The sequence below is a fragment of the Electrona antarctica genome (assembly GCF_951216825.1).
Source record: "Electrona antarctica genome assembly, chromosome: 13".
NCBI classification, from domain to species: Eukaryota; Metazoa; Chordata; class Actinopteri; order Myctophiformes; family Myctophidae; genus Electrona; species Electrona antarctica.
The window spans coordinates 13,093,765-13,203,369 of record NC_136794.1 but is presented as its reverse complement, the minus strand read 5'-3'; the positions used below and the strand labels follow the sequence as shown (position 1 = coordinate 13,203,369).

At 44.2% G+C, this 109,605-nt stretch overlaps 1 protein-coding gene and 1 long non-coding RNA gene across 3 annotated transcripts; one reads left to right on the top strand and one right to left on the bottom strand.

Annotated features, from left to right (window-relative positions):
- Positions 1 to 2,414: 2,414 nt before the first annotated feature.
- Positions 2,415 to 85,350, top strand: plcl1 (phospholipase C like 1). 2 transcript variants are annotated; one of them, XR_013791441.1, is made up of 13 exons: positions 2,415 to 3,406; positions 67,309 to 67,383; positions 67,542 to 67,829; positions 68,500 to 68,772; positions 70,789 to 71,180; positions 71,379 to 72,495; positions 73,317 to 73,493; positions 78,443 to 78,805; positions 80,954 to 81,157; positions 82,618 to 82,693; positions 83,390 to 83,499; positions 83,604 to 84,131; positions 84,203 to 85,350. XR_013791441.1 is itself a non-coding variant. In XM_079519279.1 (12 exons), exons 1-12 carry the CDS (start codon positions 3,254 to 3,256, stop codon positions 83,778 to 83,780), a joined length of 3,405 nt encoding a protein of 1,134 aa, XP_079375405.1. In that variant the 5' UTR covers positions 2,415 to 3,253; the 3' UTR covers positions 83,781 to 85,350. The 2 variants fall into 2 exon arrangements, 1 of the variants encoding a protein (XP_079375405.1); XM_079519279.1 differs by having other exon boundaries at positions 83,604 to 85,350.
- Positions 84,215 to 90,579, bottom strand: LOC306935937. Its single transcript, XR_013791444.1, has 2 exons — positions 85,343 to 90,579; positions 84,215 to 85,312 (listed from the first exon to the last, which is right to left on the bottom strand). It is a non-coding gene; the product is annotated as an uncharacterized lncRNA (long non-coding RNA).
- Positions 90,580 to 109,605: the final 19,026 nt, after the last annotated feature.

Sequence of the window (109,605 nt, the reverse complement as noted above, 5' to 3'; positions counted from 1 at the left end):
CCTCTCTGTGAAAGAACGTTTGCAATATTGAATTATTAGGTTTAGCTATTTGCTACGTACCTTTTGGAGGAGAAAAAGTAGTATTTTGAAGTATTACATATTACTTATGCCTGTTATGGCAGTGGTGTCAGATTACATACATAGGGGCATTACCTTTAGTCGACCCGACACTGAAACATGTCATCGTCAGGTATGACGAAGACCCACAGAGGTCGAAACGTTGTAACAAATAAATAAATCTTCCTGGGAGCTACAACTCAGTGTGCGGACATCCATTCCTTTTTCATTGTATATCTTCATCACGTCATGGGACATATGCTTCGTAGCATGACGGAAAACATACCTGCACGGTCAGCTTCGTGCCAGCATATGACGTCATAACATATGCTGGCCCCGGACATACGCATCGTAGCACCTGACTGATAACATTACTTGCACGCTCTGCTTGCGCAAGTAATAATAATAATAATTGCGACTGTAGGTCGCAGATTACTATGAAATCCTGCAAAGCCTGTCCCTCCGTCCGTCCGTCAGGTCACACCACCATATATGGCCGTCAGCCCGTTATGCCTTGTGACACGTCATGCCACCATATAAGCTATGGCCCTCTCCATATGAAGATCACGACACTGACCTCATCAAAACCTGGATACATGGAGAAGACTGGATTATCAGTGGATCATCATTGGAGGCATGACCATATATCTTACATGGAGGCGTGATGACACGAGGCGTGACCATATATGACGTGTGATGTCACGAGGCGTGACCCATATATGGAGGTGTGGGGTGACTAACGGACTGATGGACGGGAGATGCAGGTTTTCATAGTAAATGCTCACAATAAGCTATTGCGCATCTGATCAAAAGTGTTGATATCACTCTAGCGTGGTGGGTCGCTGTGATTCTCAAAATGGGATGCAGGGACCCCCGGGTCTCCTTTTTGGCTAAATGTCTTGACTCTATAGGCCTATCTCGTGCTGTTAACATTTCTGACTAAAAGTATTCAATCAATCAATCAATCAATCAATCAATCAATCAATCAATCAATCAATCCACTCTCAAGCTACATTTGTTAGCCTACTATAGCATCAAATTCACTTCAACCACTTTTTGTCTCCACCAGGCCGAAGGCATGGGGAGAGAGTATGTTTTGCACTCCGTCCGTGTGTGTGTGTCCGTCCGTGTGTGTGTCCGTCCGTCCTTCCTTCCGTCCGTCTGTTACCAGCTAATCTCCGGCACCGTTAACCCGGTCGATGCCAAACTTTGCACACACACTCCCTGGATGCCAACGATGAACCTCTGCCCCACATTTTCCAGAACGGCCTGTTATAGCGCCACCATGAGGCAGCTTTTCACATGTTTTACCTAAAACTGCACCGATCTGCATGAAACGTTGCATGCACACTCCCTAGAGGCCAAGGACAAACCTTTGACCTGCATTTTCCGCATCTGCCTTTTATAGCGCCACCAGGAGGCCGACTTTTGTAAAACACATTTTTTGATATTACTCCTCCAGATTCTGTCCAAAAATCTCACAAATCGTTACACAGTATCTCTATGGTCATGTGATCAATATCTGTCCGATATTTCATATTCCATCCTAATTGGCTATAATTGGCTTTCACAGTTTGCAAGATTGCCCCGTTTTGAACAAAAGCCTCAAATCATGAACGCAGCATGCAATTTACGTGAAATCTTTCACACATTTTCTTACTAGGCTGAGGAACCCTTTTCACATTGGCCTGTTATAGCGCCACCAACAGGTTGATTTTTGCAAAACACATTTTTGGAACAAAATGCCTCAAATCATCCAATTGCCATTAAAGGCGTATGAAGAAATGGCACCCTTTTCACATTGGCCTATTATAGTGCCACCAGGCACTCTGCATTTCCTCAACAAAATGAAGAAAATTGTTGCAAAAACCTAACAAACAAAAAAACATGTTTATATTACTTTATATTACCAAACATCTCACACAGTCCTATCCTCCTGGTGGAGACCTGTGCCCAGAAGGGCACTTTTTCTAGTTAACCCTATTTTAGACTTGACAATAGCCAACCTACAACAAGCTCAGTCACACCGGTTGCAACTTGACATTACGTTTTGAGCTTGTAGATCTGTTATTTAAAAAAATATATTGGCCATAAAGTAAACATTAATTTGGGGGTCAGGACTCTTGACATGAAAAAGTTTGAGAACCATACTGCCTTTAAGGGAACATCTGGAACCGTACCAGTCTAGTGAGGCATTCCAGAGCCACCACTCCCCACTCCACCCATCTGCGCTCTGGACCTACTACTAGTTTCCACATGGTGGAGCGCATTGGCTCCACCGCGTGTCACTCATGCTTTGTGGCCCGGGTATGGGAGGAGCAGGGTGAATGGATGAAGCGAGATCAACGGACGAGAGGCGGTGCAGCTGTCAGTTGTGTTCCTCATTATCGTGAAAAGTCGGCTTGTTGTTCAGACTACTAACTGCTTTCAGTGCTGGCCGTGGCTCCGCTGAGCGCATGCAATGTGTACACCGTTGGAACATGAGGGTTCGCTTCCTGAGTGCGCGCAAAACAGCGTTGAACCCTCTTCAGCACTTTGAAACCGATTTTGGGAGAAAAACGTAGGCTTTTAGTTTTGGAACGCCAATCATCTGGATACATCCAACAAGCCAGACCCCCCCAGGTTTTTTTTGCCAAATGCCTTTCCACCAAGAGAAGGTTGTTTTAACTCTTTAAGTAAATGTTTTGACGGACTACACGCATCTCAGCGCACAGTCCCACACCTCACGGAGAGACTTGTTGCATGGAGAGCAACCCATCCCAGGGGGGCTGCACCCTATTATCAACCCCCGTTCATTACAAAGTAGCTATATCTACATGCGTGTATAATGGTCTGATTTTAAAAGAGAAGACTGTGTGTGGGGGTGAATGATGTTCTGTTAATTTCAGTTGAGCTGCTGTCTGCTGAATGTGAACACTAGTGATTCTTTCTGAACATTTGTCGTGGTGGTCTCTGGACACAATTAGGGAGAGTGGAGTCACTGGTTCGGGTTCTTCTCTGCTCTGGTCACAGATGAGCGACCGAGCCCACTTGGATTAAGCTTTTAGAAAAGTGCTGCCTCTCAGACTCTCACACCTAACCCAGCTGTCATTTAAATGGCAGTCAAAAACAACCAAGAGAAACTTCGCGCGAGGCAAATTCGTCGAGTAGATTGATTTTTCTCCCGAAAAGTTTGAAACCAAGGCTTCTTGTCGACATGTCGGAGCGCGATGAGGACGAGTTCATCCCACCGAGAGCGTCCCGTGGCCGGCGGAGCGGCGTTATCCTCCCCGGTGGTGGTGGCCAGGACACCGATACCATCCTCCTGGAGTCGATGAAAGCAGCTCCGCGCCGAAGCAGCATCATAAAGGTTAGAGACCGTGACTGAAACATGTACTATTGCATTCATGTTGTTATGGTCAACACGTTCAGAACCACAAATAAGGCATATTGCCGTAATAATAATATTATTGCTTTTAAATCTGGTGCCAGTCAGTTGGGCTGTAGAGGCAGGTGTGTTCATTTCTTCATCACAAAACAAACGACGACAGGGGATGTTGCTGGTTTGGTTTTAGTTTGTTGCTATAAGTGTAAAGAGAGGGCTTAATAGTAGCTGTATAGCCTAAGCCTGTAGGTATGCAGCGGACTGTTGAACCCAGATGTATCCTGGGCTGCCTGCATGGCTACTGTACCGTACAGTAGCCTATTAGGGTACTGGACGCGCACTGGACATTACAACAGCACATTTCATGCCACCAGCTGGGCGATCCTCTGGTCACGTCCTTCAACGCGGCACACGTGCGTACCTAATACCTATACCGGTTTATTCACATGCCAGGCCACTGGCCAGCCAATCTGAATAATCCAAGTCTCTCTCACATTTGAATGGTTATGAAAGTAACCACACCACATTCTTTGTAGGATTAATCATGCCATGTGAGGAAAAAAAGTCCTGTTCATAAAAAAGCTTAACCTACTTTACAAGCATTCTTTTGTGTTAATAATGCTATGACGCACGGGCTGATGCAGCCGGGGTCCTGCGTTATATATGTGTGATTTACACAGCATACTGGATGTTGCACTATAATATTTCCTTGCAAGCACAGACTAGTTATAATGTATGCACTTGGTCACTTGGGTGATAAACCTGTGGTTTACTGTGTGGGCGGGGTTGGCCTAGTCTTGACTTTGACAAACTGTCATGTTGACAAGCAGACAGATTAAGATCACTAGCAGATTGACAGACAGGTGACGTGTTGTGGTTTCGTTTGCTAAGGTCACATGGACCCTCGCCTACAAACAGACCTACCCTGGTTTTCCATGGTCACCTGTGATCAGATTGCAGGTCATCTGAACCCACTGAGTGAGTAGAGGGGAGCAGGGATCATGTTTGGCAATCACTACGTCTCATGTCTAACATATCCTCTCCTGAGGTGTTAAGAACCCCATCTTCAGGATCACTATAATTATATTGAACAGAATTCCTATTAATGTATGATGTAAAGCTCAGTCCACATCAAAGATACACAACTTGTTGGAACTATAGCAGCCAGTCGCAGCGGTCTGACTCTGAATTGACCCGTTGCACATCAGCGCAGTTTTGGGATTCTGTTTTAAGTTGTTACAATGGTCGGAAGTGGTTGCAAGTAAGCAACGGGTTGTGGGCTTAATTTTAAAAGAAAGTTGCAGCTGGTCACATGGGTAAGTCAATCACTGTGCCACTGATACTCGCTGGCAGGAAGTAGATGAAAGGAGGGACAGAGCAAGATGTGAGGATGAGAGGGGCGATGTCAGTGACAGGCACGATCAGCTGTCATCATGCAAAGCAGGAAGGAGAGGGAGCAAGAGAAGGAGTGTGTGTGTGTGTGTGTGTGTGTGTGTGTGTGTGTGAGGCAGGGTGAAAACTGAAAAGAAGAGAGATGGGATGAAATTAAGGCTGGGCATTGTTGGCAATTAACCAATAATTTATCAAAGACAAAAGTCAACATTTAGAACCAATAACTGACACTTATTTAATGGTGCCATTACATACGTACAAAAATAGTTAAATAAGTTGCTGATTTACAAGCTGGAGCCTGTTGTATCTGCTATTTTCACTATTTGTTAATCATTATCGAGGCAAAAGTTTGAAGTAATCGTGATATTGATTTGACGTCATAACGCCCAGCCCTAGATGGAAGTGTCTGGTAGAATAAACTGGGATGGCTTTAGAGAAGCATTTTGTTCTGGTTAGGTGGTGGCGGTAATGTTCACACTTCAGCCCTGTTCCACAGCTCCACTGCTAAAACAACACATGGGGTCCCCACCCTCTCATTAAGCCTCTTTGTGCATCGAAACCTACTGCCCGCTGAGCCCACTGGAAATGACAGAAAGGCTGAGGTGCCTCGTCAAGGCTCAGATTACCAGTGAGAACATGCATGCTCACGCACACATGGCTGCCATAGAGCCATGAAAAGTGATAATGATTTGTGGGGCCCGAGGGTTACTGTACATGGGGGCCCGCAGTATTAATATCATTTTCAGTTTATGTTTAAAGGGGCCTGGTATCGTATCTTGTCACGGGGCCCAGAACGTCTGGCAGACGGCCCTGCTCATACACACGCAATCCCCCCCCCCCTAATCCATCACATGCAGACAAAGAGCTGCGATTCGAAATCTCTATTTTCTGCCCAGGATTCAAACTCGGGTCATCTGCACGAGAGGCCAAATTTCTACCGTTCACACAAGTGGAAATCCCTGTTTACTGGCAGGGGAGGTATTTTGGGCATAAGCTTCAGGCAGTACTACTTGTCAACCAGTAGATGTCCTACCTGACACCAGGGTCTAGAATTCTCCCTCAACCGCTTCAGATCATGTACGTGTTATATTGTTGTAACAAACACTTCCAGATCGGTTAAAATTACTTTTTAATTTATTTTAAATAAGTTTCAGATTGCAACTTTAAAGCTGTCACTGCACAGCCAGTGAACTTTGAAGTGGTACATCGTACATGCTGCTAACCGTAATGTACATCCCCGCTGTACACAGTAAAATCAGCTCACAGTGTTCATTTGTCCATTTGTAAATGTATATATGTATAAATGTAGAGTTAAAAGAGCTCGATACACCTGCATACCTGCACTGGTCTTACATTGGGTGTAAATGGATGTGAAACCCCAGAGATGTGCCAGAGCATATCTCTTCTTAACAACTGTTTGCGTGTGTGTGTGACATTGTATGTGTGTTTAAATAGCAACGAAAGGATATACCGGTACTACTGAATGTAACTATTGGAATGTGCGACAAGTTATTTTTGGTTTATTTTTTAGATGTTATCTCCGGGTCAATTCAAGGGTAGTCTCTTGAGACAGACTGATGTCAATATTCAAATTCAAAGGAAAAGAGGGCACTGTTTTCCCTTTATTTTGACTATGGGTCCTCCGATTTAGCCTGGCTAATAAGCCAGACCGAATCAGCCGGTGGCAAAAAAAATTTGCCTGCCGGTAATATCCCGCGACAGTGTTGTGTGATATTAGTCTGGCTTATTAGCCAGGCTACCTCTGATTGATTCAAGGGTCATTTGTGTGTTCAATAGATTCAATACCACAAATCTGTCCATGTAAACACGCACACGCACGCATGTGGGCGTGCGCACGCACACATGCATAAGCACACTTAAGACAGTTGTATAGGTCTTCATGTCAGGGCCAGTTGTCATTAAAGCAGAGGTGCACAAGAAAAGGGAAAGTACAAGTGTGTATGTGAGCTGATTGTTCAGAGTTCTGTCCTTTGTGTCCAACCACACTGAGAAGAAATTGGTATGAAATAGAAACCCTCACGTTAGGGGAATAGTCTGAATAGAGTGAAAAACAATTCAAGTGCAGTTGGATTTACAATTTTAATGGTATGCATTGAAATGCCGAAATCCAACTCATCTGAACTCTATTTTCACGTTTTTCCTTAGCAACTTTCTCTTCACATTTTTCCGTAGCAAACATGAATTGACATTCAATAGACATGGTTTGTTTGAGAGGGATAGTAAAAGTAAAAAGCAGAGAGAGAGAGGTCTGCTTACTCATTTTATGTAATGAGAAATATGTCAGAAATTCAATTGAAAGAAACGTTTCTTCTGTTTGTCCAATTTAAACACAATCAGCCATTTATACTGTACGTAATTCAGGTCACTCCCACATGGATTCGTTGGCCTGGCTGTCAGTGAGCCATTTTCCTGCATATTAGAATGAGTAAGAGGGACGTTAATCTCAATCAAGTTAAACAGATTGGAGCCAGGGACGCAATATTAATCTTCCCCTTTCCAAACCAACAGCAAATAGCATTACTGTGCAATAGGCCAAACCATGCAAACCAACCAAAGCACAACACTCTGTGGTGGTGGATGTGTCAGTCAGGCATCCGTGAGCAGGATTAAAACCAAATTTATGCTCAGTCGCATTGCACACTGTTAATACCTGATTACTTAGTCTCGTAGTTTGACTGCCAAAAGAATAGATTTTCAATGCAGTATAAATTAGGTAGTAGACAGACGCGCAGGGTCGTGCACACACACTGACACGCACACACACTGACACGCACACACAGACACACACACTTTTACTGACGGACACACATTGAGAGTTGAGACACACAGACAAACAGACACTGACATGCACTGATACACAAAGACACACATCACGACACTCACACGGACACTCTGACAAACACACTGACAAGCACGAACACACACACACACACACACACACACACTGACTGACTGACTGACTGACTGACTGACACACACACAGGATTTCAAGATGTGGCTCAGGGGAAGGCTTGTTGACTGCCTCCTTGACAGACCTGCGTGTTGCCTGACTGCTCTTATCACTGCACTGGAGGATGTAGGGTTGGGCAATTAACCCAAAATAGAACATCTATCCAAAGATGATGTATAGAACCTGTCACCAACTTAATGATTTCCCCAAAGCATGCGTTCATGTACCATCCCCTTAACGTGATGTAATGTTGAGTGTATATCATTTAAATCAAATCACTGGTGCACAGACATCGACTGTCTAATGAAGTTTTTGAATTCAGTTGAATTGTCTGTGAACAGAGTTGTGGCCACTCACCAGTATATCTCTGTTTACATCTCTCTGGTACAAAGCTGTTTCGCATGCCAAAAAGTACAGATGTGCAAGCTACCACATTGTTAGCATGTAGTAGATGTACTTTCAGTTGATTTGGGCTTTGGTTAAAATTATTCATTCCTTAAATTATGTTAAAATCACAAAGAATATGCACTCCTTCATTTGAACACACACACACACACACACACACACACACACACACACACACACACACACACACACACACACACACACACACACACACACACATAGTGTGGATAATTTTCATAACCGTAAGCTTCCAGAAAACATGCACATGCACGAATTAAATGAATGTGGAGAATTAACAGAAGTATCAGTACACGCAAAAAGTTTAACCTCTTAACTAAATTTAATAACTAGCATTAATGTGACAATCTAGACCAGTGCTATTCAACTGACGGCCCACGGGCGGGGCCCTTGGGGAAAAAATTAAATAATTATATATTTATATTTATATATATATATTTAGCTAATGAAAGTTACAAGTATGGTGTGTGCGATATGAAGTGTGAGATTATCATAATGACAGTAATCCGTTTATCGCTCGTTAATGTCAAGGCAATTATGTTTATGCACTGTCAAATAGGTCTACAATACATCTATTCTAAGGTAACATACAGTGTACAGTACCTGTATAAACGTATATTATCCTGGTCATCACTGTGCACAAATGTATTATATATACTGTATACATCTTCGTGTTTGAGCACAAAATGCATTTTGGGAACCCACACATTTTCCGAAAATGTGCGGCCCCCCACACACAATCATTCTACAGTTGTGGCCCCCAGACACAGAGGGCCACTGTCTGTTAGTGTTATTATTGGGGTGTGGCCCCTGGTGGGGAATTGTGCCCACTGACTGAGTGCTTTCTAGTCCTTTCTCTCTCTTACCGTATCCGTTGCTGCCGTTTCGACTCGAGACCGACAACATCTCGGCTCACATAATTTGACGTAAAGTTGTTTGTGTACATATTTGTTTATACATGTTGTACATATTGCACATATTATTGTTTTAGGCATTTTTGCTTTATACACATGATGTTGTGATGAGATAAAGTAGACCTAGGTCACAGAGAGACAGAACGATTTCTATATAGGTGTCTGAAAAAGTAAGACACGTCAGAGCTCTCCGGGACAGACATGACAGCGCTGGCCTGTGCTTCAAGGGGCGCCCCGACCAACGGACTAATCTGATCAAATGATCTGATTCGTGATATAACAGGTCGTATCTGCTTTTATCCATGTCATATTCTGTTCATATTCATATCACATGGACCCATTCATTTTGGGATATGTATCCCGATTCCCGGGCAATCATTAAAATATACCATTTCTTAAGGTCCCATGACTTATGTTTACAGCCTTTTATTGGACTTTGGATAACATTTGAACTTAATAACGACGCATCAGTTGTCAACAGACAAGAAACCAAGATGACCAAGCTGACATTTCAATTATGTGGTTGAAACTAATCGGTCAGCTAAGATGATGCATAACCGCTCCAGATGGTTTTGAACTTTGACTGTTTTGTTCATTTGACTTGCCTTTCTCAGAAACGGTATCATGTGGTCCTGTCAGCTATGTCCCATTGCCCTCTTCTTTCTCAACCTCTCCTTCTTTGTCTAGGCTATATCTCTTTCTCTCATGTGTTTTCTCAAGAGTTCAGTTTTCAAGGTGTTTTATTGTCTCATGCACGTACAATACAGCTGAAGCAACATTGCAGGCAGTGCAATTCTTGTAATTTGACCATGCCCAACAGGGTGGATAAAAAAAATAAAACAATAACCAGAAAAGTGCGCCTAACCACATATCTCCGCCAGGCTGGGTTGTCTACCCAAGGCTTAGTTTGTTTCAACAAATGGTCCAAACTTTCACATTTGTGGCGGTCCCTATGGGCAGAAGTAAAGCGCTTCTTGAGGTGCACTCTATTCTATAGAGGCCCCTCAACGTGCGATTGCAATTTGGGTATGATTGAAGTCATGACATGTCGTGTTTTTTGTAAGATGGGCCCACCCACAAGTTTTGAATGCAGTTACTGGCAATGGTGTGGCCATATAGGCAGTTGTGTCATGACCAAGGAATCCAGGGGGGAAAACATTGCACGACTTACAGTTTAAGAGTTATAGGCTAGTTAACGTCATGTTCGGCCTGGTGGGGATAACAATATAATAATAGATTATAAGATTTAAAAGAGTTATATTAAGTGGTCCCTCTCTTTTCCATGTTTCTGTTTCTAATTTGCATATTTCCCTCTTGTTCTCTCTCTCTCTCTGATTCTCCGTCCTGCTGTGCAGAGAAGCAGACAATGATTTGTTTACAAAGTGTGTGTGTGTGTGTGCGCGCGTGCACAGTACACCAGCCATCGGAGTGTCTGAGGATCCTCTGTTTTCTAGTATCGTTCTCCTACTGGCACCACAGCTCCCTAGGAACACACTCCACCACCTCATCACAGCTGCTGGTCAGGAGGCTGCTTTTGGGTTCTTTTGTGTGCATGTGTGTGCACATCAGTGTGTGTGTGTGCATGCGTCAGTGTTTGTGTGCTGGTTGTGAGTATTTGTGTGCGTCAGTGTGCTGGTGCGAGAGAGTGTGTTATGTGTTCGTCTCTCCAAGTGTGACAGACAAAAGGAGTCTGTGCAGTGCAAGGATTTGCGATTGTGTATCCGCTAATGTCAACATGTGTGTTGCTTGCTGTTGACATACTCTTTTCTTAACCACGTTCAACCTGGTGTCTCTGATTTGGTCATGCCATTATGCAAAAACTATTAATACCTAACTACCCAATTTAAAAAAAATGATTCAATAATAGCAAAATTGTGTAATAATGCGATACATCGCTATTTGAATTCCAAATGTTGCTTGTGAACAGAATTATTTGTTGGCATACTGAATATCCCTTTGAGGAGCGAGGGAATGAATGAATCAATGATTTTATTTAAGTGTCATGGCACCTCGTGGCACATTCCTCATGGGATTGTATGTCACCTTTTCAGACATTAATTGCAATATTCAAAAGTTTTTTTCCTTGTTTTCTTTTAAAATACTGGTTCCTGATCATATACAACATAGATTCAGACGGAACAAAACAAAACATAACATAAGTTACATGTCTGAGAGAGAGAAGGAGAGAGAGGCTTTTATTGAATGTACGTGCAAGAGACATTTTGTATGACTTGTCATTTGACTGTGACAAATACCTGTGGTGTCAAAGTAAAACCGTACATACATCATAAGGTTACAAGGCTATGTTGAAAAGAATCGTATGCCTGACGATTTTCACATGTGAAACTGAAGCCTGAATCATTGCCAAGGTGATAACTGTTAAGAAAGGTGAGAGATGGAGAGACATTTTGAAAGTTTTAATAACACAGTAATAATAATAATTCAGGAGGAGGAGGAGAGAGTTGGAGGAGGGAGTTGTTGAGAGAGAGAGAGAGAGAGAGATGAGGAAATGGATAAAGAGGAAGGGGAGAAAATAAAGTCAGAGAATGTTAGATAAAGGAGGTAAGCATTGGTTGGCTATCATTTCCTGTTTAGTCGCTCTACCTCTCTGGCAACCCCTCTCCTTCTGTCTCTTGTATCTCTCTCACGCTATGCACACCCACAGTGCTGTAGAATCTTTAATTTTGATAGTTTAGTTCCTTTATTGTTTGTGGCTGTCTTGTCACTAAGCGGGCGAGGAGCAGGGAGAGATACCATTTGAGAGAGAGGAGGTGGAGGTGGAACGGAGGATGTGTTTAGACAGGCTGTAGAGAATAGGCAATAGCAGTGAAAGAAACACACCTGTGTGAACTGAGCGGTGCAACTATACAAAGTATACATTATTGTTATAGTTACTGTACTGTACTGTGCTCTGAACTGTATTGTAGTGTACTGTGCTCTGTACTGTACTTTGATTATTTTTGGGAAAGAAATTCGAGACATGACAGAGTTACCGTATGGGGGTCCCTGGGAACATCCAGACCCCCAGGAACGCGCCCAGGGGGCCAGGCCAGTTCTGGCGAGCCTTCCCGCCCGGAAAATGAGTTGCCGTGTTGCAGCTTTCCGTGCTCAGACAGACACGTACGGCCGGGGATAATGGAGCTGCGTAATGGAGCAGTAATGGAGGCACCGCTCAAAAACGTGGTGAACTGTTGAAACAGGATGAGAGAGAGCGAGACAGATGGAAGTAGGGAAAGACTAGAGAGGGGATGGTGGTGAGATGTAAACAGGCAGAGAGTGAGAGAGGGACCCCAAGAGAAAAAGTCATCAAGAGAAAGTCTGTGCTCTGCATGGCGTAATGAGCTTGTGCGTGCGTGCGTGCGTGCGTGCGTGCGTGCGTGCGTGCGTGCGTGCGTGCGCACAAAGTGTTCACCTGAGGCTGAAGAGAATGGGGACAACTGAAGAGAGTGCAGTGGGCTGCTCTGCTGTTTTGGGTTTGAGCACACTTGTCTCCACTTGTAGCTTTTGATTCTATGCTGAATTGCTGTGCACAAGCTCTGTTCACCACTTCTATATACTTTAAAATACTGTACCTTATGTGCATTGTCATACAACATACAGTATTGAAATAATAGCTGATCTTCAATTATTGAAAATTTTCACTGTATTTGAGATTTGCTGAGTTTTGTTTAAAATCTTATGTGCGTGCGTGAGTGAGTGCGTGCCTGCGTGCGTGCGTGTGTGCGTCCGTCCGTCCGTGCGTGCGTGCGTGCGTGCGTGCGTGCGTGTGCTCGTCATTTATTGTGGGCGCAATCGGACAGGTAGAGAAAGCCATCACCATAGTGTGTGTGTACTGTAGGCTACTGTATGTGTGTGTAAAGGGCAAGTTGCAGCTCTATAAGAGGGAGGAATGCTCTGTGTCTGCCAGATTTCTATGACATCATCAGATTCAGGCCCGGCGGAGATCCCAGGCACGATACTCACTAGGCTGCCATGGCAACTATGGAGGGCCCATGATACCCACCTCAAAGTGTGTGTGTGTGTGTGTGTGTGTGTGTGTGTGTGTGTGTGTGTGTGTGTGTGTGTGTGTGTGTGTGTGTGTGTGTGTGTGTGTGTGTGTGTGTGTGTGTGTGTGTGTGTGTGTGTGTGTGTGTGTGTGTGTGTGTGTGTGTGTGTGTGTGTGTGTGTGTGTGTGTGTGTGTGTGTGTGTGTGTGTGTGTGTGTCACTGAGTACACTCATGCTCTCTGTAGTAGCTCCTACTGATTTTGGTGGCCTAATGGCCTTTCCTCTAGCACCACGCTTTGGCTGAAAGGTCCAAATTCACACACAGTATCTCAAATGGGCAGATAGGCATGAAACTAGCTTTCTGAGCATGTTGAAGTATTTGAGTGAGCTCGTGTCATATCCTCTTGTCTAGTGCCACCCTCAGGCTAAAATCTAAATGTTTCACACAAGATATCTCATAATCTTAAACAGATTCTAGGATGCACCGTACAGTATAATACTCATTCCGGTGACCTCATGGCTTTTTGTCAGCTGCTGTAATCTTTTACCAGGTCACTTTAATGATTGAATGATTTTTTTTTATTTTTATTTTTTATGTTCTGTTTATTCATTTTTTTGTTTTTTACAAATATAGAAGTAAATTGAGAAATACAAACAGAGTAACGAATACAAAAAAAAACTTAAACACAAACACACAAATTCCAAATCAAGACAACCAAAGTACAAACCATCATTTATTTTAAAACAATGTGGATGTGGTTGTGGTGACAGGGACTTTTTTATTTTATTTTTTTATTTCTTTATTTAAGGTTTATTTCACCCCTGAGGCCGATAGCCAGTCACACACCTGCCAGCAAATGGTACTTGGGCTTACACCAAATAATGCTGCCACTCTGCGTAACGGAATACCAGCCCTATTGTGCAGGCAATATCACAAAGAGTGCGTGCTTGCATGCCTGTGTGCCCATCTGTTGGTCTGCCCCCTGTATATGCATTCTTGTATGTTTGTCTATGTACGTGAGTGTGTGTACGTGTACGTGCCTTCTCTCTTTCTCAGATTCTGATTTCTCTGCCATATTTGGAACCAAATGGGTCCAAGGGCCCAGGATTCTACTGTGGCAATTCACATGCAGCTTTTGATATCCTCACAATGTACTACTGCATGCGCATCTGCGGGCATAATGTACTGCGCGTACATCACGTTTTGGAAAGATCCACTGTACAGTGTGTCAGTGATACCGGCTACACCAGACACGCGGATAGCGTGAGCCCCGGATACGCATGCTCTAAAATAGGATCTGTTCTATCTCTTTTTACGTGCATATGCCCCCACGCATGCGCCCACAGATCTGGTGTAGCCAGGAGCGTTTCGTAGGTGACACGTCACACACGCTCGGTGTAGCTCGGCACTCCATCCGTCTTATCTGTCTGTCCATCTGTCTGCCTGTCTGGCCTATTTATGCATTTATCTTTCTGTGTATTGTTGATTTAATCTAACCCACGTCTCATTGACAGTCTTGTTCTTTTCTCCATCCCTCTCATTCAATTTCACCTTCAGAGTGAAAGGTTAGACAAGGGAGAGGTAATTTCAACGGAGAGTAGCAGAGCATGGCTAGGTGTGGGGCGTGAAACATGGCGTGTTGAAGGACCACTGGAGTGCTTTTGATGGGGAGAGGTGGTGTGAATCATGACGCAGAGGTAGCAAGCGAAGAATAAACACTGCTCGAGATCCCACGCACCCCACAGGACAGCAGTGGCTCCGGAAGTAGAACGGATGTGAAACGGGAAGGTTCTCGGACTTCCCCCTATATAGTTGGTTGTCGAAGTGTCCTTCGCTGAACCCCTAATTGCTCTCGATGAGCAGGTTGGTGTGTGTCTGAATGTAATACACTTTGTAAAGCGATTTGGATAACAAACTATATAAACGCATTTAGCATTTTATTGGCAATAAAACACTTTTTTAACAAAGTGAAACCTACTTCTCCGAGCTTTAAAAAAGGCAGTTTTGGGCCTGACAGCTGGCGTAGTGGTCCGAGCATAGTCCGAGCATACTATAGACGCGGGTTCGAGTCCCGATCCTGGTGGCCTTTGCTGCGTGTCACTCCCCATCTCTCTGTCCACATTTCCTGTCAAACTACTGTACAATCAATATAGGCATAAAAGCCAAAAAAATTATATAAAAGGCAGTTTTTTAAACTAATTTTGGAATACTTCTTTCCCTCTTTTTTGCCTACTAACCCCCCCCCCCTCTTCCTGTGTTGCTATTTCCCACGCTTGATCTCTGCAGCACCCCCCTCTCTCTGTCGCTCTCTCTCTCTCTGTCTGTCAGTCTCTCTCTATCTATATCTCCTTATCTCTATCCCTCTGTATTCTCAATCTCTGAGCTTACCCAAATGTCTAATGAGAAACCATGTTTGTACACACACACACACACACACACACACACACACACACATATTTGTAGCATAATTATGACAGCATTCTATTTGAAATGTAAGGCAATTTCTTACTGTACATAAACCTCAATTCCATGTAGATGAAACTTCTGTAAAGTGTATATATACAGTACATTTGATATGTACTATTGGACATAGAGGTTATAGGTGAGAGAGACATGGGGATGGCCCCCTGCCTGTGAAATGAGTGATGTAAGTGGAATACTCGTCTTCCCATGTCTGCTCCCAGGTACATGCTGTGTTGTCTCTGCCTTACGCAACCCACTACATCTGCATGTACAGTGTACACAAATCCACCATTCCAGTGGGAGACGTTCGATGCATGATTCATCATTTCTACCCTGGCTCCCAAGAATCCCGATCCAGAATACTTCTCCAACCTCCCCTCGTCGTGTTCATGGGGCTTTGGGCAGCACTTTCACGTGGACTTTGTTTTTGAAGAGGAAAGAACAACTGCTACAGTATGAACTAAACTAAAGTTCGATTTATACTACTTGGTTATGCTGGTGTCGCGCGGCAGAAATTATGGGTGAAGTGCTCCATTTAAAGCGACTGAAGAGTTAAATGGTAAATCATATAGCACTGTTCAAAGTGCTTTTCAATTTGACATTCACCCACACATTCACTCACTGACGGTGGACGAAACCATGAAGGCAGCAACCTGTTCCTCTGGAGCAGTTAATGTGGTTGCACACTGGACGCGTTTTTCGGAAAACGCTGCCGAAAACGCGTCCAGTGTGCAGGGACCTTTAAGGCCTATTCATACTCTAGTTTTATCACTGACAACTGGAGTATGAATAGGCCTTTAGGGATTCAGTCAGTGTCTTTCTCAAGGTGTTTTCCATAAGTGGGCCTCCTGGTGGCGCTATAAAGAGCAGAAAAATGCAGGTCAAAGGTTTTTCCTTGGCCTCTAGAGAGTCTAGTGCATACCCAAGTTTTACACAGATTGGTGCAGTTATAGGTTAAAACACGAATGGGGCGGCTATAGCGCCACCATGAGGCTGATGTGAAAAATTCAAGTGGCATTTCTTCCTTGGCCTAGTGGGAATGTGCATGCAAAATCTTCCTCAAATTGCACTCTGCGTTCATGATTTGAGGCATTTTGTTCAAAATGGACCAATCCTGCAAACTTTGGAAGGCAATGTTAGCCAACGGGGATGGAATAAGCGGAAGAGGACAGATCCGTGTTGATCCAGTGCAAAATGTACTCTCCCCATGCCTTCGGCCTGGTGGAGACAATGAACACACTTTTAAGTGTCTTTACACACCGGGGGCGATTTTTTTTGGACGCGAATAATTTGCTTTTATAAACGCCTCATAAGCCTCATAAGCTTCCACATCTGCAATGAATTTCCACAGAGCGACAATGTGGCTGTTATTTTTCGCTCTGCTGTTGAATTTCGCGGACAGTTTGCAGTTGAGGTTTCACTGTACAAGTTGTTTGTACTGTACTTAGACAAGCATGGCTTAATCTTTGAGACAAGCATATGCTACTGGCAGGATCAACCAGGTAGTCCTGCTGCTCTGCTGCCCGAGACACCCCAGGTGAGGCACGGCGGGGGGCGGGGGGAGGGGGGGCTGGTTGCGTCGGGCCACCTGGTCAAGGCCGGGCCACCTGGTCAAGGGGTGCATGGCGCGGTGCGTCCCAGGAGCCCTATACCCGACTATACCAACGCCCTCGGATCAGACGAGAGGTCCCGCTGAACTTAAGCATATTACTAAGCAGAGGAAAATGTATACAGGCTACAGCCTGTAAGCGTCTCTGTGAATTGGGAGGATGAGGTCACCGAGTTTCCAGACATGTTGGGTGGAGTGGATATTGCTCAGAGAAGAAAAGAATCATATAAAAAAAAGAGAATCGTGTCTCCACAGCTTGCTGTTTGCTCAGAATCATGCAGTACTCTGCCGTATCACTTACACAGTAAACTCCTGACAGCTAAAATAAAACCCCTTCCACCCCATTATCGCTCTCTGCATCCATCCCTCACTCATTTCGTATCTCTCGGTCTCTCTCTCTCTCTGTCTGTATCCTTGACTCTCCTCCCTGAGTCTCTCTCTGTCTGCCTTTGAGCAGGCATTTCCTGTACGTCACCCCTGACCTTTGACCCAGAATGAGGCCATGATTGGTCTGTTTCCATGGAGACAAATAGGGAAGTTCTGGCTTTCCTTTATTGTCTGTCTGTCTGTCTGTCTGTCTGTCTGTGTATCTCTCTCTCTTGCTCTCTGACCGTCCTCTCAGTGTTTACTAAACATGTTCTTTTCAGAAGCATGCATGGCTGTCATCCAACTGCCTCTTGTCTGCCCTTCCCTTTCTCTCGCCCTCTCTCTATCGCTCTCTCTCTCTCTCTCTCTCTCTCTCTCTCTCTCTCTCTCTCTCTCTCTCTCTCTCTCTCTAATGCACACACACACACACACACACACACACACACACACACACTGACACACCTGTCTCTCAGTGATCTTTCCTCTGATGTGTTACTATAGTTTTCTAAATATGAGATAACGGTACATATAGCGTTAGCCGTACACACGAACTGTACTGATAATCCACAGGCACAAAGTGCTGCCGTACGCTGACATGATCACCTGCGACATGATCTCTCCCCGTTCCTCTTATCTCATACTAGTCTTGTCTTTGACATTTCGGTGTGGAGGCTTCAGGGAAAAGTTACAGCACGGATATAAGCACTAGCAGGCAGATGGATTGATAGCAGAGAGATCGACAAATAATGGGCAAGCAGCCTGGCTGGCCTGGCGTGCGGACAGAGACTCATTGGTTTTGGGCACGCAGTCATCATCCCATGCTTCCAACTAATACACATGGGACAGCAAGACATTAAGCACAAGCAAACACACAACACAACACAACACAACACAACAACTGAGTGCTGAGTTGTGCACGCGTACACACATGCATGCATACATGTGTGCACAGTGCACACGCATAAGGATCACATGTTGGTGCTGTAATGTTGGTGCAGTAAAAGCAGCTTTGAGCCTCCACTCAGGTGCAAACAACATTATTATTGTTTATTATTTTAAATAATAAAAAATCACACCGAAGTGAGGGGCGCTCTTATGATCGTACACCATCATGACGTAACATGTCGATTTGCTATGACGTAGGCCTACATTATCCATTCAATTACATTTACTATGACGTAGGCCTACATTATCCATTCAATTACATTTACTATGACGTAGGCCTACATTATCCATTCAATTACATTTTTGTGTAGGACAAAAGTACCGATTTGCTCGTCTACATATGACGTAAATTCTCCATTCATTGTCAATGGCATTTAATGTTTGTTAGGACACAAATCTACATTATAGCTGAATATAGGAGGGGCTAGCGCCCCTTAAAAAAGGAACGGTTTTGGATGTACAAGGTCTCTCTCTCTCTCTGTCTCTCCCCCCTCTCTCTCTTCAACAGTGCTGCAGGAATCAAGGCATCATTAGACGTCTATTCATGCCCAGAATAGTCTTCCCCTCTCAATACCATCTCACCCCCTTTCCTAATGTCTCTGCTTTACTTTTCTCCCATTCAGTCATCATCGCTGTCCCTCATTATACGTTTCTGGGATGGGTGTGGTTCCTGAACAGATGGGATGTTTTAGGGAATCAAGAATGAAGAAGGTTTTATTTGTAACTAAAAAGGACAAGCAGTGAAATATTTGTGCGGCTTGTTCCACAAAAGGTGGGGTTGGAAAAAGGGCCTTTCTGTGTGGAGTTTGCATGTTCTCCCCGTGTCCCCTAGGGTAGGTATACACGCCAAAAAATGCAGTAATCCTGGTCTCTAAAACTGACACCCCCGTCCAGCCGGACGGGGGTGTCAGGGGTGTCAAGCGGCTTGGACACTCATGCATTGAAGGAAGCATGAGGTCAGTCCATTGCTCTCCCCAGGTTGGCAGAGGGAGTGTGGCGCCCAGGATTTTACTAGAGACTAGACAATATTGACATCGGGTTAAAAAATAAAGGGTTACACAATCGTGGGATAAAATTATAAGTAAAAAACATATACTGTATACATAGAATGAGAGAGGGAACGTTGGTTACATTTTCCGAATAGCCCACCCCCGAGCACTGAATATTAAAATATCGCTGACTGGTTTAATTAAGGTGCCAATTTGCTGGAAGGGGTTCAGGTCGTTTCATTTGGCGCCAGCTTATACAAACATGAAGTGCATCAGTGCATCAGTGTGGAGATTAATATAAACGCTCCCTATTTAATTGTTAAATTGTCACCCAGGCTGTTACAGATGGCCTGTGCTTAGATTAAAGTGCTGAATTTGCATTGTGGTTGTCATTAGATGCATCTTCAGCATGGCTCAAGCTTAAACAAGATCCACAAACCCACAAACTATAAGGTCACCATGCAGTAACAAACGGCTGATTTACAGTATACTTGATTGCGTCACGCATCGAAATGTATTTATAAGTATAACAAGGTAATTATATTATTTGTACAATATTTTATTATAGTAGTATATAATGATAGTGATGGTGGCACAAATGGTAATATGTATCGGTGGTAATAAGATAGTTAATAATCCTACTGTATATTAAGGATCTCTGACATCACGTTCATGTCACTATAGGAGTTAGCCATGAACTAGACTAGACTATGTGCTGCATACGTACAGTACTGTATGTTCATGCCTGCTATTAGATGAAGGGAGTGTGTGTGTGTGTGTGTGTGTGTGTGTGTGTGTGTGTGTGTGTGTGTGTGTGTGTGTGTGTGTGTGTGTGTGTGTGTGTGTGTGTGTGTGTGTGTGTGTGTGTGTGTGTGTGTGTGTGTGTGTGTGTGTGTGTGTGTGTGTGTGTGTGTGTGTGTGTGTGTGTGTGTGTGTGTGTGTGTGTGTGTGTGTGTGTGTGTGTGTGTGTGACAGATAGACACGGAGAGATTCATCCATCAACAAAGCCATCCCTAATTAGAATTCCACATAAAAAGAAAAGCAGAATTCGCACTGAACACGAGCGCACAGTCACTCCTAGGTGTGTTGTTCTCCATTGTCCGGCTACATCTCTCCATCATTGCAGTACCTCCTAAATATAGCTGATGAGTAAGTTCACAGAACAGTTAGTCACTACTTTGAGAAGCTTTGTCTTCATAGCAAAATCCTTGCAGGTCCATTTTTATACTCCCACAGTTCCAGGAACACAAGGGATTTTGCTGAGTAGCTGTTGGACTGAGTTTCTAAACAAGGCTGAGGATGGACCCAGCGACAGATGACCTTAAAGTCCTATTAGTCACTTACCCAACCTCTCACCTTTGACATGCAATGGGCTGGATTAGGGTTAAAGTGCGCTGGTGACTTCCCTTTACATGCAAGTTATCCATGGCTAATCTGATCAGCCGTGGATAACTGTATACCGTATGCTATAAGATTACATCGCAGCTAAATTGCCTTGACATATCATGGTATTGTGGAATTTCTTTGGGGGTTAGGAATATTTGTGTAATATACAATGTTGTTGTCTTAATTAACACTACAAAGCAAAAATAATGAATGAAATACATGCAGAATGTGGCTGAAACTCACTCACACACTGACTTATTTTTGTTATTCAGTCCAATGTGATGAATTGTCAATAGTGGCAGCGGTGGCCGAACGGATTGCGGAGCGGTCTTGATACCGGAAGGTCGCCAGTTCGAATCAGCGGTCCGACGCGTTAAAATTACCACCGCTGAAGTGCCCTTGAGCAAGGCATTGAACCACTACCATGAAATGTTCTATGAGCAGGGCCTGGCTGGAAACAAGTTCTTGAGCTTAGCCCAGATACCCTGGGTAAATATAGTAACTTTGCTTTGCTTTGCTTTCAACTAGACTGACGTATTTCCATACTATTGTGATATTTATCGATCTCGGAAGACGTTTTTCTCTGGTTATCGCAGGGCTTAAAGTTCTCAGTCCTGGGGACTGATTTCAGTCCTGAGGATCTCATAGGGGTCATTTAATGAGATCAGTGCAGATTTTCAAAAAAACATTTTCAGTCTTGGGATTGTTTTTGGCTTTAAGCCCTGTGGTTATCGTGATGTAATCTTTTACATATCCCACAGACCTACAGTACCTTTTCGACCTTCCTGTTTGGAGGTCAACTTTATTTGATGTACAGGGGAGAGACTCAGGAAACACATGGAAGTGACATGCAGCAATTGTACCGGCTGGCCGGGAATTGAACCGGGGACTCGCTGTCAGACCTTTTGAATGCATGTGGTACAAGGAAGGAAATCTTGAAAAGTTCATTCATAAAGAATGAATAGTGGTGTCTATTTATAATTCCAGTCATCTCCATTGTAAACTTTGCGTAGGCTTGGAGGGAATTGTAGCCTCTCTTTATACACCCATTAGTGCATGCAGTGCACTGGGTCAGTAGAGATTAATTATGTATTAACTGCCCTGCATTTGACCTCTACCTATTTATTGCGGCCGTAGGTCGCAGTTTACTATGAAAACCTGCGTTTCATGTCAGTCAGTCACGCCTCGTGACACACTCCATATATGGCCGTCTCCGTATATGAAGATCACGATACAACTCTCGCATATAAACGGCGCTAGACGAGGTCAGTGACAACTCCGTTCACTTCCGGGCACCTGGACAGGGCTCCATATATGGAGCTGGCCTGTTCTGACATCACAATGGTTGTCTGACAAAGAACTCCATATTTGGGCATAAAAGGGACACAGACATAATAACTGGGTGGGGCATGCATGCTTGACACACGTGTTCCACGCCACCACAATGATGCGCGACCTCTGTTCTAGTACTTTAAAACAGTTGTCATGTTGCACACATGCCTAAAATTGCTGATATTTGTGCCGCCCTTGTTGAAAACAATGTATTTAAATCTCCAGCATGTCACACTGACTCCAGGGCTGCATGAGCAGCACTCAGGGAGTGCTTTCAGCGAGAAACAACAGGTCTGTTGTTTCAGCGAGAAGTGACCTCGCCCTCTAGGGCGTCTTGCTGGTTTTAAATACTGTAATTAGTGGGAATTTAGTAGACCTGTATGTGGATGTGGCTGTTACAGTGACATTGATGCACACACACACGCACACACACACACGGACACACGGACACACGGACACACACACGGACACGGACACGGACACACACAGACACGGACACACACTGACACAGACAAACAAACACACAGATGCACACTTCCTCTAAAGTGTTGCCTGCACCTCTCACCCATTATAGATCCTTCCACACTCTACCCCCCCCATTTTCAATCTCTCTGTCTTCACCTCACCCCTGTTACTCTCTGTCAAGCTGGGCAACAGGCATGTTCTTTCTCTCTCTATTTCTCCCTCTCTCTCTCTCTCCATCTCCCTCGCTCTGTCTGTCTCCCAATGATGCCAGCCTATATCGTAAACATTTCAGTCACACTTAGTGCCAGCAATGGCTGATTTATTAAGCATTGCTCTGTCTGCCTGCACACTAATCTGTCGCCTCCATCTCTGTCTGTCTGTCACTCCTGCTTGCTTAATGTGTCTGTCTGCACGCACGCACGCACGCACACACGCACACACGCACACACACACACACACACGTACACTCAAACGTATGCAGTATGCACACACAATATGAACGCACGTCGCACGCACATGCATGTGCACATACTTTCCTGTCTTATCTGAACTTCAATCTTGATCTCTTTTGGTCCTGCTCTCATTTTGCTCCTACCCTCAGCACTTTGCTTTCTCTATCTAATATCTACGAAGGCTCCTCTCTTTCTCTTTGCTCACATTGCTGCTGTAGCACGCCAGATGGACAGATAGCTGTTTATACAGACTAACGTTCACACAGTCTCACTGTGTCTCTGTCTTCTTCTCTATTTCCTCACGTGTATATACAGTACACCTCTCCATGCTCCATCTCTCCTTGAATCCCCTCTTCATGCGTCTAATCTTGACATCTATAGTTATATTCATGTAGGTGTGAGGGCTGTGCAGCGGCCAGAACTCTAGTATCTATAAATGCTCGAAATATCAGTTTGTCTGTCCCTCGCATATCTTGAGATCTGTCATACGATATAGTACGCTTCCATGTACATGCCCAGAAAATAAATTTTCAGGTCTGGATACCAATTTCATCCAATCGGGATGGAAAGAGAACTCCATCCGGATTGGATGGAAACGCTACAGGTGAAATTGGAAGTGATGAATCAAAAATAATTAATAATGAAGTTGAAATATTACAATATTGAAACTGATAAATGGGTTAATCCTTATCGGATTAATTTGGTGTCCCATGTGATAATTTATTTTCTGTCAGGCCCGGATTAACAATGGCAATTAGTGGAGTTTAAGCTCCAGGGCCTTAGGGACACACATAGCTGTCTATAGGAGTGGTTGCACCACTCAAAAAAGGGATAGTTCTGTGGCTTACTGGCAGTGTGCATACAAAGTTTGCCGCAAAGAATATCGCATAATGCAGCTCTAAGTAAGTTTGTGTTATTAGTTAGAGATGTTGTGTTACTGTGTGTACTTTTGTGGGGTTGTGCCTCAGAGCAACCTTATGTGCCATGGTTTGCAGGTGTTAAGACCCGAGTGCAGCCAGGAACTCAAACAAAGACAGGACAAGAAGATCACATAAACTTGACTTTACTTGGTAAATGACATAGGATAATAAGTGCTGAACATAAAACCTGACATTAACTTAAGATCCAGCACTCAACAAACACAAGGCAGAGTTTAAATAGTCACTGGAGCTCATCACCCAACTTGGCTCAGCTGGTCCCCACAGGTGATGGCACTCAGGGCAATCAGAGTCAGAAGAGCAGGATTTGGGAGTTTTGGCAGCAGGCTCTGAGGCTTACAATAAAGGAGCTTTTTCATCTCCTTTCTCCTGTCTATGCCTGAAGAAGGTTATCAGTGACCGAAACATTGCCTCCTTTAATAAATTGTTCTCCTGTACTTTATTTTATTCATCTCCTTTCTCACCTTGAGGCCTCCATTAGCTCTCTCCTCCACCCTGGTGCGATGACCTTCACGTCTATCAAACACAGTCACGTGGATGATTTCAGGGTTAAACACATATGAGCGTCGAGTTCACTCACTCCTACGTGAAGTGTTGTCTATACAGTATTTGATTCTTTCATTAATTTGTCTGTCTGCACCCTTCTGTATGGTTGTCTTTGGTGCATAGACAGGCACAGCAAACTGAAAAAAGATCTACCGGTATCTAACGACTCAGTTCAAAGAAATGGTGGAGTATTGTAAATTCTTTCTGGGAGAAGTGGATCAATCCCCACGTCACAGCTATAGCAAAAAGCCTTAACCATATAGCACCCATGCCCATTACCGTCATATTCTGTTGGCCTGTCCAGAAACAGGAATCTATCTTATCCAGATCTCTTCTTTGGGAGCATTGAAATCGAGCTCCATGCAGGCAGAAGTTCAACTAGAAGATCAACTGTCATTCTTTAATTTCTGCAAACGTGATAGATGTACAAAGTAAGGAACCCCTCAAAAACGACAACTTTGGCAGAGCCAATAACATCTACAAAACCCGGTTCAGGAGCATCATGTTGTACCCCTGCCTTGACTTGTGAATGCCCCATGCACAAACCACTGTTAGATATCATCTGGAAAAAGTTACTCAAGAGCATTGGTGTTGATGTGCTAAATGGATTATGCCATCACCAAGATGAACCATTTCAGAACAACTGTTACAACACCTCTTCATTTGAACATGCACACTCCCAACTGTCCAGCACATCATGCACTGCTACCCTTAACTCATGTCTCTCTCTCTCACACACACACGCGCACGCACGCACGCACGCACGCGTGCACACACACACACAGCCTTCTTAGTCACAGCTCAGACAGCTGAACTAGGGGCCAAATGTCAGTATGTTCGCTTTGGAAGTGAGCCAAGGTTAGCCAATAGCCTTTATCCTGCCCTGACATCAGTGTTCGAAGCACTGCTTTGCAAACTCGTCGGTGATTATCAGGCCTGGACTGACGTTATGTCCAGTGGGCAATGGGCCGCCCAAAGAATGGGCATTGCTTTAATATGTTTTTGGGCCAAATGTTAGCCCTTTGACCCAGTCCAGCCCTGCTTTTCAGACGAGAACTCAGCGGAATTAGAGCGGAGAGAGTGTGTGTGTCTCCTAATCCTATGCTTCCATTTGGTGACAATTTGACCGTTTACAGACGCGACCAACAAACTGCAATCTGCCCATGTGAACGCAATGATTAATTGATTACAGCACTAGCAAAAGACGCAAAACTTCGTCGTGGTGTGAGCTTGTGGATCGGCAGTGGTATATAGCCTACTTCGATTGATGATATAGTGTAAAACCCATTATATACAGTTATAACTACATCTCAACTCATAACAAAAAATAAAGTGGCACGTCAATACAGTTTATACAATCTAAACATATTTGACGCATCGCATCCGCATGTAATAAAATAGACCAACTGCAGGTGCCGGGGGGTGTCACATCTGCCATCTAGTGGGCGAGTAGATGCTTGCACATAAAAAATTACCGACGTAAACGACGCAAGCGACGGAGCGACTATACATGTATAAAATAATCTTGTGTTTTTTGTGTCCGTTTGACTCCCCCACGCAAGGAACAAAGCGGACTATGTAGAGGCCTTTAGATGCACTGGATAGATAGGTACATACATGTGAAAAACCTACGCTCGGAAGCTCCACTACAGTAAGAACATGATAAACGGTAACCTAAAACACTCAATAAAAACGGGGCAAAAATATCAGTGAAAGTGCATGGTGCTGCAGAGGTTCCTCAGGCTGCTAGTGTGTGTGCTAAGGGGATCTTGTATTATCCCTTCACCCACAATCCAGTCGCACAAGGATGTACAGTATTCAGGCCCAGCTTCCGGAGCATAGCCATCGAGCCTGGAGGGCACTCTCAGTGACATTGCATGATCGGGCAGGAGAGCATTAACCATATTAATCCTGGCTTCCATCTTCTGTTTTACATTTCTAAATGGGCAAACATGGCCGATCTACCGGCTCATAACACCTCACAATACCACATGTTGTGAGCTTTGGCTATTTTCGAACATTCATCTCATGACAAAGTATTATAAAGCTCAAGTGGTTATATAAGGATGTAATCATCTGTGACATTTGACGAGTGACCAGTCATGCTGTGTGTCAGCGGGCATGAGTGCACATAGAAGAGTATGTATATATTATGTAGGTACTGTATGTGCTGTATACTGTATGTATGTGCCAACTTTAGCTACAGTTGTTTGTCTATACATGTCTCAATGTGTTGAAGTAATAGCTATGTTTATTGTGCCTTATCGTGACGATGTGTGTTTCTGTGTGGGCTGGAACAGAATTCGAAGCATTTGTCTCTGGGAAGCACAGGGTAGTTTTGGCACAAAGTGACTCCATGAAGCAGCAGACGTGATATCTATAGAGTAGAATCTAATAAAGTGTGTGTGTGTGTGTGTGTGTGTGTGTGTGTGTGTGTGTGTGTGTGTGTGTGTGTGTGTGTGTGTGTGTGTGTGTGTGTGTGTGTGTGTGTGTGTGTGTGTGTGTGTGTGTGTGTGTGTGTGTGTGTGTGTGTGTGTGTGTGTGTGTGTGTGTGTGTGTGTGTGTGTGTGTGTGTGTGTGTGTGTCACTGTGGTACCCTATTACCATGGTAACCATTTTGCCAAGAAGGCAAGCCTGACGAAGGTCGCAAGACCGGAACGTTGCTAGTATTTCATAAAAGCTCTTGAACCAGCGAAGTGGCAGTGTGCGGATGAAAAGCATGACCAATGAAAAGCAAGACTCCTCCAGGTACCTGTGTGCACTATCATTACTGCCTGGAGTGTGTCCTCTCTGACAGAGAAAGAGACAGAGACGGAGAGAGAGACTGAGAGAGAGAGAGATAAGGGGGGAGGGATAAAAAAAAAGGTAAGAGCATCAGTGTACGGATATAACTAAACTTTGCTGTTTCATAGCTTTGCTTAATTACTGATTCAGACCCTCCGCAAAGGGGTTATAACAAACAGGTCTGGTAACTGTGATTTAACACACACCAAGGTAACATTTATATTACTCAAACACACATAGCCTCGACGTTGCAATAATGCCCGTAAACAATCACTTGATTTTGGCCATTTTATTACTATTATCTCATAACACACTCACACACGTACAAACATACTTCTACTACACTTGTGTACAGTATAAAGCCTTATTTGCCTTGTTTGGCCCGTGTTAGATCTAATACAATAGCATGATGATCATTACAACAAAGGAACCTGAGACTGTGGCGTTTAGGTAATAACTGCAAACACAAAGAGAAACACAAGATACATACTATTAATTCACAGATATAGCGACTGCATAGATGCATCATTTATGACTGAATTTAGAGCATTTAACGAACATATAACACATTAAAAGGACTTACTTAAACGCGTCATCCCGTTTGCTACATTGTTTCTGTATGAATGAACGAACACATCGTGCCCCCTGGTATAGCTCGCCCCTTCCTCTGTCACCCGACACTTCCTATCCCCATACCATGTCCTGTCCTAGTATGAACTCGCATTCCTGGTATATAGTATTAGTAACACATTGGTAACACATTTACCCCCCAATTAGCTGTATTAATATCTACATCCCTGAGATATACTGTAATTGGTCGATAAGAGGATCTCTGTTCTTATATAACACAGAGTATTTACTGTATAGGCAGTGAACTTCATAATAGCACCAACATTCTATACATAAATGACACAACATGAAGTTACAAATATAAGCTGGGCCGGCACTTAATATTATAATGATCCCACTCACGGAATAAACTCGACACCTCCCACTTTTAGGCTACGGTTTGAAATAAACCCAGTAGGCTAAATAGATTCCCCACAATCATTTGCAAACAAAAACATTCAAACAAAAATAAAAAATAAGTATATCAATCATGCTTCTAATCGATGAACGCCTCCGGATGGCACTCACCAGTTGAACCTATGAAATAATAAACCTAGTTTACTTTCATGCACTGAATTAATTTTGATCTCAATCTGACTGTAGGAGGTAGGCACCACCGCTTTGCTCCTTACTGAGTGACAAGTATGCCCCATCACCCAGCTGCCTCAAGTAAACACCCACTGACTAGTCTTACTCGCGCAGCATGCATATGGAAGAGTTCGTTAGGGTATTTCTCAAGAGGACTTTCTAGTCTAATTCACTGATCTTCAACCGGGATTAGGACAACCAGCCGCCGCACATCACGATGGAGGATGACGGATGGCCATGCCACCACGTCTTTCACCACCTGCGACCAACTGATGGGCAGACTTGGACATGTCCGCACCTTTACGTCCCTGACGACACCCTGGTTATCTGGATTCACCTCCACGACACGACCCATCCGGAATCGACCTCGTAGAGCATTCTGGTCCGCGACCCACACCAGGTCGCCGACGGCCACATTCCGTGCTGGAACGTGCCATTTCTCTCGGATGAAGAGATGAGGGCCCGCCAGCTGGCTCCACCGCTTCCAGAACTTGTCCACCTCGCGCTGGACCGCCCGAAGACGACTGTACGGGTAGCTAGGGAAGTCAAAGCCCAGGATGTCTCCCCTGGGCCCTGCCCGCCCCAACAGCAGAGAGTTGGGAGTGATGATGTCCACGGAATCCTCGTCGACTTGAGTTCTGGCTCCGATGGGTCTTTCGTTGGCCAGGTTAGCAGCAAGGTAGAGTAGAGTCTGGAACTCCAACGCCGACAGATCATCGGTGTCGCCGACGCTGCTCAACGCCCTTTTCAGAACATGGACGGCAGCTTCGGCCGCCCCGTTCCGGTGCGGTGAGTCCGCTGGGCTAAACTCCCATGCCCAGTCGGTCCCTGCAACTGCTGCTCTTTGCTGGATCTGCTCCTTATCAATGTCCCCTAGGAACTTGTATAGATCCTCCAATGCTGGTCTCGCGCCAACAAAGTTCGTACCCTGGTCAGACCACAACTTTTTTGGATGGCCTCTCAGAGCAGTGAATCGCTGGTAGGTCTGCAGAAAGCCTTCTGTAGACAAGTCCTCAACTAGGTCTGCATGGACAGCCCGTGAGGCCATGCAACTGAAGACCACGCCCCAGACTTTTCTCTTAATGCGTCGCTTCACAGTGCCCCTGACAGTGTAAGGACCGAACAAATCCAGTGTTGTGTACTCGAACGGAGCTGCTGGACTTGTGCGCACTGTAGGAAGATTAGCCATCACTTGACTGGATAGCTTAGCCCCCCGTTTGCGACAAAACAGGCAAGAGTCGATCACCTTACGTGCGACCCTTGGCCCCTGAACCACCCAGGCTTTCTTCCTGACTCGCAGGAGTGTCCCAGCCACGCCCTCGTGGTTTGCTCGATGGGCCTCCTCACACAGTAGTGTGCTGAGTCGTGCCTCGTAAGGAATGATGGGCACGCCCTGGCTTTCTTGGTCAACGGTCTGAACCCGGCCTCGGCATAGCAAGAGACCTGTCTTGTCGTTCTTACTAACTACAAGACGGTTTAGTGTCGTTGTCGGGAAAGAAATTCCCTCTTGGGCGGCAAGGCACAGCTCCTTAAATGCTGTGTCCCGCTCTCCGACAGAGAGCACCGCCCCCCACTGTACACGACTGCCGGACTTGAATAAGCCTCCGTGGCCGTGCAACACTCTGCGGACGTAGCCAACTGCCCCGCAGAGTTTTGACAGTGTGCTGCATCTAGCCAAGTCCATTTGGTTCACAAGGCCTGACCCCCACAGCTGTTCAGTTTCGTCATTAGATGCTGCCACAGAACCCCCATCACTGACTGGTGAAGGACCCCTGCTGACCGCTGGAGACCCCCCATTGTCTGGTGAAGATCTGCCACTGACTGGTGAGGACCCGCCACTGTCTGGCAGTGGCGCGGACCCCTGGTTCTTAGTTTGGGATCTAGTAACAGCAGCAGAGAATGCTTTCATTTTGAACACTTTTCTCTGCAACGTACTCACGATTTCCCGCGAGGAAGCAGCCACCTCAGCAGCTGACTTCATAGGCCATTGGTCGACTGGTCTGGCTAGGAACTCTGGTCCCTTTTGCCACAGGGAATCACTGTCTAATTGCTCAGGAGAACCCCCCCTCGTGACTAGATCAGCTACATTTTCCACCCCGGGAACCCACCACCAGTCAGTCACAGGCCCCGCCTTCTGGATTTCCCCAACCCTATTGGCGAAGAACGTTTGGAACCCATAACTGTCCCTTTGAATGGCACCCAGCACTGTCTGGCTGTCGACAAAGTGATACCACTTCTCGATTGTCAGCCTGCTATGCTTCAGCACGTACCCTTTCAGTCGTGCGGCAAAGACAGCACCGCAGATTTCAGCTTTCACTGCATCACCCTTTTGGTCTAGAGGAGCCAACTTGGCTTTTGACTCCACCAGACGAGTCTCCACCCCGCTAGCAGTTTCCCACCGCAGGTAGAGCACCGCTCCGTAGGACTCTGAGCTCCCGTCGGAGAAGGTGATGCCCCAGGGTTTCCCCACCCATCCGGGCGGAGTGATACACCTGGGGAACGTGATCGCACTCAGCTTTGCGTATTCCTCAAAAAGTTCAACCGCTCTCACGCGGAGATCGCTAGACAACGGTTGATCCCAAGTGTCTTTGGTCAATGACCCCGCCTCTTGGAACGCCCTCCTGACTAGAATAACGCCCTTCTGTTTCAGAGGCGTCACAAGGCCAATGGGATCATACAGCCCCGCTACTTGACTCAGCAACATACGCCGAGTCAGAGGATCTGGCGTCTTCTCCGCCACCTCCTTCAGAGCAAGGTTTTCCTCGCTCCGCACTTTCTTTTTTCTGGCGGAAAAGTTTATGGCAACCATGATGAAGAGGCTGTCCTCCTTCACATGGTAACCAACCCCCAGAGCCTTATTGTCCTCTTCTCTCATCTGATTCGGAAACAACATAGTCTCTGGTTTCATTTCTCCATCTCCTTCCCTCCCACTTTGGCCTGACCGTACCCAGGGCTTTAGGTGAAACCCCCCGGTAGCCAGAATGGTTTTAACTCCCGCCAGTACCTCCTCCAGCCTCTGGGGGCAGTTGTGAGATAGAAAAATGTCATCTACGTAAGCGTTCTCCACGATTACGTCCCTCTCGTCAACCATGTGGGTGAACTGAGGTAGATACGCTGTCTCGCGCATCGCTATTTGAGCTATGCTACCCGCTGGACGGTCTCCCATATTGACCCGTACAACTGCATAGTCTTCAATCTTGCTGTCAACTGAGTCTCTCCATAGGAACCGGTGCAAATGTACCTCCCGCTCTTCTAGCCAAACGGAGTGGTACATTTTGCTTACGTCGCCAATGGCGGCGTATTCCCCCTCCCTGAAACGCAGCAACACTGCTCGGATCGGGTTCAAAACATCGGGCCCCTTCAGCAGGATACTGTTCAAACTCACGCCCCGGAATTCTTGACTACTGTCCCAGACTATCCTAACTGGCGTGGAAACTGAGTGTGGGTTTGGTGCCATAAGATGGTTGATCCACCAAACAGCCCCGTTCCACATGTCCATGGCAGCTTTAGACAGCTTGACAGCAGCACCTCTTTTGAGCATTTCATGCACCTGGCTAGCATAGGCCTGGTACCACACGGGATCTCGCCTGAGACGTTTCTCAGACTTTAAGAACGTGGCCTCAACCGCCGCCCTATTATTTGGTAAAGTAGACGGGTCCTCTTTCCAAGGATAGCTCGCGTCCCAATGCGACTCATCGCTGTGAGAGTCGCTTGTCTTAAAAGTCAGGCCCCTCTTGACAATCTCCATTTCTCTCTCGTCAGCGAGAGACATCTCTTTGCCACCAGGGGCGCATTTTCCACAACGACAACCCCCACACAGGGGATCGCATGCCGCGCCAATACTGTCCCAACGCCACCAAGACAGTGCCGCGCTGGTGTCGGTATGGCATGTAGCAGCCTTAATTTCAACGGCTCCACCTCTCATTGAAAGAGCAAAATGGGTTGACGCCCACTGTCCTGTGATCATTTCACTGGCGTCGAATAGAGACGGATGACATCCGCTAACCGTCTTACCCAAAATCCCCGACCACAGTACCAAATCTCCACATCTAGCCAACCGCTGTGGGGCTAAACGACCCTCACGCGCACTGATAAGTATTTCCACTTCCAGTGGACGTCTCAACTCCTCCGGATCGGTGCCCGGGAAAAGATCTGCAATGCGCCTAGGATTAACTGGACAATTGATCTTTGCAATCTCATTCAGACCATAACAAGTCATGTCATGGTCCAGTGGAGAAGAGCCCTTTTCCCCCATTGTCTTCAACTTAATGGAGTATTTTTTCGTCTTGAATGTCTTTCTCATCCCCCCAACGCCCTGCACGCTCAGAGTGACAGGTCTTCCTTTCAGCCCGAGCCTGTCTGCAGCTTTGTGGGTGATATAATTCGTATCAGAGGCGAGGTCAATCAAAGCCCCCACCCAATCACCGCTTTTCGTGGTTACTTCCAGCGTCATCATCAGAGCAGGCATCTCTCCGCCCTCAGTGCAGCCTGTCGCGGCTGTATTGTTCGTGTAAGCTTTGCGCACTATAGCTAGTTGCTTTGGCGTCAACTCGGCCTCAGCAAGCTTAAGTTCAATTTCATGTGTAGGCCCACGTGAGTCCCTCCCCACGCTACTAGCCCCCCCTCTCGCGCTGTCACTATTATTATTACTAGTGCTACTATCCCCATTACGTGGACGCGCCTTGGGGCACAACTTGAAATTATGAGGAGGCGACGAGCCGTCCCTTTTGCACTCACTTAACCTACACAGGAAATTGTCATTGCGCACTCTGCATTGGCCGTCATGTAGATATAAACACTTAAAGCATGCTTTATGTTTTTTCGCATACGCACGCCGGCCTTCAACGTTGGCTTTCATGAACATTTTACAACGGAACAATGCCCCTGAGTGATCGCTCTCTCCGCAGATTACGCACGAACCCCGCGCCTCCTCGCCGCTAAACGTAGCCCTTGTCGAAGCACGCTTCTCGCGCGCCCCGTTCCCCGGCTTATCATTCTGTCGGTCATTATTACGGCTACGTGGGCTCGGATCACTTCGTTTGGTCCCTATGCCTTTTGCATTTAATTGTTCTTGTTCAACGAGCACTTTTGTATGCTCGCGTAAGAAGGCAATGAAATGCGGGAACCTGTTTTGGCTATCAATATTATTATTCGGATTACAACGCATCACAAGCCACCGTTCTTGCATTTCTGGCGGCAATTTAGCCTCTAAATTGTGAATGACGAGCTGATTTTGAATGACGTCGCCAGCATTAAGATCCGCTAGATCCAGCACCGATTGCTCTATTAATCTAACAAGATTTAATGTCTCCTTTGGCTGGCCACTGCTTACAGCGGGCACACTTTCCAACTTCATTATAATCTCCTTGACAATCTGTCCTACGTTTCCGTAGTGGAGTTCTAATTTCTGGTAGACCTCATCTGAAGTCTGGCAATAATCAAGCCTTAATTCATCATTTATCCTTTTATCAATGGAATCAATCAGTAGCTGGTAACGCATGTCATCACCCCACCCAGGATTGTCAAAGAGTGCATAAATCCTATGCCACTGTTTCTTCCATCTGAAGTATGACATGCGTTCCCCACTGAATTGGGGTAATTTCATAGGCTGAGCAGCCAGTTTGCTACCGGCTGACTTCTTTCCTCCATTGTCAACGGCGAGAGGTACACTTTCTTGTTTAATTTCCTCTTTCATTTCTATTACTATTTCGCCTTTGTGCTTTAAATCCTGGAGATTGGCACTCTTACGTGCTTTCAAAGCATACACCTCAGCTAATACCTTGGCCAAATTCCCGTCAGAAATGCAACCTTCCCATGAGTTTAATAACGTCTGCATGTCTGTTAATGATCGCTCAATTACACTCTCTAGCCCGTAAATAAGACTTAGGTTAATATCCTGTTCTTCGTAACGGTCAGGACGCGCTCTGTCTGCTGCCTCTGCCGCCCACTTGAGGGTGCGCTGCACAGAATCTTCTATGAACCGCTTCCATAAGTTTTCCTGCAATTCTGTCCGAGCCAAAAGATAGGATATCTTTGCGGCATCGAGTCTCGTACTAACAACTTTTATGTCCATAGCGTTTTCATCAGCCTCTACCATTGCAGTTGTATAATCCGTGCTACAAGTTAGAAGCTCATCAAAACCTATATCCATGTCTTTCAGTAAAGCCTTAAGTTCACTTTCGGACTTATGGGCAGCCGTACTTTTGGCTTTGGTCGTTAACCTTGTTAACGCGCCTTGGCTCGCCGAGCGCGCTTTCTTTAACGCATCTAAGGCTGCCATGGTTACACGAGGATACTCGCTCGCCCCCCCCACCAACCTTGTCTCTCTTTTTAGATGGCCGGTCGGCGTTCCTCTCTGGCGGCCAGTCGTGCTGTGAAACATACACAATGTGGTAGCCCCAACCCCTATGCTATTAGCGTTAGCATTGGCTAGGCTAGCCCCAACAACATCCAACTGGAGTTAACCTCCTTTAGCTTAGCATTAGCGTCAGTCAGCCCTCCTTTAGCTTAGCATTAGCGTCAGTCAGCCAGTTAGCCACCGTTAGCCTAATGCTAGTTGGTTGCTAGGCACAATGCAATGCCAATGGGAAGGTGGCTAGCTCCTTGCTTGTTTACAATTTAGCTTGGTCTGGTATACCCCCCAAAGTCAATGCACAGTTCCTTTCTGCAACACACAATTCCAGCGATATTCCCCCCAATGCACAAGCACTCATGTGGGCACTGAAACTCTTTATTTAGGTCGGCAAAACCGGATGCTTCCTAGCACCCAGGGCACAACCTCTTTAGCAGCAGGATCACGCTGCTAGCATCCTTTCCCGAGTTAACTCAGGTCACCTTGGTACGGCACGGATGATTCCCGCAGATATCAGCTACCTCCTGCAGCCTACGGGTTTCGGTCGCTGGTCCTTGGACACGGCGATCGATGACGGGTCAGCGATGCTCCGCAAACGCTGGATGGCCGTCCCTCGTTGTCTTGCTTCTCAGCTAGCGTCACGCTAACAGCAGACAACCACCATTGCTCACGTAGTAGCTAAGCTAACAGCTAAGCTAACACGGGCCAATGGCTTTCATTAGCATTTGCGGATCACACAGAATGCCCGTATTTCTTTAGCTACGGTGAATTAAGTACCGTTGCTTCAGTAATACGTCGGTGGGTTACACCGCAATGAATTATTACTCACCGGTGATTACACACGGTTAATTATTACTATGGTGAATTACACCACATTTAATCATTACTATGGTGAATTACACCACATTTAATTATTACTGTACGGATATAACTAAACTTTGCTGTTTCATAGCTTTGCTTAATTACTGATTCAGACCCTCCGCAAAGGGGTTATAACAAACAGGTCTGGTAACTGTGATTTAACACACACCAAGGTAACATTTATATTACTCAAACACACATAGCCTCGACGTTGCAATAATGCCCGTAAACAATCACTTGATTTTGGCCATTTTATTACTATTATCTCATAACACACTCACACACGTACAAACATACTTCTACTACACTTGTGTACAGTATAAAGCCTTATTTGCCTTGTTTGGCCCGTGTTAGATCTAATACAATAGCATGATGATCATTACAACAAAGGAACCTGAGACTGTGGCGTTTAGGTAATAACTGCAAACACAAAGAGAAACACAAGATACATACTATTAATTCACAGATATAGCGACTGCATAGATGCATCATTTATGACTGAATTTAGAGCATTTAACGAACATATAACACATTAAAAGGACTTACTTAAACGCGTCATCCCGTTTGCTACATTGTTTCTGTATGAATGAACGAACACATCGTGCCCCCTGGTATAGCTCGCCCCTTCCTCTGTCACCCGACACTTCCTATCCCCATACCATGTCCTGTCCTAGTATGAACTCGCATTCCTGGTATATAGTATTAGTAACACATTGGTAACACATTTACCCCCCAATTAGCTGTATTAATATCTACATCCCTGAGATATACTGTAATTGGTCGATAAGAGGATCTCTGTTCTTATATAACACAGAGTATTTACTGTATAGGCAGTGAACTTCATAATAGCACCAACATTCTATACATAAATGACACAACATGAAGTTACAAATATAAGCTGGGCCGGCACTTAATATTATAATGATCCCACTCACGGAATAAACTCGACAATCAGGAATAGAATGGAACACTTGTGGAGGGAGGACACAGTGAAAAGAGCGAGGGAATTAAGAGAGAGGAGGGGAGTGCATGCATGGGGTCTGTTGTAGTGCTGGGAGGTGGGGGGGGGGGGGCTGCTTTGTGTTTAGACTCAACAACACAGAGAGGCCAGCGTAAAGACTGCATTAGCGCCAGAGGTATACCAGAAATAGAAGGGGAGAAGAGGTGAGGGATGAATGATAGAAGTTATCTGCTGCCTTGGTGTTTTGGAACAGCAGTGGCAGCTGTGGTCCATCCTGTCTTCGCTTTGCTCTCCTCTCTCCTCACACAGGTCCGCTGGAATATGAGACCTACGAACCTACGAACATGACATCATGGACACTTTGAAATACTAAAATATCTAACCCACATAAAAATCCCATGCAGGAAAGTGTTTCTTGTCTCCCAAACATCATTAAAATAAGATCTGGTTGCAAAAGGGTGTCCCTTTTTAAGTAAAATAATGTGAGTACCGATACCACCACTGATAAATAATGCTTCATATTTTACCCCTCTACCAAATGTATTTTCTGACAATACATACAGTACAGCTTGTAGTAGTAGATCTGCTGGTTTTGTTGGTCTCAGAGTAGGGATGCTAGGGTCCATGCATTGTGTTGGTCTCAGAGTAGGGATGCTAGGGTCCATGCATTGTGTTGGTCTCAGAGTAGGGATGCTAGGGTCCATGCATTGTGTTGGTCTCAGAGTAGGGATGCTAGGGTCCATGCATTGTGTTGGTCTCAGAGTAGGGATGCTAGGGTCCATGCATTGTGTTGGTCTCAGAGTAGGGATGCTAGGGTCCATGCATTGTGTTGGTCTCAGAGTAGGGATGCTAGGGTCCATGCATTTTCACAGTTGGGTTGAATGGACCCCCTGGGTTTTAGCGTCCAGTCTGGCCAGTTCTCTATTGTTCCAGGCAGATAATTGCATTTTCCCGCTGTCCCAGGGTGACATTTTATGGACTACTCTGGAACTAAATTAGCCTCTCATTAGGCGGCTAGCAGGAAAAACTGACAGTAATCTGGGTACCCAGAATTGGAGTGCTGAGAACTGATGGTTTAAAGGAGATTAATGCCAAGGAAACGAGTTTGAGGAAAAACTAAATTTACAGTACAGGAAAAACAAAAAAACTAAAAACATTGGTTGTCTAGCTAGATCAATCTGTGCATGTCTTTCTGTCTGTCCATAACCTTCATAATCCGTCTATTTCATACTCTATTTATCCATCATTCATCTTTCCCTCCCACCATCATCCATCTACAATATCCATTCATCCATCCATCCATCCATTAATTACCAGGGCTGTTGGAGCAGCTGTGTCTCATTAGCCATAAACCTGTGTGCGTGCGTGCGTGCGTGCGTGCGTGCGCCATAAATCCCACTGTCATACACTCCATCCTGTTGGCATTCAGCCTGACGGGATAAGTGGGCACTGTCACATTGCATGGCTTTGATAGGCTGGAGAGCCATTTCCATGGGGGTCATGAGGTGCTGAGCAAACTGTGTGTGTGTGTGTTAGAGGGTGGGTACATATGTAAATGAGCAGAGCCAGACGTGAACATTCCTGTGTGTAGAGAGATTAAGTGCTTTTTGAAATGTCCCCGGTGGTTCTTTATAGGTTTGTTTATGTGTGGGAGGATGCTTCCAGTACTACTATAGGCAGGGTGCGATCTGTCATCCTGCAACAAGTTGTAACGCACACGCACATGCACACGCACATGCACGTCAAGGGAGAGGATCCATAAGTGAGAGAACCCATAAATAAATGCATTTAAAACTGTGTACGGACAGAGTAATGGAGCATAATAAAATTATTGTTATTACCTTATGACAGATGGTGTTTCTACAAATGGACTGCTTTGTTCCTGCATTTGTTTCTACAGTGCTTACTGTCAGTGAGTCAGTGAGATAAGAGACTGTCCAAGACTGTCTGCCAGGCCTTCCTCAGCGACCAGGCACACTGCAGGCTGCAATAGGAGGACAATGTTCTGTTAACTGGATCTATAGAAGGGGTTCTCAAACATGTTCATGTCAAAGAGCCCCACATTGATATGTACGTATTTCTATTTGGCCATGCACCCCCCTTCTGAAAAGATTGTGTGCCTGCCAAGGACATCTGAAAAGATTTTGTGCCATGGATCCCCATAAGAGAATATTTGTTAACACGTTGTGAGCTTATACAGGTAGCTTGTCTATTGTCAAATATCCAAAGTCTGAAATCGTGTGAAAGTGATTTTGATGCTATATTAATTTAGCTGGAGACCCCCTGGAACCGTATCAAAGACCCCTGGGGGTCCCTGGAACCGTATCAAGGACCCCTGGGGGTCCCTGGACCCCACTTTTGATCAGAACTACTGATCTGTAGGACAATAGAACAGCCACACATTTTCTTCAGATATTTGTCTATAAAGTGTTAATATTTATTTTAAAACGCACGCACGCACGCAGCTTGCAAGACAGACAAAAATACTGTGTCCTGATTATAGATCCATGCTCCATGACTCCCACTCCATCATCACTGATGGTATCTCTGACGTCAGTTGGATACAATCCATGCGTTTACATCATCAAGACTGGATCATTGCAACTCCCTATTCACCAGTATTGACCAGTCTTCACTCAGACGCCTGCAGCTGGTGCAAAACGCGGCTGCTCACCTCCTTACTGGCACAAAAAAGCGCAAACACATAATTCCAGTTTTGACTGCAGTGCACTGGCTCCCTGTCAATTATTAAAATACATTTTAAGCTTATTTTAGGTGACCGACTGACCATGCCTTTGCTACCACCGCTCCTATAGGCTTTGGAAAAGCCTGCCCATCTACATTAGAAGTGCTCGTTCTATCAATACTTTTAAATCTCTTCTCAAGACACACTATTCCATTAGATTGACATCACATATGAGTCTATGTCTCGATCTGATCTGATTGTGACATAAGACTTTGTTGTTGTTGCATTTGATGTTTTGTCTTGCTTTGTACAGCACTTTGGTCAATTGTGATTGTTGTAAATGTGCTCTATAAATAAAGATTTATTTAATATCATACAGAAGGATGGCACCTTCAATATGATCTATGATCATGTACTGTCTAACACACAAAGAAATAAATATTCTAAGAAATAAAACGAGAACAAGCTTACAAAGATATGTTATCTCCATTATTCTGCATAGTAAAACTAGTATCAAGATGAGATATAAGGAGAGTGAAGTGCAAGGGGGTAAATAAACGACCGGCTATTCTGCAAGAGATGAAGAGAAAGCTGGTTTGGAACAACAACAGTACAACACGATCAAGCCTTTTGGCCAGAAAGGAAAGTAGTCAGCAGTTTTAGGACAGCATCTGGCGAGAGAAGGAAGACAGGCATGACGTGTTGAGATTAGCTTTGGGTGAGTTGGACTCGATTAGTGGGAAGATGGGAGAAGAAACGCTTTCTGATGTCATCAGCCCTGTTATCAAAGTAGGTGAAGAAAGCTTCAGCAGAGATGGATGGACTGGGAGAGGGAGTTTAAGGATGGAGGAGAAGGCGGGTTATAGAGGCAGAATGCAGAGGATTTTCGCCTCTCCCTCTATCTTTTCCAGACAGTTAAAACTCAGTAGACAACTTGAACTTTATACTGTGTGCGTGTGTGTGCGTGCGTGCGTGCGTGCGTGCGTGCGTGCGTGCGCTACAAGTGAAGGAGGGCCCATGGACTTCCTGTGGGACAATGTAGGCTGTGATTTCAGCTGAAGAAGGGATGGAGAGAACATAATGGCCTATATACAGCATATATCTTCCGTGTGTGTACAGTATGTGTGTGTGCATGCAATTGTTATCTGTATTATGTGTGAGTGCACTTGTCTGGGTCTGTGTGTGTGTTTGAAGGGGGGCGGGGGGTTCTTCTGAGAGTTGACAGAATTAAGAGATTGTGTGTGTGTGTGTGTGTGTGTGCGTGTGTGTGTGTGTGTGTGTGAGAGAGAGAGAGAGAGAGAGAGTGAGAGGCAGAGAGAGACAGAGGCAGACTGCTAAGAAGAGGGCTGCAGACAAGCAGTCATTAGACTGACAAATAGCCCTGATGTTGGGGAATGGCCCAGACTGTATGTAGGATGGTGTAAATATAGTCTGCTCTCACCTGCTGGACTAATGCACACTACACTTAATTCATTTTTAGTGAGAAAAAAAGACAATGACAACAAACAGGTAAGAAAAAAAGGCAAGGAAAAAAACCAGACAATACAAAAAGGAAAAACCAAAGCAAGAGACAAAAAAAGGAAACGAAACAAAAAAGAAAAGAAAAAAGGCTGCATTTTTCATATTACAGGATACATTCATTGAGTTCCTCATACATTATCGATAGGCTGGAAGAAGAGAGCCAATTTTTCCCACTTTTTATAGAACTTATCCTCTTGTAGTCCCTTTCCATGACATACAGTTCCTCAGTAATGTCCATCCAATGTTCTTTCGTTGGTGGGTCCTGTTGGTACCAGCGTCTTGTGATCGCTTTCTTACTTGTTGCTATGAGGATCTTGATTAAATATTTATCATGAATTATAAACTCTTCAGGGTTATTTCCTAACAATAAAAAGGAACAAGTCTGAGGTATCTTAAAACACAGAATGGTCTCCATGGTGGAGTGGATATCCTGCTAGTCTTTCTGATTTTTTTTGTCCGAGATCGTCTTTTGACACTTTAAAAAACATATATTGATTACCATTCGTAACTCTGTTCTGTTGGCGCCTGTAACACTCCGGTTCCGATGCGGTGCGATGGGAAAAAAATAAAAATAAATAAATAATAATAATAAAATAAAATAAAACGGAAGTGAAATGTCCGCTGGCTTATGCTAGCTATGGGAACACAGTTTTTAGAATATCTCTGATTCTTCTTCCAGGCTGCGTTTTGGATCAAAACAAGCTTGATTTGCAGCTCATTTCTATAAACGGTATGTTCGCCGGTTCACAAGTTGCATGTTTTGGGTGAATTAAATAACATTCGCGGGACAGTTACATAGCGATTATTCACTTCCCATTTCTCAGTTTCAGTGAGAAACGGCTTTCAAAATAAGACGGTTAATCACACTCAGACATTAATATTAGAGTTGATGGTGGCATTCTACGAGTATCACTTCAGCCACAGTGATATTGAGTTTGATGTATCTGTCAGATTGTTCAGATTCCATTCCAGTTGGCTATGTCTGCCTTCCAAAGTTTGCGGGCCCTCCTGGGTAGGCAACCCGGTCTGGCGCAGACCTGAGTTCACTGCATGCGTTTTTACTGTGTAATATGAACACTTTTACCACATTCGGCTCACCTGAGCCACTTGAGCATCTGCTGGCTAAATCCTCCTTAAAATCCTAGGAGGATATGGACTGGGTTTGGGGGGTGGGGGGGCATCACTAGGAACTCTGAAACGTTCCCACATTAAAATACATGCACGCACGCACGCACGCACACACACACACACACACTAATATTAACCACACACACACTACAACATCCGGTGGTTGTATCCTGAACTTGAACTTGAAGGAGGTCAAAGGATCTTTTTTCTTTGGTTTTGTCTGTGTGCGACTGTGCGTGCAAGCGGGTGCGTGCATGCGTTTGTGACTTTGTGTAAGTGCGTGTGTGTGTTTGTATAGCTGTCTTCTCTGAGTGGGTGTTTATATAGGGCTAATGTTTGGAAAGCAAATGTGTGCTGTTACAGCCACTTGCTTCTGTTTGTTTTAAGTGTGTGTGTGTGTGTGTGTGTGTGTGTGTGTGTGTGTGTGTGTGTGTGTGTGTGTGTGTGTGTGTGTGTGTGTGTGTGTGTGTGTGTGTGTGTGTGTGTGTGTGTGTGTGTGTGTGTGTGTGTGTGTGTGTGTGTGTGTGTGTGTGTGTGTGTGTGTGTGTGTGTGTGTGCATCCTTACATAAGCGGATTATATTATGTAAGGAACATAAGTAAACAAACAGCATCTCTCTCTCGCTCTCTCTCTCTCTCTCTCTCGTCCGCCGTGCTGGTACCCACCTACTGCTTCCATCCCTTAGCGTGCGCACGTACTGTACACTACACATGCACGCACACACACACTTTCTCTCTCTCATACTGCAATGAGTAGGGCGAGTTAGTCACAGCTGGGCACCTTTTCCCTTCTGCTTCTCTCTCTCTCTCTCTCTCGCTCTACACACCCACCTACACACCATTGTTTTATTTTTCCTGCACAAATGCACACACACACACACACACACCTGCATCACACACATCGTTATGAACATTCTCCTAGGCTCGCATTGAGTCGTCTTGCCAAGCTAAGCTAAGCAGAGAAAACTACACTACTTTGAATATCATTGTAGAGGTCTCTGAACCAAAAAAACATTTCATGTCATCATTCAAGCACCATGTGCAATTTCAAATAAATTATAACTGATTCCAACCCTATATGCAACATGGATGACGGGTGGCATGCTTGTTGATGCGCGAGGCCTTCAGCTGTGCGGGCACTCACCTGGCAGCTCACTGTGGCGTGCCTCATGAGCCTCACTGCTCAAGACCTCGCACCTCACCTGCCTCGTTAAAGGTTTCATGACATAAATTTTCATTCAATTTTTTTTGTTTTTCTTTTAGGTTTTATGACCTCAATTACACCCAAAAACCCTCAACTTTGAACATTCGGTGGATTTTCTGTGGTCTGGAGTTTCCTCTGGAGTTTGGAAGCCTTTTGAGCTGCAATGAAAACAGGCAAAACAGTGAAAACGGTGACATCTGCTGGAAAATCCTACTGACGTATATGGGATTTGCAGGCTGTGACATCACAAACGGCAATAAAATCAGAGCACTTGTTTGAGCCAGAAAACCCAGACCACAGAAAATCTACTGAATGTTAAAAGTTCAGGTTTTTTGGATGCAATTGACCTCAGAAAACCTAAAAGAATTAAGAAAAATTACAAAAACTTATGTCACAATCCCTTTAAGTAATGTCATACATTTGTTGTAAAAACCTTCTTTCAATAACTTCAAAAGTTGGGCTAAGGCAAGCTAGCTAACATTAGCAAGCTAACTAGCTATACATAATGTAAACCGGCACAGCGAACCTTGTCTTGTTGTTTAGAAGCATGCACTGCTATGTCCTGTTAAATAATTGCTTACAGTAATACAGTATGGGTGAAACAGGACATTACCACTGATGTCCAGGTACAGAACATGTGTGTCAGTCAGTCAGTGTGCCTCGGTGGCGAGGGCATCTGTCGAAGGGCGTGTTATGTCCTGTGTGTCTCTGTTCTCGTGACACACTTGTAAACTAACCGCTCCACTAACCTCCACACAGCCCACCTGCCCCACTTTTATCTCCCCAGTCTCTCTCTATCTCTCTCTCTCTCTCTCTCTCTTCCTCTCTCTCCTCCTGTCTTTCCCATTTGTCCTAAATTCTGCTCCCCGCCTGTGTCTTGGCAATAATAGAATGCCATTTATCATAATCTGCTTCTTGCTCTGCTACTCATTTACCAATGCCTCCCTCGATCCCTCTGGCCATCTCTGTCTCTCCACCTATCTATAATCACCCCCCCCCCCCCCCCCCTCCTCCAATCAGTCTATCCATCACTGCCCCGCCCTCTGGAGACGCGATGGAAGTCAGCTTTAAACACAGGTTCTCACAACACAACTCACAAGAACCATCTGGTCAGATCTGTAGAGCACTAACTGGCTGTGCCACCAGACAGTACTAGACACCCATAGCAAAATACGGTTTTATCGGTTCTACCTACGTAAATGCCAATAAACTTCTACTTTAATCCAATCCCATTGAGGGCAGATTGCTCTGTCATGCTTGAAGCTGGCAGATTAGGAAGGCCTATTTTGTGCACATAAGACACAAATCTACGAGGCCAGACCTAGTTTTAGCTCAAACTCCAGTTATTGTCTGTTCTTCATAGTGAGTTAATTAAGGAAGTACTGCTAGTTAGTGTGTGTGTGTGTGTGTGTGTGTGTGTGTGTGTGTGTGTGTGTGTGTGTGTGTGTGTGTGTGTGTGTGTGTGTGTGTGTGTGTGTGTGTGTGTGTGTGTGTGTGTGTGTGTGTGTGTGTGTGTGTGTGTGTGTGTGTGTGTGTGTGTGTGTGTGTGTGTGTGTGTGCGCACATGCGTGCGCGCTGCTTCTGCATCGGCTCTGTTTTCGTCAGCTCGACAGCTCATCATCATAGCTGTTATTTTGCATGGCGTGTTGTGAACACATACTGTACCGGTACAACACAGTACTAATCACTGTAGTCTTACCGTACATTGCATCAAAACTTCTGTCGATGGGTGACTTCTATGTGATGGGTGACAGGACAGTTTGCCCTCACAGAGTGGAGTGGGTGGGGCTTAGTGAAGGGCTTAATATGATGTCTGTTTTGCAATGGCTCTCTCCACTAGGACCTTAGAGTATATATGAAGACTAGGACCCCTAAATGAACATGTATTTGACTGTGAAATATATTTTGTGTGAGCTTGCACCCTGAGGGTGCGTGTATGTGAACACAAACATTAAATGCCTTTGATAATGAATGGCAAACCACTTTTGACAGGATGAAAAATGTATGTGGGACTTAATTTCTTTGTAGGCATTTTGAAAAGCATTTTGAAAAGCATTTTGAAAAGCATTTTGTACTTTTTACTTGTACTTTGTACTTGTACTTTGTACTTTTACTTTTATACTTAAGTATAATTTAAAACCAAGTACTTTTGATACTTAAGTACATTTAATTTGAGCTACTTTTATACTTTTACTTAAGTCATTTTCGAATTGGTTACTTTTACTTTTACTATAAGTAGAATAACTGTACTTTTTCCACCAACCGCAGAAACGAATCACACATATATTTCTAGAACGTTTTGCTCATTTCTGATGGTCAATTCAAACACACCGAAAGACCAAGCTGCCTGTTGATTGCAAAATACTGTAGTGTCAAAATGTAAAATCTCACCATTCAAATGCATGTAATGAGTTTAAATACATGTAATGAGTTTAATACATGTCATGAGTTTAATACATGTAATGAGTTTAATACATGTCATGAGTTTAATACATGTAATGAGTTTAATACATGTAATGAGTTTAATACATGTCATGAGTTTAATACATGTAATGAGTTTAATACATGTCATGAGTTTAATACATGTCATGAGTTTTGCTCTTGAACCTATTCTCACAAAACGGTTTTAAACTAACGATCAAATTACTCGCATGCACTTACATGATGTTAACCACTGTCTTAAACCCATCTACTCCTTGTACGACAAACAGCGAAAATAATTTTTATACAAGCTGTGTTGTGAGCTTGTAGATCTGTTAGTTATAATAAGGTATAATGACATGCCCAAAATTGTGATGCCAGGTTGAAGTCACAATGAGGCAGTGGATAAGTGGAGGAAAGCAAGTTATGATTTTGTGCAATACCTCCAAACAGACAAGGCCTCATGCAGCCCCTGGTTCTCCCCCTGATTCCTAAACTATGGGTCATGATAACAAAACATGCATACATGCGTAAAAATAATAATAAAAACTATATAGTGCATAGGCTATGTTCTCTGTTTGTGAAGCACACCGAGTTGACTCGACCCTGTATGAAGTGTGCCATATAAATCAAATTGACTTCACTTGACCTCGTCAGGGTCGTAGCATTTGCTTAAATATGGAGTAGAGCTGCCCTGATTCCCCCCACCAGTCTCTATGTAAGCCCTGCAGTCCACAGAGCAGCTGAGACACATTGACCTTAGGGCAGCACGCTGCTTCCTCAGGGCCGCGGGGAACAACACACAGGAACACACAATGAGCATAGACACACAGGGGGAGGCTTGCACGTTGGTACACAACACATGACAATCGGTATGTACGGGCGGCAGGGCCTCAGGGGTAGAGTGGCCGGATGGGAACCGTGAGGTTCTCAGTTCGATCCCAGGCTCCCCAACAGAGTGACACTGAATCCGATGCTCCCGATGTGCAGGTTGGTGCCTTGCATGGTTTGCCATTGGCGTGTGTGTGTGTGTGTGTGTGTGTGTGTGTGTGTGTGTGTGTGTGTGTGTGTGTGTGTGTGTGTGTGTGTGTGTGTGTGTGTGTGGGTGTGGGTGTGGGTGTGGGTGTGGGTGTGGGTGAATGGGTGAATGTAATGCACAATCTACTGTATGTAAAGCGCCTTGGATAAAAGTGCTATGTAAATGCACCATTTACAAATGTTTTATGTATGCCACCATTGTAATGATTTATAATACGGCGTTAAGTGGTTAATCAGTCTAATCAACTTAGCTGATTATTCTGATTCATTCATATCAATGTTTTAAATATAAAACAATAGTATTCGGAGTCGTTTATTGTTCTAAATATAGTTTTTTTTTAAATGTTTTTTTGTGGCTTTCGCCTTTATTTTATATTTTTTATGGAGGGACAAACAGTAGGCTGACAGGAAAATGGGGAGAGAGATGGGGGGTAGACATGCAGTAAAGGCCGTCGGGATCGGGAGTCGAACCCGCGGCACACTGCCAGACTGGATTACCAGCCAAGGTGCCTGGACCATTGAGCCATGGCCCAGGCCCTAAATATTGGTTTTGATATGTTTTCGGTGGTTAACACTGCTGATACCTCACAGCCAGAAGAACCAATCTTTGAATCCCACTTGGGGCTGACTGGCCTTTCACTGTGGATTGTGCATGTTCCGTTCATGGGTTTGTTTTCCCCAGTTTACTCACACAGCCAGGCAGGCACAAGCTATGCCCTTAATCAAAACGGTCTGATGTTAGAGTCTGTCCTCTAGGTGCTAGACAACACGTGATACTGGTTAAGACGGGTTACATGCAGATGACAAATCCTCAGTATGTCTTCATTATTACATCAACGCACACACTCTCTAAAGTGATCATGATTAACATGATCAGAATTTTTAATTACTCTGTCAATGTCCTTGAATGTCTTGACTTTATTTTTCTCTTGTTCTGTAAAACCACCACCACCCCCCCCTCTCTCTCTCTCTCTCTCTCTCTCTCTCTCTCTCTCTCTCTCTCTCTCTCTTCCCCAAGGTCATTTCCTTCATTTCCTCATCTTGCTATCTGTGAGATAAGAGCCTTCCCTCCCTCCTGATTTCATTTCTTCTTCACGGTCTTCACCCCTTCCTCTGACCCGCTCTCTCTCTTTCTCTCTCTCTCTCTTGCTGTCAGTTTGTTTGATGTGTGGTCGTGCGGAGGACGGCATGTTGTTTACAGCTTATTTATGACAAGTCTTAATGACTCTGATCTTATGAACTCCTCTCTCTCTCTCTCTCTCTCTCTCTCTCTCTCTCTCTCTCTCTCTCTCTCTCTCTCTCTCCTCATCTGTATCACTCATCTATCCATCTTCTCCTTTCAGCCCTTCTGGAGGCCCCAATTAATTTTAGAAATAAAGAAAAATAGCCTGTTTACAGTCTTACTTCCACAGGGAGTTGACCGTAAACGTCCAGTAGAACCTCTTCAATCTCTCTTATTAAGTATATGACAGTCTTTATTTTGCCTTATGGCCTGAACCATTTCCACTAGTTGTAAATGGAAGAGATGAAATGCAATCCTCAGGTGAAAAGACAAATTGTTATTATCCCTTTTTTCCTGACAGATGGGGGTAAAAATCTCAACACATAAGAGCAGATTTAGCTAGCAGCTGGCCTGGTGTGTGACCTTGTATTTGACACTGCCTCCACATGTCCATAAATCCCTGGGCTGTGTGTGCATCAACACCGCGCCAGAACACACTCGCGCACGCACGTACGCACACACACACACACGCACAAAGTGCCGTATACCGACAAAGCCTAAACACTCACACAAGTCCACAGTAACATTCATAACTCTTGAGTATACAAATGTTAATCTATTATTACAATTCTCTAAATTCCATGCCCACCTTTTTTGGCGGGCTTTGAGCACAATGCAACAAAAAGAAAGTGCGCATTGAGCACAGCTTTGTGCGCGCCACGGTACGGTTGGACATGCATCAGAACAGACCTTTGTAGTTGCTACAAAATCTACACATCTTACAATCCAAGTTGAGCTGGCTTCAACTGCAGCTACAAAGGTACCAAACGAGCAGGTGTTGTTTAGCTCATCACCTCTTCACACAATTCCTGCTTGTAATGGGGGAAAACTCATTATTTTCGTCAGCCAGTTCCATGTTCTTTATAACTGCAGTCTGCTGTCAACCCTATTTGTCAACCCTATTTCAACCCTATTTCTATTTCAAGTAGCGATTATCACACCCTTACTGAACAATAGAAACCTAGAGCCATCTGAAGCAACTATAGACCAATCTATACCAATCTCATTCCTTTGCTACAGCAATAGTTGAAAGGTTTGTCTACAAGTACATGCCTATTACTCCTTAAGTGTGTATCAATCTTCTACTGAAACAGTCATTGTCAAAGTAGAACAGTGATGCATGCAAACTCTCAACTTTGATAATGTTGATCATGACATAATATTAATATTGAATTAGCCCTTCACTAAATCCCACCCCAAAAAGCGATTGTCCAATGCCAATCCAAATAGTTTAGCAACGGTTGCTATGCAGGTCAAGCTTGCTTCTCTGCTAACGTGCCTATTGGACAAGGAGGGGTTGGGGAGGGACTTAGTGAAGGGCTAATTGCCAAAACAAATTCTCCCAATTTAGTCGTTATGTCAATGAATCGTCCCCAGACTCCCCACACATGTCTCTGTTGCCACTGCTGTTGTACTGTACTGGCTCACTTGCCAGTGAGGAGCCCCCAACGGGAGGACGTAGTGCCTACATCCTACTCCTCCTGCGACATGACAAATCAACACATCAACATCAACAGTTGCTACAAAATCTACAATTCTTTCAACCCAAGTTGATCTGGCTTCAACTGCAGCTACAAAGCTACAAAACTAGCCAGTGTTGTGTAACTCGCCAACTCTCTTCACACAATTCCTGATTGTAATGGGGGGGAAAACTCATTATTTTCAACAGCCAGTTCCATGTTCTTTTTAACTCCAGGCTTCATATTTTCCTCTCTCGCTTGCATATTGTGTTGTTGTTGTTATACACATACAGAAAGTCACAAAACATAAGGATAGGCTGACACATTAACTGATTGGTTTTATTTTGTAAGGATATTAGCCCTTCCTGTAGATAGAATAACTGTCGTGCGCGCGCGTGTGTGTGCGTGCGTGCGTGCGTGCGTGCGTGAAAGTATACACACATACTGTACATGAAGTCTCTGCAGGCTGTGTGTGATTGATTATGTGAGTTGTGTGTGCCTAACAACCAGTAGAGCCTGCCCAGCCTGGGATTTGTTTAGAGACGGTACTGATTTTAGATGGGGATATTTTACAGCCTACAGCCAATATTGTGGAATGTACATTTCTTGCTGGAATGGAATGTAAATAGACCTTTTCTATGTGGATTATGCACTGATATGCTTATGCAACTTTACAGTAGATGGGCGCAGGACAGGTACAGGTAGTACAGTCAAAGGCTCTGATAAAAGGATAACACAAAAACTACTGTATGGGAACAAGGTTCCCATTGTGATCTGAGCAGAGGATGATGTTTGATCTGAATTTTGGGGGAATTGCAGCTGTACAGTACAAAGTATTCACTATATCAACCGTGGAGTTGTATTTTCGTAAGGGCATTCTATTAACAGTTTGACTGCGGAATTAATTAATCGCAATGCTCCGTTGACTGCCTAGATTTCACTCATCTTTGAAGAACCACCGCACCTTTTCATGAAAATCCGCTTTAAAATGGTGTGATCCTTTGTCATAGTGTTGAAAAATAATCTAAAGTGGTGATCAACAACAAAGAGTGGAGGAGGAACGCGCCCGCTGCCTGCCACTGCCGCCATTGGAATGCATTGGGCCTCAATTTCCCAGAACCCTTTGCATGCCAGTGCGATTGAATTTTTTTGCGGTGACGTCATCCGAACGCGTCGCCTATCCCACTCTGTCTGATGGAAACCCGGCCGTAAGTCTTAAAACCTATTAAAACGAAAAATGTAACATTGAAAACGTAACTCGTGCAACTCGTTATTGGGAGGGAAGCTGTTCTACAATCAATTCATTTTCTGTAACTCGTGAATGGGAGGGAAAGTGTTTAATATATCGCATTTTAATATGTGAGTTATGGTCCAAGCAGCGTAAGGTCCAGCCTCCAGGCGACACAAGCAGCAGCTTGTGTCATTACATGGACTAACGAGGGGACAGTGGCTCTCAAATGGCTGCAATCAAAAGGCTTCCAATTAAACCAGCAGACACAGGTGCCCCTGTGTAGACTGTTTGGTTCAGTAAGTAAGTGTTTGCATGTGTATGTGTGCAACAGCACATTGTTGGGGCATTGTGTGTGTGTGTGTGTGTGTGTGTGTGTGTGTGTGTGTGTGTGTGTGTGTGTGTGTGTGTGTGTGTGTGTGTGTGTGTGTGTGTGTGTGTGTGTGTGTGTGTGTGTGTGTGTGTGTGTGTGTGTGTGTGTGTGTGTGTGTGTGTGTGTGTGTGTGTGTGTGTGTGTGTGTAGGAAAAGGAGAGAGATGAAAAAGGGTCATGGAGAGAGCGTGGGGGCACACACACACAAGAAATTGTCTACTATTAATATCAGTTAAGTCTGATAAGGCTTAGAGAGACTTCTTTTCTGTGTCCTAAAGATCCTACTCTCTCCCCTCTGCTGTCCTTGTGGTGTTTATGTTGACAAGAAATCGGATCAGTATAATTATTCTAACATAATACATTATTCCCCATACAGCATTTTGACCTGCAGTTGCTAGGCAGCAACAGAAAGACATTTTGAAAGTGGAAGTGTAGTAGCAATGTTACGTGTGAGTGTGTGTGTGTGTGTGTGTGCGTGCATGCGTGCAGCATTTCAATACCAATTAAACCCCGGGCCTTGCATTGCTTAAAGTCCCCTCTTTTTACCTCTACACCAAAACATTTAGTCGAATGCTTGCCTCTCCAGATTAGTGATGCTCGAAGTAGGGATGGAGCTCGATACCCCGAAACACCCGATAATAAGCTTATTGAGTACCCGGTATCAATAAGCTTTGGTCTTATCAAGACTGTTATCGAGCATAGCGGCCCATGACGTCATGTTTAAACAATCAAGACAATTGGCGATCAAGAAATAAATCCAATCACCTCACCCATGCATGTCGGTCTAAAAGCGCTGCCCGGTTAAACATAATTACACTTTTGAAGTGCCGGTACACACATTAACCAGTTAACAGTTTCTTCAATATTATTTTACAAAAGTAAAAAGGTCTATACGTCTTCTATCTATTCTATTACCCTTAGATCTCCATATATGGAGCTGACCTGTTCTGACATTCTATATGTTGATCTGACCTCATCAAATCTTAACCCTGTACACTCAAGACACGCTCCATATATGTCCAGTACATAATTCATTTCATGTTGATCTGACTCCCCATGCCAAAGCGCCGGCGCTCGCCCAGCAGTCTGCCATCACCCAGGCGGATGTGTGCACGCGACCTCGTCCGGGTTGCTTCTCGCCCTCAGGGCGTCTTACTGGTACTAATGTAGGTACATACTGTGGATTAAGTTGAAGAAGATGCTGAAAAAACAGCCAAAACACGCATCCCGGTATCTAGAACCAACTAGGCTCGGTGCCGGATCAAAAGAAGTGACATTAAAAGAATAAAAAAGTGACATTACTGAATAAGAATGAATAAGAGGCCGCACACCAAATTAATGCTCTCAAACGTATTGTTTACTTCATCATGCTGTGGATTATCCACCGTTTATGTCTCTGTAGCTCAAAGACATGCAAATTATCCTCTATGAAGTTTAGCTCACACAGTCCTTTGATACTCTTACACTTTATTTATTATCTCAATCACTCACTTTTTTCTTTTTTTCCCTCACTCACTATTTCCATAGCTCATTGATGTGTGCTTTTTTCTATAGATCCAGTATCAGAAATGTCCTCACTTTAAAAGTTGTGCAGAGAACAAAGTGTAGAGATTTGTGCAGAGAACAAAGTGAAGAGATTAAGTGCATTGATTCTAATGATGAATTAAAATGACATTGCTTTGCCTAGTTGGAACACCCCACTCTTGGATCTTGGTACATGGAACTTCCTGTTAACTACAGTCTGGAAGAAGTGTCCCTGCACTATTTTAAAGTAAAGATACGGTCTTACAACCAATTTGTTTAGTTTATTTATTTTCAAATAGTTAAAAACATGTGCGAAATGAGAGGATAAGACAAATGCTTGAAAATAGTTGCAAAAAATAAGAAAGATAATGTGCCGGAGAGGCCAAAAGAAAACAGGCTTACCAGGTGGTCTTGCTAGGCGAAAACAACAACTACAACAACAAACAGAGGAGTACATACGTACTAAATCATGGTGACAAAAATAAAAAAAGTTTTGAACATGTTACCCACGGTAATAATAAATGTGTTCCCTAGGGTCAAACAGTCAGGGTGCTGCTATTAAGCATGTTGACTCACTGCCTGGAAAGGCTTTGCTACAGGAACAGGCTTGAATTAGTATCATTCATTGGTAACACCTGTGAAGGAAGTAGCATTACAAAACGATGTCAATATGACTGCTGTGAAAATGGTGTACAATAGGAGTCTGGAGATGACAAAAAGTCAAAAGCTGAGGCACTGGCAAGAGTCTCCTGAATAACTGCTATATTGCCTAGGCTCCATATTTGGAGGAGGTGCTGGTTTCTGTATCCATAGATGGACTCGATTACTACATGCTCTTCCAAATTATCCACCATTTATGCATCTATTATGTTCGAGGACACTTGTTATACTAACTGTGTGTGAACATAAATTATTGTGTGCGTGCGTGCGTGCGTGTGCATTTGCGTGCGTTTGTCGTCACTGCTCTGAAATGTCAAGTGGGTACGTTTGGGGTGTTGTGTAACAGCACTTGTGGCTGGTACAGTGGTTTGTTGCTGTAGGATCACTGTCTGCCCACATGTTGTCACCCTGAGACATCTCAAGCTCATTTGCACTTCATCATACAACCGCAACGCCACGCGTCAACACTCTACAACACAGTTGTACAGTGCAGTGTTAATTAGGCTGGAGTTTAGAGTACTTCAGAGGCACGTGCTCACATACGTATAGGCGCCCTACTACAACACATCTCACATGAGTACACATACAAATATAGAGTAACTAACTGTATTACCGTCCCCACGCACAGTCAAGCATGCATACAAAGACCAACTCACAAACATCTCATACACATACCTGTGCTGACTTACACACACATAAATACAGTACACTTGGTTCTCTGTGCCACAACAATCAATTATTCAAAAGGGCCTGTTTCCCTCTTCTATCCGAGCTCCTCATCTTCAGAGTTGTCACTTTGCTGAAAGATTCATCAGTGTGTTTACTAAACATGTCCCTTTCAGAAGCATGCATACATGGCTGCTATCCAACTGCCTCTTGTCTGCCCTTCCCTTTCTCTTGCCCTCTCTCTCTCTCTCTCTCTCTCTCTCTCTCTCCATCCTTCCTTCCATCTGTCTCTTCATGTGTTCTTCCCACAGTGGAAGCAGGAATGTCAGCCTAAGTTTCTCAAACTGGTCAGTGCTTTGGCTTGGCTTTCTCGAACTTAGACTCCCTGACACCCCCCCCTTTCAATTTTCTCTCACTTTATCACTTTATCTCTTTTCTCACTCTTTTCGGCAGTCTGCCTTTCTCTCTTTTGCTCACATTACATTTTCTATAAATGTCTCTGGCTGGCTGGGTCTGTCCAAGCACGGAAATAGCATTTGTTGAACACCAAGTGTCACTGTTGCGCAGCCGCACGCACGCACGCACGCACGCACGCACGCACGCACGCACGCACGCACAGAGGCCGGGGAGGGAGGGCTTGTACAGTACAGTGCTACAGCACGAGTACAGTACAGTACAGCACCACTCAGTTTAGACGGGTCTGATTTTTCTATTTTCTTGAGCTCTGCCCCCCACAGCACTCTCTCTGTGTGTGTAGAGACGCAGAGGAACACTTCAGGGAGAACTGTGTGTGTGTGTGTGTGTGTGTGTGTGTGTGCGCGTGCGTGCGCAGAGCAGAACCAGAGAGAATTTAAGCCATTATATACGATGTAACAATGGGTCCCCTTGACTTGGACGTATGTCATTACTCTGGATAAGGGGCCCTGGGGGGCCACATCAAAATAACCACCACCACCACAGGCCTCTCCTCTCCCTGCTGTCTATTGTCGGGAAGGGGATGAAGAAGAAGAGAGGGGATGAAGGGCAAGGATGATAGGGCTGAGAGAGGGAAGATAAAGGGCATGAAGAAGAGTGGGGTAGATGTGGGGGGGGGAGAGGAGAGGAGAGGAGAGGAGAGGAGAGGAGAGAGAGAGAGGTCCTTGAGGCAGTTCCAGGGGGTCCCCAGCTAAATGATAGTTTGGAACCAAATGGACCCTTATGGGTTTGTAACTCTGAGAGTGTATACAAAATGGTTCCAATTGTAACACTCTCAGAGTTAAATTCACATTGATTTTACAATATAAATTGTGGGTCCCAGAGATAGAAATTACATTAAATGGGGGTCCGTAGACTAATGCATGTATAACTGAGGGTCCTTGAAATGAAACGGGTTGAGAATCACTGAGAGCTGTAAACATCTTCTCTTATGGTTTTCAAATGGGGGTCCGCAGGGCTAATGAGTGTCAATTTGGGGGTCCTTGACATGAAAAGGGAACCACTGCCTTAGGAGCTAGATAAAACAGAACGAGTGAGAGTAGTAAACAAAGAGAGGAGAAACAGGATTCAGGAAAGACTAAAGACTTGTGCCGGACTGCCGGTGTGCCCTTATCTTGGGCACGCCTTACCCTTTTATAAGGGGTAAGGGGTGGCGCAAGATATGGCCCAAGGAAAGGAGTAAGAAGAGGATGACAAAGAAAGGGCTAGAGAGAGCAACAAACGTCTGGAGAGATGGTGGCAGATTTAAGGGTTGGGGAGGTTAGACGGTTAAGACAGAAGAGGTTGCTGTCTGTCTGTCTGTCTGTCTGTCTGTCTGTCTGTCTGTCTGTCTGCCTGGGCTCTCTGTGTGTCCTTGTACTGACCGAATGGGTTTCATTTATGTAGTCAAAAAATGTGCACACACACAGTCGCACACACCGGATCACCTCGGCATTAAATGTATTAAAAGATCAACATTGATCCTTTGATAAATTCAATGCAGAGGTGAATTCTTTGTAGATGTACTTATGGGGCTTTGGATTCCGCACGCACGCACGCACGCACGCACACACACGCACGCACATCCCACATTTATTTTAGGAAGTATGATTATTTCTCTGTGTGTGTGTAGTGTGTGTGCGTTTGTCTGAGAAGGAAAGCCTTGTTGTTGAAGTCCATTAGAGACTACTATATATGAGGGCAGCCTGGCCCAGATCCAGGGAGTTACCACAGCTTGCTAATGGTGTGTGTGTGTGTGTGTGTGCGTGTGTGCGTGCGTGCGTGCATGCGCGCCAGACAGCCTGTGGTGAAAAGATCTGTGATTAAGGCCAATCACGCCCCAACCTCTCAAATGGACCAGCTTTCCATCATAATCACCCTGCATAGTCATTGCCCCCCCCCCCCCCCACACACACACACACACACACACACACACACACACACAAGCCATAGTGTTGGTTTATAGTGCATCCTGAACCGAACTGTTCAATACGAATATATGTTATAATGTCAAGGAGGTGAAATTGTACTTTTGTGTACCGGTATGTGAGATGTAAACGAATAAAAACCTTGAATCTCTTGAAGCTTGAACGTCCACTCTGTGTTGAGGTATTGACTCTGTGTTGGACCAGTCCTTTCAACCTTTTGATGGATCAGGGCCCGTGCACTTGAACCCATGTTCAAGTGTTTGTTCAGTAACACGGGGTCTCTCCAGTTCTTTAACCCTAAACGCATCCGCCTCGTTGACAGCAGACTGCTGGGCGAGCACTGGCGCTTTTTTTTTTTTCCCCCCATATATGGAGATATAAGGGTGGTAGCGGGGACATTATCTTGAGTGTACAGGGTTTGATGAGGATCGGGCCTTAATTCTCGGGCCTGTTGAGAACTGCCGGGCTGGCTGCACTCAAACTCTAGACGGGCAGGCCCGTCTAGAGTTTGAATGGACAGGTATAAGTCAAAAGGGAGACATCGAAGAGGAAGGATGGATGGGGGAGGATCAACATATGGAATGTCAGAACAGGTTCTGACATTCCAGATGGGCAGATCGCATTTACTGTGACATCAGATGTCACGAGACCTGGGCACCATATATGGAGGCTTTCCCATGTGGGATTTTGAGTGATACACTGACGGTCGGGAATTGCACGTTTTCATAGTAAATGCGACCTTCGGGCGCAATAGCCTACTATAGTATAATGTATATCCTATAGGACCTATTTTAGCAGTATCACAATTAATCACTTTTCAAAGAAAATATACCATGACATCTTTTTACATCATCATATATTAATGTTATAAATATCATTGATATCTTAGTGTTCTGCCAACATTTGGGGGCCCACTTGAAATATCCTCACTGCCCATCAGTGGGTCCCAACCCACAGGTTTGTTTACCACTGGTGTAAGACATTTGAATGCGCCTGGGCCATGGCTCAGTGGTCCAGGCACCTTGGCTGGTAATCCAGTCTGGCAGTGTGCCGCGGGTTCGACTCCCGATCCCGACGGCCTTTACTGCATGTCTTCCCCCCATCTCCTGTCTACTGTCTGTCCCTCCATAAAAAAATAAAATAAAGGCGAAAGCCACAAAAAAAAAAGACATTTGAATGCATCACTCACATGTAGATCAGTGGATCGCAAATCGGGGTCTGGGGGACGCCCAGGGGTCCTAGTTGATCTTCAAGATGATTCTACATGCTCACAATGCGTAGCAAAAACGTTGAACAGTCTTGGCAAATCTTCACAAATCTTCTCTTATGGGGATCCCTGGGACAAAATCTTTACAGATGTCCTTGTTTGACGTGAAAAGGTTTGAGAACCACTGCAGTAAATGAACACAATGCATGCCACACACATTTTATAGGGCCCATTCATGCATGCACATGTCCTTAAGCACACATGCACCCACACATGCGCTTAGTGTAGGACTAGGTATTCATGGGCTGTGTTGGCACACCGAAATGAGCACACATACACACAGTAGGCGGGCGTTCACACACATAGAATGATAACAAAATATAAAGATGATTTAAAATAGCCAAACATTCAGCAAAAATAGCAGATCTACAAGCTCACAACGCTTTGCAATGCATCTGTTTTCGGCCAAGTACAGACCCTTGGGTGCCCCTTGCAGTAAACAAAGTATATTATGTTAACCCTGTAATTACTGTGCTGATAAATCACATACCGGTACTTACTCGTGTACAATCCTCTCATTTTCTGATTTACCTTCTCTCTCTCTCTACCAATAAGGGGTGTGTGTGTGTGTGTGTGTGTGTGTGTGTGTGTGTGTGTGTGTGTGTGTGTGTGTGTGTGTGTGTGTGTGTGTGTGTGTGTGTGTGCGTGTGTGCGTGTGTGCGTGTGTGCGTGTGTGCGTGTGTGCGTGTGTGCGTGTGTGCGTGTGCGCGTGTGCGTGTGTGCGTGCGTGCGTGCGTGCGTGCGTGCGAACCCCACTCACAGCACTTATTCCACCATAACCTGATGTCTTGCTGTGACAAGACAATGCGCTTCCATCCAGCAGGATGCCTGTTTCTGCCATGTGTTTTGCAATAATCCGGTATGGGGCTGTTCTACCCTGCACAGTAAAACCCTTGGTATGGAGTGTACAAATGGACCTGCAAGGAGTCGAAGGACCATTTTGTTCCATTTATACACGCTTGGTTTTAAATTAAAGCTTCTTTAAGAAAATAAAACGTTATTTGAACCAATCTGTATGGTAGAGCTCTCATCTTTGGACCGTGCACACAGTCATGGGTTCGATCCCGGCCGTGGTCAATTCAGCGTATAAGTTGCACGACTTGGGTGCGGCAAGTTGTGTGTCAAGTACTGGGAGCTGATCGTATAGGTGTGGCGCTCCAGATCATCAATCTATGTCCCAGTGGTCTAGGCAGGGCATTGGTTCCCAACATTTTTATACTGTACCACCTCAGAAAATATAAATAACATAGATATACCTGTCCTTTTTGTTCCATTCCTAAGAAGCCAATAATGCTGCTGCTCTGACAAGACTATCAGCAAAACTGATATGTGATTAATCCGTTCTCAAATCTTCTATTTACGGCTAGGTGTGCTGTCATGCTCATTTCAGCACGACTGGATAGCCTATTTCAACCAAATGCTTGGTCAGAAGAACTACCTGTAGTAATATAAATATTTAATTCCACTTTTGTCTTTTTTTCTCATTTTTTGGGCGACTCCTCTGTGTACCACCAGTGGTACTAGTGGTGGGGAACCTCTGGTCTAGGGCATTATAACGGGAATAAACGTTCTTGGCTGATGAATAGGCCTCTCCTATAGTTATTATTTTAAAGTATGATAATGCAATATAACTAACAGAGCTAGTGGTTACTCTTTTCCATTGAGATATTTAAACCCTGTGGTTGGGTGGAGTGGGACGAGACCACTACTGGTTGAATAGCAGTATTGCCTGATGCTCAAAGCCTAATATATCCCCTGCACAAGCCAGCGTTCCTTCTTGGCTCAACTGTAGAAATGTCAGGCCACATACGGGACACAAATTTAACACCGAAGATTACTTCAGTGTTTACTGTGTGCATCAATGCAAGCTGCGGGATGCAGTCTCCTCTGATTCCATCTACCGTGGTTGGATTGGCTCGCCCGCCCTATGGGGCTGTGGATGCCCGGTTGCCCAGTGGTAAATCCAAGGCCGTAATCTATTGTGGTAATCTACTGCTGCTGTGTGGGGGGATCATTAGCAGGATCAGAGGATCATGGATGGTTGGGAGAGAGGGTGTGGGCCTAGATTAATGCTAACGCCAGGTGTTGTTTTAGTTAGGGAAGGGTAATGCTCTGTGGAAATGTGCCTGCGTCTGCGTACGCGTGTTGGAGAGAGAGAGTTTTGCAGGGTTGGATGGATGTGTGTCTGCATTTAGCATGCATTCCGTTTGTTAATGCATGCATGTTTGTACATCTATGTGTTGTCTAAAGCTCGACCCGCCGAGACACAAGTGAGAGACAAGTGAGACACACACTTCTATCTTTTCCCACTTTTCCATGCTGGGCAGGTTGTGTTAACTTGTTATTATTTCTCTGTGCATGTCGTGTGTCCGCTGTCCGTGTATATTCTCGGGCCAGCGCTTCACGGAAAGGGAAACCACGGAGCTGGGTTGAAAACGCACGCGTAGGGTCGCTGATGTATCGCGTCCGCGGAGCACTGGCGTATAGGCGGCGATTCCGCATGCTTGCGCGTGCGTCACGGTGTATGACTTGCCCAACTGAACTGCGCACGAAGTTCGCAGTTACCGTCTCAATTGTATATATATATTGGTTAGTGAAGGTTGAGTAATTGGGTTAATGATTTAGTCAATTAGTGGAAGTGTGTGTGTGCGTGCGTGGGTGCGTGCGACTGCGCACGTGTTATTGTAAAATGTATTCTTCTAGTCATGGCTCATTTACTGTAGCCATCTTAGGTCATGTAAATATAGCCAGACACCTATGTGACTAATAGTGGAATGAATGTGCAGTGAAGAGCTGCAATGATGTATAGTGGAGGATGGCCAGGGGTCATGTTTGCATTTGTTTACATTTTCTCCAAAGTCGTTCAAATGCTGTTGAATTCACCTATCTGCTCGCACTATGGCTGTCTCACCTCCTGATATTGTGTGCTTGATATTGTAATTGTGCCATCTGCTATGCTTGAAACAATGGCCTATTGTCTTCTGTCTGTGCCTCTATCCTTCTACTGTAGCTATCTGTACTTTTATAACTCTCCACTCACTGTCTGTCTTCCATTTCAACAACCCTTTCATGTCTTTGACAAAGGTACAATTTCATCAAATTTGCTCAATGGCTCCGGGTCTGTTTTTAATCCAATTACCACCATTTGCTGACAGTTGACTTCCTTCCTTTTTGCCTTTCCCCTCTCACCTACTTAAAATGTTCCTTATTGTCTCCACCAGCCGAAGGCATGGGGAGACTATGTTTTGCACTCCGTCTATGTGTCTGTCCGTATGTCCGTCTGCGTACAGCTAATCCCCGGCACCGTTGGCCCGGCCGATGCCAAGCTCTGCTCACACACTCTCTGGATGCCAACGACGAACCTCTGCCCCAATGTATCCACAACGGCTTGTTATAGCGCCACCATGAGGCCGATTTGAGCTAAACACATTTCTGTACATTACTCATTCACATTTCATCTATACATCTCGTTCCTGTCTCTTTCTGTATGTGTTGTCATTCCATTTCCACACTATTCTCCATTCGCCGTCTCTCTCCATCTGTGCCGAGATTTATACCTGGCAACAAGTAAGCGGATGGAGGGAACGTGAAAATCTGAACAAAGGAGAGCATAGAAGCAAAGCGGGGGAATGAGAGGGAGAGAGAGAGAGAGAGAGAGTGGGAGGAGAAGAAGAGGGAAACATAAGGAGAAAAGTGGTGAAGAGATTCATTCGATTTTGGACTCTCCAATAAAAGTAGCAATGCCACAGTATAGAATCATACTGTATCATGCTTTTGATTCTACTTATTTATTGACCATTAACCATAACCACCTAAGCCCTATTTTATGCTTTGGCTTTTAAATGGCTGATATAAGCTCACAACAATGCATGGCATTGAGACATGTTGGGGTAGAAGTATAAAGTACCAAGGAATGGAAATACCCAAACACCTTGAAATTGCACTCACATACAGTACAGTAAATATACCTCAGTAAATGTACTTTGAGACACTGGGCGTGAGACATAAAGGGAGAGTGACGGGAGAGAGAAAGACACAGAGAGCATAGGGTGGGTTCACTGGGTTGGGGATTATAACTGATAGATGTCCTCTAAGCCAAACACAATGCTGCATTAAAAGCATTATGGGAGCATTGAGGACGTTGCCATAGTTTCCTGGAGGGCATCGGTGTGTCGCCGTGGCAGCCAGGAGGGCGTCAGCAGCGGTTTTCTTTTTTTTTTGCCCGCCGTGCCAGCTAGCCACCGATGACACATATGCAGATGTCAGACACGCACGCACGTACACGCCACTTTAACTTGACATCATTATGGGCACGTTTGTATTTTAAAAAATGCACATTTTATGACTGATCTACATACTCAAAATGCGTCACAATGTGACTGGTTGTGAGATTGTAGATCGTGAGCTTTTTGTGGTAATTATTTACGCGTTTTGATTGATTGATTGAAGCCAGAGGCTGACGGACACAAAGCCCCTCCCCACCCTCACCCTGGCGTGTCCACCTAAATCCATGCTGACCTGCTTTAAACCTGTCTGTTGCACCTTCGCTGACCACGGCCTCCCAATCGAATAAAAAAGTCATTATATGAGAACAAAGACAAACAAGTGGCTGCTGGTCTGTATTGGAAACTGTGCGCTCTGTGTCTGTGTCTCGCTCATTGGAAATCAATACGTGGTTCCTCTCTCTATCTCTCTCTCTCTCTCTCTCTCTCTTTCTCTCTCAATTAAATTCAAAGGAGCTTTATTGGCATGAGAAAACATACGTTTACAGTGAGTAGGTTTACATGAGGATGTTTAACCCCCTTTAATTCCAAATAAAAGTTAAATCCTATTAAACGTTGTCATGTAAACACCGAAAAAAACTTAAATCCGAATGAAAATGCTCAATCCGATTTAAAAACCATTCCGATGTAACTGACCGGATTATTCCGATGTTGAATGTGATTGAGAAAAAATTGGACTCATGTATACACTCATTCGGATTTAAGTTCATTCTGGTCTTTCTGAGCATGCTCATTTCCAAGGCGCTCCAACTCGTCTCCAAGGCGCTCATATCCAAGGCGCGCCGAGGAGTTTGCACATAGAGCGCGTTATTTCGTGCATTTTGCAGATCCAAAATCCACACAAAAAAACGTGGAGCAGCAGCAGTGATGATGATCCCCCTGATCTGTGAGTGTTCAAAGATCCAAACGTCCCGAGTTGATCATGATCACTCTGACATGTTTGATATAGACTAGCCTATGTATCTGGATTGCTACTGTAGGCTACAGTGCAGCGGGGTACTCACAGAAAGACAGTGGAGGAGAGGACGCAATGCCGTCAGCCTGCTGTTCAGTGATCACACACACGCACACACACACACAGTCCCAAGAATACGCTATTATCGCTATAATGTCCATCCTAATAATGTCCTAATAATGTCCATCCGTCCACCAGTGACATCATCATTAGGCAGATCTTTTTTAAAACAAGATTTGTTTTAAAATATATTTAGATTTTTATCATCGTGAGAACGATGGCTTCAACTTTTGCATTGCAACTTTTCAGGAAAAGAAAGCCTGCCGTTTCTATTAGCTTGGATTCACCATCGATGATGTCACTGGTGGACGGGTTTCTGAACTGCCCACAGCCTTCCTATGAGACACAGACTGAGTAGGAAAAAATTGTGGTATTTTATCATGAACATTAGTTAGGACCAATAAGGAAGAGAAGTTGAAAAGTGGTGAAGTGGTCCTTTAAACTTTTATAGGTTATAACTTGCCTATTCCAAGTCCAAAATGTTGATGAAACATAACGGCTTTGCAGTTTAATTGCATTGATGAGCAGCTGCAATCAATCTAGTATTAAACACCCAATTTATTCTCTGGTATAGCCTACAGTGTTGCGCCCGGAATATATAATTGCCTTGTGAGGCGCGCAGCTCAGAAAAGTTGATAAATGCGATGCTCTGATTACTGCTTTGTGTGTGCGTGTGTGTGTGTGTGTGTGTGTGTGTGTGTGTGTGTTCAACAGTCTATCTCTCTCTCTCTCGCTCTTAAAAATAACGAGCAACCTTGATAATAATCAGTATGTTGCGTGCCCTGGCCGTGCTGCAAAGTTGACAGCAGTATTTCAATGTTTTGCATTATTTTGGATATAAACATTTGCGTGATTTTCAAACTCTCGTTGAGTGATTGTAATCCGTGGGAAGTATATGTCTCTGATGTCTTGGTACAGTGGGCAGACGGTTAGGAAGTCTCAGTCTCTACTTCGTTTTGTGTGCAGTGGATGCATAGTCTGTCTTCTCTTGGGAGCTAGGTTTGCCTCATTTCTCAATCGTAAGACTGTGTTCACTGAGTGTATAACGTTTGTAATCCATTTTGGAATTATATTCCAGTAGTTTTGGACTGGAACCAGTTGGTGTAAAGCTCTGGGAGCATGTCGTTGAACTAATTCTGCATGTTGTGCTCATAGGGTGTGATTCTTCCTTGTGTGGGGCTGGTAGTGGTTGTTTTCAGAGCTTTCAATGCCAGTGATTACTATAGTGTAAAAATGGAACCGAAAGGAACCTTATGGGTCCATTTGTACACTCTAGAGTGTACAAATGTAATGTAACATTCAGGGTTATACTGTGTAATAGTCAGTGCACACAGTGCCTTTAAAAATTAGGGGATTGTTGTAGGCCACGAGTGTAAAAAAGTGTAGGTCACACCTGTCACAGAGGATGTGTGTGCTGCCTCTTCCTTGGAACACAGAGCTCAGGTTGTCACAGAGGATGCGTGTGCTGCCTCTTCCTTGGACCACAGAGCTCAGGTTGTCACAGAGGATGCGTGTGCTGCCTCTTCCTTGGACCACAGAGCTCAGGTTGCCCCTCCATGCTCCTGTGACGTTCATTATTGATCTGGACACCCGTGTCAGGTTGCCACTACTGTATGTCTGGCTCAGTCACGCAGCGCTTGGCCCATGTTCACAGGGTCATGCGTTGATGAGTTCACACACAACAAAACAAGCGTCCCTCCTACAGTAACTCGCCCTGCTCTTTTAAGACATTATACTGTTGCCCTTGGACTGGACTTTTTTCTCCGTTTACGTAATGCAATAAATACACTGCACTGCTTACGCAGAAACCCGCAGCCTGGGTTCTATATGCTTTGTAATATGTAGGTCATTTCGCTAAAAGTATTATAAATGCATGTCACATTATGAGATTAAAGAGAGGGGGTGCTTTGTTGTGTATAGTTGCTGACTTGCTGATGCATTGTCATTGTGTAGGCTGTAGCTGAGTGGGAAGAGAAGAGAGGTTGTCTGGGAATCGGAAGGATCGACCCCTGGCTTGCCCAGTCTATGTCGAAGTGTCCCTCAGCAAGACTCTTAACACTGCCCTAACGGCTCCCTAGGGGCCGTATTAATGGCATCCACTATTCCAAATAGTTCCAATTTCAGGTACCGGTATGTGCAAAATTCCCCAACAACAACTGAAATGTACACTGTTGTTGTTATTATTGTATTACTCTCAGAGCCTGAGAGCAGTGGGTTGGCTCAGTATAAGAGAACTGCCCTGTCATGATGAAACGGCCTCATCAGTGAAATATGAAACATTCACTGAAATGGCCTGATCACATACTGTCCAATACTGCGTTGTGCTTGTAGGGTGATATTATTTTCGGAGAGGTTTAAGCTTCATTTAAACACAGTTGCGCGCCCAGTGTCCCACACAAATATAGCCAATCTGCAAGCCCAAAATGCATTATGATCTGCGATTTTCTCCATATAAATCAGGCTTTGTTGCGTTCAAACTTAATTTCATCTCATCACTTTATGCACTATTCTATTGGAATGAAGAATTGCATCGTCTTTCACATCATGGGTCTGAGCCAATGGAATAGATTAGAATAAATCTGCTGCTCTGTGCGTAGGCTGTGGATTGAATTATATTTCATTGTATAATATTATAGACTATTACATTTTATTTTATTTGTATTACTCCTTGGAATACATATCCAAATATCCAGGATTTCCATTAGGATTTGAAATGCTTACAAAATATTTTTTTTGGCACAGTTGAAGAATACATTTGACATAATTTCAGATATCCAGTAGGCAATATATGAATACAAAATAATAATTCTAGTTCTTGGTAGTTCAGCATCACAGATGGGTAGCCGTGGGCTGATGGATGGAGAGAAGAGCAGGGCTATGCAGTGGATGCATGGCACGTTCTCTATAAGCAGCACTCAATGTATTCTGGACTGTCTCAGCTGTCATTTCAGCCCAGAGTCCATAGATTACTGCAAGTCAATGGAGAGCTAATGAGCAGTTAAAGGACCACTTCACCACTTTTCAACTTCTCTTCCTATAATTGGTCCTAACTAATGTTCATGATAAAACACCACCATTTTTTCCTACTCAGTCTGTGTCTCATAGGAGGGCTGTGGGCAGTTCAGAAACCCGTCCACCAGTGACATCATCGATGGTGAATCCAAGCTAATAGAAACGGCAGGCTTTCTTTTCCTGAAAAGTTGCAATGCAAAAGTTGAAGCCATCGTTCTCACGATAATAAAAATCTAAATATATTTTAAACGAAATCTGCCTAATGATGATGTCACTGGTGGACGGGTGTCCGAACTGCCCAAGCCCTCCTATGAGACACAGACTGAGTAGGAAAAAAATGGTGGTGTTTTATCATGAACATTAGTGAGGACCAATTATATGAAGAGATGTTGAAAAGTGGTGAAGTGGTCCTTTAAGCAGTTACTGGTGAGCTCATAGAAAATTCCAGCTAATGAAAGTTACCTAGCCTGACATTTGCGCACCACCCAGTGACCGAGCTGCCAATCAATCTGTGTTGTGGAGCTGGATGTGGCCAGGGGCAGGAAGCAAACATGCACACACAGAGCACCGCCTGCTGGTGTGTGTGTGTGTGTGTGTGTGTGTGTGTGTGTGTGTGTGTGTGTGTGTGTGTGTGTGTGTGTGTGTGTGTGTGTGTGTGTGTGTGTGTGTGTGTGTGTGTGTGTGTGTGTGTGTGTGTGTGTGTGTGTGTGTGTGTGTGTGTGTGTGTGTGTGTGTGTGTGTGTGTGTGTGTGTGTGTGTGTGTGTGTGTCCTATAATGTGTGTGTGTGTGTGTATTATCTGTTTGAATGTACAGTATGTGTGTGTGTGCGCGCAGCTTGTTCACTTGGCAGCTAGTCAGTGCTATGACTGGTGCTATATTACCAAGAGGAAATTAAGTGGAAGGTTTCAGCCAAGGTTTTGAAGAGGGGCACAGATTAAAACAATAATTGGGTAAAAGCCAGTTATTTCAACTGTCTGGCAGGTTTGGAGATGAGGATACAGAAATAACTCATGGTCTCACGGGTAATATTGACAACAATTTTGTCATCCGATATGTCTGATGCCAGGCATGCTGTTCCTGCACTTTATTATGTAGAAAGAAACTGTACTCTGACTCTTTTTAAGCAGCATGTTTTATGGTCAGACTGAAAGTACATGCATTTATACAGGGAAATGTAGACAGTCTGAAATTTACAATTTAATTACAATGTACATAGCAGATCTTCAACCTCAACAGCACCTCGATCGTGACGCTTTGGGAGCTTTTAGATGCAGTTATAGAACACATAATGAACAAAGGTGCATTTTTAGTGCTGTTTAGTTTTATTTTTTCTTATTTTTTTCTTTACTAACCATCTTTCTACACACAAGAATTTGTTAATAAAAAACCTGACCTTTCAATTTCCCAGGATCCTTCGGTACAAAAAGTGAGCAGTGGAAGGAAGAAGATGGTGTCCTTCAGCAGCATACCGTCTGAAAAGAAGGTAACCCAGCTGACAGCCTGGCACACCGTGACAAATGTCTCAATGCAAAGCAGAGCAAAAACACTGGAATAAAAGTCACGTTTTCTGCTTTGCTAAGACTGAGCATATAACATTGAAAAATGCCTCATCCTTGGAATCTTGGTTTTGACCCTGGGCAGGTGAGCAGTGCGGCCGACTGCCTGGCGTTCATGCAGGGTGGATGCGAGCTGAAGAAGGTTCGGCCCAACTCCAGGGTCTACTGCCGCTTCTACACCTTGGACCCTGACCTGAGCTGCCTGCGCTGGGAGCCGTCCAAGAAGGACGGGGACCGCGCTCGGCTGGGCATCGCCGGCATACGCGAGGTCCGCACCGGGAAGAGCACGGAGACCTTCCTCCACAACGGGCCGTTATCCGAACACCTGGCTGAGGAGGCGGCCTTCTCCATCCTGCATGGAGATGACTACCAGGTACTGTGTGTAGACCACTGTTTCCCAAACGGTGGGTCGCGGACACATTGTTATTATGGGTCCCCCTTGGTTTTTAATTTTTTTTTTTTTTCAAAACATTTTCAAAAAACATTCACAAATGAGCAAACATTTTCATGAATTAATAACAACTAGCTTTCAGTAATGTCATGTAGAAATGAAAGAAAAGTCTTAGAAATTCCATAAATAAGAACAAATATTTAAGAAGTAGTGAAGGTAGCTGCACGTTGTGAGCTTGTAGATCTGCTATTTTCACTAGTTTGGGTCCTGGGCGAATTATACATTTGATATTTGCCTGCTTTGGGTCACAGGCTGAAATGTTTGGGAAGCACCGATGTAGACGGTCACACACACACACAACAAGATACTGTACGCGATTTCCACCGTAGAAATGAAATGATTATGTGTTCGCCATTGCTCTTCTTCATTGTGACCTTTGACATTTCTGACCCAAAAGCTAATCCTCTTCCCTGAGCTTACTGATCATTCCCAGTTTCACGACAATCCTTCACGACAGCCTTTCTCAAGTAACTTGAGAATGGTGATATCTGAGCTTCATTCGTGTCCTCATTTGTTACCAGAAATGTCAATGTGTCAACACACTCATCCATCGTTCCATCCATCCACCCCCTCCCCTTAACCCTCCTCCTAGTCTCTGGATCTGGTGGCGTTGTCGGCGGACGTGGCCAACATCTGGGTGACCGGCCTGCGCTACCTGGTGTCACACCCCTCGGTCATCAGTGGAGGAGGAGGGCTGAACGAGGCGGGTGGCCTGGCGGTGGAGGGCAGCCTGGGCAGCAAGATGAGGAATGAGTGGCTGGCCTCGGAGTTCGCCCAGGTGGACGAGAATGGCTACGGTTTCACCCCGGAGGACGTGGCGGTGGCCACCATCTGCAAGCTCTGTCCAGGCATCAAGGAGGCAAAGGTGAGCGCCCGTGTTTATTGGTTGTCCCGGTGGTGTCGGTGTTAGTGGGATGGATGGCGGGGGTCATGAAACGACATGGGTGACTGCAGGGTGCCACTCTGTGGAGCACTGGTCCCCAAGCACTGGGGCATAGTGCTGCCAACGAATATTCCATATTCAAATGAAAACAATAAACGAATAATCTAATTTATTAAATTAAGATTCGAATTTTAAAAAATGACAATAAAATTGCTGTGTGAGTTCTGGCGAGACTCTGTGCCACGTAAACTAAAACATTATACAAAAATTAGGCTATTAAGATAATTATGAATCATTCATTTGATCTCGCAAGACTCAAGAGAGCTCATTTTTGGCCAATTCTGGCAGCACTACTGGGTCATGAAGAAATCAAAGAAAAATAAATAATAAATCCATACATACATACAAAATGTTAGTGAAAATACAGCCGATCTACAATCTCGAGATTGTAGGTCTGCCATTTTCACTAGTTTGGGCCTCGGGCAATTATTGTGTCATTTCTTTTTTGGGTCTTGAGCTCAAAAGTTTGGGAACCATTGCTGTAGAGGGGGTGTCTGAAGGGCGGGGGGGGGGGCTTGGAGATATACATCACGCACGCACGCACGGACGCACACACACACACACACACACACACACACACACACACACACACACACATAGATAGAGATAGAACGAGACAATTTTCAATTGAACAATGTAGCCATTAAGCAGACGCTTACCCATAATTACAGTACATGGCGCGTCAACCCTAGTCAGCCAATGACACGGTGAATGGTCACGTACTGTGGAGTGCAAAGAATCAATTTGTAGAGTGCATGGAAAACAATTTGTAGAGTGCCTAGAAAACAATTAGTAGAGTGCGCATAGAAAACAATTCCAAAGAGAAGGATAGGTAAGACATGATGAGAGATGAAAGAGTGAGAGCGTGAGGGAGGCCAGGATTAACCCATTCAGGCCTGACGTCGAAATAAAAAAAACGTTCGCTTTGAAAGAATATATATTCAAAGATTTGTGCCGCATTTTTACGATTTTTCAAAAATAGCAGACCTACAAGTTCATAGCGCGCCACTCGGTGGCGCGCTATGAGCTTGTAGATCTGCTATTTTTCAATAGCTAAAGTATAACATAATGCTTTGTTAAAACACCAAAAGGGGTTCCCGCCCAAAATGGGTTTAAAGCTATAATATGACACACATGCGTCCTCGGGTCTAAATGGGTTAAACTAAAGGATTATAGGATTCCCATGTCTTACTGTATGGTGCGTTCTAAAACAAGCTGACATTAAATCAAATTACACTTTCATTTACACATTATTTGACACCAGTTTGTGTTCATACTGAGACCTCAGGAGGAAAACCCTATGTTGGAAATATGTTTCCACCCACGTATGTAGCTGTGTTTTAATAGTCATGTACTGTAGCTTATTGTAGGTAGGTAAAGTAATATGTGTAGTATGATAAACATAGCTTAGGTTTGTTATATTCTTTATTATTATAATTTTTTTTAAATGTGGCTTTTTATGCCTTTATTAGATTAGATTTAGATTAGCATACAGTAGTCTGACAGGAAATGGGCAGAGAGAGCTGGGGAGTGTCACGCAGCAAAGGTCACCGGGATCGGGATTCGAACCCGCGACACGCTGTCAGGCTACTAGGTGCCCGAACCACTACGCCAGCCGTCCGGGCCAGGTTTGTTACGTTTGCCCCTCAATAGATCTACAGACCTATTCAAGTTTCCTAATTGAGGTAAGGATGTACAGAGGTATCATTTCTCTGTCCTCTGGGACTTCCCTGAAGGTACAGAGGTATCATTTCTCTGTCCTCTGTGACTTCCCTGAACAGTGTGCTGCACCAAGGGGTGAGCGCTGGAAAAAAAAGCATTCTCTGTGAAAGGGCAAGCACATGTGGAGAGATGTCTCTCCCTCCCTTCTCTCGTCTTCATTTCCCTCGTTCACGCTCCCCCTCCCCCCTCCCTCCTGAAATACCCCATGGCCTGCAGGTGCGTCTGCGCTTCAAGGAGATCCAGCGGAGCAAGGAGAAGCTGACGTCGCACGTGACGCGCGAAGAGTTCCAGGAGGCCTACTGTGAGCTGTGCACGCGGCCGGACGTCTACTTCCTGCTGGTGCAGCTGTCCAAGGACCGCGAGTGCCTGGACCCCCAGGACCTGCGCCTCTTCCTGGAGACGGAACAGGGGCTGTCGCTGGCCACCGCCGAGGGCTGCCTGGAGCTGCTTCGGCGCCACGAGCCCTCCGCCCAGGGCCGGGAGCGGGGGCTGCTAGGTCTGGACGGCTTCGCCCGGTACCTGCAGTCGGCCGAGTGCCAGCTGCTCGACCCGGAGCACCTCGGAGTGTGCCAGGACATGAACATGCCCCTGTCCCACTACTACATCAGGTCAGTTTAGCGTTTCACTCTTACAGTAAACCATTATGGCACCGCTTTGGTTTCATGATTTATAACGATATCTAATTTAGTTGCACTTTCCCTGACAAATAAAAGTATTTTTACATTCGTTGTTACATTCACTGTTCAGTTATTTGTGCTATGTATGACTGAATGTGTAAAACTGAATGTTGTTGATTATTCCCTCAGTGCCTCGTATCGTTCCTATCTGCTTGACGACCAGGTACATGGCAAGGCAGACCTGGGGGGGCTGACCAAAGCCCTGCAGGCCGGCTGCCGATGCCTGGAGCTGGGAGTGACCGACGGCCCAGAAGGGGAGCCTCTCCTGGGGGTAGACCATGGCCCCGAAGCCACCCGCCACCACCATCACCACCACCATCACCACCACCACGGTCCTGTCACTATCCGCTCTGCTCTGGAGGTGGTGAATAAGTATGCCTTTCTGACCTCCCCGTATCCTCTGCTGTTGTACCTGTGCCAGCGGTGCTCCCCAGGACAGCAGCGCACCCTGGCACAGCACTTGAGGAAGGTTCTGGGCACTCGTCTCTACACCCCAGAGGCCCTCCCCGTCCACATGGGGGTGCGGGCCACGACGCTCCCCTCCCCCGAGCAGCTGAAGGGACGCATCCTCCTGGTGGGGAAGAAGCTCCTCCCGGAGGAGGACGGCTCTGAAGGGGAGGTGTCTGAGGAGGATGAGGAGATCGGAGGGGGAGGGCCCCTGGCCGGGCGGCGAATGACCATTCCCGGTGAGGAGGAACTGGGCGTGGTCTTAGTGGTGCCGCCGCCGACTCAGCCCAGGAGGCTCCGCCTCCGCCGGGAGCTGTCGGACCTGGTGGGCGTGGCGCGCACGGGCAGCCGCAGCTTCTATGCCCAGCGAGCGAGTCAGAAACAGCAGTCTCCACCCAGCACGCCCTCCTCTCCCAACACGCCCATGATGCCTCCCGACTCGCCCTATTGGACGATGTGCTCCCTCGGCGAAGGCGAGGCCGGGAGGCTGACCGCCGAGAGCCCAGAGGAGCTGGTGGTGTTCACCAAGCGCACGCTGACCCGCGTGCGTCCCAGCTCGGTCCGACTGGACTCCAGCAACCCCAACCCCCTGGGGTCCTGGAAGGGAGGGGTCCAGCTGGTGGCCTTGAACCAGCAGACCCCCGGGGCCATGCTGGACCTCCACAGGGCTCGCTTCACCCAGAACGGAGGCTGTGGATACGTGCTTCGCCCCGCTGTGATGAGGGAGGAGGTGTCATACTTCAGCGCCAACACACAGGGCTGTGTGCCAGGTGTGCCGCCTCAGACCCTACGCATTAAGGTACACACATGTACAATTGTGTCTTCTGTTTTGCATTCCTGTGTATTTTCAGCATTTCAGTTTAATCGTTGTCCCCCAATACTACAGTCTAAAAGCTTTAGAAGCATCTTAAGTCCTACAGTGTATATACTTTTTTCGTGCAATGCATATTATTGAAGATAGCAAGCTCATAACTCTGACATAGACTGCGTGAGAGAGAGAATTTACCACGAACCATTGGTGTGATGTGGACTGGGCTTATGATGTTGTGATGAGTTCCATATATGTGAGTTTTCAACTTGCTTGGTCTAAATGTACATTTCTTATTTGCTCTGCATTCTACGAGTGGTGGAAAGTACATTTACTTAAGTACTGTACTCAAGTACAATGTTGAGGTATTTCTACTTTACTTGAATATTTCTGATACTTTTACTTCTACTCCACTACATCTCAGAGGCAAATATTGTACTTTTACCACTACAATCCACTACAATTATTTGAAAACTTTAGTTACTAGTTACTTTGTAGATTTTGATTATTATTACAGAACATACATTAACCACTTCATCCGTAAAATACATGTGGGTCATTTGAAAATAGACGATCTACAAGCCGAAGCCAAAATATTTGTATACATTTGAAAACTTGAGAGATTCTGCACTATGAATGAGTACTTCCTACTTTTGGTGCTTTAAGTACATTTTGATACCGACACTTTTGTGCTTTTACTCAAGTACATTTTGAATTCCATACTTTTCCTTGTAACAGAGTATTTCATTGCAGTATTTGCTCCTTTCACTTCAGTAAAACATGCGAGTCCTTTTCCCCACCACGGTGTGCAGGTCATCAGTGCCCACAACCTGCCCAAACCTCAGGGAGCCGGAGCCAAGGGAGAGGTCATCGACCCCTACGTGGTCCTGGAGCTACACGGGGTGCCGTCCGACTGCGCCGAGCAGCGAACCCGCACAGCTGCACAGAACCAGGACGACCCGCTGTTTGACGAGACCTTTGAATTTCAGGTATACTATATACTGTATAGGGTCTTTTTGGTGTACAGAAAGATTATTTATTGAAAACTAAATGGAAATTGTTGTTGTCCAAGAATGTATAGGTCAAACGTACGCATAATCTTATTTATCCCATTTTGGGCGGGAACCCCTTTTGGTGTTAGCATTATGCTATGCTTTAGCTATTGAAAAATAGCAGATCTACAAGCTCATAGCGCGCCACCGAGTGGCGCGCTACGAGCGGCGCGCTACGAGCTTGTAGGTCTGCTATTTTTGAAAAATGTAAGAACCACTGACATAGAAACATAGCTTTTTCAGAAAACTGTCAGGATGTAGAAGACATTTTTAGAATCTGATCTCAGGTCAAAATGGGTTATTCACAGAGACAATGAGAAAAGTGCATTTGATCAATAAATAGCTTACCCAGCAGTGTAAGGAGGGAGAAACATGGCCGGTGCTTCTGACAAGCTGCTCTCCTTGGTATGCTATGCAGCCATTCTTTGAACCGTCAAAGGTCACCGTTTTCCACTCTGTGTTTTTGTTCATTCGTGCCATGATAAACTCCAGTGTCTGGTGCTCAGCCATGAATTCTACCAGTTTTTCAACTATAGTGGGACAGAATAATTTATTATTTGTTCATGATTGCCAAATGTACACATTTTCTTTCAAGTATTCTAGTGCACACAGGAGTGTTCACCACTTTTCTCAGAATTGAGTCATTATGCCAATTCCCTCATTTCCTCTCCTCATACACATGGAACTGCCTGCAGCCTCTTTTCACATGCCAGTGAGCACATACTGTAGCACATGCAGAGGAACAACCTATTGCTTTTTCAATACGGTATCAAAACATGCACACAATGTACATACAAAGAGATACATAATAATAATGAATTGCATTTTTATAGCGCTTTTCCAAGTGCTCAAAGCGCTTTACAATGGTTCATTCATTCATACATTGGGAGGTAAAGCGGCGAACAGTCGACGCCAGCATCCTCACTTCCCACATTCACACACCAATGGTGGCAAGCTTACACCGACTGACTCATTGGAGGCAATGTAGGGTTCAGTGTCTTGCCCAAGGACACTTCGACATGTGGACAGGAGGAGCCGGGATTCGAACCGCCGACCCAGGGATCATTGGACGACCTGCTCTACCTCCTAAAATTTGAAGTCGAAACAAAGCACACAACACACACAAGCACTGTGACCAATGTACAGGTATGACCAATGTACATACTGTATTTATTCTCTTCATACTATTGCTCCTATTATTGTTTTTTCACTATTGTTGTTACAAGGCTGTGTTTGATGAACCAAACCCAAAGGATTTTTCTGACCAGCTAAATTGAGTAAGCGAGGGAGAGACTCATGATGAGTGAGGGAGAATGATGGAGAACTCTAATGGAAATGAAAGCCATTCACCTCTGCAACCTGTTTATAGTCTCCTGTTTGTCTGTCCTGACTCTCGCTCTGTTATTCATTTGGGTCTCAATTTAGTAGCAATAATGCATCTGATTGGACTCAAGGCCACTGAGCTCTCATAAATATGCTGATTGCACATAGATCCGCTGTATGTGTCTCTATCAGTTAACTGCAGTGAGGTGGAACCTGCTTTCCTTGCTACTTCTGAACAGGTTTGTATTTAGTGAAGCTGAACCGTAATGACAAGCTGTCACAAACAATGCGGTGTGTCCTCTTATAGGTCATATCAAATGTCTGCATGTGTCCAGCAAGCTGCCTTAGAATTGGCATAAATCAATCAATGAAGACAAAAGACCTATTTGTGGGTGTGAAACAAAACCGTGAATTTCGTATAAGAATTTCTAAGAATTTCTAAGAATTTCTTAAGTTATTTTGTCAGGCTTCTCTGGCCTTTATTGATAGTACACGAGCAGTGGTTCCCAAACGTTTTAGCTCGAGACCCAGTCGGGCCCAGGAATCAAACCCGGGATTCGCTGTCAGTAATCCGAGCCCCACAATTTCATTTTCATAATGTGCTATGGTGGTCGTTTGTCAAGAGGGTGCTTAATGAGCTTGAACTTGAAAACAGTAGACTATGCATTGTTTTCTTCTATGCTGGCATAAACTGTCCGCCTTTTTGAGTAATTGAGTAAATAGGAACAAGACTACTGCTATCTTCAGGTAACCTCTTTTCACAGTAATAATGATATCAACAGAAATTTGAGGCAATTACGGAGTATGTATGACCAGAGGTTTAATAGAGGAAAGTTACGAGAGGAGAGGAGAGGAGAGGAGAGGAGAGGAGAGGAGAGGAGAGGAGGGTGCAGGTCTGCTTGTCTCATTAGTTGTTGGACCTGCAAAACACACACACACACACACACACACACACTGTTTGGTTAAGTGTTTGCATCAGTGATCTTATATGTCTTAATCACTGGCTTCCAGGTCCACGACATTCAGCCAAGCTCAGACACCGGATAGCCGCGCCATCACATACACACACATTACAGTACAACGTTTAACTGTAATTATGTCTGTTAGCACTGCTGAAAACCGCTGCCTGCCTCACCTCCTGCTGCATGTCTAGACACTGAGCTATACTTTGCTGTGTGCGTCGCATTGTGAGCTTGTAGATCTGCCAGTGCGACACAGTCTTATGGTGGAGTATAAATGAAGCATTTCAGCTCTTATATTAGGTTTCTGCTCGAAGTGCAAGGGCAGGCATTCTCCACGGCACCACTTCACCTTGCTCTTTTCTGCAGTGCTGTTCAGGAGAAGTGTGTCGAGTTCGAAATAACATGTCAAAACTGTCATTCTATCTCAGTCTTGGCCTTTGTCAAATGAAATACAAAACCAGATGGGAGAGAGAGGGGAGGGGGGGGGAAGAGAGAGAGAGAGAGAGAGAGAGAGAGAGAGAGAGAGAGAGAGAGAGAGAGAGGTCTGGCTTCTCCATGCATGAGACTCCAAACACTCTCCTCTGTGCTCAGCCCTATCTCACAGCTTAATGGAAATGCACGACTGCACGCACGCACGCACGCACGCACGCACGCACAAACAGACACACATTACTTCATAATAGCACAGCTCAGGACTCCAGGGGCAGCCTGAACTTAATTTGTTCAGTTTGACATGCTCCCTGCTTCTGTATCCATTACTGCCAGCTCCCCCCACTGCCACCCCAAGACTTTACTTACTGGTGAATCATTAAGCCATGGCCCTGCATATGTTTAAGGGGTGACGACGACCAGACAGACAGACAGACAGACAGACAGACAGACAGACAGACAGACAAGTACTGCTGTATTGTCATCCTTCAAAAGGTTTTAGCAGATGTGAAACAACACGCATGCATTCATGCAAGCATGCACATACGTATGCACGTGCATGTGCGTGCATATGTAAGTAGGTATGCACGTACACAGCCACTCGTCGGCAGGGACTTTGTTGATGGTTTGTTTTCTTTCCTGCCACTTGGAGCCTCAAGGCCTCAAACTCTTATTGCTTCATGCAGTTCTACGCACGCACGCACGCAGGCACGCACGCACACACGCGCACACACACGCACACAGAGCTCTGCCCCGGGGCAGGTGTATATGTATTCTTTGCAGGAAGTGATAGATAGTCAGCCTTCCCCTCTCTCTGTCCTGCTATTACTTTCTTTTCCATAAACACAAATCCATCACTGCGTGTGTGTGTGTGTGTGTGTGTGTGTGTGTGTGTGTGTGTGTGTGTGTGTGTGTGTGTGTGTGTGTGTGTGTGTGTGTGTGTGTGTGTGTGTGTGTGTGTGTGTGTGTGTGTGTGTGTGTGTGTGTGTGTGTGTGTGTGTGTGTGTGTGTGTGTGTGTGTGTGTGTGTGTGTGTGTGTCAATTGGTTCTTATTTGCTCTCCTCCAAATGAATACATTAAGTTGATTATGTCCATTTAAACCCTCTCTCTGTCTCTGTCTCTCTCTCTCTCTCTCCGTCTGTCTCTCTCTGCGTGTCTGCCTATCGTATGAGCTTTTTTTCTACTTTAGCTATTCCAGAAGTTGAGCACCCCGGTGTAATATTTCAACCAGCGTGTCCAGTGCAATATGTTCCCAATGCTCCCCGAGTCATTTAGCCAGAGGTGACCCTGAATGTGTTTATAAATGATCCTTTAATAACAGGAAATATTCTGCTCGAACCACACGGCCTGCAAGCGCCGCGATTATGTGATTAATTGACCGTCTGCCACCACATAAACAGCTAATGAAATGCATCTTCACTGTGCCCATGTGCCTTGATTCCCAGAGAGAGAGAGAGGGAGAGGGAGAGGGACAAGGAGATGACTTCTGACTCTAAATCCAGAGTGTATTAATAATGCAGTGTGACATATTTACACACTGTCTGAGCTTACTTAGGTCTGCACTTCCTCTGGCCTCAGGTGACAACCATTAAATATTAAAAGTTGGTATAATTAAACAACTATTTCATTGAGCGAAGCAGTCCAAGGCCCATCGTCTTAAGATGTTAATAAAAGATGAGTGTTTTTAGGAGAATTAACCACGAAAGTGGTGTGTTGTTTGTTTTGACAATCTGAAGATATGCTGTACATTATAGGAGTGCTGTGAGTGTCGCAGAGAATCTTTCAAAATAGCTGATCTTTGAGCTTGTAGATCTGCTATTTTAGCTATGCTGGCAAATGTTTTGTTTTGAACATTTCTGAAGATTTTCACCTACTGTATAATTCATTAATTTAAAGATAAATATACACATACCATACTAATATATTTTATACTTATTTCCTCTCATCTGCAGTATATTGTTCTGTTTTCCTCAACACTCACGATCGTAGTATGGTTCTACGTATGTGAGAGTAATGCACCAAGTCAAACAGATTCTGACTCTGATAACTTCAGCACGATAGCGTTTGGTTTCCATGGATTCATTTAGCAGTCCGGGGGCTGGCAGCACTGCTGGGATAGTTTGGATATTTATTTTTATTTATATTATTTATATTTATTCTCACTGTCTCCAGGTGAACATGCCAGAGCTGGCCCTCCTGCGCTTTGTGGTGTTGGACGACGACTACATCGGCGATGACTTCATCGGCCAGTACAGCGTGGCCTTCGAGTGCCTGCAGCCTGGCTACCGCAACGTGCCCCTGCTGGACCTGACGGGGGACCCCTTGCCCCACGCCAGCCTGTTTGTCCACGTGGCGGTCACCAACCGCCGAGGTGGGGGCAAGGCCCAGCGGCGCGGGCTGTCGGTCAGGAGGGTGGGGAGGCGTGGGCGGGAGTACGTCACGCTGAGACACACCGGCATCAAGGTGGTGGACGAGACCTTCAAGGTGGCCAGCGGTCCGCTGAAGGAGGCCGCCGACCTGCGGGAGGAAGCTCAGGTCAGAGAGGCGACGCTCTAAAGCAGTGTTTCCAAAACATGGCGTCGTGACCCATTTTGGGTGTTTTAACCTTTCTTACAAATTGTTTTTTTTATATTTTCAACAACAATTAAATTCCCCATTTGTTTACATTTTGTAAAAGATCCCCCCCCCCTCATCTACAAGCTCACAACGTGCCACTATTTTCAGACATAAGTGATCAATTCCATAATCCTGAGCTGGAAAATGTTGCCAACCCTGGCCTGGTCTAACGACAGCATAAATGTCACATATCTCTCATAAGATGGGGGCTAAATCTTATAGGATATTCATACTGTACATGTAAGTGCAAGTATCATAACATCCAAGCATTGTTCAGATTGTTATAACAGCAGTAAACTACATTTAAATAATGCCATTGTCAAATACGGTATTCCCCTCATATAATTTCTAAGACTATATTTCCGGTGCCAGAGAACAATGGAGTAAAATATGACCAAACTGGGATATATTATTATTATATTCAAACAAATCTTTTGTGTTTTAGACAATTCCATAGCGTCCTAAACAAAATGGGTACACTCATGGGTTTGGTGTCAGGAGGCTGTTGTATTTTTAGACTGTTGACAAGATGTCTGGTCAGAATCTAGATTGCATGTGCATGACTATGCTGAAATCAGACTACCTGCAACTTCTCTGTAGAGAGAGAGAGAGGGGGAGAGAGAGACAGACAGACAGACAGACAGACAGACAGACAGACAGACAGAGAGAGAGAGAGAGAAGATGATAGTAGGAGGATAGGATTATACACCTATCTATAAATACTAACAAAGAGAGAGAGAGAGTGAACCTGCCCAGAGCAAGGCCCAGCTTATATCTGTAGATACAGTACACACAATTTCCCTCAGTTTCGCGACGCACGCACGCACGCACGCACGCACGCACGCACGCACACTGCTGACCAGAAACAGTCACTCACTCACAAACATCTCTTCAGTCTCCCTGCTTCCATCTTGCTGTCCATTCTCTCTGATGTCAACTAAATTTAGCTCTCCTGTCTGACCATCGTCTGCTTCGCTGTCATTTGTCCAGCTGTGGTCTCACCTGCCACAGTTACTTATTACAAACACACACACACACACACACACACACACACACACACACACACACACACACACACACACACACACAGGCTATTTGTCACCTGGACTCTGCCAGGTGACAAATAGCCTCCAATAATCAAGAGTGTAAAAACACTTACATTTAAGTGTTAAATTAACAGTGCCAGAACAACAGCTAAGATCAACAGGTTCCTCAATTGATTTAGTTTTGCGTTACAAACTTACAGACAGAAGAACCAGCACATCAGACAAATATTACCCACCTGTTTAAGCCCATGAACCCCAGCTTCCCTGTTCTGAGTTGAAAACCTTCCGTGAAGAATAATTGGTGTCGTGGGACAAAAGAAGAGGGCCTAGTATAGATCCCTGGGGGACTCCGCTCAACGATGTACCGGTATACAGGGCTTAAGTTATTCATCAATCATGGCCATGGCTGTAACCGTGACGAAACCTTGGAGAAAACATTTCTGCAGCAAGCAACGCAGTAGTTTAGAGAACCGGGGAAGTGGTTGACAAGATCCATTCATTAACATGACATATACGAGAGCCTGTGGCAGTCTTTGGAGTCATTGTATTGTAGCTTTTCTATTCTAAGATGTTTCTTCTCTGTTCTAATCTAATTTGAGCGCATAGTATTGTTGTCTCTCTTAAGTTGTTATCGACTACCCTCAACCATTAAAGTTCTCAGTGGAAGGTGAGAACATCAGTTTCTTTCATGAGACTATAATGAGAATGTGGTTTTGGTGGTGGGAGGGGGGTGAGGATGTGTAACGCATGATTTATACGTAGTTACTCACTGAAGAACTTGTAGATTGGCTATTTTTGGTTGGAGACACGATGTGCAACTGGGTATGAATCAGGCTTAAATGCTGTCCGTAATCCCTCTGTGTTTTTTTACCTTTTTTATTTGATCGGAGCCCAAATTTGCTTTCTGCCTCTGTAAACATCACGCCACATCTGACCGTCAGAGCCCGAGACCCGATACCCAGCAGGCCTCCTCTTCTTCCTTTCTCACTCTCTTTCCGTTCTGTATCTCTCCTTCTTCCAGAGTGCCTCTGTTGCTTTCAAAGAGCAGTGTGGGCTCCCCCCGGTGGCCAAGCTGAAGCAGTGCATCCAGAGTCTAGCAACACGGCTACAGAGCTCCGAGGGTACCATGGGAGCCAGCATGGTGCTGAGAGACGGCTACCCAAGTCTGGAGGCCCTGGTCAGCCTCACAGAGCCCACACGCAAACTACTGACTGCCTATGACACAGTGAGTATGGGTCCGCCTCACAGACCCCACACGCAAACTACTGACTGCCTATGACACAGTGAGTATGGGTCAGCCTCACAGACCCCACACGCAAACTACTGACCGCCTATGACACAGTGAGTATGGGTCAGCCTCACAGAGCCCACACGCAAACTACTGACTGCCTATGACACAGTGAGTATGGGAACCAAAGCCAGGATGCCTACCTACATTTGTTGGTACTAGAGCGGTGCCCATTGGGCACTGGTCTACTTGGAACGATGCAATTTGGGAATTAATGCCCCCACCCATTTATTATGTCTATGTCCCTTTTATGCCCAATTGCCCAAATATGGAGTTATTTGTCAGGCATGCCCAAATATGAAGTCTATGCAGATGTCAGAACAACATTGTGATGTCAGAACAGGCCAGCTCCATATATGGAGATCTAGGGGTGATCACTGATCAGGTGTGATCAATTGGCTAATTTGGGCCCTGTCCAGAGCCTGGGCAGCCTGGGCAGGAGCCCGTTTGCCACCTGTGTTTCTTCCCACTCTCACTTCATGAAATCAGGCTTGCTCTGAGTCATCTGCCTCCTACGCACGCACGCACGCACGCACGCACGCACGCACGCACGCACGCACGCACGCACGCACGCACACTTTTACATCCATCACTTAGTGTTTATTTTCTGTATGTGGGTGGTGATAATGTCTGTGATGTTTTTTTGTGTGTGTGTGCGGGTACAGGCTTTAGTTTAGACATACTATTGGTCCGACTGTCATTAGACTGACAACCTACCTATAACCTAACCCTAACCGCAAGCACGGAGCAGCGCATGTTCGACCGTTGTTTCCGCATGCCGGTCCGTTGGTGTGTCTAATCTGCGTGTGTGTCCCGTGTGTGCAGGGTTTATCACTCAGCGTTACGCCAACAGGTCAATGCCATGAAGTCAGTTATTGTTACCTCCTACACACGCACACACACGCACGCACGCACGTGCGCACACACGCACGCACGCACGCACGCACTCGCGCACACACACTGGGTTAGTCATCCCACATTCTTCCCTCCTCCCTCAAATTGTGGGAGGAGATAAAATATTGTATCCGGTTTTACTGGAAGAATGAGAAGATTGTAGCTTGTCTTCCACCCCCCACATTGTATTTATTTCAGTTCTCTTGCAATCATTTACTTGCTTAATTACTTGGTCAACCGTCAATTCATTTCCATTCTCATCACATTCCCAGTAAAATGGCAACTTGCATATTGTAAGACATATAAGGTAATGAATTATACATACTATGAAGAAAGTAAGATTTTCTATCTCATTTTCTATCTTTCTATCTACATTCTTTCATCCACCTGCCGTGTCTCCACCCCTCATCTTCCTGTCTCCACCTGCCTATATTGTCTGTCCTGCTGTCTGTCACTGCAGATGATCTACTGTACAATGTCTGTCATTCTGTCTGTCACTGCAGATGATCGCAGCCCAGAAGCAGCTGATAGAGGGTGCGGATGCTGTTCAGGAGAGGATTGCACAAGTGCAGAAAGAAGGTGAGAGAAGAGGGGATGGATGGATGGATGGATGGATGGATGCATGCATGCATGCATGCATGCAAACATTTCACTGAATTCAAGTTACATTTAGTCATATAAATACACACTGTAGACACTTTATTCCCACGAGGGATCTACGGATGGCAACTCTAAGGATGACAATGTAATTCAGTCTGTTCATCCTTGACTCTGCTTCCAGAACAATATCTCATATGACCAGCTGCATTGCAATCAGGGACGCCCCCCCCTTGGTGGATGCTTAGCCTCCCTAAGCCCCCCTCCCCACAAACACAATTGACTGACTTCTATGTAAACTTCATTAGCCCCCTCTCTAAATAGCCAGTCCCCCCATATAGTCCCCAAAGTCACAATTCTCTGGAGCTGTTTTGCTGTGCACTTTCATGCTCCCTGGAGGGAGGATTCTACTGATCTCAGTGGTCTTTCCTAGTGCCACCCTTAGACTAAAATGACCCACTTGCACACAAGAGATCTCAAAATCCAGCGGGCTGATTGCCATGTACCTTGAAGAGCACATTCATGCAGTGAACCCATGGTTACCCTTCCTTGTTCTACATTATTTTCTAACAAAGCCTTCAACGGAGCAGGTGTATCATAGTAAAATGCTGTAGTCCCCTGGACCTCATTATTAGTACAGGTCTCTTGCTAACTGGGAGGTGGATTTGTGGTCATCAGGCATGGACTTCCATGAGGAGCTGCCTCGTCTCGGGGAGAAGGAGGGCCTGAAAGGACGCAAGCAGTGTAAAGCCCTGGAGAGCTTCACCTGGAACATCACTGTGCTGAAGGTACACAGAGATGCAGTAACACACACACACACACACACACACACACACACACACACACACACGCACACGCACTCACCCACCTGTTTTCCCTCTATCTGCTGCAGGGTCAGTGTGATTTGCTGCGAGGAGCTAAGATGGATTCTCTGGACGCTCTCAGGCAACTGGCTCTGGCGTGCGAGGCCTGCGGGTTCACCTCCTCTTCCTCGTCCGCGGCTGAGTTGCACTACACCACCCACCCGCCCGGTCGCAGGGGCAGCGCGCACGGCAACGGGCGCATCTGATGCGCGCGCGCGCACACACAGGCACACACACGCACACGCGTTCTCCCCCTGGAACACTTCCAGAGACAGAAGGGAGGAGAGTGGGTGTTGAGGAGGAGGCAAGAGAGGAGTTGTACTCTCAGACGTACAGATATCGTACAGATATCTAAGCCTACAACGATACATCTGGGGAAATCTTAATTCAATGTAGTGGCCAAAACAGCAGAGAAAACATGCGCCAGCAAACCTGTTTTGAAATCAGTAGGCGGTTTTCAAAGCAAATCCTGAGACCAACCCGAAGGACCACCTCATTAGTCTTTGCATTGGTTCCGCAATGCATTTATTTTTAACCCCTTTTGGTGTTAGCATTATGTTGTGCTTTTGCTATTGAAAAATAGCAGATCTACAAGCTCATAGCGCGCCACCGAGTGGCGTGCTACGAGCTTGTAGGTCTGCTATTTTTGAAAAATCGAAGAACGACTGACATAGAAACATAGCTTTTTCAGAAAACTGTCAGGATGTAGAAGACATTTTTAGAATCTGATCTCAGGTCAAAATGGGTTAAAATCTCTGCATTGTTTCCACCCTGTTTGAGTCCTTACATTGAATTAAGATTAAGATATCAGTTCGGTAGGCAGATATCTCTGGCTACGCAAGACTAGTGTTAGAGTAGCCTTGACTAGAGCTGTGAATTTTTCACACGCTTGAGTTACCAGGTGTTGACCAGTGAAAGGTCAATCCTGCCAACAGGCTCTACTTTGAATGTTCTTTTTCTGTGATGGACAAAAAAAACTAAACTAAACAAACTAATGACATTTGAACTTTCAATGTCTCTTTCAGGAAACATTATACAGATTTAACATTTTAACTCCTGAACTTGTGAGGAGAAAAACAGGAACCCCAGATCAACGTGTGACAGCCAGCCTGACGAGAAACTGACATTTGCGGCCATGTTGGTGTTCCTTGTTCCTTGTTCCATGTCTGTGCCCTTTCATTACACTGGCAGAGGACTGGTGTGTATGTGTTTATGAGTGTGTCTAACAGTGTGTGCATCTGTGCTCGAGATCTCCTGTTATATTTTATTGTAAAGCACCGCTTTTCTCTTTCCATTTGTAGTACTGTACATAATTTTGTCATAATTAACAACGATTCATGATGCCTGAGGCTACATGGGGGGCCCACAGTATTAATGTCAGCGTCAGTATGTGCTATGCGATGACGGGCCCGGTATAATATCTTTTCATGGGGCCCAAAATTCCTCACAATGGCGCTAACACACAGTTAAAAGTAGTACCCTACAGCAGTACCATTTTCACCTCTGTACACACGCACACGCACGCACAGACTACAGGGGTGGAAAGTAAGCATGAATACTCTACGTACAGATTTCTAGTAGCTTAATATGAGCTAGATTTGAGATCGATATACTGCAATATTAATAAGCTACATTATACTTCTCCTTTTCAAATGAAGTCATTTCTTTTAATATTACAGTAATTCTTTCTTTGATGACCGAGTAAAAATAGCACTCTACAGTGGTACCTTGTGCAGCTCTGCACGCACGCACGCACACACACATACACACACACACACACACACACACACACACACACACACACACACACACACACACACACACACACACACAGAAGCACAAGCCCTGTTTTCTTTTAGCTCTTTCTGACCCAATTACAGTATTGTTTCAAATACCCAATGCAATTAGCAGACACACTTACTGTATGTGGCGTGGCCCTTGTTATCTCAACCACCGATGACCTTTGACCTGGTCCAAACTGGTAATGTGTATCCAGGTGAATGGATACTGAAGGGGAAGAGAGGTGGTAACTGGAGAGGTTGTTGATGTGTTACTGCTGTGGTGGTACTACTACTTACATAGGATTTTACTACACAGTCAAATCCTAAAGAAAGCACATCTACAAGTTGTAGACTATTTTTACAAATTTCCGAAAATGTTTATTGGGGGGGGGGGGGGGGGGGGGGGAACATAATTTTTGCACATGCCCAAAATAGCTTGACCAGTTTGAAAATGGTTAATTTATTTAACGAATTAAAAGCGTGTACAAATTGAATCAAATGGCCCCATGAGGGTCCATGCATACATTGGGATACATTTGAAAACTACAGTTAAATGACACTAACACTAAGGATTTTACTGTGTACTGCACTGTACAGTAGCTAGGAGCCATGGGGATCAACATAATATACAGTAGTTGCTGTCTGGAGGAAACCACCGAACTACATTGTAGATTTTTTTTTGTTGTGCATAAATCAGTGCTATTGAACACCCTTTACGTCTGTGTGTTGTTTCGAAAATATTGAACCAAGGAAAAGTAGTAAAAAGTGCACAGAACAAAACCTCTTAACCCATTGGACCCTCTGCTAAAGAACTGTCTGCTAAAGCAACTTAACTCCACCACCTCTCCCCGTCTCATGGAAGTAATATAATATAACAATATAAAGTCACAACACCAACTTTGATGAGGCAGTATTGCTTTGTTATTCAAAATATAAGGTTTTCTTCATTTTCTGAAAAATGTTAGGTGGTTTCTTCCCGACAGCAGAGATATGATTACACATGTGGACAGGGGATGTTCACATTGCTCAGTGTTCTTTCAGTGTTTTATAATTCTAGCATTCTACTAGAATTATAATGATTTTGACCAGTGTACTATTTTAGATTTAGCAATGATGACAATATTGCTAGGCTGCGAGGGCCTCTTATGGGACTGCTTTACAGAATGTGTAATTGACTGAAGGGATATGCTGTGACAGCATGCATAACTCAGTGACACTTGTGATTAGCTTGTAGCTAGACAAAGAACTACAAACTGGTGTCCTGGTGCTACTAACTCTTTCATTTTGATGATTGTGCTTACCTGTCAATGGTGGTGTTGGCCTTTGATACCGTTGTAATTGTACATGTGTGCTTCTTGACGAGGGATGAAAACACAAGTGATGCTATAGTACTCTTAAGTCGGATATCATACCCCTGCTTATTCTTGTATCTTTTAATGCTGCTTTTAAACAACACACAGCAAGAGAGATCCTGAACTACTAAACTTGGCTACCTGAGAAGAAATACCTTAAATTTGTCATATTGTACAAGTCCGACACTCTACTCCTGTATGTTGTAACAAAAAGAACAAAACGGAGAGAAGAAAATGAATGTACATTTGAAATACCCTGAGTTGGTGCAGTCGACAAAGCTCTCCTGTTGTTGTCCCACCTCTGAAATTGAGGAATACTCCAAATATAACTCAAAAAGTATTTTATTAATATATACATATTTATATAATATATCTCCAACTACGATGGTCAGAGCATTACAGAGCATTTGAAGCACTGGAACAAAGTGGCACATGAATGATCACTAGGTAATTGTGAGTGACCACAACCTAGAATTGCCCAGCAGAGATTATAATGAATGTATTCTGCTTTTGGGGGTTTGAGAAAGTCTGGGAGGCAGCATGATAACGGATGAAAAGGTGTACTCATATTGGTTTCACTGAAGCCTGTTTTATAGCCTTTGTTTCGTGGTGGTGTCCCACGTCTAACATAGCAGATCTAGCTCACAACGTATCAACTACTAGATAATAGTATAACTTTGACTTTACACACCTATCTGTCAAGCTGAATCCACTCACTTGCATCTCACTCAACCGGAGTACATTGCCACAAATGCCATTCTCAGTGAAAAAGCCAAACACAGCAACACTGACGTGTACTATGTACTGTACTCTACTATGTACTACCCGATACCTTAATTTGTATAATAATTTGTACTGTACTACTGTGTGTGTGTGTGTGTGATCTCGTCACATCCCATTGTTCACCTTATGTGATGCCTGTCAACATTCCTTTGGGTTTGCATTGGTTCTCCTTTTTGTTTGTTTTTCCAGCAGTGACTTCTGTCACACCTGATCTGTCAAAGTCATTGTTCCCTCGTGTGTGTGTGTGTGTGTGTGTGTGTGTGTGTGTGTGTGTGTGTGTGTGTGTGTGTGTGTGTGTGTGTGTGTGTGTGTGTGTGTGTGTGTGTGTGTGTGTGTGTGTGTGTGTGTGTGTGTGTGTGTGTGTGTGTGTGTGTGTGTGTGTGTGTGTGTGTGTGTGTGTGTGTGTGTGTGTGTGTGTGTGTGTGTGTGTGTGTGTGTGTGTGTGTGTGTGTGTGTGTGTGTGTGTGTGAGAGAGAGGGTGAAAAGAATGGAGGGGAGGATTAAAGAATGGGGATGGAGTGTGTGTATCAGGGGGAACCTGCAGGGCTTCATAATTGGCTTTCAGAGACAGACATGGTGACAGCGCCTGCTGCTTGGGTCTATTAATACAGAGCTAACTCACTGGAGGCCTCAGGTGTGTGTAAATTACGCTTTACTGTGACCTGATGTGCACCTAAACCAGCTCCCTCTGATAGGGCACACTCTCATCGCCAAACAATTGGCCATATTACCTTGCAAATATACCGAACTGGTCGGTAACTTCTCGAACCGTATTTCTTTGCAACGCACTGGAGAGGCTCATTGACGTATTTGAAAACCACCATACTCTAGCTTGAGGTATCCTCACAAAGAGATCCATTTACATGTGGGAGAGGGTCTCTGCATTATTGATGTCCAAGTCCCAGTAAAACTAACCACAGTATTATCTTTCTGTGTTCCGGGTTTTCTTAACCACTGAACCGGGACAATTGGCCCCGGAGGTTAGAGGGCGTTGGGGTTTTACCTGCAGAGCGGAGGGGTCAGGGAGTCTACCTACCTGTGTGGAAAAACTAAAGGCTGGGTTGTAGACACGAGTGGAGCTGTAGGTAGCTCAAATGTCTATCATTAGGCCTGCCCAGGGCCCACATTAGGCTGAATCACTTGAAACTTTCACCGGAAATAGAAATATGACGCATTGCAACACAGCGTGTTGTGAGCTTAAAGATCAGCTATTTTCGGGGAAGATATTTAGTGTAGAGTGAAAACAGGAGGGGGCAATTACCTAAGTCTAGGGTTTAATTAAAGTCATTCCTGGCACTGGATTGATTCGACAGATGCACATTGAATTTGGTGAACTGGGGTCACTGAGTTTGTCTCTTCTGCTCTGCAAAAAAAGGACAATTACGAAAACAGAACAGAATGGCTTACCCTTACATGCTCAAAATAGAAACACCAGCTTGAGAGTGATTAAACTGGCACAGTGGCACGAGGGTCTGCATAGAACTCAACTGTGTGTGCGGAAATTACTTAATTGTGTGTGGAAGCTTTCATGTCTCCAGCACCTTTGCAAAGACTCATCCAGGTGAGTGCTACACAATTAAAATCCTCTGGGGTCATTTTGGTTACATTCGTACACTCTCAGTGTTAAAAATAGATAAATGAACAGGATTTTACTGTGTAGCACACACATCACTTGAGCCACTAAGAAACCTGTCCAAACTAAACTATCTTAAATGTAACTAAACCAGTTGAACCCTACAGTAGCATCCCTATTCCGGGGGGGAATATTAACTAAAAATGAGCTTGTAGATCGGCTATTTTCAGTGAGACACAGATACAGAGCCGACCTTAGTCTAGTCATCTAAGTGTTATATTACTAAGTAATTAAAGAGGGTTTAAGACAAGTGGCTAAATTCCACGCATTAGGTATGAAACCTTTAAGTCCTAGCTCTCCTCATACTATTGACATGTCCTGTATGACCACATATGGCTCTTGATTTACATAGCTTTGTAATGCCCCATGTTAACGTCTGGAGAAGGCACTCTGTTGCTTCACTGCAGTGCTTTACTACTGTATTATGTGGTGACCCAGCACAGCTGTAATGTGGGCCTGTCCAGTCCACTATTTCCCAAACGGTATGCTGTGAGACAAGTCCAAGTGTGCCTGGGAATATGTGACAACCACACATTATTTCAATATACAGTATACAGCTATACAAAATAATATGAATTATTTTTAAGTACTATATTTGTAGTGTGTGCACTCATTTCTCAATACAGAGGCAAATTCTCATTTTCTTTTTCAACACTGCCATCCCTATTTTGGGTCATTACAGGCAAAACCTTTTATATTATTGTTACTATTATTGTTTTCCTTAATTTTCTACAAAACTGCAGATCTACAAGCAAGACATAAGCTGCTTGTATTTGGTGTATTGAGATTTTGACTTGCCCATTACTCCATTAGTGTGCCTAGGGCACAACAAGTTTGAAAACCACTTCACTATAGAACATACATACAGGACCTTAAATAAAATTGTGGCTCTTGTTCTGCTCTTATACAAAGATATTCACAGATGGGAGTGGTGCACAGATACATGCTAATTCATGTTAAACCTTGTGTCTTAACCTAGACCTACAGTAGTAGTTGTCTCTGTACCCTTCAACCAGGGAAGAAATAGTTCTAAAAACATTCAAATATTTTAGGAATGTGTGTTGCCTCTGCCATGAAGGTGTTTTACATACTGTTTGAACCTAGGTCCTTTCATGGTTATTTTGTTGTGTGACGAAAACAATACTAGCACCCTGGAAATCAGTACCTTTCGTGGAGCATAAACTTCAGTATAAATTAGGCTGTGTGTCTGTACTGGCCTGTGTCTACACCTCTGAACCTTTTTCAAACTTTGATTGTTCTTACTGTTACTGTATGACTTGTTGAAATAGAAGGGAGAGAAGTATTTATTGAAGTGTTTTAAAGCTATAAAGGAATATTATTATTAATTAGATGGACCTTGCTTTTATTTTGAAAAGCTAGTGTGTTTTCTATCTGACAAACAATTAGACGTAACAAAAGCTATGTATCCCAGACTAAATAAAATGTATCTTTTACTGACCACATCCTATTGTCGCATCCTTTCTGTGTTGCTTTGCCACTCTAAAACAGGTAACTTAAACAAACTTGATGAAGTTCCCTTCACTGCTACAATTTGACTTCCAATTGTGTCCTTGGATGAGCTTTTATCTCATTGCTGTTCCATCGACATTACAGAGGAAGAGTGCAGGAATGTAATAATATTGTGTTGAGTTCATTATTAGATCACTCTCAGTTGTATTCCTGAATTCACCTGTAAGCACTGTATTGCTTTGAGTTTTATTACTCCACGTTACACCATTATCTTTAAAATAATACAGAATCACAATAAATTCCAGAGTTGAAGTCGAGCTTAATGTATCAAATTTTATCACATTTAACATGGAACAACAATATCACAAAGAGAATAGACTATTCTATTCTATGTGTAAGAGATGGGCATTTGATTAACTCCGTCCTAAGTCTAACCTGTACTGCACTTACTGTTACAATTACAAGTAGGATTGTATATGGATGTCAGGCCCTGTCACAGCAGGCCACCCTCACAGCACTGAATGGCATGGCTGTCATGGCCCTGTCACAGGCCCTGGCATGTTACTGTGTTAATTACCATGGTACCACAATGACAGACAGTCATGTGAGGTGAGCAACTCTTCCACTCATTAGTGCTGATCATGAACAGCTGTGTGGGACCAGCAGCAAGCCTCAAAACCTCTGCTGACGGCCAGTCAGACACTCCTTCAAAATCTCTGCTGAGGGCTAGTCAGACACTCACTTCTTCCTCAGAACCTCTGCTGAGGGCCAGTCAGACACTCACTTCTTCCTCAGAACCTCTGCTGAGGGCCAGTCAGACACTCACTCCTTCCTCAGAACCTCTGCTGAGGGCCAGTCAGACACTCACTTCTTCCTCAGACAGTGGCAGCCATGTTAGGCACTTTTGTTCTTGCTGGTCTTCTCTGTCTTCTTGCTGGGGCAAGAAGAGGTAAAGAGCTTTACATTGGTTTGTTTCCAATGTGCATTTTAATACTAAATTGTTTTAGAAAGTAAAAGATGAGTGTTATTTTTTTCCATGTGCTGCTTTCTTTCATTTTAGCAATTTTAGCTATTTTTGTGGTGGAGGCATTCAAACATGGGGCTAAATACATGTTTATTTTTACAATGTTTTACAGCGATTTCAGTATTATTTACTATAGTCCTACTAGACCCCAGGAAATTATATCTGGCCACATAAGATCATGGGATCTACTAAATGTGACATTCAATAGATCATGTGATCTTTTGTGGCCAGGTGTAATTTTCTGGGGTCTAGTAGGACTATAGTAAATATTTAAAAAATAAATTGCAAACATTTTGTAAATAAATATACAGATTTAGCCCCATGTTCGATTGCCCCTGCCCCCCTGTCAAAAGGCTAAAAACGCTAAAACAAAATAAAGCAGCAAATTAAAATAAATATACGCTCTTTACTAACAACCTAGCCGCAATTTGCAACGCTAGATTTTTTTATGATTGGATGAATCTAGAGTTGCAAAACCCTCCATTGACTCCCCACTCATCCAATTTGGTTCTCTTTCAATCTGCCGAGCTTGTTTTTCCTAAAAATCCACTGTAGAGATGTTATGAACTACTTTCTGTCAAGACATCCTCTGCAGGTGTTGCAGTTTGGAAGCACTCGTTTTTGTTAACGGGCCGTGCTGCTGCCTCCTGCATTATGTTCAAATTCGACCGCAGGGCCGTTCAGTGACATACGACGAGTGCTTCCAAACTCCAGCACATAGAAAAATAATCACCTGCACAGAATTTCTTGACAGAAAGTAGCTCATAACATGTCTACGGTGGATTTTTATGAAAAACAAGCTCGGCAGATTGAAAGAGGATAATTCAAGCTTGGACTACAGCTGCAATGTTGGTGAGGTTAACGTTGTTTAAGACAAGCAGATCGCAAACCAAATTGGATGAGTGGGGAGTCAATGGAGGGTATTGCAACTCTAGATTTATCCCATTATAAAAAAATCTAGAGTTGCAAATTGCGGCTACTAACAACCTAAAATAAGAACCTTGTTTGAAAAAACTAAAGTTGTCCTAAGCTTTAATTCTAAGAATGGGCAAAGCAGCCATAATTAAATTGCTTCTCTTCCTTCACATGTCTGGCCAAAGTTGCCAATTATAGAGTCTCTGTTCCATTCTGGTCAGAGTCAGGCCTCATTCACACATATCAAACAAATGTTTGGTCTTTTTTTTGTTTTTTTTAGGCCACCTCAATGCTGGTCAAAACATGGGACTCCCATTGGAAACGCGTTGTGGTGGCCTAAAAAAACCAGACCAAACGTTTGATCGGTATTTGATATGTGTGACTGAGGCCTCAGGGTGCTGATATGGTGTATGTTTTCTCACTCCAGGTACCCTGATGGTTCTTTGAGGGGGACCCATATGTTCATTTCGGTTTATTGGTCTATTTGTACATTTTGGGGTCCTTGGTAGTTGTTGCACCTCTGTGCTACACACTAAATTAACAGAGCCTTAAAGCTGCTACGCTATGCACTTTCCTCTTGTACCCCAGATTTGAACCCTGTTGCTTGTGCAGTAGCCGCATTGCAACACTTCGTTTTTTTTGTTTAAATAATGGGATGAATCTAGAGTTTCAATACCCTCCATTGACATCCCATTGATCCAAATTGCATTTCCCATCTGCTTGTGTTAAACAACGTTAACCTCACCAACATTGCAGCTGTAGGCAAAGCTTGAATGTTCCAAACTGCAAATCCACCATAGACATGTTATCAGCTTCTTTCTGTCAAGAAATTATGTGCAGGTGATTCTTTTTCTAAGTGTTGGGTTTTGGAAAAGCTTGTCGAATAAGTAATTGGAAATTAAAACAAACCAGTCTTGTACCCTGCCCTTTGTTTGTCAAGATAAACCAGCTGAGTTGTTGTGTCTGAGGCTTAAAAGTTTTTAAATACTTTTTTGAAATGTCTACGGAAAAATGAATGGGAAATTATCTCCTGGACCGGTGCCCTCGAAGGGGGCAAATATTGGATGGCTCTAACTTAATTTGTCTATTCCCCTGTTTATAAAAAAAAGTCATTAGCTGTATTAACTCCATGTCTTGTGCCAACAGGATTCTACACGATTCCATTCAACAAGACTATGGCTGATGACATGAGTGCTGGGACCAACACGACCATGGTTTATGACATGAGTGCTGGGACCAACAAGACTATGGCTTATGACATGAGTGCTGCGACCAACACGACCATGGTTTATGACATGAGTGCTGGGACCAACAAGACCATGGCTGATGACATGAGTGCTGGGACCAACAAGACCATGGCTGATGACATGAGTGCTGGGACCAACAAGACCATGGCTGATGACATGAGTGCTGGGACCAACAAGACCATGGCTTTTATTATTATTATTATTATTATTTTTTAATATTTTTATTGGTTTTTAAATTTTCACATACAGTTACTTACTTACAGACAAACTTTACAGGCAGACAAAACAAACATTGGGACAGGGGGGTGGGGGGGGTTCCTCCAGTTCATCTATGACATCATCCACACCATACCATATGAAGCAAAACAAAAAGAAAAAGAAAAACAAGCAAAAAAAGGAAAGCCAACCATGACGGCCACAGTATTGCACCTGCCTCGAGCCCATTCACATATAGACATTTTTGTTTTTTGTTTTTCTATCCTAGGTCTGTCCACTCAATGGGGCATTGGGCCTTTAGAAGGATCCGAGAAATTTCAGTAGGAAAATAGTCTAATAATGGGGCCCACACCCCCTGAAAGGAAGCGTCGTTTCCTCTCTGCATTGCACAGAGTCTTTCATGGGGTAGCACACCGAAGATCTCTCTATACCACATTTGTATAGATGGGGGCTTATCCTTAATCCAATTTATCAGAATGCATTTCCGGGCTGAAAGTAGAAGTTTATCAAATAGTTTGAATTGTAAGGGTGTCAAATGAATTTCTTTTGACGGGAGTCCCAGTAAGAAAGCTCCCGGATCCTTTTTTATTTTCACCTTGAAAATGTCGCTTAACTCGCGTTTATGACATGAGTGCTGGGACCAACAAGACCGAGGCTGTCGAGGCGAAGGCGGCGGTGGCCTGGAAGGAGGCCTGGAATGCGGTCTAGGCTAAGCCCTGGAATAACGCATGGAATAAGTCCTGGAAGGAGGCCTGGATGGCAGTCTGGGATAAGCCCTGGAATAAGACATGGAAGGAGTCCTGGGACAAGGCTCTGAAGGCGGCTGAGGCGGCGGCGGCGGAGAAGGCTGAGGAGGCGGCGGCATGGAAGGAGGCCTGGGCAGAGGCCTGGGCGGAGGCCTTTAATAAACCCTTGAAGGCAGGTGTGAAGGAGGCCTGGATGAAGATCGCGCAGGAGGCCAGGAAGGAGGCCTGGAAGGAGGCAGAGGAGGCCCAGAAGGAGACAGAGACGGCGGAAGACCTTGAGAAGTGACTGAAATCATGATGAGCGGCCGGCAACATTTGACTTCATCACTTGATCAGGATGTTTGGCAATAATCATGTCTATTGACATCAATTAAAAGTTTTTTAAACGTATCATTGTGTCCTTCTTTCCCCATGTTTAACGTGAGACAATTTACTAAAATGTGGGTTCAAGCTGTAACATTTGAATATTCGAGGTTGAGTAAATCCCATCTTAAAACGTCCAGTTAACCACTTAGACCAGGGGTGGGCAACTTTGACAATGGAGAGGGCCACTATATTTCCACACTCCCTGCATATCAGTTTAGTTTATTTTGGTCATAGAATGAACATTGACTTCATTAATTTCATTTGATCATCATAACTTTGCATTTAGGATAGGCATTATGCCTATCCTATTTACACCTAGAGACTTGTAAGGGAAGAAATTATAGATTACTGTCGTAGCAAAAATAGCTGATCTACAAGCTCAAAATGTGCTATTTTTGAATTGGAATCCTGAATAATCTTTTGCTATTTTTGAATTGGAATCCTGAATAATCTTTTGCTATTTTTGAATTGGAATCCTGACATTTTTTATTTCATTTCAAATGCATTTAGTTATCTTTATGAACTACTGGTAAATACATTGGACAAAAACAATACTAACATTTTAATACTAGTAATTAGCTGAAATCATCATATCAATGTTCGGATATTAACCTGAGGGCCACATGTGGCCCCCGGGCTGCCAGTTGCCCATGTATGACTTGTCTTGCACCGTCAATACTTAGTGAAATGGTTAGCACTATATACTTAATGCATTTGTTTTCCCTCCTTTACACAAAATCTATGAACTAAGCTTTCCCCCAAAATGCAAACCTTTATATGCCGAGTGGCAGAAAGGTGATGCAGCCCATCTGTGTTTGGCTCTCCTGCCGTTTCTGGGTCCTCTCCTGAAGTTCAGCTACTCAGGCTTCTGCTTCAGAAAGTCAGTGGTGGAAACGGTACTCAATTGTTTTACTTCAATCAATCAAACTTTATTAAAGCCACAAGGTCCATAGTGACATAAAAAAAAACATACAAATACAGAGACAAGCAAAAGGCATATTGTCTACATAAAATCACAAATGCATACTATACAGGCTTACACGCCAATGGTTCCACAGTTTAGAAATAAACACAGGGTGAAAGTAGGCAAAAACGGGCATTAATGCCAAATGTTTTTTTCCCGGTTAATTCCCTGATTACGGGATGTTAACGGACATCTGTTGACATTTACCGAGAAAACAATTTACTGAAGATTTGTGGACATCTACATGGAATCTACTCCCCATGCTCAACAAAGACACAGCATGGGGTCTGATCCTTGCACATTGACCCTTTGTTTAAAGAAGGGCAGGGGGAGTAGGATTGTTAGTAGGATACAATATTGTGCTTGTTTTGTTTGTTTGTTTTTCCAAAGTAACTGATTATATAACTTGCATTTATCAATTACATGTCTGAGTTGTCTGATTATTCGTTTTTTTTAAAGAAAAAAAATGCTCTGTACATGCATTAAGTTTATTTAAGCCCTTCTAGAAATCAACTATGCTTCTTCTCTTCAACAGTTTGTTCTTCACATCATTTTGCATTTATGACGGGTTCCAGAGGTTTTAACAGGTAAGTTAGCAGACAAGGAAAACAAACACACACACAGGAGGTCAGTGGGGGAGGTTTTCATGTGAGTTAAGAGACAATGGGATGCCAGGAAATGCTACTTCTAACTCCTCTTCTAACTTCTCCTCAACAGTATCAACTCTCTCCCCGACATAGATGGTGTCATTATAACAGGTAAGAAAATATATAGACTTTTGTTTCTTTTTTCCCCCCATAAGTGTCCTGTGTATTTAATTCATAAAGGCATTGAGGGGAGGGGAATTTCCGGTGGTAAGATTAGACTTTTGAATTGTGTTTGTTTAAACAACTAAATAAATCCTAATGTTTGTGTGTATTCCTTCACAGGAAATGCTTTTCCTGGAATCAAACTAATATGCTTCTATCTTCTGCTCAACAGCATAGGAGCAGGTCGTCACGCATCGCTTCGGCCGACATAAACATTATAACAGGTAAGAAAATATATAAACTTTAGTTTTTTCCCCTGTGTATTCAATTCATCAAGGCATTCCGGTGATAAGCGTAGACTTAGTATTGAGCGGTTTTGAATAGACATTGAATTGTGTTTGTTTGTTTAGATAAACTAAATAAATCCTAATTGTGTTTCCTTTTTTTTTGTTTTTTTCCCCTTTTTAGGCTGCTTGCAGGACTTTCTGAGTCTAAAAGAAGCCATCGTCTGGACCGTCTGGGGGCCACCCTGGACCACCCCCCCCCCCACACACACACACACACACACACACATACTCACACACAAATGGTGCATTTATAGAGTGCCTTTATCCAAGGCGCTTTACAGAGATTGTGCATTACATTCACATTACATTCTTGTAGATCAGCTTTTTTTTTACCATATGTTATGTACAACTTATAAAGTTGCTTTTTTGTATTTTTAAAACATTTTAAAGTGCTTGTACAAGCTCAGGTTATATATATAAGTTTTCACCCAAGGGCTGTTCATTTATATTGTTTATTTTGTATTCAGTGTTTTCTGCTTTAGTTCAATAAACTTAATTTCATGACATCTGCCCATTTTCTACACGAAGTGTGTGTATATGGGGGGGGGGGGGGATTCAGTGTATGGGGGGGAGTGGATCAGTAGCTATGAACCACCACCCCCAGTGGGGTGGAGTTTTGGTGCTTTGGTAGTATGTAAATGTACGTTTTCTTCATGCCAATAAAGCTCCATTGAATTGGGAGGGGGTTGTGGAGGGTGGGAGGGGGTTGGGGGGGATTCTTGCCCAAGAGGTGTGACTAGGAAGCAGCCACAGCAGGGGGCCTTGCATATTTAAGTTGGTACAATTCGGACCTCTACATACCGCAGAGCCGGATTTACCTTGCTGAGGGCCCCCGGGCTGGAGCAAATTTGAGGGCCCCCCTTGGGGCTATTTTGTTTTCATTTTGGGGTACCCAGGCCCCTAAAAAGAGAGGCAGGCAGGCAGAAGCTCTCAATGGTTTAACCATAATACAACTAAATACAATAACAATACACACATTTCACTTGAATTGGATTTCACTTTACAATTTTACAATTACAATTATTTTTACAATTTTCTTTTTTGGGGCCCCCCTAGTCGGGGGCCCCCGGGCTTCAGCCCACCCTAGCCCAACGGTAAGTCCGGCTCTGACCATGTTGCCCTACAGCACTGTGACATGATGCTGACCATGATACTGACAATGATGATACTGGCATGATCACGTCAGTAAAGCATGGATGGATATCTTCTGTTTTCTTTTTTTTTGTTACCAATTTAGCCTACTTAAATGCCGAACCTAGAAGTCAAAACTACATCTTATACCAGGCCTACTTTATGTCAGTGGATTAATTCTGCATTAATTCAATGGGAAGCCTGAAATGCTTGGAATGGAACTCTAGAAATAATTTAAGGCAAAGCTTGTCGTTACTGTATAGTAGCATAATGCACCTGTGTCATGCTGGTTCAAGGTGGATATTCTGCTTCCTAATCACCGTCTCCACACCATAGCGCAAAACTTTCTTAAGCTGCGCACTTCTTAAGCTGCGCGCAGCTTAAATTCTGAGTTTTTAGACAGCTGGTGGATGGAAAAGAAGCTCCACCTCCGCGGAAGACTTGAGCGGAGGAGAGCGTTTCCGGGAATCTGGCCGTCGCGCAAGTATTCGGCGGAGGTGGAGCTTAATTTCCATCCACCAGCTGTCTAAAAACTCAAGCTTTAAGCAGCGCGCAGCCGAGAACGTGCGCAGCTCTTTTGACCGTGTGGCAGCACCTAGAGTTAGACAGACAAAATTCAGTCCCCAGTCCCCAAATTATTTTTTTCTTCTCTCTACCAGTTGCTGAAAATTTGCTAATCCAACAATAAACACACTTGAGGAAAAGAAAATCCTGCTGAATGTCAGGTGCAACCAATTATGTTAATTTGATTGAATAATTTAATTCTTAGTATGTAGAATGGGTACATTTCAAAAGAAAGCACAGATCAATACAAAAATGGTTTCGGGTTGTGGTACCAATTATTGTTTTGCCCTTGCTTTTGTGTTTTGTTTGCCCTGCATCCTTATAGGCTACTTATCACACCCTTGTTAACCACCAGTCCACCACACCTGAGTTTTGTTTCAATGTGATTGCTTTGATTTGTAGCCTATTTATTTACCCCGTTTGCCATTCAGTTGGTGCTGAGTTCTTGAGAGTATACATTACAGGTAGCCTGGCTACAACTGATGTCTTACATTTTCACTCTAGTGTTCCTCATTTGTTTTTGAGCTCTTGGTTTTTGTGTTCAATGTTTGTGTGCATAGTGTGCTTCAAAACATTTTTGGATTTTCTCCTGCATCTGAGCTTCCACCCCTGACAGTGTACCCACGTACATTTTTGGGCACAGGCATATGATGTGGATTGTGGATGAAGTCTACTGACCGGAATGGTAAAGTATAGTTTAGCCTGCTACCTGCTAATGTTGTGTCATGTGCTATTGTACTGCTGTTACCACTTAAAGGCAAGGGGCCGGGCAACAGATATTTTTTAAAGGCTGAATATAAAAATAATGTATGCTAATAAATGTGGTGTAGTCCATGAGCCAGACAAGTTTTCATTACAAATTGAGTAGGCAAAACCATACCTATATTAAATTGTTTATAGGGTCAATATAAGTAAATTAATATATGATAACCCTTCCACAGGAGTAACTTTTTCATATTTATCACACATTTTGTTATTTTCACCTATAGGTGATGGGTGAATAGGATAAGGAAAAATTAAGAAATTGTGATCACCATGAAACTTCCTAGTTGATTAATTATGTGAAGACAATGGTTTAGTATTGTATTACAAGTTTTCTGAAATTGTTAAATATGCAAATAAAGCATTATATAGGAATAATGCCCTATTTTGCATAACTTTCCAGAATCAAAATCACACTGTTTCAGGGGAATGGCACACTTGGGAAGTCCAGTGTGTTATTCTTGGTGCGCTTAGTATCTAGCAGAAGCCCGCTGGAACCGCCTGGCTCGTTCACAAGGTTGCTGCGCTTGCTAATCATCGGTGAGCGAATGTGACTGACCTCGTCCATTCGGAAAAAAAGTGCAATAGCTATCTGTAGCATAGGGGTGGCGGATGTTCTCCACGGTGGAGTATAGAGCCTGACAGTCGGGTCATAGACGCCTCGTAGTGGCAGGTCCCGAGTGACTGAGCCGCGATTCTCGTCCTAGCGTGGCAGCTTCCTTGGGGTATGCCTGGTTGAATCCGGGTGTACATGGTCAAGCCATAATGATGCATAAGGTAGCACGGGAACCAGGAACCACATTCCTGGCTGCGGGCCGAAACGACCAACAGCGGCACTGAGATGAACTTGGCGGACCCAGTACTACGTGACCGTGATCAGTGCGCCCCGGCGTCTCGGACTCCCCGTATCCTGGGGAAGTGACAGTGCCAAGAGTTTCAAAGTGAAATACTCAATCCGGGCTTGGAACGAAAAAAGAAAACGAAAGAAAAACAGCCTACTGCCAAATAATATATTAAAGAGCTAGGCAAACATTTTGAAAATAGCAACACCTTGTGTTGATTTCTATATTCATTAGGAACATGCGGTTCTCAGCACATACTTTCAATAGGCCTATTAAGACTTATAAAGCCATTTAAGCAAAATATGAAAGTAATAAGTACAATAACTATTCCAATCAATTACACATACTTGAATTATTCAGAAAGGTCTCACACAATAATGGCTCAAAAGTTGATCATATATTTCTTGTAACAATTGCGTGTGGTAATATAGGGGTCCACATATTCAATGCATGATAACGACCACTAAGCTACGTGTCTGCATTGGTTATGCCAAACTTAGGTTAGGCTTGTGTCATCACACTATAATAGTGTTTCTGATCTCTACAGTTAAAAAACGTACATGTTGCCACTCAAATTAAAGCTTAGAATGTGAGCACTATAGACATTAGGAACATGTTGGTTCTCAGCACACACTTACTAGCCTTATTTTAAAATTATTATATTTGGTTGCGAAATCTTGCATTAAAAGGCCAATTAAGCATAATTTTACTTATTATTATTTTACTTCTTTAAAACTTCCATATATTATATGGAAGTTTTCAAGAAGTAAAATAACCATTCCAATCAATTCCCCATACTTTAATTATGCAGAAAAGTGTGTTCATTGGTTCTGCACAAAGTAAGGTCTGGCTCATGGACTAGTGGGGGGGGAAAGAATCAGTAGAGCAGTCTTGTTGAGCAGTTTTATGATGTCAGGAGTGGAGGAAGTCCATACAATACTTACAGTACTGTACAGTACATCAACAAAATACTGTACAGTGTAGGCTTCCCATGCAGGCATTGCAAATATATGTTGTTTTGAATGACATACAGTACAATGTTCATTTTTAGGCCAATAATATGAAGTAGGCCTACTGGCAATACAGTGTAGGGCCAGGCTACAGTACATGGCAAGCTTCCACCACCAATATAATTATTTGAAAAAAGAAACTGATGTTGTTTAGACATGTATTCATATCAGAAGTTGTCCTATCCTATCCCTAGTTTCTTATCTGTTGCCCTGCCTTTAAGACATACTTTGTTGGTGACGACTGACGAATAATGAAAAATAGCCTTGTTTATGTTTATTCAACTTTTCAGCATGATCACAGGTTTAAAAAGACAGGGGTGCCATTAAAACACACTATTTTCTCTACTTTTACATTTCTTGACATTCCCAAAATAGGGATGACGGTAGCTCTGGTCAGAGCTAGGATGCCAGGTTGAAATTGGTTGAAGATAATTTTATTTTATTAATTAATATTTTGACCACTACACTTAGTTCCAAGAAGAGCCTAAGATGAAAACATTGTTGCATCCTTCCTTCTATGTCTATAGTTTATGAAAAAAAGTAATGGAAACATCACGGCACCCTCATGCATTATAATGCCCTTCTGATGCATGAGGGGACTGTGAATTTTCTATTTATTTTTTAATGTCTTAAAACAAATTAGGCAAAAAAGACAAAAAGATTTCATATACCCAAAATGGTCAAACAAATAATTAATAAAACATCATAAAAAAACGTAATTATTTATTTTAATGTAGATAACCAGAAATAATGATACTATTTGAAATGACAATGAAAGTATAATCGGTGTCCTGAAAACTTTTCAATCTCTTTATTCGTGAACATGGAGTTCCATCCATTATCCAGTAGATGGGGCCAAATGTTTAGCTTTCATCTGTAAAGTCAGCAATAGTGATATAGGGCCTAGGCACATGGCTCATGTTTTTTTCATGTGCCATACATGTCTGTAACATAATGTGTTAGAATACATTGTCCTTTTAATTGCCAAGATTTCTTCAAAATCTGTTGACCCTCTAGGTCTGGTTGGTGACATAAATGAAATCTACAGTGTATGATACAACATCATACTTCTAGTTGGACACGGCACATTTTGGTCCAAGAGTGCCGTAGCTTTATACTCTTTATTTGGTGGAACATCCCTCGCTTATGGTTGAAATGTAGGACAAATCACTATGTTAACCCCCCCGCCCCCTCTCCCGGGAGGTGTTGGGGAGCAGATGGGAGGTGATGGGACTGTGTGGTAGTCGAGGCGGTGACACGACAGGCTGTCAAGCGCTAATGCAGGCTAACATCTGGAGGTTGTTGTTAGTCACGTCACTCTGTGCCTTTAGCCGTGGGCCAGAAGCCACCCTGGGGGCGGTCGGGTACGCTCTGGACCAAGCTATATGCCTCAGATTATATGTATTTTTTTTAATTGATTAGAATTTATATTGCACTTTTTGACAACATATTGGTCAAATCAGGCATCGGTCAGGCTCTGGTGTCTTCTCCTTTGAAAGTGATGGGAACCATGCAACACCACTTGTTCTGTGGACAGGCTGGTCCGTCAGTGACATTTTCTGTGAGGAAACGGTCCCAAGCAGCTCATCACCGCATGTTTTATTGGACTCCAAAACTAGGAAAACTACTAAGTGAATATGTTTACTGTGAAAATTACTATGGGCCCACCGATGCCGCCCTCTAAACTGTAATCAACAATCCATCCGAGGGTATTTATCATAGCAGACAGCAGTGATAAACTTTAAAAACTAATTACCCATAAGTTGGAGCTCAGCGGGATCTTGTGGGTGCAGTTAAAACGGCATGCGTCTCAGAGGCAGGAGCAACACAAGAGCTATTAGAGCCTCCTGGTTTGATTTTAGCCTCCTAGAAGCAAGTGCCTCGTCTGCTTTAATTACAGCCTTTGCCCAGAGGCAATTTCACTGTGATAGAGAGGGAAAAAAAGACCACCTCTTAAATGTCTCTAAATTGCATCTTATTTGTCCATCTTTTAACTAACAACAAAAGCCAGGCTGACAATGGCGCTGCTTGTTTCTGGCTCTTTGTGTATGAGTGCCACTGACCAATTATACCATAGACATTATCTGAGCTGTATTAAAGATGGCACCCAGCAGGATGGCAAAAAAGATGGCACTATATGTGGAATACTGAAGCCCTGAGAGAAGGGCCTCCTTGTAAATGTGGAGAGATGGTCTTGTCACTCTGAATAACTAATGTTAAACTGTAACCTCACGTTAAAGCCATTTCAGTCCATTCAAAGTGATCGTATGTCTTTTTGAACTCTAGATCAGTACGCTACTATTATCCTGTGGAATGACATCACAAACCCGAGAGGTCACACACACATCGAGATTCCACAGTCGCTCACAGACTGGCTCATCTGACTATCAAATCAAGTTCTATTGTGTGAGCCGGAAAGAAGTTGGGAAGCCAATGCAAGGTAATTATACTCTCATGGATGAGTTTTGTACTTTTCTGCCCCTTTCCATTTCCTATCAGCCTGACAACCCCCCCCTGCCCCCTGTTGAGATACCTGTGCAATCAGACACCACACTGAGATATATTGTACTATAATCACTCCTATTCACTGTGTACTGCGGTTTAACTCTCATTCTCACCATTATCCTCTAAAATTGTCTAAATTATCCCTCATTTTTTCCTATTATTTGCTTGCTTTCTCACTCACAGAATCAGTCTGTGAAACAGGCGCTAACTTTCACTGACCATTATGATTTTAGCCGATATATCAGACATTATTTGGCTCTTTTGACGACAGCAGTACTGGCATTTATGTAGCCGATTTCTTTTTACACATTCAACCTGGTGAATGTTTTGTATGCCATTCATTATAGGTGAACATTTTCTCTTCAGTAAATGTATATAATTATTGTAATAATTATTTATTATATTTACTTGTTTGCTTACAAGTTAAATGTTCTGAAATACAAATGTTAATACATTTTTCAAATTGATTCGAAATTGTTGCACTTTTTCACAAAATATTTTGACAAAATATCGTCTAGGACTCTCCAAAATCAGGATCGACATCAGGCCACAAAAATCTCGAGCTCTAATTTCCCCATGCCCCATTTTCAGTAACTCAATAAGTCAGTCCGAGTGTGTCACTGACTGACTGAAAGAGCAAAGTGAAAGTAGCTTGGCAAAAGGCTGAAACAGTGCATTACTGTATTGGTTACCTCCACCCAACCCCCACCCCTCTGACATCCCCCCCCCCCCCCTCCCCATTTACGGTTCGCCTCTATCTCTCCTTCCACCCTAAAGGGGTAAGCTGCTCAGTGTTAATGGCTTGTGCTGCTTTAATTGGCTGCTAAACGCTGTAAGCAGGGTTCCCACTGCGTGCTTAATGAACAGGTACACACTTGCATGATTACAGCAATCTCAACCCCCACCGACCGTTGCAGAGCCCCGACACACAGGCACGCACGTACAAACGCACGCACGCACGCGGGCACACACACTCCCTACTCCCATACATACAGTAGACAGACAAAAGTGATTTGAGAGGCTCCTGTGCTCGGCAGGAAGCTTGGTAAATTAGAGGGGTAGGAACAGAGGGATAGGCGAGAGACAAGACAAAGGAAAATGAAGGATGCCCCCATAGCCATTGTGATGGACGAGTCAGAGAAATGATTGGTATAGTTTGTGAAAGCGGGGAGAAGAGGCAACCATTTTCATAATGTCATACTGTGTTAGAACAGTATATGCGTTTCTTGTTTGTGACATCTTATTGTACTTGACATCTATACGATGCCCGTCCATCCACCGTCTCCACTGTCACTCGTCAAGTGATTCTGTCCATTCTCGGGAGTCACTGTTTGAGATACACTAACTCGCTTGATTTGGCGCCCTGTCCCTCTGCGCCCTGCGTTCCCTCTCTTTTTCTTCTCCTCCCCTCTGTTATCTCTCCCTCCATCTGTTAGGTCTTGTCTGTCCTGAGGCCCTTCTTCTCGTTCTGCTGATGATGATGTGAGGTGGCAGCAGCCACCTCTCTCTCTCACTCTCTTTAGACTTAGTGACACACCAACACACCAACCTACTCCCACACCAATACATGGAGCAGAGAGAGTGCAGCTATGGTAGAAACAGAGGTTTTTTACCCTGATTATAGAGCCCTGTATCATGACTGGGTGGCAAAACTCTTATTGCAGCTTCTCTTGGGCCAGTACCCCCTATCCAATATCCAGGTCCCTTTTTTATTGTGTTACTGTCTTATGTAATTGTCTTATATAATTTAGAAAACATCTCATTGATTTCCAAATATCAGATTTTACATTAAAGATGAAGTGTCGTGATGTTTTTCTGTTTAGTATGTGTCTATGGAGTTAACATTACTCTAATAGACCCTCAGGTGTGGTTATAACATTCAAATATGTCTTCCCTGTGTATTTTTGGTTTCTTCCCGAGACTCTCTAAAAACTGGGGTGAAAATAGTCTAAAATAGTATAGTCTAAGCAGTCTAAGATTAGACGTTGAAACAACGTTGTTTCAACGTCTATATATAGACGGTCTACATTTAGACCTTGATTAGCCAGGCTAATCAAGGTCTAAATGTAGACCGTCTATATATAGACGTTGAAACGACGTTTTTTAGCCTAGACTGCTAAAAAAAACCTTTCATTTCTTTGACTATTTCACCCCAGTTTTTAGACCATTTTTTTGTAGTCTAATAATTACAAAATGACTACAAAAATGCTCAGTGGGTAATTTTAACACTTTATGTACACTTAAAAAAAAAGAAAAAAGCTGAATCTTCCTCCAAGTATAATCATAGTATGGGGTATTTTATTAAACTGGTCTTTTAAGTATGTGATTATTCTGTAATTATTAGCCTATAGTTACATCAGGCCCCTCTCACAGCAATTGGTGAGCGAGTCGCCGTGCAGAGCGCCGCAAAGTCACCTTCAGTCGACTCGGCAGCGTCCGAGTTATGTACCCATATAGGGACAGAATGGTAAATCATCGTCCCCTTGAGTCTCGGTACCTCCGAGACGTCATTTATTTTATTGGCGGCGGGGGCCCCGCCCAGTATGCGAAGACATGAAGCTGAAAATGGTAGTCATAGTCATACGATTTTTGTTACACACGTTACCGCAGTGAAATTTGTTCTCCGCATTTGACCCATCTCTTGGAGCGGTGAGCCGCAGCGTGCGCCGCGCTCGGGAATCATTTGATTAGTAGATTTGACCCCCAATCCAACCCTTTGATGCTGAGTGTCAAGCAGGGAGGCATTGGGTCCCATTTTTACAGTCTTTGGTATGACCCGGCCGGGGATCGAACCCCCGACCTCCCAGTTTCAGGGCGGACACTCTAACCACAAGGCCACTGAGCTGGTCGATCTCTGCTGCATAGTTAGTGGTGAGGCCATGCAGCAGGCAGCCACCTGCCATGTTATCAGTCAACTCCCTCCCAGCAATGTGGGGGAATCCCCAGCGGGTCTACCATTTTGTTTACCAGAGCAATTCCTCATTGACCATAATGTTGTCTATTTATTCAATTATTGTTAATATTATGAGTTTTGATCACCTCGGGCAACGGCCATGGCTGAAACATGTCTCTTTTGGATATCATTGTGCAAGACTGTGCAGGCACACACACACACACACACACACACACACACACACACACACACACACACACACACACACACACACACACACACACACACACACACACACACACTACATATATAGGCAAATGACTTTCCTGAAGCCTGATTCATACTTTGTCGCACGACGATGTCACATGCTGAAATGCGACGTGTTAGGCGTGTAGGTCGGCTATATGCTTTTAGAGTATCCATATACTATATACTTGGGGCTATAGCAAGGGGGAGGGGTGCATGTACAGCAGCAGCCAGATGCCCCTTGGCAAATTAGGCGAGAGCCCTCTGAGGGGCGTCGGGCGTCTTGGCTCGCCCGTCCCGGAGGACGCAATCAGGGTGTCCCCCCCTCAACCCCTCCCCCCCTCCCCGTGTCTGAGGGCTGGGTGAGGGAAAAAGGAGAGGGTCTGGTCTGTATGTGCCTGGCGCTGACACAGACGAGCCATGGGTCTAATTCATTAAACCAGCCTTCTAATATAAACAGTCATTCATTTCACTGGCTGACACCAGGCGGTCTGGACAATGTGAAGAGCCCCAATAGAACTGCCATACACACTGCTGTTTATGTGCTGTGTGTATGTGTATATATACTAGGGTGTGGGTATGTATGATAGAGAGAAGGAGAGTCTGAGGGAGAAAGGGACAGAAAGGCTGAGGGAGAGAGTTGGAGCCGAGCTTGTTTGTGTGTACGAGGTCTCAGCGAGACCCTTGGACCCAGGCAGGTACAGTGAAGCTATCCAGAGGCTTTCAGTGACTGCAACACGGTTCACAGAGAACCTGAAATTCGCATCTCGGTTTAACGTTACAGTCAAAAGCATGTGAGAATCAATAAAGTCTACACCGATTGTATACCAAACTAGAGATTATTATCATGCTGTTGATGACATACAGTGTGCATAACCGTACGAAGCACATTCCCTTACACAGTTTCAGTCATCAAATGGATCACATTACTGTGTGATTTTAAGCAGGTGAATTGTAATTTCTAAAGGATTAACGTCTTTCTCCAACCATACGAGGCAGAAAGTCATCTTTTATTTTAGAGGCAAATGCATTCGTAGTGCTTTGATGGTGCTTTAGAAAGTCCCAATTACATCAAATTATATACAGTAGACACATCACACGTGTAATGTGTCTATCTCCTATTACCTTCAATGATGTGTGTGCGCGCGCACGCACACACAACCTCCTGCTGAGCTCGGCCCTTTCGTGCATCAGCCCTTTATCACTGTGAAAGGATGGGAGGAGAGGAAAATGTTTAATGAGACTCAAGAATTGCTTAAAGTGGCAGTTAAACTATCAAACTGTACATTTAACTAACACTTTTCTCCAGGCTTAGGTCTGATGCAGTGGTCGTATAACCATTATAATGACACGGAACAGCGACGACAGACTGTAGAAATACATTTCTTGAAGACACTTGGACAGAAAGCACACCAATACCTTGTTGATAGGGATTGGAGCTCTTGGCATTTAATCAATGGGTGGCAGGTGCGTGAGCTGGAATAACGATTAAAAGCAACTATGATAGTTTGGATAAAGTTAATTCCTCTACTCTCTAATCTTCTCTTGAATATCAATTCCTTTGTTTTTGTCATGGACTTCATGTTTCAAACTCCTTGGAACTTGAATAGGTATATGTGCCGTGTCTTACGGAGCCCCTGAGGGGATATACTCCGTAGTGTCTCACATTTCATTTAGACATACTTGAGTTTTTTGTTTTGTCAAAATAATTTAACCATAATAACCCATTTCAACTATTTGAGGCAGATTAAAATCCACTGCCAAAAAGGTCCCTTAAAGGACCACTTCAACACTTTTCATCCTATCTTCATATAATAGGTCCTCACTAATGTTCATGATAAAATGTCACAATTTTTTTCTACTCAGTCTGTGTCTCATAGGAGGGCTGTGGGCAGTTCAGAAACCCGTCCACCAGTGACATCATCATTAGGCAGATTGTTTTTAAAACAATATTTTTTTACAAAAACGTTTAGATTTTGATTATCGTGAGAACGATGGCTTCCTCATTATTATTATTAGTGAGGACCTAGTTACCTAGTATATGAAGATAGGTTGAAAAGTGGTGAAGTGGTCCTTTAAGGGTCAACCTTTACATTCAGACTTAGATGTTTTGTGTGTTCGACGCTGAGGTTGTGTTAACGCTAGCCGTTAGTTAGGGACACGTTGACAGCAGACGCTGTAGTTGACAACAGACAGGCTGTACTGTACTGTACTGTACACACCCACTGACACTGATACTGACTGTGGCATGTGGGTTTTATGGGCTTAGCACAAACACGCAAATATAAACACGCACGCATGCATGCATGCATGCATATTATAAACAGACGCATATGTGAATGCATGCGCGTCCAGGCAAACATATGCGTGCGTGTCACACGCACACACACACACCCAGGTATCTGCGACCACTAATTGTGTCTGGCCAGTGCAGCCACTAGCATCCAGGGTCATGGGAGTGCTGTGGGAGAGGACAGGGTAGCCA

What these genes read in the sequence shown, in the direction of transcription:
- plcl1 (XM_079519279.1), top strand. Translation starts at nt 3,254, where the DNA reads ATGTCGGAGCGCGATGAGGACGAGTTCATCCCACCGAGAGCGTCCCGT. An exon ending in GCATACCGTCTGAAAAGAAG is followed by an intron (nt 67,384 to 67,541) that starts GTAACCCAGCTG and finishes GACCCTGGGCAG; the next exon opens with GTGAGCAGTGCGGCCGACTG. An exon ending in TGCACAAGTGCAGAAAGAAG is followed by an intron (nt 82,694 to 83,389) that starts GTGAGAGAAGAG and finishes TGTGGTCATCAG; the next exon opens with GCATGGACTTCCATGAGGAG.